At 34.8% G+C, this 116188-nt stretch overlaps 3 protein-coding genes across 21 annotated transcripts in view; 2 read left to right on the plus strand and 1 right to left on the minus strand.

Annotated features, from left to right (window-relative positions):
- The first annotated feature begins 31634 nt into the window (after positions 1-31634).
- LOC120766951 (ras-related C3 botulinum toxin substrate 1) lies at positions 31635-34673 on the plus strand. Of its 4 annotated transcripts, none has more exons than XM_040092732.1 (5): positions 31635-31901; positions 33483-33598; positions 33661-33893; positions 33962-34122; positions 34177-34673. In XM_040092732.1, exons 2-5 carry the CDS (start codon positions 33483-33485, stop codon positions 34252-34254), a joined length of 588 nt encoding a protein of 195 aa, XP_039948666.1. In that variant the 5' UTR covers positions 31635-31901; the 3' UTR covers positions 34255-34673. The 4 variants fall into 4 exon arrangements, with proteins under 4 accessions (XP_039948666.1, XP_039948665.1, XP_039948669.1 ...); XM_040092731.1 differs by having other exon boundaries at positions 31636-31906; XM_040092735.1 differs by lacking the exon at positions 31635-31901 and adding an exon at positions 32853-32873.
- A 1734-nt stretch (positions 34674-36407) lies between these two features.
- LOC120766948 (microtubule-associated protein tau) lies at positions 36408-103347 on the minus strand. 16 transcript variants are annotated; one of them, XM_040092715.1, is made up of 11 exons: positions 72804-73069; positions 68420-68600; positions 64153-64969; positions 63910-63953; positions 58920-59106; positions 57369-57571; positions 56422-56607; positions 52970-52990; positions 52303-52458; positions 47133-47195; positions 36408-37011 (listed from the first exon to the last, which is right to left on the minus strand). In XM_040092715.1, the coding sequence occupies exons 2-11, from the start codon at positions 68435-68437 to the stop codon at positions 36826-36828; spliced, it is 1881 nt and encodes a 626-aa protein (XP_039948649.1). In that variant the 5' UTR covers positions 68438-68600; positions 72804-73069; the 3' UTR covers positions 36408-36825. The 16 variants fall into 16 exon arrangements, with proteins under 16 accessions (XP_039948649.1, XP_039948648.1, XP_039948661.1 ...); XM_040092714.1 differs by having other exon boundaries at positions 52970-53008; XM_040092721.1 differs by lacking the exon at positions 36408-37011 and adding an exon at positions 42439-43191 and having other exon boundaries at positions 47135-47195; positions 52970-53008; positions 72804-73068.
- A 10656-nt stretch (positions 103348-114003) lies between these two features.
- The window catches only part of LOC120766946 (protein unc-80 homolog), a 54566-nt gene continuing 52381 nt past the window's right edge, over positions 114004-116188 (plus strand). The window contains exon 1 of the mRNA XM_040092695.1: positions 114004-114439. Within this exon, the coding sequence (XP_039948629.1) occupies positions 114257-114439 (183 nt within the window). The 5' untranslated portion in view covers positions 114004-114256. The remainder of the gene's footprint in view (positions 114440-116188) is intronic.

Genomic DNA, 116188 nt, shown 5'->3' on the forward strand with positions numbered 1-116188 from the left:
TAACTCTAAGAGCTAAAAAATGCGTCATTGAAAATGTAGAAGCCGCACAGCGCAGATGGCATAAATACAGAAGAATACCGTTGCTGGGGACTTTAAATGTCCCAAACACCGTCAACAGCGCTAAATGAGTGGATATGATCGACGCTCTCAAAAAAAGAACTCAGATTTGTGGTGCGGAGCTACCTTAGCAACAGAAAGCTGCTGTAACAAACTAGAAAGGGATCACGACAGATATCGGTCATGTCAAGAGCCGTGAAAAAAGAAAGATCCAATAACAACATGGCAACGAAGATGGGAAAATGAGAGTCGCGGCAGAAAAAAATCCTCTGAACAGCGTTTTACACCTTAAGGTACTTCCCTGACTTTAATCTTTGGAAGTTGCAAGAGCATGAAATATTCGGTTACACCCGCATTAATCAGTCCTTACTCATTTTTTTCTTTTCACTTCACTGTTATGCCCATCTTATCGCATTTGTTGCATTGTAAAGTTTTTCTATGCGTATACTTTTTCCTTTCATTTTGATCTTTTGCAAGTTTTTTTTTTGCTGAGAGGCAAAACCGGAGTCGCGTTGGCGGCACCACTGTTGACAGCTGCATGCGTTGGCCATTTTTACGGGGGCGCAACCTGCGTTGCGGTCGGGTAGTTCTCACTATGCTCGCTCCTTCATTCAAATTAGCGCATATTTCATGGATGTTAAGAGTTTCGAATTGAAAAAGTGAAAAGTCTTTACTCCTACTTTGACAGCAAGTTCCGTTAAATGTATGCGTGCTCCACTACACAACTACATTTATGCCAAACGATAACTATGGAAAATAAAACAAAATAGTAAAAGAACTATCTCTACTTTTAGTTTGGAACTGACAGTGGCCAAGCACTTTAAAGTTCCCAATTCATGACACAGAAAGTTGTTCGTGTGCTAAGTCAGTACTGACCTTAAAGAACTCGCTTTGACAGTTGCGTAATTTCGAAATTCGCAAGATTAGATAAACATAGAATATTGAATTAAGAAATTATATTGAAGTTGAAGATCATAAGTGACTGCTTACGCACTTACCCTTCAGTTGGAAATGGACCTTCGAAGTTTTCTGACACTCACAAATGACATTCGCTGTCAAACGAGTATCAATACCGTTTATCCAACTGCATTTTCATTTACTAAGTATGCTTTGCATTCCATTTCAGCATTCTCCTGTTTGTAACCACCTCGCCACTAGCTGACATATGATCCCTATTTATGATTTTTTTACGACGTGTCATAAAGGGTACTACTCACTCTGCTCCTTAACCATTTGGCAGCCCATGACTTTTACGCTTATCCCCTTCATTTTTATTGCCCACAACTCTAGCGCCAATACAAACTATATAATTCAATGCTTTTTTATATAAATTTGCATGTGTGAAAGCTCGTAAAGTCTCCTCTAACCCTTTTTAGTGGCCATTTATGCCTTGGTATTGGTTTGCGTAAAAACTTCCGCTTTTAGTTTAATGTTGCTTGGCGGCAAAGTTGTAAAACCACACGCGCCAATAAAAAATCGAAATGAAATCTAATGGCACAATTTAAGGTCTTAGCACATATGTATGTACATACATACATACGCGTCTTCATTTGACTACAAGGAGTAGACACGCATGTCTGGTTATCTAAAATCTTACCAATTAATATAAAGTAGTAAGTAAGGTATAAAATTAGATCGAAATTAAATCAGAATTCCTCGCTTCGACATATAATCTGATAAATACACTGAAATCTATCTGAATCATCTACTGAATACTATATCTCAAGAAAATGTACTGAAATCGGTGTCTCTTACACTGTGATGTGAATATCGCCATAAATATTTGACAAACCCGACCAGAACCCGTATAGCGGTAATCGTAATAGCAGCTGAAAGTTATATAAAAAAAACGTTCAAACGAATAACCCCAGAAAAAAAATTTTGCTCCTAAGAATATTATATTACAAGGAGCGTTCTAAAGTAAACAGGACTTTTTGAATCTAGAAAGTGAAGTTATTGCGCTTTAAGTGTCAGAATGTTTGTGTTATCGGTGCGAAAATGAGCTTTGAACAAAGAGCCAACATTAAATTTTCTTTTAAAATTGATAAAACTTTTACCGAAATATATTAATTAGTGAAACAAGTTTATAGCGATAATTGCCTCTCCCGTAGCAGAGTACACGAGTGGTTTCAACGTTTTCAAAGTGGTCGTGCGGACATAAATGACGATCAACATGTGGGCCAATCAAAATCCGTGATCAACGGGAATTCCATCGAAAAAATGCGTGAATTCATCAAAAATCAGCAGAAACCATCATTGAAATTTATGGCAATGGAATTGAACATCTCCAAAAGACCGATTTATCGAACTTTGACCGAACATTTGGGCTTACGAAAGGTGTGAGCACGGTTTGTTCCGCACAAATTGACTGACGACCAAAAATTGCTCTCATCGATCGACGCTTGTGACCGATTATTTGACCAAAAATCACATTTTAACCATTAACCTAGCGCCCCCTGCTGGCGCCATCTATATGTCGACTTATGCGTTAGAATCTGCCATCTTTATCGATTGTCCAGTGAGAATTTCATGACATTTCATTGATTGAAAGTGAAGTTATTGCGCTTTAAGTTGTATATGCAATATTTTAATGAAATTCCAGGCAACAATGTGGTACGGGGTCAAAAGTTTACGAGTGTAGGAGAAAGTAGATCCACATAGTTCCCGCTTCGCAGGTAAAATTATGTTAAAACGAAAACCACCTCGCACCCGTATGATCCTCCTTTCGACATGTTGACCCTCTGCACTAATCACTTGGTATCTTAATCCAGCACTTTTTGGATCCCCAACTAACAACCAACCAACTTCAAAAAGCCTACATTACAAATAGGAATGGACGACTTCCAGTAGGGAGTCGGCTAAGTATTTACATCCTTAATCGAGTTACGCAATGCCATAAAAAAGTGTTCTGAAACTTAATTGAAGTGATTACTCCCACTTAACAGATGTGTTGTGATGAATTACGAGACCATAACAAGTCTTAAAGATGTCGAAAAATAAGCGACGGTAGTGTTTACTGAGTCCGACGTAGTATTAAGAGGACCGGTTGTTCCGAGTACATTTCCTATAGAAAAATTTTAAAAAATAATTTTAGGAGCCATAGAAAGGTTTTCCTTTTTTGGTTGCCTTAATCCTATGAATTTTAAATCAAATTATAAATCAGAAATTATGTTCGTGATATAACCCAATTCCCTATTGATTTTAATTGTTACCAACCAGATAAATGGAATTCCCTTTTACTTTAGGTAATAAAGCCTACCCGACGGTAGAAAACTGCACTAATAAAGCCACGGACTCAAAACACCCTTCGAAGTCACTAACTTTATCTTGCCGTTCACTGAATATATCGTGATTAGAGGGTTATATCAACTTGCAGGTTAAAAAACATGCGTTGTTTTGTGTTGTTTTTTACAATGGGGGTTCCGAAAAAAAGTGTCTGGTGATGATCAAGATTTTTCTGCTCAAAATTAACTCAAATCCAAAAACTATACTATAGATCAATTTAGGTAATGATCTATGGATTAAAACATTTTGGACAAAATGTCGGCTTCCCCAAAAAAGTAATTTACACTTCGAAGAGGCTGGAAATATGATATATGGAAGACAAAATTTAATTTTTTGAAATTGACATGTGCATATAACCACTTACGAAAGTGGGAAAAATTGATGCTTACCTTCGTCTAACACCCATTGGACTAATATGGTGATGTCCGATAATATGGTTGAATATATAGAAATAAAAAAGATAAGATCAAACTGAATTAGCTACCTACCACTGCAAATAAATAAAGCATTTTCATAAAGAAATATTAAACAAAAATAATGCAAGATTGTAGAGACCAAATTCAAGTAAAACTGCCTGGTTGCCTGCAACGCCAAACAACTGTCAGCGCGCCAAACGAGCATAGCCAACACATATTTCTCTTCTATAATCCACCAGCCACGAAAGCCAACCACCCCACGGCCGCTGCACTCAAGCATATTTTCGCGCTCACACACACCTACATATACTTATGTATATGTATCGAATAGAAGTGAACTTTGCAGAGACTAGTGCTAGTGTCTCTAAAAGATACACGCCACTTATGCCCGCGCTCATTTGAGCGTCTGCAGCAAAGTTGTTTCAAGTGAATTGAATTCAAGGCGATAAAAATAAATCTCTGCACATCAGTTCGCATCGCATCGCATCAAATCGCCGCAACTTGAATATATTATGTGCGCGGCATGCAGACAGACGGCAGCGCGTTGATAGTTCGAAGTGCTCATATACTTGTACAAAGTGCCAGCGTGTGTGAGGCTGCCACACTGTGGCAAATTGCAGAAAAAAATTGAAATCTTTCTTTTGGTCCTTCATTTCACTGAAGTCACTTTTCTATGATTACATTTAAACATATATACATATGTACTTATGTGTGTGTGAGTTTACTTGAGTGCTTGTGCACAAAATTTGCCACACCAAGCGCACCGCACAATGAGTGCCACAATGTGTTGCACAAAGTGACATTCACCATTTGCCACCAATTTGGACGCCAAACGGTGACACCGTACAAACATATTCACATATATGCACACAGAGAAATATGTTTGTTTGTAGTTGGCGAACAAGTGCCGCCACATTGCCTTGATTGTATTGGATTCATATACACCATAATGAGCCATAATTCATACTTTCCTTCATACTAGATTTATTTGAGGAAATGTACTGCAGCAACAATGTCTATGATGGATACATCGAAGTGTAGGGTGGTCGGCGCACTTTTTTCTGAGCCGGATTTGTAAGAAATTTGTTTCGTCGATTTTTGTAGAAAAAGCTGAAGAATCCATTCCATTGGAGTAGCCAGAAGCCATTCACTTGGGAGTAGCCAGAAGCGATTATTTTACACAAGGCCCAAGCAGCTTCCGACTTAGACCAGGTATTCTCTGGGTAACCAAAAACACATTCGTTTGAAGGCGAGCTAAAAGCTCTCCAGTGCTGTGCGCTGGGTTTGGGACCCGTCGCGTGCAAAAAGAACACCCGATGAAAAGATCAAAACTGCCTCCGATGATATCGCTAATTTGGGCCCACGCCCCGACGGAAGAGAGGGATGATGTGACGAAAGATGTCTTCTATGAGCGCTTGGAGCGCACCTATGAGAACTGTCCCACCACGATGTCAAAATCGTGCTTGGCGACTTTGACGTCAAGGTGGGCAAAGAAGATATCTTTGGCACAACGGTTGGGAAATTCAACCTCCATGAGGAAACATCCCCAAATGGGTTAAGATTGATCGACTTCGGCGGGGTCCGAAATATGGTTATCTGTAGATTCCAGCATAGGAAAAAACACCAAGCTGTCTCCGGAACGAGAAACCATCAATCAGTTCGATCATGTTGTGATAGACGAAAGACACGTCTCCATTGTTTAAGACGTGAGTACGGTCCGAGGTCCTAATATCGACTCGGGACACTATCCTGTTGCAGGCAAGGTACGCACCCGCCTCTGTGTAGCAAAAACCGCACGTCAACAAACACAAGGAATGTTCGACGTCGAGAAGCTGCAATCACAACAGACAGCCGAACGATTTTCTACTCGACTTGCACTTCTGCTGTCTGAGAGCACTCATCAGCAACTCGGTATGCGGGAACTGTGGGACGGCATTTCAAGTTCCTTAAGTACAGCTGCAAACGAAACCAATGGTTTTCGGAAAAGGCAAAAGAACGGTTGGTATGATGAGGAGTGCCGTGTGGCAGCGGAGGGAAAACAGACTGACAAAACTTAACAACCGACCACAACAAGTGCGGGATGGGATAGATGCCGAGAATTGAACCCGATTTCCCAGTCGATGACAATGAAGCCGACGTTCCAAGGCCCGAACATGCAGAAGTTTGATTGACTATTCAAATACGGCGGCGAAGAACTGATAAGGAGCATTCATTAGCTTCTTTGTATAATATGGTTAGACGAAAGTATGCGATCCACAAAAGAGAAGACCCCACAATCTGCGCTTACTACCGTGGGATAAGCCTCCTCCACATCACATGCATTTTTTTTAATCTGCAAAATATTACAATTACAAATAAGATATATATCTCTAATTTGGTGTTCCAAATATGTTTGGAATAATCGACCACCCTACCAAAACTAAAAATTTTTCTGTGCACACATCACTATGCGGTATGTATGCATGTGAATGTGTACAATGCCACTATTTTGTATAAAGTAAAGTTTGTATGCAAATTTAACGCGCAAAAATTCGCTTTGCATAAAATTATGAAAATAAATCCAATCAGATGTGTGCATTTTATTCATCTTAGCACACTTTGGCGGTCGGTAATTGAGACTGGCAGATCTATAGCACTTACATAAATATATGTATGTATATATGAGTGCAATGAGCGTTGCATATGTATGTGTGTGTGTACGTAGTAATTTACTTGAACTAAGAACTGCGAGGAAGAACACAGACAGTTAAATGAAACTATGCACCATGCAATAAAACTAAATTAGGCAGAGCGAAAATGGGCGCAGATTTATTGCAGCTTCTTTGTACTTGTACTACAATGTACTTAAATCTACTCAAATTGTTTTAATTAAATCTTATGAGGCACAGTTTAAAAGTATCAAATATTGTATTTATAAAATTGTTCTCGAAATAGTTGCAACATTGTTGTTACTTCACCAACAGCAATCATGATTTTAGTTTAGTTCTGTCTGGGTCACTACTATATACATACAGTAGATCCACATATACAAATGCAGATTATTTCCAAATTGTGTAATATATTATACATGTATATATTTAATGAAATAAAATACTTAAAAATAATGTACCTGTATTTTTTTTTAATTACCATCACAGTAATCATAAACCGTTTTGCTTGTTACTAATATTTAACTTAACTCCACTGTACCCTTCCAATTACCAACGCATTTTTCATAAACTAAACAACATTACTCCCAATATTTAACTGAATTTTTAATTACGCTTTGAATTGCCATCATAAACTGATAAGCATTACCTCAAGTAATCGACAAACAACAATATATAACTGAATTTTGAATTACCCTTTGAATTACAATCGAAATAATCAATAACTAATAAGCATTACCAATAATATTCTACTTAATTTCCCCAATACCTTTTTAAATACGATCACAATATTCATAAGCTAATCAACATTACAACCAATAACCAACTGAATTTCCAATTACTTTTTTAATTATCATCACGATAATCATAAACTGATAAACAGTACCACCAATAAGCAACAGAATTTCCAAATGCTCTTCGAATTACCATCATAATAATCATAGGCTAATAAGCATTGCTACCAATAACCAACAAAAATTTTCAATTACGCTTTTAATTACCGTCATAATAATGATAGACTAGTAAGCATTACTACCAATATTTAACTGAATTTTGAATTACTCTTTGAATTACCATCGAAATAATCATAATATTATCAATATTGCAACCAATAATCAAATAAATTTCAAACTACCCACTTAATTACCATGACAATAATCATAGTCCAATCATCATTACCGCCAATTACCAACAGAATTTTCAATTATGCTTTTAATTACCATCGAAATAATCATATGATAATAAATATTACATCCAATATTCAAATAAATTTCAAACCACTCACTTAATTACCATGACAATAATCATAGCCCAATCATCATTACCGCCAGTTACCAATATTTAACTGAATTTTAATTACGCTTGAATTACCATCAAAATAATCATAAGATAATCATCATTGCAAACAATATTTAACCAAATTTTCAATCATCTTTTTAATTACCCTCATAACAATCATAAACTAATAAGCATTACCTCCAATAACCAAGAGAATTTCGAATTACCCTTTTAATTACATTCGAAATAATCATAAAACATAAAGCATTACCCTCAATAACTAACAGAATTTCCAAATACGCTTTTAATTACCATAACAATAATCATTAACTAATAAGCATTACTTCCAATATCTAACTGAATTCATAATTACCCTTTGCATTACTATCGAAATAATCATAAAATAGTCAACATTACCTCCAAAAACCAACTGAATTTCAAAGTGACCACAACAATTTTTTCATTAACTGTCGGAAAAGACATATAAATAATCTCTCCAACAATTTCTCCACAACAAAGATACAAATTATAGACCCTTAGTAATTATTTATTACGTCTCCTTCCGAATATAAAACACTTGAAAATCCATTATAGAGTAATTCAATTCAAAATTTCATCTCATCAAATTTCAAACAATAATTCTGTCTCTTACTTACTTCCATATTTACGACCCAAACCATTTAGTCCCTTACAAGTGTCTTTTATTTCAATTCTTATTCAGCTTTTACGACCTTTCTTACTCTTCCAAAACTATAATTTCATAAATAAGCGCAGCGCTGCAATGACTTGGCGCGCTGCAACTGCAGCTTTGGCTAACAGTTCCAGTTGTCACACGCGCTCAGTGTTTTATGACCACCTAAAAGCATATTCTTCACTTAAACTGATGAGTTCATTTAGCCACACAGAATAGCTAGAAAGTTTACGAGCGATTTTCCGCATGAAACTGACTGCGATGCAACACTACCAAGGTGTGTGGCTATACATACATACATATGTATATGCTTCAGAGTGCAATTGTATTTCGAAAAGAGTAAAGTATTTGACTAAATGAGTTTAGGTTTATTATCATCAGATAGACAAAAAATTTATTGTAAACCCAATCATTCACAAGTGTCTTTCATGTGCTCGCAAAAAAGAAAATTCACCTTGAGACACCACAGCAAAATTGCTTTCCGTATTCTCCGGACTACACCAACTTTGTCCTACTATTCTCATTCCACCGGCAAATGTATAGATGATTGTTGAATAGATAATTGTCCATAACTGTCTTGAATCATAATCGTATTAGAAAAGTGATATCGAAAAGTTCAAAGGTATCTATTATCAGTGTATCGTCGACGGTAACTATTAATCTTGGAACCTAATTTTTATAATACAAATGTGATTTACATTAAAAAATTTCGAACTTATCTTTTTTTGCCTGTTTTGAAGAATTTTCGACCGAGAGTTGCCACATATCAGCGATCATATATGTACATAAGTTAATTTTTGTTTTAAAATTTTTTGTTGTTGATGAAAGTCATTTATTGGAAAACAAATAAGTAAAGGTAAGAAGAGCTGAGATTTACGAGGCCTTTGCTGTTGAAATGATTCATTTAGTTTGGGAAATATGATTTTTTCTTCTGTTGTGACTAACCAGTGACCTGTTTTTAGGCCGTGCTGCTGATTTAATTTCTCACAATGGCGTTGCCAAAGTTATTTTTATTTTTTAAAGAGACAAATGTTTCTTGATTAATGGTATTGTAATCCAGAGGCATGAATTTCATGTAATTTTTGTAGTGAAAGGATAAGGAAATTAATATTTTTACTATCAATTTTTCATTAGCTTTTTATAAATATTAAAAGAATGCAGTCAAATATCAAAAAATAAAAAATTAAAAAACTTCATTAATTAATAGTTGATGAAGTGGGGCTAAAAAATTAAATTTTGCGATATGAAGAGTTCCAGAGATAGACAAGTCTATAAAGAAGGTATTACAGGTAAATTGAACTAGTAGAAGCTGAGAAATCGTAGGTATCGTTTTGAAAAAGAAATTTTCGAGAAAAACCTGATCTGAAAATCGGATAAAAGATTTTATTAATTTACGAGTGGTATAAAATAGTCCACAGGCTTATAATAAGTAAAGGAAACTTTTAAAATATACATAGATATTTTTCTTGTTTCTATCAAAGGTATCGCGAATCACAAACATGGCAAGTATAACAGTTACGTTGACCAAATGAAATATAAAATTCGGGAGAGGAGTTCTGAGGCTGGTCGACTTCGCCTGGCCCGAAATATGGGTTTCTGTAGTACTAGATTCCAGCATAGGAAAATCCATCAACTTATCTGGCTATCTTCGGATCGAAAAGCCACCAACCGTGTGGATCATATTTTGATAGATGGAAGACACGTCTCCAGTGTTTCAGACGTGCGTACGCTCCGAGGTCCTAGCATGTACTTGCACCCATATCTTGTTGCAGCAAAGATGCAGCTACCAGCCATGGGATGGCATTGCAAGCTTTTTACGTACAACTGCAAACGAAGTCATTGGTTTTTGGAAAAGGCAAAAGAATGGCTGGTACGATGTGGGGTATACGGCGAGTTGAAGAGGGAAGCCAGACGCCTTTGCAGACAAAACTCTAATGGCTGATGCCTAGAGCATACTTAAATTATGGAGGGAGACGATGGAGCGGACGTTTCATTGGCCCGTCTGAAGAACTACACAACGACGTGGGCCGATGGATTGTCCGCCGACCTATTCAAATACGGCATCACTTCTTTGTAGAATATGGTCGGATGAAAGCATGCCAGACGATTGGAATTTAGGTGTGCTCTGCCCAATCCACGAAAAGAGAGACACCACAATCTGCGCCAACTACCCTGAGATAAGCCTCCTCAACGTCGCAAATAAGGTTCTATCGAGCGTACTTTGTGAAAGATTGAAGCCCACCTTTAACAAACTGACTAGACCTCATCAGTGTGGTTTCAGGCCTGAAAAACCCACAACTGACCTTCTATGACCATAACAACCGCGCCGTTACTTCTGCAGGTTGGACAAAAAAGCGAAGCAAATAGGTCATGTCATGTATTCAAACCAACAGTCGTCGCTTTCGCTACTTGGCTCTCAGGTCTCTGTTGGTAGTCATAACTTCGAAGTTGTAAATAATTTCATCTATCTTTTAACCTGCATTAACACCAACAACAACATCAACGCAAAATAACTCTTCCAACAAGTGGACAATTGACAATTACTAGCTTTCGAGAGAAAGATTCTGCGGAAGATTTATGGTCCTTTGCGCATTGACAACGGCGAATACCGCAGTCGATGGAACAAAGAGCTATACAAAATATACGACGCCATTGACATAGTTCAGCGAATTAAAAGACAGTGGCAACGCTGGCTAGATCATGTCCTCCGAATGGCTGAAAACACTCCAGCTCTGAGAGTATTCCACGCGGTAACCGCCGGGGGAAGCAGAGGAAGAGGAAGACCTCCACACTGTTAGAGTGTGGAGAAGGACCTGGCTTAGTTTGGAATCTTCAATTGTCGCCAAATTACGAAAAGAAGAAACGACTGGCGCGCTGTTAACTCGGCTATAACCGCGTAAGCGCTGTCCACACCAAAAAACAAGAAGAAAAGGGATTCTTACTTCTTTAGGATTTCAACAGCTTACTTCACAGTAGAGAGCCTTTGTTAAAAACACCGCTCGTTGTCAACAAATTGCATTTGAACATTGTAATCCGCGTATAAAACATGCAACTCAATAGCATATTTGCAACTATTGTGTGAAATATTTACCAGCTAGAAATATTTAAAAACGATTCCGTTACTCAACCGCCATATTTTTATCAAACGCATGCATACGCACTAATAACAGCTTTCATATTCACTAACTATAGCTTTCATGCATACAACCATCTGACAAATAGATGCAATGGAAGAATGCTTGAGTGAATTCACTCAATATTTTCATCATTTCCACATACGCATTCATCACAGAATGCACTTTTTATTGGCAAACTTTGCACAATCAACTTAAGAAGCAAAGACTTCAGCAGAACCAAAGCAAACGCTCAAGCGGTATTGTGTGGGGAATTTTATAGCAATTCTATAAGCTCGAAGTTCTGCCATACACACGATAATTCGTGCCTTCGCACACAGCTATCTCACAGTTGAATTTAACGATATTCAGCAATTTGCGCAAAACTCGCATAATTTGCCATTTTCCACGAGCAAACTGTTTTATAAACACACACACACACACTTAAACAAAGGACAACACATATGTCTATGTATGCGTACCTGTATGCAAAGGATAACTGTGGTGTGGCACGGCATTATTTTATGTCAGCGTCTCGTTACCGCATTAGTTTAAAAGATATTGTCGCCGGTAAGTCTCCATGAGACAATAATGGGTAATATTTCTTTTTTATAACCGACTATTTCCGGTTTCACTTAAGGTGGCTAAAGGACAACTTCACGATGGAGTGTTAGTCGATGCGCAAAGGAGGGAAATGTTAATAGTGGCACTACTTACGCATGCGGATATTTATAATGAAGTATGTAGTGGCACAACTAGCGTCTACCGTTATATTTTTATGTATATATAACGAACTACATATGTGTCTAAGTTACGCTGCTTCTATTCACCATCGTTTAAGATTTTCTTATGAAATTCGCTGAGACTTGCTGAATAGTTTTTTGTCTCCGCAATAAATTGTGTCGAAATTTGATAAATAACGCAATTCTCAGCGCAAAAGTGACATTTGAACTTAAGGCATATTAATAAGCCCGCCTACTAAATTACCCAAATACGGCAGTATGTGCTACGCCACGACAATCTCGTACAAAAATTTCGCAAAATAACTCGCATAACTCACAAAATTACTCAACCCGCGCAAGTATTTAATTTACACGCTCGAAAAAAAGTATCTACCTGCATTCCAGCGACCAAATAAAGGCAACAAAAAACGTCAAAAAGCGAAAAAATAATTGCTCACCATAATTAATCCACGCCACATTGTAGTCTTTGTTAGATTCAGTCACTCCATTCTAGCCCACCTAATCACCTGAGCGCACAGCTTACGTGCAGCCATGCGCACCAAGCCAGCAGCTAGCCGACAATAAGTCACTCGGTCACTTGGATCAATAGAAAACCCGAAAAAGTATTAGAGAGCGAGCAAAAAAAAGCCGTAATGCCAAATTGCATGAAAAAGTGAAAAGAAACGACTAACAAAAATCGCTATTCATCATTTGAGTAATCAATCAATTTGAGCATATATTATCCGCAAGAATCGTGTTGCACGCGGCGCAGTAGAATAAGCAAAAACAAAAAAAGCAAGAGACGAAACGAAAGGAACGAGCTAAAACTGAAGCAAAAACCAAAAAGCGGGTGCTGGCTACAAAAGAATTCCGACAAAAACGAAAAGGTCCAAAATAATCAAGTGCCGACTACACCATATAATCCTCATTATTAATCAGTCTATTAGACACAATTTGTTCCAGTCGGCAAGCCACTGCCATTCAGCAGCAGTAAAAATTCTGACAACAGATGCCAAAGGCCAAGTGAGCGGACGAGAATCGATGGACGTTTTAGCACTTTAGATGCGAGTTTAATGGTATTGTATACATAGTACACGTTCAGTATAGTCTACAACCCCTTACGTCACTAAGTATAAATGCAATACATTTCGCGAGTGAATTTCAAATTCATGCAGGAAGCACAGGCAAGTAACAGACATGACTTAATCGTTAGAAACGTTTGTTTCAAAACAAGCATTAGTTATATGAGAAAGTACTCCAATCTTCAGAGACTATAACGGATATGATTTTTACAATGTGTCAAATAAGTTTGCGGCGCATTCAAAAAGCTAAAAAAAATTTCGTTGTTTACATGAATATTAGTTCTGCCCAAAGAATAAACTCAAGTACTGGTTCGTTCACTAAGAAAATTCGTGGATTTTTTGGTTTTGAAAAATAATGTATGATATTATATATTCTTAAGCCAAAACAGAGGCCTTTGCTAAACACCTCTTCCAAATTTTTCAACCTAATTCCTTAGGTACTAGTAGTGATGAAACAGAGATACTAAACTTTTTAGAATCTCCATGTCAAATGGACCTCCCCATTAGCAAGATATCAAATAGCGAAGTTGCTATGGAAGTAGGAAGATTAAATAATAGTAAAACACCCGGCTACGACTATATTGATAGCAAAGTTGTTAAAATTCTTCCGGAAAAAGCTATCGAGTTTCTCACATTAATATACAATGCTATTTTAAATATAAATCATTACCCCACACAATGAAAATGTGCTACTGTGGTCATGGTCCCAAAACCAAATAAGCCTGAAAGCTGTCTTACGTCATATCGTCCTATAAGCTTACTGGTAACATTTTCGAAAATATTCGAAAGAATATTTTTGCAAAGAATGTTACCAGTAATTGAGGATCAAAAAATCATACCTAAACATCAGTTTGGGTTCAGAATAAGACACGGTACGCCAGAGCAATGCCATAGGGTGGCAAATGTAATTACAAATGCGCTGGAAGAAAAAAAATACTGTTCTGCAGCCTTCTTAGACGTTCAACAAGCTTTTGACAGGGTATGGCATCCAGGACTTCTCTTCAAAATAAAAAGGCTAATGCCAGCACATTACTATTTAGTGCTTAAATCTTATTTAAGTGACAGACACTTTTGTGTAAGGCACCGGGATGCCTCATCAGAAATCTACAGCATTAATGCTGGTGTACCGCAGGGTAGTGTTTTGTCACATTACGAGAAATAGAGGTAGCAACTTATGCTGATGACACAGCGTTTATTGCTTCTAGTGGTACCCCTATAGAAGCTTTCGTCTCTACTTCAAAACCAACTGAATATGCTGGAAGTTTGGCTCAACAAATGGAAAATAAAGGTTAACTCTGAAAAGTCTACACATGTCACATTTGCATTAAGAAAAGAGAAGTGTCCTGCTGTATTTTTAAATAATAAGCAGATTCCTACTAGGGACAAAGTTAAATATTTAGTGATGCATCAAGATCGACGTCTTACATGGAAAAGTCCTATTCAGGCTAAACAACTGGTTGCTAGGTCGAAAGTCTCAACTTATTAGAAAATAAAATACGGCTCTACAAAGCTATTCTCAAACCCGTATGAACATACGGCATACAGCTTTGGGGTACTGCTCCAATGTGGAGATTTTGCAACGTTATCAATCAAAACCATTACGGTCACTTATTAACGCCCCATGGTTTGTACCAATGAAGCTATCCATAATGACCTAGGTATTCCCTTTATAAAAAATGAGATCCCAAAATATAGTGCTAGATATCTTGCATGTCTCTCAAACCATATAAACCGAATTGCTGTTTGTCTGTTAGATACAACTTATGAAACTATACGGCTAAAACGTTCTCATATCTTAGATTTACCATTTCTCTAAAACTTTCTTACATTTAAGTCTGGTAAAAAACAAAAAAAAAATTAATAAATAAAAAAAAATTAATTTTTGATGGATGTATTTAATAACCTAAGTTAATTATATTTTACTTATGTATATGTAAAAAAATAAAGTAATCCTTTATGTAGATTTGCTCAAGGACAAATCTATCTCTGCCATTACATACAAGTCAAGTAATTACATACAGAACAAGTAATAGTCCGAAGTTGTCAAGTCTGAAGAATATGGTGGGTGTAGTAGCGCATCTCATTAAAGCTGCAACAGCCATCAAACTTTTAGGAGGTCTCCCCTCATCCGGGTGGGATTCGACATATTCTCTATTGATCAATTCTTTCCTTTTCTGTTTTAGTGCTTCACTCAATTTGTCTAGCAATGGGCAATGGACTTCAGCATTAATCGCGGTATTGTCGGACAAAAGCAGAAAATAAATGATTCCTTTGAAAATCCACCAAACAAACGACATAACCTTTCTTTGGTGCTATATGTCTTCGAAGTGGTTCGAGTTGGTTCATAATTTTTCGACCAAGATCCCTTGCAATTCACATTCTTGTAAGCAATCCACTTTTCGTCGCCAGTAATCATGCGTTTTGAAAATGCATCACTTTTTTTACCTTTGATAAGCAAATCACAGTCGTTAACTTGACGGAGTAAATTTTGTTCTGTAAACACATGAGCCATATTCAAGCTTCGAGATTAATCCTAAACGTTTCATGTACATGTGAACAGTCGCGTTAGACAAATTTAATCTATCAGCAATCTCTCGACACACATCAGCTTCAAGATTCTAGGACATGGATGGTGCATGTTCAAGATCGTAATTGCTGAAATGAAATTGTGCAAACCGATTTTGGCACTGGCGTTCGTTCAACACATCTTCTCTGTACACATCACAGAATTTTCGCCATGGTTGAACTGCATTTTCACCCTTTTTATACTAAAACAGTAAAATATGCCGAAAATGCTGTTGAAAATACCCATCTTCGATAGGGCACTAAACAAAAACTATCCCACAGGAGAAAGTCTAAAGCTGTGATATCACAGGATCTTGGTGGTCAAACGACCGGCCCAAAAGGTGAAATTTCGTTCTCACCGAAATATTATCTCAATTAATCCATTGGTTAATGCGTTGTATGGGAAGTGGAGCAGTCTTGTTGAAACAAAATGTCTATGAGATCACGAGCTTCAATTTTAGTCAACAAACAGTCGGTTATTATGGTTGATGGTTACGTTCTCACCACCATCGTTTTTGAAGAAATATAGACCGATGATTCCAACGGCCTACAAACCATACCAAACCGTTTTTTCTGAAAGAAATGGCAACTCTTGAATCTATTTAGGTTACTCTTCGTCCCAAATATATGCTTCTTTACATATCTATTGAGCCAGAAAGGAGTCTCATCGCTGAACAAAATTTAGCTCGAAAACGTCGGATCTTCCTGGAATCTTTCAAGAGGACCCCATAGAGCGAAGCGATGTCGCTTGGGAAGGTCGAGCAGCTTCAGTTCTTGCTCAGGCTGTATTTTATACGTTTTCAATTTAAGATCTCGACGTAAAATGAACTATTTTTATGTCACTCCATACGTCGGAACAAGTTGCTGTGAACTGCGCTGAATCGACTTTCGACGGTCTTTGTGTACACACTCAGCTGTGGCTACTTTCTTCACTGCATGCTGGATGTAGTCTTTTCGGTCGAATATTATCTAATAATGAATGCTGGGTCTCAGATGGGTGATGGTGCTGCGAATAGTATGCTCAGTAGCCCTATTATATTGACCATAAGTTGAGCAAAGTGTGCGAAACACATTCTTTACAGAACGTGAATTATGGTAATTAAGTTGACGGATTAAGCAAAAATAACATGTTAGCTTGACGCGCCTTACGCGAGATCTGTCAAAAAAGGCTATTGAAAAAAGTACCTTTAATAGGATCACCCATTACGATACAAAATATAACTACGTTGAGTCAAAAGAAGGCAGTGACTTAATGACTTTCTTTCTTTTTTTCATTCTAATCACACTAATTATATTCTTGCCTTAGCAAAGAATGACGGAAGTTCGATTAAACTCGAACATTCTCGAACCAATATTTGGAGTCAAGCATTTCCTTTCTTCATGCGAATGGAAAAAAACCCTCGTAAAATAGATAAGAGTTTAGTAAATCTTAAATACAGTTGCTAAACTGCATAAATATTACAAGTAATTTAATGGGTAAAAGGAGGATATCAACAACTGAAGGCGACACTCACGCAAAGTTTCCTTAGCGAAAAATTGGCATGTTTATTGAGGCAGCTTCGCTAACGGTGATTCCAACTTAAACTGCTCCAAACAAATGCCAAGCCACCAACGGGACACACATAAACACACACGCACACACTAGCAAACATGCACATCAACTCACTCCGAAACGCACGGCAAGGAAATCTTCAGAAGTTGGAGCGGCAACAGAAACAGCAAAGATGATGGCAACTTTAATCGATTAAAACAAATTTCCACGCCACTGTGGCGCCACGAAAACTAAGAGAAATCAAGTGGCAAGAATTTTACAAGAAATGCCAGCACACACACACATGCTGTCACGCTGTGGGAAACGGAAAAGGTGAGCACCAAACTTAACACACTTCAAGTTGCAACTTGGGGCAAAGCTGCCGCTGCCAGGTTGCCGCTTGCGTAAGTTTCGCAAGTTGCTTGTAGACAACGTTTAAATGGATGACCCTCGCTTCCGCTGCGAAATCCTTGCGATGCGTTGCGCAGCACAGCGCTCAAGCGCTGTCCGTCCACAGCGATACTTTCCGACCGCGTGCGATTGTGCACTGGAGCATTGCGTTGGTTGGCGCTGCTGCCACGATATTCCAAGTTGTTGGATCGACTAGTCAACCGCTTAGCAGCAACAATACTAACATTAACAACAACAACAACAGCAATAATAATGAAAGAAGCAACAGCAATAACATAACAATTAGAGATGAGTGGCGGCAGTGGCCATCCATTTTCGCTTCGCTGCGGTCAGGACAGTTTCGCACATCCTGAATTTGTTGCTGCGTGCGCACTGCCAACACAGATTATACTTTATGACTGGCAATAAAGGTCGTCAGCAGGTCGGGCCAGCCGGTCAGCGTTTTCGCACACATACACACTACCACCAGCCATAGCCAGTTGCTGAGTGTGTTTGTCGTGAGCGCACTCACAAACTACTTGAACAAGTAGATAACTTACGGTATTCTTGTCGTACACTTAGGTGCTCAAGCGCTCACTGGAGCAGTTAGTCAACCGACCAATACGTTTGGTTCGTTGTCCGCCTATTGTCCGCTTTAACATGGTTGAAAGCAAAGCGTAAAGAATGGGTTATAGGAGTGCGTTAAGAGCGGTGGAAGTGCATAGTTATTCACGGTCTTCAGAGAACACGGACCCAGTAGGAATTTAAAACTTAATCTAGACTATAAATCTTCTAAGAGATGTAGTATAGATATATCTACAGCACCACGTTCAACCCGAATAAGTAATGTCGAGTGAGTTTCAGTATTTATTAAACAAACTTCGGATGAAAGTTAAGTGTTCTATCTACATAAATGGGGTAGTCCTATGCCGCAAAATTTTAAAAGTTGGAGCCCTTATTTTTTCAAGAAGCGAACTAAAATGGAGAAGAGATTACATTCAATGCAATATGCTTCAGGAAATACGGAAAGCTTCTTTTTTATTGTCATAGACACCGCTTACGTGGTTATAGCTGAGTTTGGTGCCAAATGGAGATTCCAAGTGTAGTCCAGATTCTTCTCCACATGGTCTTTCCAACGGAATGGAGGTCTTCCTCTTCCTCTGCTTTCACCAGCGTGTACTGCGTCGAATACTCTCAGAGCTGGATTGGTTTCATCCATTTGGACGACATGACCAGCGTAGCCGTTGTCTATGTCAATGTCGTCGAATATCTCGTACAGCTCATCGTTCCATCGACTGCGATATTCGCCGTTGCCGACGCGCAAAGAACTATAAATCTTTCTCAGAACCTTTCTCTCGAAAACTCGTAACGCCGTTTCATCAGATGTTGTCACCATCCATACATACTCTTATAGAAGACTGTACCTTCTCTATTCAGCTCTCCAATTGGAATTATTTTCTCCTGGAGTAGGCTGACGGAGCCGCACGTTAGGGAGTCGCCTTGTCTGAAACATCGTTTGGTATCGAACGGCTCGGAGAGTTCTTTCTCAACCCCTTCGTAGCTTTTGGTGTTGCTCAACGTCAGCTTATACAGCCGTTTTAGCTTTTCGGGGATACCAAGTTCAGACATAGCGACTTAGAGGCAGTTCTTGTTCATGTTGTCGGAGGAGTCTTTGAAACTGGCAAATAGGTGGTGTGTGCCGATCTTCTTTAAACCGGTTTTTCAAAAATTTGGCGAGTGGTGAATATCTGGTCTATTGTTGATTTTTCAGGCCTAAAGCCACACTGATAGGGTCCAATCAGTTTGTTGATGGCGGGCTATGAACTTCTTCAAAATACGCCCAATTTAACCTTATATGCGATGTTGAGGAGACTTATCCCTCGGTAGTTGCCGCAGATTGTGGGGTCCCCTTTTTGTGGGTTAGGCAGAGCACATTTAAATTCCAATCGTTGGACATGCTTACTTCCAACCATATTATACAAAGAAGCTGCTGCATGCTCCTTATCAGTTCTTCAGCGGCGTATTTGAATATATCGGCCGGCAAACCATTGGCCCCGCCGCTTTTTCAGACGGGTAATTAAGGATGGAGTTATGTGGAGAAGTTGACGCAAGTGAGGAAAGTTCCTAAGCGCCATTCACTTGGGAGTGGCCATAAGCGATTATTTTACATATGGCTCAAGCAACTCACGACTTCTAGCCTTAGATCAAGTATCCTTTGGGTAGACAAGAAAAACCATCCGTTTGAAGGGGAGTTAAAGTGAGAAGTCGAAACATCTTTCTCCAGGGTTGTGCACTAGGATTGTGACCCATAGAACATTTCCCGCATACGTAACTTTTCCGTTTTTTGCTCCCTGTAAAACAACCCAACCTAATTTGGATAAGCCTCTGTCCTGAAATATCTACGTACCGTTCGAGTTTTTTCATAAGAGACTTAGCATTAAAATATATTATTATTATCTTGAATACACACTTATCTCAAGATTTTCATGAGGTTTCTTAAAAGGTCAAAGTATTGAAATAAAATCAAAGAACACTGATCATATCCGTAGTAGACTTTACGCAACACTAACCTTAAAATATACATTCATAACAAATTTTTCCTACCGAGACACAACTCCCACCGGTACACACACACAATCGCACAAAAAATAGTGTTGAAAGGATATGGAATAAGACAAAGTTTTTTTTTTTCGTTACGTTACGGCATTGCCACATGAATTGCTCAATTATTTGTAGTCAATTTGCGAATTAGGTTTCTTCGCCAGTAACTTTTCTAACAGAGAGAAATTCAAAGTTATTGTCAAGTGTCTATATAATTCTTGGAAAGCTTTGTTTCTGCACTTTTTTACGCCAATTCATTTTTATTGTGCTGCTTAAGTAATACACAAGGGTGTACATGCATGAGCAAGTGAAAGGACATTACTCCAAATCTACGCCCAAACGACAAAGAAGGACGGGCCAAAGAGCAAAACTCAATTGAATGTGAATAAGTAGATGAAATAAATATAGGCAATTGATTATTATTGCGCTAATATCTAATTTTTTCTGTTGAATATATGAATATAGTTATAAATATATATGCAAAGGGGCATATTAAGCATTATAATGGCGTACTTAAGTAAATTGCATGAATGCTTAAATAAATCAAGTGTGCAAAGGTCAAAGTCATATTTTTTCTTTATCATGAAATTAGAAATACACATACGTATGTATATATGTACATATATAAATCGCATTTATGTATTATTAAAGCACAGAGAGTATACCCTTTAAGTCAATCCTCTCACATGAGTCATATTTATATGAAATCATACTTCGTTATGGAATGGCATCAAATGCAGTCGAGGTCTCGCTGTTCCTATATTCTATATACTTGTATGAGTTGTAGATACTTATGTAAATTTCGCCAACCTGCATGGTTTGAGATATTCATACGTCTCGTTACATATCCGTTTTAATTTGAAATAGAAGACTTTGCATTTGCATTGATTTGCTATGTAAATTTATTTATTGCATAAGGGTCAATTTAATCCTGAAATTGCATCAGTCGTTTCGCAATGAATGAGTTGATAATGCGAATAGTCGTCATGTAGGGATGTACATAGTATATATATGAGTATTCGAAATTATTTGACTAATTTTGGTCTACATTATGTTCTATTAATTTTGAAGTCGTAAGTTTATAACTTTTCTTAAAGGTTGTATCCACTTGCTAGCTAGAATAAGAACGCATTTATCTTAATTTGTTATTTTAAGAACCATTTAAGTTCATAAATAAATACTAATATTGTGTATTTACAAAATTTAATGTATCTTAAAATTGATAATTCATTGTTGAAAAATTTTGAATTCCCTTAAACCATAGCCAATCACAAGGAGGACCTCCGAAAAAAGTGTTTGGAGTTGAGGAAGAGGAGAGAAAAGTTACCTCAAATGCAATAACCAAGTAGAGTTTTTGGGGAAGACACATGCATAGATAGTGCTACTAGAATTGAGTTCAAATGATTTTTAGTTAGCCCTAACTTACAAAAGGTGCGCTTATAAATCTGACAGCAACTTTTATTATTGTGAAAACATGGATAAAAAGTAATTTCGCATCTTGATTAAATATTGTTTTTTTTTTCAAGGGAAAAAATACATTTGAAGCAAAAAGTCGGCTGGATGATGAGATTCGGGCATTGTTCCAGGAAAATCATTAATCAAAAATTGGTATGTTAAGTTTTGACGTGGTGAAATGAGCAGTGGACGCCCAAAAGAGGTTGTTACCGACGAACACGTCAAAAAAGTCCACAAAATAATTTTGGATGACTGTAAAGTAAAGTTGTTTGAACTAAATGTCTACATCATATCATTCACGAATATTTAGGTATGAGAAAGCTCTGTGCAAAAGTGAATGCCGCACGAGCTCAGTTTTGACCAAAAACAAAGACGAGTTGATGATTCGGAGCAGTATTTGGAGATATACAAGCGTAAAAAATCCAAGTGCAAGGGACGTGCATGGAATGATTTTTATGAACTACCCTTAAAAAGAAGGACCATCAACAGCGATAGTATTATTGGACCGTTTGAAGAATGAAAACGCTAAAAAACGGCCGCATCTGAAGAACAAAAAAGTGCTGTTTCACAAGGCACCATGTCACAAGTCAGTGAAAATGATGGCAGAAGTCCGAATTCCTTCCACACTCACCGTATTTTTCGAATCCGGCTCCAGCTACCTTTTCCTGTTCTCAAATCTCAAAAGAATGCTCGCTGTGAAGAAATTTTCATCGAATGACGAAGTGATCTCCGAAACTGAGGCCTATTTTGAAAGAAAAGACAAATCGTACTACGAAAATGGTATAGAAAATATGGAGGGTCGCTATATTCAGACCCTTGACGGGAACTATGTTGAATAAAAAACCAAATTTTGCCAAAAAAATGTGTTTTACTATGGCGCTTTTCAATTGACCTATTATGTACCAGGATCCAATTCATACTCAAGTTATAGCTTGCGCGAACCGACAAACACGTGGATTTCAACTCGTCTGATTCTTTATACATATGTGACCTGGTCTACGAAAAGGGAGCTAACGTGCGAAAACTAGTTTTCTGGGAAACAGCTGTTAAAAATAAACATCCTTCCATCTTCCATCCGAATCAACTAAAAAATGAAAATTGATTTTTTGACACCTAAGCCTCTTTCCGTAGACCAGGTCACATATATGTACATATGTATATATGTACTATATGACTCTTTATTTATCTCAATAAATTTCAGGTGATACAAACAACAGTTAAGTGAACGAAAATATTATATATATCCATATTTTTAATTCAAGTCTTACATACATCAATAAGAACTCGCTCCTAATATACTTCAGACTTCAATGTACCTCTAATGTGGAATCATTATAAAAAGTTCACTTCTATTATGAAAACGCATCGGCTCACAATACCGCCAAACCCACAACAAAATTGTTCGAATAGGACTATGAACTGCTGCTTCCCCATCTACCGCATCTATAATTGACCCCCTTGTTTTTGTTTCCAAATTTGGAGAAGTCAGTCGCCGGGAGGAAATTTTAGGCTAAAGTGGATCTTATCGCGGCGATGAAGACCTACTTTACAGACCTCCAGAAAACGTATTTTACAGACAGGTTAAAAGAACTAAAGTATCGCTGGGCTCAGTGTATCGAGGTAAGAGGAGACTATGTTGAGTAAGTAAGGCTGTTAATGCTGAAAAGAAATGTTTCTTCCATCGATGTATTAGCCGCCTAATCATGAGTTTATGTCCCTTTAATATTACTCCTATTTAGTACTAAAATTCACGCTCATTAAATTTAAGACTTTTAAGCCTTTCCCGCACTTTCCAAGAATTAAATTTAAGCAACTAAATTTATGTACCGCTATACAGTTAACTGCTCCACATACAACCGATTAAGTATGTTGAAGAAAGCGCAATTTAAAAGGAGGAAAATCCAATTAATAGCTGTAAAAGCAATCTATCTCAATTAAATTGGCAAGCAAACCTACACACACACACACACACTTATATGCCACAAAACCATACACACACTCATACACATATGAAGCACAGAGATTACTGTCAAAAAAGGAATTCAGCACAAAATTTAGTGTGTGAAATGGAGCAAATGCAAACATATGCACTCCTGCATCACATACACACACACCCATTCCACTATATACATGTATACAAAAGGAATTAGAGCAAACCACAGCGGATTTGCGCCAAATGAACTAGTAATTTGTTGCCTCAAGCGTAATAAAGCGCAACTTTCAGCCACCAAGCGCTGAAAAATTTAAATTTTACTTGAATTTTCATGGAATGCATTTAGAGTGTGGACCTGTTGCATGGCTATTCGCGCGAGGACCTTCGCACGCTCCACCAGCCACCGTCCATTTGGCCCGCCATGCAGGATGTCATTGGAATTATTAGCACTTGTGTCCGCATAAATATATATATTTATTGTCCTTACTTCATTGGGCTAATAATTTCAGTGCCACAGCGGCAACTTAATTTAATTTCTCCAATTTTGGCTTTGATTGCTGCGCCAAGGATAATCACATGCAAAACAACACTCACACGCACAGCAATAAATGCGGCAATGCAAATACGAGTATATTAACAAATGAACGTGTACATGCATATGTACGTGTGAATTTATTTTATATGCCTGTGACATCGGCGGCAAGCGAATAATTTGAATATAAATAGTGATGTATCGAATCATTTTGGGACTTCCTCAGTTAGTATATTTCGGGCATACAAATGACAACCGGGTAGTTGAAGTCGGAGAATAATATACGCAGTTTGTCATATAATATAAAGGAAACACTATGAATCACATTTCTATAATTAAAAGAACTTAAAGACACCCTAGTCACTGGAACTTGATATTATAGGTATTTTACATATAGTTAGGAGAATTAATAGTTTGTTAAAGCCCAATTTGGAGATAACCCAGTCACAGCGCTAAAGAGATCGTCTAAGCAATGACACCATCAAAGGAATTTCTGGTTTCATAAAATGAAGCTCGTCGAGATAGTCGGTTTGATTAGATCGAATTCGAAGATTCGTTAGTCACTGAGATCTGGCTAGTTTGTCTGAGAATTTTTTTCATAACGTTGCGAGTATCACTCGTTTGAGACTTATGGATATGTAAATATATGAGTTCTGTAGTATAAACAGGAGGAGCCGAAAAAATATCTTCTTTAATCCAGCAAATATTTCTGTGGTCCACATGACAATAATGAAATACATATATTACGTGAGTAGGTTAGGTTAAATAGGTGATCTATAGAGATCTCACTTGGATATATGTAGTTCTCTGTGAAGCCCAAACACGGGACAGTCAAGAAGGGAGTGTTGAATTGTTTCTATCTCATTTTCTTCCATACAGCTTCTACAGATGGCGTCTGGTAAATTCCCAACCTTAAAGCTTTGACGCCAATATTGATAGCGGTTTTAGGGTGCCTTTCCTCACAAGCTTATCAGCTTTACAATTTCCTTCGATACTCCTGTGGCCTTGCACCAATACCAGTCTTATCACTGGTCACTCCTCTAAAAGAGGTTGCACTCCAGAACAGTAAATGTACTGCTACCTTAATAGCTGCAACCTTCGCTTGAAAACGCTGTAATAGTCAGGAAGTCCGAAGCTGGAGTTGATAGAGAGCTCCTGACAGTAAACCCCTCCACCAACCTTCCCCCCCAAGCTTTAACCCATCCGTAAAGAAGCTCACTGCCGCTCTCCTCCAACGGCTTCTTCGCACCCACAACTTCCTCGCCGGTATATGGACGGAGGAGGAGCCGCCAGAGTTCGGTTTGGCGACTCCAGAATCCATGTGATCCGGTATGAAGTCAAAGTGTTTAAGGATTTCCTAGTGTTCAGCCACGTATTCTCTTAGGAACCCAATATTCGGAAGAATTGCAACATGTTGCTACAGAGTATAATAGTTTTGTTCACTAAAGGTTGTTTACATCATCACCTAAAACTAACCGAGATAGATATAGAGGTGATCGCAGTAACGAGGGACAACTGATGGCTTTTTTAAGTGGATAAATGGTTTAATGAAGATATCTTACAAACTGGCTCCAAACTTACTGGAAGGAAGTTAATTGTTATTTTAGCACTTCTTTATATACGGTGAAAATGGCTAACATCAAGTAATAACCTCGCTTACTTTCCATATAACGGTTATGTTGAAAATTACTAAAAGTGCTATAACACAGCTTGAATATATCGAATTAAAACCCACGTACACTCATACACCGTTGAAATTATTTGAAGGAAATAATTAGCGTATAGAAATCTTCGAGCCCGAACCGAGTCCCAACGGAGGGTGATTCACAAAAACCCGTGCTAATCCAAGCAAAATTCGGCACATCACTATCAAAAATTTCACATAAATGCGCACTTGCCTGTGAAAAGTTCAGCAAATAAATAAATATCCACAAGCGAAGAGAGTTTTTTCGCACACATGCGAGTGTCAATGGTGAAAGGAATTCGTGAATCGAAATTTTAATAAGCCACCATTGGCAGGCAAAACCACAAAATCACTGTCAATAAAGCGGCGAGGAGAAAGGAGGCACCACAATGCCACTCAACACTGGAAATCCCACGCTTCTCAGTGGCGTAAAAAAGCGCAGAGGCGCAAAATTATATTTGCCATATGACTTTTTGCACACTTTTCGGTTCTTTTTTCGCGCACAAAAGATATGCACACATGAATGATGAGCAAACGCATTTAATACGCAGTTTTTGTGCCTTTTGGCTACAATCACGAATCAAAGGTGGGAAGACATACACACAGCCATATGCGAGTATAATCAACAAATGAGCTGAATGATAGGGTGAGGAGACACGAGTGTTGTGGCGGGTTTTTGGTGTGTGCCGAAATTAAAATTCCCATTGTTTGACATTCGAGCAATAAGCAGGATCCTCTGGTGGTGCATATGAGTTCAGCAATTGTCCGCTTTTGTGTGTGTGTGTGTGTGATAGCGCCTGTTGCATGCACCAAACAGCCTCATAACCAAATTATGACAACAATTTTTTGTGGCGAGTTTTTTCGGGTGGTGTTCTACTGTTTTTGCATACGAATGAGTTAATATTACATTTCAATGGTTGGGGGTCATCGCGAGAGCACAATCCGGTAGTTTATTAAATTTTAACATCAAGCTAATATTTATATACGTGAGAGTATGTGTGTGCGTGCAATTAAGGGAAAATATTGCTCGCTTGTGACAATATTGAGCTATTTCTTTGTGGGTCTGGTGGTGAAAAATATAATGTGTGTTTGGATGAACGAATTATGGGTCTATTAAAGCGAAGAAATCTATACCAATGGTGGAACACTATTTTAATGATTTGCTAATGAAGTATGCGCATAAAATATAATTTAGTAAAACTTGTAATGGCGGAGGCATTTTTGTGTACATTAGGGTGGTCATTAAAAATTAATGAAAATTCAATCCAGCATCAGCTCTATTACAGACGGACGCATAAAATAATATTTAGAAGGACTCGAAGGAAGTATTTTAGTATGCATTAGGGTGGCTCTTACAAATAATGAAAGTTGTTACCTACATGAGTTCTCAATAGACATTATAGACGGACGCATAAAATAATATTTAGAAGGACTAGTAATAGAGGAAACTTTTTTGTGTACATTAGGGTGGCCCTTAAAAATTAATAAAAGTTTTTCTAGCATCACCTTTCAATAGACTTTACAGACCGACAGCAGAAATCTAGCAAAGGTGTTTCTATGGAGATATGGAGTCGCAAATAAAGGACATAAAAGTTTTCACCAAATGAATTTTTAATCTAATACGTCTATATAATATCTTATATATTTTATATTTCTGCCATCATTGTTCAGATAGTTAATTAACCTTAAACAGATTTAAACAACAATTCTAAATAGTTGTCAGAGGTCGTTCCCACTTTAGTCTGGTCCATGTAATCAGTACAAGCCCAGATTTATTACCCTGCTAAGGGCTGCCAAGCTGGTAGCATTCTACAAAATTATTAAATAAATGAAGCTTTTTCTTCAGATTAATAATAATAACAACAGGTCGGGGCTATGTCAATTCTCCCAAACTTTTAAAACACCTCTATGGTTCTAATGTCTGAGACCTTTGTTGCTCATTAATGAAAGCGACACCGCTTACGCGATTATAGCCGAGTTTACAACAGCGCGCCAGTCATTTCTTCTTTTCGCTACGTGGCACCAGTTGGATATTCCAAGCGTAGCCAGGTCCTTCTCCACCTGGTCTTTCCAAAAGTGTGGAGGTCTTCCTCTTCCTCTGCTTCCCCCGGCGGGTACAGCGTCGAATACTTTCAGAGCTGAAGTGTTTTCATCCATTTGAGCAACATTACCTAGCCAGCGTAATGTAACAGTCTGTTAATTATTTTTAAGTCTATATTAAGGGGTCATTTATAGTTACAAGGGCTAAAAAAAGCGAATTTTCCAGAACTTTTTCTGAGGAAGTTTTTAACTTTATGGTTCCAAAAACTTGTACACATATTATGGTATTTTTAAACTGTATTTTAAGACTTTGTATTAGAAAAATATTTTTTTGGAATGGATCTACAGCTGATTTCCGGAAACTCCTCTCAAAAAAGACGTTTTGCGGTGACCACTATGTCTCTGAACTGGATGCTCTGAAATTAAAAAACCAAACAGATTTCGTTAAAGTAGTGTTAAATCTAGTTAAGTAAATCGAAGGAATAAGCAAAATAAAAATATTTGACAAAATGCCGTTTCCTCAAAAAAAATCGATTTTTGGCCAAAATTTTGGTCGTAAATTGTTTACAAAAAAATATTTATTTTATTACTAAAAAAGATATTTAAGAAGCTCGTGTTTTTTGTTTGAGATTAATCGGCTTAGCCGTTTTCGAGTAATGTTAGTCACCGACTTTGAAAACACCATCTTGAGAAAAACGCGTTCAAAGTTTGACCTTGTACTTCCAAGCACTCTGAAACGGCTTCTTAAATTTGCGTGAAACTTCGCAAATATTTACTGGAACGATATGAAATTCTTTGTGTGTGTATTTTTAAATACATATATGTGTTCATTGGGAAAATAAACTAAAAAAATCGATTTTTTTAAAATTCTAACTGTACTATATACCCCCCTAAGCAGACAGCAGTTGTGATAACGCTATAATATAATTGATGGCTAATTAAAAATTACTTTTTTTTTTCAAATAGCAAAATTGCAATTAACGTGCACACTTGCAATTATTTTATCACATATGTATATTCCTATATGGTTATAGCCTTATCAATTTCAAATATAAGTAGTTTATTATATAGTTCGTGTTCAAACCAGTTTATTTATTTTGTTGTTGCAATTTCTTGCACTTATCTTTTCCTTCATTTTCTCCTACGTATTTGCAATATCAATTAGCTTGCACTTTCAGATCAGCATTCATAGAAAATTAAGTTCACTTACGTCTAATTTAATAAAAAGCAGTTTACACGTTAAAATTAGCATTTGTATTAACAGCTTTTAATTAAAGACAAGTTTAATCTCCGATAATCGCATACACGAGTGCAAGCACGCATACATACATACATATGTGCATATGCATATGTACGTTCACACATACATTTGCGCAAATCTACAAGTCAGTCATCTAGTGCAGACCGTCAAGGCTGCATGTTGCACCCATTCTTGGCCACGAGTTCTAACTGTTAATTGGAACACAAAACTTTTAAATTAAAATCGTCACCAGCATCTCCCAGCGGTGCCTGTCTATCCAACTCCTTTGTGATTAATCCTATATACACTTGCTCATACATGAGCACATAAGGTTAAACTCACCAGTATGTATTTAAATCTTAAAACGACAAAAAATTATTGTAAAACAAAAAATGTATGACCGAAGGATGTTAATGTTTGCGCTTGAAGCATTTTTAATTAGTTTTTGTGGTCAAATGGCAACACTTGAAAAATAAAGCGAGAAAAAATTATAAACTCGGCTGCTACGAAGCTACGACACCTTAGACAGAAACATTTCTTGTAGCTTAAAAGGGTTTAAAATGATCCTTTTTTATGATTTTGTTCTGTCAGTTTGTATGACATACAAATGCGCAAATTTAATTTAAAAATAGGCTTGATGCTTAACTTTACTAAAAAATCTTCTACACTGTCTAATAAAACAACTATAAATATCGAACGCTTCTCTCCTTACTCAATATTCTAAATAAACCGTTAGTCATGGCACACATACACATTTGTATATAAACATATTTACATATCGACAGTGTGTGCAACTCACTGACACTTGACAGTACGAAGTAACAATTTAATCGCCAGATCACCACTACCCTTACTTTTTCCCCCAGCTTCAACTGCTCGCCCTTTATCGCACACTCATGTATATTACCAAGTGACCCGTTGTAATTTGTCCAAATCACATCAACGCCAATAATAAAATTCTGCACCCCTCGTCGCACAGTCGGCATTTTGCGTAAATGGTGGGGCTACAAAGTTACCAACCGGTGTGTGTCCATCAATCACAATTTAGCTAAAGTGTGGACATATGTTTGGAATCAGCAAATTTTTGGGAAGGAGTTGTTGGTCCATCCATGCATACTTATACATACATATTTGTACATAGCACAGAAAGTTTTATTTCGTTGTAACTTTTGTAGACTTTCAGTTATTGGAGGTTGGGAAAATTACGAAACTTGTGTGTGATTTCAAATTCCAACCAAATACAAGAAGGCACTATGTACATATTTATAGTTGTTTGCTGCAGCAGAGTGATGATGCCCTGTTTAATATGAAATAGCTCGGTAGATATATGAATTATGAAAATACAATAGAGTTTTAAATAAAAAATATTTAATAAAAACTTATTATTTTGGCAATAACATCGTTAAAAGAAATAATGTTGGAAGTTAAGTTGACATTGGCGGCAAATTTTTTTGTATTCGATGTATTCGACAAGAAACTCTTTGGTGGAGTAATGCCCATTGGAAGATTAAATGCCAGCACATAACTAATTTGCAACAATTATTATGAAATCTAAAATTTATTTACGTATATACTTACACATTTTTAGTTTTATGTGATGTGGAATTAAGAGCATTAAGGCACTCACATGCAAAGCTCCGTGAATTTCGCGCTCGACAAGAAGTATTTAATATTGCACAGCTACTGAGATCCGCATTACTCACGATCTTTACTTGAATGTAAATAATAACACAAAAAAGTAAATAATGTGTTCATTATACACACTATTTGTGCTGTATTATTTATAAAAACACAAACAAAGGTTATATTAAAATAACTTTTCAACGTAGGCGCATAGAACGGAATTTAATTTCTTTAAAGACAACTGTCAAAAAGGTGAAGGAAAAGGAAATACACGGCAACACTGAACGTACCCACTTATACACAAAGTGAAATTTGATTAATTTTAATTGCTTATACTGAAATGATTAAGTTACTGAAAATAATTATTTAAAAAATATTCAGTAGCTCAACAATTACTTAAACACTAATTTCACAATATTTCGTTTCGGCTGATTATTTTTAATAATGGGGTTATTAGCCTTGTATTTAATATTACCCACTCAATAAAATATTTAATTAATTATTAATAATTTTTTATACATATTTACATAACATAACATTTTAATAAATACATTTATTTAAAAAATAATAAAAAAATTTCCTTAACGTTTTCGCAAAAATGCCTCAAATAAACACACCACAACTCGCGACTTGGCAGCACTGCTCGGCGAAAAGGGTGTGTGTAAATGTGCGTGTATGAGTGCGCACACGCATTCAGAGGTAAAACAAACCTGCGATAAACGAAGGCCTAAAAGCGAATTAAGAAACAAAAAAAGTAGCAAAGCTAAAGTTGCAGCAGCATTTATTTTACACAGTTTTTTATGTAAAATTAAATAAAAATTAATATATTATCAACGAATTTTATGGTAAACAATCAGTTTAGAGATTGAGTAAAGTAAATCGAAAACGTTTTAGTACAAAATTGTGGGGGAAAAGTGAAAGGAACGACGTAGCACCACCAGTAGCAGTACGCAAAAAAGTGGATTAAGAAAACAACAAAAGATTGTGCAGCGGAGGAGCTGAGTGCGTTGCAAAAGTAAGGTAATAGGAAAAAATACACGACAAAAGAAGTATATTTATATACATATGCAAACGGCTGTGTGTATATGGTAAGAATTGTGACCATTGGCGGACCACTCCTGTCCATTTTACTTATATGCATGTATGCACATACATATAGGTATATAAATTTATATGGTGAAATTGTAAATACTGCAGTTGAACTAGTGAAGGAACAGTATCTTAAATAACAAAAATTAATTTCTGAATCCGCTGACTCAATATGCTGTAACACTTGAATCACATCAGCCTTAAAACGCTGGAGTGGAAACGTTGGTGCCACACTGTCGCACTGCCACAACCTACCCTCTACCCCAGTCGCTTTATTATGTTGGTGTTGTTGCGCAAAACTAGCGCTTTTAGGTGACTTCGATGTTGTGATAGTCGCAATGATTATGGCGCTGATAGTAAACCTAATTGCGTTCATTTCGAAAATAGAAAATTTGGCCGACAGTAATGTGGCTCCCCCCATCGGACTGACGTCGCCGGCAGAAATAGAACATTAATGCTGCCACTACAATCGCCGGCTGACGCTGTCGTTTTGGCGTCCAGGGCGGTGTGCTTAACTTGTAAGGGGACAAGATCTATTTCGGTTGTTGCGCCGCTTATATTTTTTTTGTGTGTTTCGCGAATCATGTCGCCGGCGGACGTTCGCGTTTTGCTTTGTAGCCAGCTATTCACTCAAACAGATGCCCATTATAATTCGTCTTTTATTGCTCTTTTGATTTGTTATTCTTTTTGTGGTGTTGTGTTTGATTTTCTCATTTGTTGTTTGTGGTGTAGGCGTGTTTTTATATTCTTAACGTTAAGCTTTTAAAGCTGTTTTGCGTGCATTGCACATTATTTTGTTGTGTGCTTTCATAGGTTCCTAAAGTCAACGTTTTGTATAGTTTGTTGCTTCAAATTTTGAAAATATAAGGATCGGTAATACATAAAACGCTTCTAAAAGGCGATACTCAATTTTTTTACGTTAGTGACACATCTTGGCATACTTTCCTTATTATTTTTCATTGCAATCTTTTGATGAATATAACATATGTATGTACATATATGTTTTTATAACAGAAGGATAATGCGCGAATTTATTTTACGGAAATTCTTCATTAATTTAATTAAAATTAATTTTGACATATAAAATACCTTAATATATATTTTTATCACAATCGCTTAAAAATAAAATAGAAAGTTAATATCCTTAAACTTGTGACAAAATGTCATATGATTTGTTCTTTATGGATAGGCATACATATGTATGTATGCATACACCCATATATACTTATCTGTTTGGCAACACTATTTCTGACATTCCATGCAAAGAAAAATGAAAGACAGTAAATGTGCTCAAGTGGCAAATTGTATTTAATTAAAAGTACCACACTCCACCAACGCTGCAAGCTACATACATTCCATTGTTCCACATTCGTTGCTGAAGTTTAATTTATTTGATTATACAATTTTACTGGCCACACCGACTTGCATTCTTACTCAAGTTACTGGCACATATTTACATTTGATAAATATATGTATTTTACAATACGTTCTTTATTCTTTTTCGCAGATGTCGACAGGAAGGCCCATTAAATGTGTCGTCGTTGGCGATGGAACCGTTGGTAAGACATGCATGTTAATTTCATACACCACAGACAGTTTTCCCGGCGAATATGTGCCTACAGTGTAAGTTTTAATCAAGTTCACAAAAGTCATATATTATTTAACTTTGTTTACTTTCCAACCAGCTTTGACAACTACTCTGCGCCCATGACTGTGGATACAATACAAGTGTCGCTTGGTTTATGGGATACAGCGGGTCAAGAAGACTACGATCGCCTGCGTCCGCTCTCCTATCCACAAACCGATGTATTTCTCATATGCTTCAGCGTGGCCAGTCCATCCTCATTTGAAAATGTCACATCGAAATGGTATCCTGAAATAAAGCATCACTGCCCGGATGCACCGATTATATTAGTCGGTTAGTAGCACAACATGCAAACTACTTCAAAATAATTTTTTCAATTTAACTGATTGCGCTTTATTTAGGTACCAAAATTGATTTGCGCGATGATCGCGAAACGCTCAGTCAACTAGCCGAACAGGGTTTAGCACCGTTGAAACGTGAGCAGGGTCAAAAGTTGGCGAATAAAATACGCGCCGTCAAATACATGGAGTGTTCGGCACTTACGCAAAGAGGATTGAAACAAGTTTGTAAAATGCATACATGAAGTGGATTTCTGTTATATATTACATATTTGCAGGTCTTTGAAGAAGCTGTGAGAGCTGTGCTCAGGCCAGAACCACAAAAGCGTCGTCAACGAAAGTGTATAGTTATGTAAGATATACAGCTTTTGCTATACTGAAACAAAACATCAAATATTTAACAAACGTAAACCACTCATTTACCTTACGGCAACCAACACACAAACACAATCATGGCGTCAACTCGTGTCTAAGAAATCCAACTCGAATATTTATTAACTAACTGATATAAGTTTAAAGTCGGCGAATATCAAACGTGTAGACAGCGACAATTTGAGAAATGTGTTGTGGTTTTATTTTTTTTTTATTCTTTATGCTTTTTGCTTCTAAATGTAATTTCTTCAATAACTGCGAAATTAGGATTTCTTTGCGCTCCTTCAGAGGACATTATGCATTTATCATAATTTTTTCAGTTGGCAGCTTTTACTGTAGACAAACGTTGTTATCGCCAAATGAAAAATGGCCTTGCACAAGCTTGTCTACACATACTTATATTCAAACCAAGCAGCAGCTTATTAACGTTGTGCAGCTAGCATTTGTTTGGAAAATTTCGCCTGCACCGCAGCAGCAACCAAACAAATTTTATTTTAAGTCTCAAATTTAATCAGCTGATTACTCTTTGTTATGAACTGTAACTGGACAAAAGAAAATAGCTTATCTAGTCAATTGAGTAATGAGTAATGAGAAAAGTGGAAAATATAAAATTAAAAATTAAGTGAAAAGTTGAAGCTAAATAACAGCTAAGTATATAAAGTTGTTGTGTAAAGAATTAAAGAATATTGAACAGATAAGAAGTTGGTTGAGCGCATTGTGGCGCATACCGAATTGAGCTTAGACAAAAGTAACAAAAACAAATTGTCACTATGTGTTGTGACACAGCAAATTATAGCACCCACTTTAGTTAATAACCTAACTTTTATTTTAATAACAAATATTTTTGTTGTTGTAGACACATACATACATATTTACATTTGTAGCACGATGCACAAATGTACACTCTATTAGTAAACTATTAAAAAAAATTTAGTTTTGTTAAGCATTAAAAAAAAGAAAAGAAAATGGTTTCTTTTACTTTAAATATTTTGACAGTATGGTGACAGAAATGCGATGTTGCCACCAAACGTCGCTGCATACATCGTCCTCCCCCTTGCGCTCACACAGCTGCAGCGGTATTTTGTTTAGTAAACTACACTATTCAATTATTCATTTCATATTATTCATATCAATTTATTTTTTACGTTTTTTAATATGTTTGCAAACAACATATATTTATGTATGTATGTATAAACTAATATGTACGTCACAACTAAACATTAACGACTGTTTACTTTAATATTTTTATTTTTATAACAAATATATTTTCATTTGCCATTTTAACTATTTATTATGTATGCATAAACATTATGATTATGATTGCAAAACAGTTACTATGTAGAATGTGAAGATATAATGTAAAAACAGTTCGTTATCCGAATTTTATAAAACCGAAAAAAAGTTAATAAACGCTAATAAACTAAAATATGTAATCTCTCCTTTATCTTATGCATTCAACAAACTCACACTCACACACTCATGCATTACTCCGACTTTTTAATATTTTACATTTTGTAAACAAATTTTTGCAATTATAACCTCAAAGATTTTGAAAAATGTATTTAAATGTTATTTGTAATTTTGTATGAGTAAAAAACAAAGATAAAGAGAAAAATAAAAGAATACATATTTACTTTATATATTATTATTATAATAATAGTAAAAGAAAAAAAAATCAAAAATAAGAAAAGTAACGGCAGTGAAGTAGATTTAATAATGTATGTATAAAAAAAATGGAGGAGAAGAGCTACTGTGAAACGAAGCGAATATATATATGCAAAAGAATAAAGTAAAATGAACAAAAGCGCATCGTGAATTTATTCCAAATGTTAATTAATAAACGATAGTATGTGGTTGCCGTTCCCTGACTGACCGCGACTGTCGGGTCTGCGTAACCGGAACGGACCCAAATTTTTATCTGGCCGCATTTCTCCAAATGGCTTTGACAACAGAAAAACTATACATAGTATGATACTCTTCAATAATATAATACTTCATTACTGTATGAAAAATGTTGCGCTAGCTGAGCTAGTTCTGTATACTCACTTGCGCCAACCATTTTAGGAAAGAAAATATGTTCAGGCTTTTCTTATGCAAATTCACCGAACTAATTCCTTAGTACTAGAAGAAACCCCAATTAACGATAAATAATTTACTTTCTTTATTTCAACATTTTGATTGTAATTTAATGACATATTGATTTTATGCAAATTTGGTGAATATTTAAGTTCGTTTTTTTAACAATATTTTATGGAATTCGTTGCCTTTTCACGCAATTTCGTCTCGCACATATCGTTACTTGTATTGTTGAAGTCTCCTTTGCGGCTGCGCAAATGATTTTCACAAAACACGATGAATATATTTTACAATTTGTGTATATGTATGTATTATATGCATGTACCGGTGTTGTTATTTAATTGTTTTTGCTTGCATTTAAATTCTTAAAGACATGCCTGGCGCATTATGGAACTCGAAACGGTGCTGTTGACTAGCTTCTTTCATATAATTAATATTTTTTGTTTACATATGTATACGATATGTAAGTATATCTCTATCTAGTACAGACGGAAGGGCTTTGGATGTACCACTTGTCCTTGTTTTTTCTTGGGGCCAGCACTTTTGGGACGTTTCTGTTCCGCATTCAGCGATGGCATTGAAACCGAGAGCACCAGACACTCGGCAGGCAGCGACATGGATGAGGTGATGGTGGTGGCGCGTTGTACCTTCTGCACCTTCCAGTGCTATACGATGCAATTAATGTATGAAGAGGAATGTGGAAAAATAGTCAAATTAGATTTGCTGTTTAAATATGCATTGTTAAGGCATTGAGTGTGTTTTAAAGTATTATAGGTAAATTGAAATGCATGCAATGAGAATTTTAATTATTTTGATTGTTTGTTTATTATTATTATTTTTTTATTTTTGGCTTTTATATTTTTTTATTAATAATTTTTTTAATATTTGATTTTTTTTATTGTTTTAAAATTATTAAAAAAAACATTTTAATAAAAATATGAATTTTTTCTTAGGTTTTATTATATTTTTTTGTTGGTTGTTTTGTGTTTTAATGATTAAAAAATATATATGTATATGTATTTTTATATTATAATATATATATATATTATAATATATAGGTATTTATATATACATATATATTTATAATATATGTATATTATAATATACATACATACATATCTTATAATATATATTTTTTATTTTAATTTTGCTCTTTATTTAACTTTCCTTTGTGAATATTTCGCCTTCTTTTATTTTAATTAATTTTCTGCATATTTGTTTTTTCAACTTAATAAATATTAATTTATAAATATTTTTGAATTTATTATTATTTATTTTTTGGTTTTTTATTTACGTATTATTTATATAAATAACAAATATTTATTTTATTAGATTTAATTAAATTGAGTTATGATAATTATTTCCATTAATTTTTGCAGTTTAATTATTTTTTGTATTATATTGTTATATTGCTTATTTTTTTTTAAGGCAACTAATATTTATAACAATTTTTCAACCTATTGTCTTTAGTTCAAAGACGGCAAACATATTAAACATGCGTTTTTTTTAAGTTTGTTAAACGAATTATTCAGACTTTATTTATTTATTTTCTTAGTTTGTTTTATTACAATCAAAATTATTTATTTTTTTAATTCAATGAATTTTTTTATTAACAGTTATTTATTTTTTTATTTAATGTTAATTAAAATTATTAATTTTAATTTTTTTATTAAATTATATTTATTAATTACAATTATTTCTTTCAATTTTTTTATTTTATTAATTTTTTACTTATTCTTTCTTAGTTGAATTAATTTTTGTATTATATTATTTTCATTTAATTTTTTTAAGGTAACTAATATTAATAATAATTATTTAATTTATTTTTTTTCAATCCATGCTTTTTTATTTATTTTTTTTTATTGTAAATTTATTTTTTAATTTTATAAAATTTCAGTTTAATTTAATATTATTATTTTTAATTTAAAAAATTATTATTTTCAATTTATATAAATTATTTATATACAAGTATATAACAGTAAAAAAATATTTCAAAAATATTATACAATAAAAAACTTACTACCTCAGCGTGTTGCAGCAAATTGTTTACCAATACATTTCAAGTTGGCCGAATTTTCATTTGCCTTGGCTTGCAAATACATATAGATTGTTGCAGGTGTGGTTCTTTTTATTTACTAACGGTGTAGTTGCACAAATATGCCATAGCTTAAATACAAATGCCGCTAATAATTTTTGATGTCGATGAAATTTGGTGGATAAAGTTCACTTTGTGGCTAAATTTCGCTACAAAACTAAAGCAAAACTATTTTTTTCTTTTTTTTTTTTTTTTGCAAAAATCGTATTTTTATGCATAAATTTAAATATATTTATAATAAAGAAAAAGTGCATCTTTCGTAATTTTTTTAGACAAATCAATTTTATTTGTTGCAATGTTAGTTTACAATTTCCCACATTAATATGAATGAAGTTTTCGATTTTCTTGATTTTTTTTGTGTTTTATTTTATATTATATAAATGTATCTAAATTGAATTAATTATGAATTGTGTAGTTTTCATAATACAAGTTTCGTTAAAAAAAATTATTAATATTAAAAGATTTGGATTTGTTTCGCACTTTTCGAAAAATAATAAAACTTACTAATGGCAAAGGCGCGAATGTGAAGAATGTTGTGGAAATTATGTTCGTCTTTTGTTTGTAATTTGCTTACAATTTCCTATTGGGACACTTTTAAGATAATTTGAAAATATTTTTTTTATTTTTAATATTCTAAGAAGTTATTTATGTGGATTCCCTAGTTGAGCGCATAAATACGCATAGCGTTTTAACCAAAAAAAAAATTGTTTTGAGAGTTTAGTTCATATACTAGATTCATAAAAGGCTGAAAACATAGTGGAGCAAGGTGCAAGCTGACACAGTTTGCTCAAGAGAACGGATGTATGTATGTACATATGTACACAACACAACTCTCTCGCTTTGCTTTCATTGATATTTTATCATCACTCCACTATGTTCCCAGCTTAAATCAAATCAGCTAAATAATTAGAAATAGAAATTAGGCATTATAGTTACCGAATTTTCAAAACCGTAGGGCAGTGAAATTATAAGAAAGTGTCAATGTATGTGATTGAATTACTTTTGGTGGTTTGAAAGCAATACTGCTTACTGTAATATTATTAACTGTGTCTATGTTGTTGCTATAATTGAAGCCCTGCAAGGAAATTCTAATTGAAATTTGGAAAAAAATAATAATTTTAACGCTTAGCATTAAATAAAAATTTGCAAAAAAAATATTGAAAAAAAACCACTAAAAAATTAATAAAAATTACAAAATTTCAAAAACAAAAACATTTTAATAAAATCATATAATAAAAAAAAATGTATTCTCTTAAATAAGCTGACATGTCTTCCAAAATATTATTTAATTTTACTTTTTATAATTACTGATATTTTAACACACCAGCTTTTCCCTACAGGGCATGTATGCTTGTCTTTATATATAAGTGTAACAGTTATTTAGGTGTATACATTTGTAAATATATATAATAATATTTAGTTTTCTTTAATATAGACTACTACATAACAGTTCATTCACATACATATATATTTGACTTATTTTTATTTTTTGGGTAAATAGTAGCTTTCTGCCTAAGTTGGATATATTTATGTATTTTGTATGAGAGTAAATAGGTAGGCATAAATATTTGCAAGATTTAATTATTATTTCTTTTTTTTTTCAACCAAGAAAATGTTTGTATTTTTGTTTTTGTATATAAAAAAATTATGCTTTATAAAAAAGTAATTTTATTTAGATAATTATAATATATGTTTGTCAGGCTTGAGGGGTTTTCGAAATAACTACCGAACGAACTCTATTTCAAATTTAGCTTTAAGTAAAGTTTAGATCGAGAAGACTGCAGGCAATGCCTAGAGCAGGGCACCAGGGAAATAATGGAGCATTTTTTGTGCACGTGACCCGCATTGGCAAGATTTTGCTGTAAGTATCCGGGGTCCACAGAGTACAATACACAGGAAGAGGTATCGACAGTGAGGCCGCAGAGTTTGTTAAGATTCGCGTCAAGCGCAGGCATTCTAAACGATGACTACTCCTCTTGGACTTGGCAAATGAACTCCATCTAGTAACGCAAAGGATCAAACTGGTCTATGCGTGGCTTATTGGCCTACCAGATTAACCTATACTAACCTAAAGTTTAGCTCTAATTTTCATATTTGCATATGAAAGCAGCATGGTTCTCTCCACGGAAGCAACTGCTCATCCTAACCCCAAAAAATATGACTTCCAAAGTCGCACATATTTGACCGACCAGTTTCAAAACTGCCTCAGTACGCTTTAGAAGTTCTCAAATCTCACAAAAACCGATTGAAAGATAGCTGTTATATAAATTTAGTTTGTATAATTGAGATTTTGGTCTACGGCATCTTCATTAGTTTGGCTCAAAGACAAAATCAAGATCAAATACAAGAATGATCGAGATTTTTTTGGTTTAAGGGGTTTCAAAAAACCAAATTATCGTATTAAATTCTACAACACCTCCAAAATATTGTCCTAAATTTTCAAGTTGATCCGAAAAATAGTTTCGGAGATACAGCCTTCAGAACTTGTGCGCACGAGTGTAGCTAGGCAAAGCGCGTCGTCTTTCTCGAAACTGTGTTTTTGAAGACGGCTAGATTTCTCGAGAACTACTCAACCGATCTTCATAAAATTTTACATAGGTCTTTGAGATAATTCTTAAAGACTTGGACGATTTTCAATTTTTTTTTTCGTCTAAGTTCTAAAAGTACGTTTTAACTAAAACACCTATTTTTCACTTTAGATAATCCTGTACGGAGTTATCCTACCAACTCGTGCGCATCTTTTTTTCTAGAGGTCACCGGAAATGGTGTTGCTAAACTTCGCCATTGCAACACCATTTCTAGGAAAAAATATTTTTTTCCAAAAGTTTCAGAATTTTTTTGTTAATAATGTATGTTTGGCTATAATCGCGTAAGCGGTGTCTACGCCATTAAGAAGAAGAATGTATGTTTGAAACAAGAAAAAATTCTTATAAAATATTTAATTTTTTACCTCAGAAAGAAACTGTTGAAAAACGGCTGTTTTTTAACCGAGGAAACCCATGTAACTCTTACAGCTCCTCCAGTCTAATGAAGCCTAAGTCAAACCAAAGCGGAAGTTGACGTATAAAAGTTTGATATAATTTTAAACAAACATCGTGGTCTCCTCATGGGTCGCCAAATGAGTAATTTATTTAAGGAAATATGCTCAGCTTTATGCTATAACTAGGTACAGTAAAACTCGCTTAAATGCTTAACGCAGAATCCTTGTTTTTTTGAGAAACTTAGTCGAGTGGGCTACTTAAAAGAGACGCTTAAGTCATTCGTTGCGAGTTCAAAGCCCAAATATGATAGTTATTTAAGACGGAATGGTACTTAATAGGGGTATTAAACGGGTTTTACTGTATATATGAATGGTTGCATTATGTAAAACTCAAAGTTTGCCGCTTAACTTAAGGTGTCTAAGCAAATCTTCAACGAAATAATTACTTTTGTGTGTAAAATATATATTTGCTTGAAATAATTGGTAAGTGAAAAAACGTGAAATTTGTGAAAAATGTTTTATTATTTGCAAATTGTTTGCTACATTTCAAATGCACACCGATTTTTTACGAGTAATAACTGTTTCTCCAAATACAATACGGTAATTTTACATATTTTGTGTCTGGTGATAATACAATCTCAACAATTACAGTGTTGCTCAAATGTATGTATACATGTAATTTTGAATTTTTACTGCAATTTTTTTTTAATATTTTTTTTGTAATTTTTCTGTTTTAATAATTATGTATTCAATCGTATGCAATTAATGCTAATAATAATGCTTTAATGAAGTATGTTTTGTTTTTGTTTTTTGTTTTTATGTATTTCTTGTTCTTAATTTTTATTACTTTGTAAATATGTTTGTATTTAATGTTTATTTTGTTTTAAATTGCTGATAATTTTTTGTTTTCTTTTGTTTTTTGCTTTTCTTTCGTGCTTAATTTGTTTAACTCTGCTGATTTAAATTTTCATCGGCACCAGTTGTTGAAGTCGTCATGGATGGTTGTGGACTCTGCGTTTAAGAAGAAATGATTCAAATAAAAAATATCAAATCATAAACTATCACCACAAGTTTCAACATTCAAAATTACACTGAAAAAAATCATATTTCCACAAACAAAAAAAAGAAAAACAACTGACGTGTAAAACCGTTAAAGAGGAATGTCAGTAAGAATTAAGCAAAATATGCGAAAATGAGTAGAAGCAGAGGAGAATGGAATGCAGTCTGATGAATTATTTTACATACGATAATAGTATATGGAAAGTAGAAATGAAAAATATTATTCATTAACATTTAGAGCACCCACTTAGACGATTTATGTGTTGCTATGTACAGTTTCACCTATATAGTATATATATATATGGCATATATAATATATAAACAGATATTTGTATTAATGCATGTGTTTAAAGCAAATGAGGGTCCATGGATCGCAGGTACAAAATGTTCGAATGCAGTTATTTGTGTTATAGACTTAGGCTTCTAATTTCGTATTTTCAAGGAGCAACAAGTAGTACGCAGTTGAGTCTGCTTAGTAGTTATTTGAAGGGTCTCTACAGACATTAGTCATTTTATGCATGAAATTATCATTTAATCAGTTTTTTGTTTAATAACTTTCGAACTTACGTTAGACGTTGGTTGTTGTTGGTTGTGTGAATATATATTTATATTTTAGCAGATATACTTTTATTTTGGTAGTTTCGCATGACAGTTAGGGACTATCAGTTCAATATTTCATATGCATATTCAGTAAAAGGTATATAAATATTCCTATAAATATAAATAGTTAACTTATTTCTCTGTTACGCACAATTATTATAAGTTTGATTTGTTAAATAAAATTATTAGTTATACAATTTCTTATGCTACCTAAGGACGTTATATTTCTAACCATTGGTTGACCAGTGTTACCACTTTTAAGTTAATTTGTGTTATTCAATTGATGACTGTAGTGTCTATGTAGAAGTATGAGAATAATATTAAAAAACATGTTATCAAAATGCTAAAAAAAATATATAAAAAATACTAAACAAATAAATAAATATATAACAAAAATATCAGCTTATATAAAGAAAGAAATCATATAGCTGTAAATTATATTTAAGTATCTAAATCAAATTTCTGAGGCCGAAATCATAATGTTGGAAGAAACCTTCGGTAATATTTTTTATTGGTACATATTATTCAAAGAGGTTCGAGAACGAATTGACGACGAACAACGACCAGGACAGCAATCATCTTCAACTGATGATCAACACGCCAATAAAATACAGGAATTGGTGCTTGAGAATCGACGATTAACAGTCAGAGATATTACTGACATCTTTGGAATATCCAAAGGATCAGTTAAAACCATTTTGAAAGGTCACCTGGACCTAGGAAAAGTGAAAGCGCGATTGGTTCCAAAATATCTCCATTTGTTGAAAGACAACATCTGTGAAACAATGCTTTCTGACTTTCAGGATGTCATGAAACGTATTATTAGTGGCGATGAGTCTTGGATCTATGCTTACGACACGGAAACAGACGATCTATTGAACGAATATCGTGGCAAAAGCCGAAAAAACCATGTCAAAGCAGGTTAAAAATCAAGGTTATGTTGCTTTTCTTCGACTATCGAGGTGTGGTGCACTCCGAACACCTTCCGACCGGCCAAAATGTCAACAAAGAATACTATTTGAGTGTTACGAGTTATTTTCGTAAAAGGGGGCTACGATACTGCACCGTCGCATATTGCATTGATTCTTCGTAAGTTTTTCGCCAAATTTTCAACCAATATCGTGGCGTAATCACCGTATTTGCTTGATTTAGCTTCGTGTGACTTTTGGCTATTCAGCAAACTTAAACGACCGCTTCGAGGAAACCGTTTTGAGTCAATTGAAGACATTAAACGTAAATCGCTGCGCGCATTGAAGGCTATTCCGGAAATTGACTTTGACAACTGTTTCGAGAATTGGAAAACGCGTTGGCACGAGTATATTGTAGCTAAGGGGCGTTAGATTTAGATTAAGGGGCGTTACTTTAAGGGGGCCATCATAAATTTCGAAGAGCAAATAAAGAATTTTAAAATTATGAACAAAGTCGGACTATTTTTTCCTCATAGTAGTAGTAGTTCTTCTTACAATCAGCTGCAAGTTTTTGATCTGATCAAAAATCGAGTTTTCCTGGCCAAAAACTAGGAATGTTTTGGGTAACATTTAACTTTTTTTAGTTTTTTTGTTTTTAGCAAACGTCGCCATTTTGTCAAAAGTTTTTGAACTTTTGGTTTTTGTACGGGCAATATTGTCAAGAAATAAATTTGTTTTAGTTCTTGCACGGAACCACGGATATCATGTATGTACATACATACATCGCGAAACGTTCGTTTGGACATTTTTATCGGCAGGTGGCGTTAAAGCCGATATGGTAGGAGGGATCATATCATTGAACAGATCGGCTGATATTTGTATTTTTTTATTCTATAAGAAATTATTTTGCTATACAAACGCTTTCCATGAATTATTAGTGAATTTTAACAACAAATAATATTTCATTACTAAACACTTAATATGTTGCGCTTTTTATCAGAAATGGTTCATAATTGTGCAAAAGTGGAAATTCAAATTTACATGTCTTAATTTGAAACGAAAATGTTTCTGATCTTTGGCAGTAAAGTTCGAATATATATAATGTTAGAAAACCTAAAATAGTTCAGATATATTTTTTTGTTATTTTAAGCTAATATTCTCTAGTTTTTGAAGGCTTGGCTGATATTAGGAAAGGTTGCCCAAAATAAATTAAGAAACAATGGAAACATGATTTCAATTAATTTAGAAGAGTAAATAAATTTTTTAAACAGAAATGAAGGATAAAATTTAATTATTTATATACTTGTATAGTAGTTAAATATTTATCCCAAAAAAATAATATACACAAATTAACAATTTTTTTTTTAATTTTAATGACTATGTATGTATGTTTAAGTATTTAAAATAATCTAGGTTTTTTGAATTTTTATATAAAAGATAAATAATTAAAAAAATATTTTTTTTCTTATTACTTTTTAAACTTTTAGTGTCTAACGGGATATTTTGTTGCAAATATTTGATCTTAATAAAGTCGCTGGAATCGGGCAATTTATATAAAGTTTTTTAAACAGTTTTCATTGAAATTGAAAAATTTTACTTTTTGAACAATTTTCATTAAAACTAAATAAAATTATTTTTTAAAGAATTTTCATTGAAATTGAAAAATTTCATTTTTTAAACAATTTTCATTGAAATTGAAAAATTTTCTTTTTCAAACAATTTTCATTGAAATTGAAAAATTTTATTTTTTAAACAATTTTCATTGAAATTAAAAAATTTTATTTTTTAAACAGTTTTTATTAAAATTGGAAACAAGCGTAAATTCAATTAGGAAATACTACGTAAGGCACTAAGACTACATTTAAAAAATGTCTATGAGTGGATGAGTATGTTATTATTTGGCAGGATTGTTTCTGTTAGTGTAGAAAAAAATTGGAAATATATTAAAAAAAACATAAAAATAATCTCACGCGTTCTTAAACTACAAATGGTCACACTTAAAGTGGTTTGATTAAAATATAATTTCCAAAATATTTAATATGGAAAATCAAGCAAATGCTTGCATTAGTTAATTTTCTCAAGGATCAATGCGCCCAATTATATAATTTTGTTAAAAATACCTGCAAATTGTACACACTAATTAACTTAAATTTAAGAAATAACGCAGAAGAAACGTGCTGTTGGCTTTTCAGCGTTGGCCTGGCTGCTTTAGCTGCCACTCAGCCCTTATTTTGCTACTTTAACGAGTGTTCGAAACAGTTATATATGTATGTATGTATATTATATGCTTTTGAGTCTCACTTAAAATAGTTATCTGACGTAATTGGCTAGCCTAAGTACTTAGAAATAGAAAATACTGTCACCTACGTGTATACTTAAGTAGATGTGTAGATATATATGTATGTATGAGTGTGTGTGCATGTCTATACATTTGCATGTAGGATTGTATATAGCATATTTAGTGTCAGTAAGTTCTGTTTAAGGTTTGCATTTGAACAAACAAAACAAATATTGTCTAAGTTTAAGTGAATAAATTCTCATTTGGCATAAATAATTTTCTTCTTTTTGTTTTTTTTCTTTTTTGTACAATTTGCTTCAACTTTTGTGTTAACCGTTCCGTTTTTGTGTGTGTGTGTATGCGTGTTTTGAGTTGGAAATGCCCTAAGTTCGCTTGGAGCGAACCTAAGTTGTATTTGTGTGTTTGTGTGCTTTGTGGACCTATCATTTAGTCTATTTTCACTTCATTTCGAATACTTTCTATTTCAACAATATTTTTTTTCTTTTTCTATGCAAATTTTTGTTGCTTTTTTATCTAGTTATTGGTAGCGCTAGTGAGCTAAGCGTTCTTGTGACGTAATTTTAAAGTTTAAAGGTACAAAATCGCATTTTGCTAATTGCGCAAAATTAGGTGCCATTTTTAGTTAATTGCTATTTTAGCCCGATTGCTTTCGTTAAAATTTACGCTTTTGCTTTAACTTTACTTCTTTTTTTTTGCCTTATTTGTTATGAATTTACTATGTAAATATATATGTATGTATGTATTTTTTATAAATGTAAACTTTATGCTTGTTGTTGTAGTTGTTTTGGCAAAGCATTATGCAAGTAAATTCATTTAAAGAGCGATTGAAATATTTCATTACACACACAGTCTGAATTGCAAAGGCCAAATTCTAGGTGGATGGTGGCTATAAGGCGTCCCTGCGGGAACTATAAATAAAAGTAAAGAGAGAAAAAAGAATAGAAGTACGGGATGTTGCTGGTTGTATAGTTAACAAATTGATATTTCATTGAAATTCAATTAAATGGAATTTTAACGGATTGTATAAAAAAGTTGAATTTTTAGTTTTGTTCGGAAATCTCTTTTGTTAAAAGTATTATACATACAAATTAATTATTTAAAAAATTATAAACGCAACAAACTTTATGGTGGAAAATAATTGATTAATATTGTAATATTAGTGACAAAAAATAACGGTATAAAATTAAAACATTTCGTATGCAGTTTATCGAATGGAAGCGATCTCTTACCTCACTTTGATTTACCCAAATGGAGTCTGATTTCAAAATTTCAAAGGAAGGTTGAAGAAAAGATCTTGCAGCCTAAACTTAGGGAACTTTTCGAGTAATTTCTTGTTCTGGTTTATATTTTTTACAGATATAGAAGACTATAATAGAAGCTATGACGAACGTCTCAACTAATCCTAATTTAAATATCGAACCAAAATTGAAAAAAATCGTTCAAAATATTAATTTTATTAAATGCTGTTGATTTCGTTGAATTTTTCAGAACACTTCAAAGATTTCACATATTTCACAGGATATAATGTCCGAAATCAGGCAATGCTCTTATCGAAACACTGAATATATTGTCATGGTATGTTAGCTGCGCGCAACACTCTAAACATTTATGTATATGGTTAGCTCGAAAATGGAGAATGGAGTTAGTGCGGGTATTAATTGTCCAGATAAGGATAAGGCAGCCTCTTAAGTTGCCGGAGGTGAGATCTTTGCTATTGCAAAAGCCGCAAAGCTGGTATCTAATGCACTTAAAGGCAATTCCAGAGTCAACATCTACGTAGACAGCAATCAAGGTAGTAGCCTTGTATGTCATATCGGCCAGAAGTGTCTAGGGAAGCGGGGAAATAGTGGAAAGTGTTGCCAGATGCAAGCAACTTAAATTCTACTGATTGCCAAGAATGGTGTACGGCTAACACCCGAAAACTTGATCAGCATGAGAAACCCATTCATTGTTTATACGACGGTCTGGACAGAAGCATGGTAAAGAAAATCAAAACCCGATGAAACGAGCTACTTGGGTGCAAATGTGAAAATGTCATGCGCGAAACGATAGATCGGAAGTACACAAAATTCCTTTTGGCACTCAATAGAAGAGATTGTAGGAACATGATCGGAATACTAACTGATCACAGTCTGGTGGCGACACCGGAGAAACAAGGCACCGGAGAAACAATAGAGAATCTCTCGTATACTTGACCCGCATTGGATTACGATGTAAGTATCTGGGGTCCCCAGGGTATGACACACTGGAAGATATATGGATTGTAAGGTCACAGAATCTATTAAAATTCTCGTCAAGCACAGGCATCCTAAAGGATGACTACTCCTAATGGACCTAGTAACTGAACTCCATCTCGTATCGCAAGGACCAAGACTGATCTTTGCATGGCTCATTGGCCTACCAGATTAACTAACCTAAAACTAGAAGAAAAAAAAAATTATTTTTTTATTAAATTGAAGGTTTGTTTGCATAATGAGTGCGATTTGATTTCGGTCAAATAAACACAGTTTAGTTCCTTAACTTTTGTCATTTTGAAGATAATTTCATAATTCCACTCTCGTTATATATTCTACATAAGTTCCTTTTGGCCCAAAACTGGATCCCCCGAAGCAGAATCATTCGCCATACACACGAACAAGTAATATTCGCTTGATGCCAGTTCCGGCCTAAAAGGTGGATGCAAAAGTATCCCCAACCAAGTTCTTCAGGCTTCTAGCGAATGATTTGGGATGTATGTGGCCTGGTATTACCCTGCTGGAACACAATCCTCTTCTATTGGCCAAAACTAGCCGTAGGGAGCAGCTGATAGCAAATAATTCCCTGCCGACTCCACCAAAAACAAAACAAAACCTTTCTGACCGTCAATCTTGCCTTGGTTACCATATGTAGCGGCTCAACCCGGTTCGACCATGTGTTTTCGCCTCTATCGAAGTAGAAGTATAAGATGTAAGGCGTGCTCAAACAATACCGGGTCAAGTAATCGCAAAACCGTCCGAGAAGTTTTTTTTATCACGAAACCTTATCGCCCTACCTTTCTAATGTCAAATGGAATACTGTGTGATACATATTGGGAAAATTATGGGTATCTTTTTATTAGACGTATTATTATAAAAATCACCCCCATGAAAAATATTATTTGAATTAAATAATTTTGTAAGGTTGGGTATGGGTACTCGATGTTGGTGGAACCAGTTGTTTCTTGTAGTAGCGTTATAGAAATTTTCGAACGATTTTGGAAAATATCGCTTTAGAAATAGTCCAAGGCTAATATATAAGACTGGAATGCTTACTTCACGAATATCAAACTGTCATGGAATCGTTAGATTAAAATACAGAATTGAACGCGAAAATGTTATACATATATATATGTATATATATATATATATAAGTATATGTATATTAATGAAGTTCACAGGTAATTAGGTTCGGAGAAGATACTTTTGTGTATCATACTTAACTTCTATATTTTCTAAAAAAAAATCATCTCACATTTTTTACTCTTCTTGAACTGTAATATTTTGGATCTTTTAAATTCAGACATGCTCTTCCAACTGAACAAAAATTTTAGTACCGTTTTATCAAAACTCCTGCATACGAAAATACAGTTATTTCTAAAATAAGAACTAAAAAAATTAAACAATATGAAGAAACTTACAACATACAAAATAAATAAATAATAGTGGGAAATAAAGGGTAAAAACTGAGAAACTCGAGTTTAATAAATGAATTTTTGCTCGACTCTGCTAAGTCTATCGTGGGCGGCACTGTTTTCTATTAAATTTGTTGTTAGTGCTATGATAAGCTTATGTAGTTAATCAATTAATTAGAAGACCGTTATTTAAAAAAAAAGATTATGGACAAATTTTGTAAATATTCATTGTTATAACTAATACAGCGTAACTCTTTTCGAATTTCTTGCAATTATTTAAGTATATCCACTAAGTACTAGTATTTTAGTAATGTTTAGGTAATTTCGTTTTAATTAGTAATCAGTAATGTAGTTATGTATGTATTTGTATTGCTTTAAGGTGCCTTTACTCAGTGAATGCTACGCTCTGCTTTTGCCTCAAAACGCTAATAATCGAACTCAACTTGCACCAATTAGCAAACTTTGCATTACTTTTTTCGGAAACAGGTGTGCGATTACTTACATATAGATGTATATATGTATATGTGCGCTAAATTCGCATGCGTATGGTGAATATGAGTGTCGTTAGTGTAATTGTGCGAGCTTATTAATACTTAATAGTTTCTAATTGCTAGGCAAATTAGTACTAAAACAAAGTTGATTGACTATTTTATAATTTTTTTTTGGGTTTGAACTTTTTAAAATTATTTTTGATTAATTATTGATTATTTTCTAATTAATTGGTTTTTTTTTTTTTTGCTTATGTTATGGAATATTTTTCGTTGCATTTAATTGAAAAAAAAAACTTGTAAACTGTTCAATGGAGTCGCCGGTATAACGAAAGCAAGCCACTATTGCGGTACAGGGTGCATGGATGTCGTTTCAACAGATGTGATACTAAATTAAACTCTTACAATTGAAATGAGGAGCGGTTAAGAAAAATATTTTGAATTTGTAATTTCCCTTAAAACCTTTTCTTAAAATTTTCTAAAAGAGAGTTTTCTCTTAACACTTTCTCTTTACAAAAAAAAAAATAATTTTATTTTTGCAATTTCTCTTAACATCTTCTCCTAAATTTTTCTAAAAAAAGAGTTTTTATTTTAAATTTGAAATTTTTCTTAACAATTTCTCTTAAAAAATAAAAATAATTTTATTTTTCCATTTCTCCTAACAACTTCAATTAAAAATCTCATCAAAATTAAAAAAAATATTTTCTCTTAAAAATTTTTTAAAAATATTTTTTACTTTCAATCTATAATTCCTCTTAATACATTCTTTTAAAGTTTTCTAAAAACTAATTTGCAATTTCTCTTTAACACCTTCTCTTAAAAATAAAAAAAAATGTATATTTTTAGTTTCTCTTAACATTAGAATATTTTCTCTTAAAAATTAAAAAAAAATGTATTTAAAATCTGCTTTCAATTTGAAATTCTCTTAACATCTTCTCTTAAATTCTTCTAAAATAAAAGGAGTTGTTAGTTTAAATTTTCAATTTCTCTTAACAACATCTTTTCAAAATTACAAAAAAAAAAAATTGTTTTATTTTTGCAATTTCTCTTCACATCTTCTCTTAAATTTTTCGAAAAAAGAGTTTTTATTTTAAATTTGAAATTTCTCTTAACATTAAAAAAAAATAATTTAGTTTTCCCATTTCTCTTAACACCTTCAATTAAAAATTTATAAAATATATTTTAAATTTATGATTTCTCTCAACATCTTCTCATAAGAATTAAAAAAAAATTTTTTTTTTTAAAATTTATAAAAAAATTGTTTTCAATTTAAAATTTCCCTTAATACCTTCTCTTCAAATCTTCTAAAAAACGAGCTTTTATTTAAAATTTTCGATTTCTCTTAACACCTTCTCTTTTAATTTTTTATTTTAAAAACATTCTCTTAAAATTGTCTAAAACATTTTTTTTACTTTATATTTCCAATTTCTCTTATTACCTTCTTTCAATAATTAAAAAAAATTATTTTAAATTTTCAAGTTCTCTGGTTCTCTCCGGTGTTACCTTCTCTTAAAAATTTATAAAAAACATTTTTTATTTCCAATTTCTAATTTCTCTTTACACCTTCACTTAGAATTGTTTCAAAAAAATTTTTTTATTTTAAATTTGTAGTTTCTCTTAACGCCGCCTCACTTCAATTGCAGAATAAGTACTTTTGATTACTGCCAAAACCCAAATAACCAAAAACAAATTCTAAAATTAATTAATTTCGTAAATTATTTCAAACGCATAAATTTTACTTATTATATAATTAAAAATGAAGTAGGTGAAACTTAATGCCAAAAAATAAACGAGAATTATAACTAAACTCGTATTTGCTACAATTCCAATTCCAAAATAATTTGCAAGTATCAGAAATGTTAATCACATGGTGTTTACCTGTGTCGGTGGTGTCAGTGCAACTGTATGCTCAACATTTTTCAGATAGTCCTTATCATCGAAAATTTTTCGCTCCCCACCACCGGGCTTGTGCTTAATGTTATCCAAAGAGCCCACTTTGCTTTGTGCCTTAAGTTCTATCTTTTGAGTTTGTATCTGAAAAGTACCCGATTTCGTTTTGTATTGAAAATCTATAATTTGCAAAATTTTAACACACAGCAGTGTAATGTGGACACAAATATTTGTTTTTTTTTTTGTTTTTTTGTATGGGTTGAAAAATAGACACTAAAAAATTAAACGAAACATGAAAAAAGTGAGACTTCAAAGTTACGCAGAGAAAACACCTAAAACGGCCAAATGGTGCAAAGAAAAGTGCGAATTTTACGAGTACGAGATACTAAAATTCTAAGCGCAGAAAGATGCAAAATTTGTGATAGAGAAAATTTAATAAAAATTTGTTGTAAAATATTAAAAAAAATCCGCAACACACGCTACTACTCATCTACAGCGCCTGCTTGTGAGCTGTTGCATCGTGTTGTGCCGTTAGCTTTACATTGGTATGCCAAATTTATGAAATAATAATGAGACGCTAAGGACAGTACACACAAAAAATAAAGTTTTCTATTCCATTTTTGACATATTTATGAAATTCACACAAACTACTTACATCCTTGGCGGTTGTGCTTTCCTTCAAGATTTGCGATTTCTTACATTAATTTTATGTTTGTTAAGTTTTACGAGTTCGTAAGTATAATTATTTTGTTTTTTTTTTTTTTAAGTAATCATGATTATTGTCGTTTTTTATTGTGATTTTAGTTTGCCAGTATCAATCAATCAAAGTTTGTTTAGTTTCGGAACATAAAATGCAGAAAAAGAGAAGAAACAAATGAAGTACCATAAATCAAATACTAAGAAAGTGTTAAATAAAACGAATGCCAAAAAACGCTACAGCTCATAATTAAAAATTCAATTCATATTTATGAATATATATACAATGACATAATAACATGTGTAAATAAATATTTTTAATGCCTATTTTATTAGCAGTCTTCGATTCGCCATTTCTCTACTCACTTCCGCTCACTTGCTAAGAAAATTATAGAGAGTTGCGTTGGTGAAACCGCTAACTTCATTGCTACCAAGTTTTCGTTTAGATATTTTGAGTCGTTTTTACTATTGTGAATGGCTCAAATGACAAGTGAATATGCAAGTTTTCTTTTTTCATATATTTTTTTAAATTTAAGACTTGAAAACAATTAAAATATTTTATAGAAAACCAAAATAAAGAGTTATGGCAAGGTTTTTTTTTTAATTCTTCACTAAAAAAGATTCGCACAAGTGCTACCCATTTGTTTGATTCGCTGGAGAGTAACGCTTGGCGAATCGAAGACAGCTATTATTAAATTGGCTCTATAACTATATTCGTGCGGTGTGCCAAGAGACAACAACTCATCAATTTGATGAGAGATCAATTGCCGAATTTCCCATCATGACAAAGCTCTGCCATATGTGTCCTCACTAGACCAGAACAAGGTATCAAAAATTGGCTTGGTTAACTTTTGGTCACAAACTTGGCGGAGTTCTTTTGGGATTATAGCTTCAAAACGGCAATACTTTGAGTAATCCTATTGTATATGTTTTTCTTAAATTAACGATCAATTTTGTTGGAAAAAGCCGCAAGAATATAGTTATTGACCGTATATACATAATTAAAGTATATTTATAATAATTTTCATTTGAAAGTGATTTTTAAATTTTTTTATTATTTTCTTATAATTTACAATCAGATAGATTTTAATCTATATTATCTAAAATACAACTGTTAGTAAATAAAAGAATATATTTTATCTAATTATGTATATACATATATGTACATATAGTATACATATATAATATAACTGACGGCTAAAATCAACACGTCGCACATCATACGCTCTGTGTCTCTGCTTCTGTTACGAAGATGGCCGATGTAATTTTGACAATCAACGACAATCAACTTTCTCTTGACAGTGAAAGATAAACTTTATCGGACTTTCCAATTACTACATATGATGTTCAAGAGACCGAGCTTGGAATCAGATAAATAAAAGAGATCCTAAGCTAACAAACGCTACATTAGGTAGTACATATAATATATTGACTCCAAATTAATGTAATACCACATCTACTATATGCTTCCCTATACATGACCTTTATAAACGATAATATCCAGCATTATTATTTGGGTTCCACTGTATGATCATCATCAAACAACAAATTGCAATTTTCCATTTGTAATTAGTCAATAATTAATATTAATTGACTAAATTTAGAAGTGTGAAATGCTTATTGCATTTTAGTTGAGTTTGATTTCATTAAATGGCAATAGTAAGTTCATTATTTAATCCAGTTCTATCAGATTTGCAATGTAGTTGTCTTAAAGTGGTTGAGTGAAACCGTCAAGTTTTTAAAATTAATTGATTATAAATTAACAAACTTAATTTATTCTGAAACTTTAAAGAACTATAATTTATAATGAGCTTATGTATGGAAAAATGTTTACTATGTATCCCTATAGCAATACCTACGGAGTAATAAAATAGCATATTCCAAACGTCATAAAACAACCTTTACAATATATGCATTTAACACATACTCATTTCAGAGACTCTTGCATTATTTTAACCGACTGCGACCCAAGGACTCCTACATTTAACTATAAGTTCCATCAACAACATACAATATATAAATAATTTAATAAACAAGAAGTGAGAAAAACTTCCAATAATTTTCTTAGACATACTAAAAATGAATAGATAAGTATAGATCTTGAGCTTAGAATTAAGTTAGCCTTTAAAGTAATTTAAAAGTACTCAATACCTTTCGACAGGTGATAATGTGGACGCAGCATTTCAAAATTTGCGATTTCTGTTCCAAAACTATTTGATATCAAAACGTTTTCTATTTTCAGAACCCAACCCGTTCAACTCATAAGGAGGTTCAATAACTATATGAACTAAATCCAAAAATATACTCTTATTGCTGATATTTCTAAGTATTTTTCGAAAAGCATTTTAACAGTCGGGATGAAGAAGTACCAATAAAATGGGATTAGAATCATTGAAAACACACGTACTTAGCTAGCTATCAGATTGAGTTCGGTAAGGCAAATTGTGGAGTTCGCTAGTTGAAGCAGAATTTTTTTCAGAACTTATGTCGTACGAGTATGAGGTTAATGTTCCCACTTGGCTGTTGGTGAGTTTTGCTCCATTAGCAAGTTTTAGCTGAGTAGAAACTATAATAGCTCTCTTCAATGTAAACATTTTTGAAGAAATGTTTTATTAGATATAATGTTCGACATATAATTTTATATTTTTCATAAAATTAGTTATATTTTATAAGTCGAATTAATTTTTAAGTAAAGAAAGAAGAAATGGAGCCATAATAAATTGAAACTCTACTGCCACATGTCGGACTGCTCTGTTTGAAGGCAAGCTCATAAAGTTTTAAAGACTATAACTGGAATCGTTTCGGAATATATAAATGAAATAAACTTTGTAATTTGAAAATATTTATTTCTATTGCTCCTAAAACCACGCTTGCTTTCATTAAAAAATACGATGATTTTTACTGAAACTTTTCATACAAATATGAATGAGTATCCAAATATGGTAAATACCTAAATTATACAAAAGCAATACTAAATCTACTTATGCATACGTATATAATACAGCTTATATATTTACAGTTAATTTTCATTCAAGTTGAATTACATGCCAGCAACGCTATAAAACCAATTAAGCTAAGTACGCAGCCAAAACTGAGTAAGAAGTTATTAAACCAAACACATTCAAATTTCAACGCAGAGCCAATTCGCTTTGGGCATGCAAATTTTTCAAAAATATGCTTAAATACAGAAATTGCTTGACCAACTTCAAAACGAGCATATGTATGTATGTACATAGCAGAGCATTCCATTTTAATACAGATAAATCGTATGTAAGTTAGAAAATGTAACTCGAGCATGCTGCCGAACCATTCAACAAATACAAAATTGTACTTATGTATGTTTGTAATCGCCTGACTGTATCGATATGAAAAGTTTTTCAAATTTTGATTGAGTTGTAGCGAACACCTTACCTTAATATCACCACCGCCCGGAGCGTGCTTAACATTATCCTTCGAACCGACTTTCGGTTTGGCTTTGTCTTTGAAGTCCGTTTTAATTGTTTCGATCTTCTTATCGCCGCCGCCCGGCTTATGATTGGCATTCTCCAAGGAGCCAATTTTCGACTTGGCATTCCACTGTAGCTTTGTCGAAATGATCTGCGTTGCCCATAATATTACAAATTTAAGTATAAAGTGGCATTTTTGTATGGTTTAAAACTGCTAAATACATATATAAGGCTGTGAGGGAGTATAGAAAGTGGAGCTTGAGCTCTACAGCGAATATATGAAAAGAATTATTTCCAAAAAAATTTCTTCAAAGAATTTTTCCTATAAGCTTTTCCAATTCTCTTATATACTATAGTTTGTTTGTATATCTGTAGATAATTTTTTTTCATATCGAGCGCAGCAAACTAATCGACCGTTAAAGTACAACATATGTTCAATGGTGTCTCAAATCATAAAGAGCTAATCGGTAAATCAATCAAGTGTGAAATTACTTCACCACAACATTGTATGTATGTAAGTTTATACGTGTAGTAAATGTATTGAAGATGAATGATAAAAGAAAATAACAGTCTACAATTCTTGAAAGGTGAGAATTCTCAAGCCAATAGTTGAAATCTACGTATATACATAAATATATATACATATGTATGTACATTGTGTAGAACGGTGATTTTTTTAAGTGTATTCAAAACTACAAGAATTTCACACACAAAAGCTGCAATTCGCTAAACTACAATCATAAATAAGTTTTCGTGTTCTTTCAACTTAAATGTCCAAAAGAAGTTTTTTAGAAAATTTAAACAATTTTAAAAATCTTCATTTCACCTATTTGCTGCTAAATCGCTTACTTGTATTCGTTATTTAAAACTGTATGTATATTAATATTATTATATTAGATCTCTGCATCTTACCTTCTTTTCTCCGCCACGTGGCGTATACTTGTCATTTTTCGCCTCAATTCTGGGCGCGGCTTTTATTTCGATCTTCTTGCTCTCGATTTTGACATTCCCACCGCCCGGCTTGTAGCCAGCATTATCCAGCGAACCAATTTTGGAACGCACGGCTTTGAGATTGGGTGAAGGAGCGTGACCGACTTGTATTTTATTCATTGGTACTGTGGAAAAGAAATTTTTTGAATAGTTTTCTTATTAGATAAGTTTTAAAAGATTTGTAAATATATCTCAAAGGTAAGAAAACAGGTTAACTTCGGTTGCAAGCTATAATAAAAAATATTTCAAACAAGAACTTGCTTTTAATCGGCCTGTTTGTATAGCAATTATATGTATAGTGGTGCGATATCGTTCGATTCTGACAAATGAGTAGGGAGAGGCGCGAAAAGAACGTGTGCGAAAGAATTTGTCTCAAATCATGTATTTCTAACCAAATTTCGTGTGCGGAATCGTTGCGAATGTTGGAAAAGGCTTACGGAAATTCAGATTTATCAAAAACAAAGTCTATGAGTGATACAAAGTCTTCAAAGACGGTGCAAAGATCGTTGAAGATATCCCTCGTTCTGGACGACCTCTTCAGCTGATGAAAATATTTAAAAAGTGAAGGACATGGTGCTTGAAAATCGTCACACAAGTGTTAAAGAGATTGAAAAAGAGCTCGACATGATCAAAATGATTTTGGTAGGTATTTTAGGTATAAAACGTGTTCTTTCTCGATTCGTCCCGATAAATTTTTTTCATAAAGAGTACGCTTCTGACCGGATTTAAAGCCAAAAACGCAATGAATACCAGCGATAACCACCGTTTTCACCAGATTTGACTCCGTCTGATTTTTCTTGTTCCCCAAACTGAAATTGCCTCTTCTTGGAACTCGTTTTCAGTCGATCGAAGAGATAAAACAAAATTCGCTGAAGGATCTGAAGGCCATCCCAAAAAGTGCTTATAAAAAGTGTTCCGACTCCACTTCGTGCCAAACCTTATATAAATACTATGGGTATAATAAAACTTTGGTTAAAGAAGATCAAGCACTAATATACTTGTAGTTTGAAGTGGATATTACGAGCCTTTTACTTTTTACTCTTCTCTGGTACAAGAAGGCCGGCTCGATCTCTAGAGGGAACTATAGAGTTTTTTGAGTCTGTGAAGAAGTTTCTTAATACATATAATTTTGAGTCATATCGTTTAGCCATATTCGTTCGATAGAGTCAAAGCTACAAACTCTGAACAAATACTTCAGATCGGATCACTTTAGCATATATGTATCTGTATAAATATATGTATATATATAAATATATATGTATATATTATAAGAGGAATTTTTGGGTTACGGTTCATATAATATTAACCGGTAGTAAACTTTAACCGAAAGCTTCTTAAGCTACCTAATAAAGTTCAGCGAATGCACTCAGTAAGAGATCTATAATTAATGTATGTAGTGCGTGCTCTGAAAACCATTTCTGAAAATTTGCTTTGCACATAAAAATAAATAGTTAATAAAAAGCTTTCGCTCACCTTTTTTAACTGGCTCCGGTTCGGGAGTCTTCAATGACAAGCGATTTCGTGATGTCGAACGTGATTTGGACGATTTGTTCGATGGCGTTGCGCTCGGCGGACGAGAGGCGCCTGTCTTCTCGCCCTTTGAAGTGGTAGACGTCGGTGTCTTAGCCGGAGAACTTGGCGAACCTGGGCCGTTGCGTTCCTAAAAATTAAAACAAAAGAAAAAAGTTGTAAATTACAAATTTTCCAAGCGCTTGGAGTGCAGAAATCTGCGTCTTTTAATATATGTATGTAAATATATTTGTTTGCGTGATATTGCCAGTTCGACGCGCAAGCCCCGTTCTACAACTACAAAATTCGGATCGGCTGTAATCACCAAATGCATTTTCTCGCGCATTTCAAATTCCACTGAAATTCGCTAAAATATATATATTTTTATTAAATGCAGTTTTTATCGTGCGCTAAGTAAGTTTATTGGACTTATTTCGCTACACCGCTTGTGTGCACTTCGACATTTCGACTAAATCGAGCATTATGACTTCAAAGGACGAATGTGATTTTGCAGGAATTCCACATTGTTTTATCGATTCAACTCGACGCAAAGTGTACCACTTTTGGTTTTTCTTATTTTTTTTTTTTGGTGCAAAAGACAGTTAAATAAAATATCATGCAAAACAAAAGAAAAACGTATAAATGTATACACAGCACAACAACAGCAAAAACAGTAGCAAAAATGCGAAAAACATAAATAATATGCCCACACCCTTCGCGCGCCTCACGAGATTGGTAGTTTCGCGCACAGCTATTTGCCCGATTGTGCTCCTCACCGCGCCCATTAACGTTGTGCCGTTACGTTCTCTACTCATCAATAAACATTTGTTCCGAATTATCCTTCATGGCTTGTGTCGACTTGTTTGATTGCTTGTTTTGTTTTATGCGAGTTTTTTTTTCTGTCTTCACTTTTTATTTTTGTTTCTACCAAGCGATTCTTTGCCGTTAGTTTTACTATACTTTTATTTAGTTCAGTGAAAAGTTTCTTGACTCCAAACTCAAGTTGCTCGCACACAACGCAAACATCCTTGTCGTGTCATTGGCAAGGTAAAAACCGTTACAAGCTGCCTGCCACCTCTCTCTCTCTCCCGCTCTCTCTACAAACAGACAAACGGTTATCGCCACGACAGTTGGTATCACCACGAACAGCTGTTGAAATTTACACACCTGTTCTGGCGTTGCCCTTTAACGGTATGTCGATAAGCCTTCAATAATATTGTTAGGGCACAATGGCGCACAATAAAATGCAAAATAAATTTATTAATATTTTATTACTGCACAGCAGTTAAAAATTTGTTTGCAAAAATAACTGTTTAGTTATAGCGCTGAGATCGCTCGTTCGGCACTGAGTTTTAGAATGGAATGGAGGAAATTTTTCAACTACCGTTTCTCAGGCCAAAGCAGCGAGGCAGCTACCTCAATGAAGGCAGGTCAACCAGACATATCTAGATGTGCGTGTGTGTTAAAGCTCCGTTGGTTTTTCGTATGTGTCGCATGTGGGCGGGTGCGCTATTGAAGCGTGGCGCCATTTCAGCGTTGAGCAACATCATTCAAGAATCACCGTTGTTCACCACAACCACCTATAGTACATTTGTACAAACGTATAGATGAGCATAACTGTCGTACGTATGGCTTGGCTTTGGGACGGTTGCGTGTATGTGTGGGCCGATAGTATGATATGCTGCGTGTGTTTTGTAGTTGTGGATCTCAATCGCTTTTCTTTCATTTCGTTGTCTCAATTATATATATGCACATATATGTCACATTTTCATGATTATTCCGCTTACCTTTTAAGGTTGTGTTTAAAAAGGCAAAGAAATTAATTGAAAATGGTTTGCGTTTCCTTAGTGAAGTTACCCAGTAAACAATCTAGAGGAAACATAAACTTTGAAGGCGACTGAACTTCACGATTTTCAACATTTCTTAAAGCTTGCTTTACGTTAGAAAACTGGTTTAAAAAGATAAGGTGGTTCTGGGAATAAGCTCGATATATTGGGTAGTTGAAAAAGTCTTATCTTATTCCATCAGTGCAAAACTTTTCTGGTTTCTCGGCGAAAAACTGTGACAAGTAATTTTCACAGGCGTCTCCTGAAACCAACTTTACTCCATTAAGGGAGTTCTTCATTGACCGAAACAAATGGTAGTACGATGGTGTAATGTCAGGGCTATATGGTGAATGCATCAAAATTTCCCAGTCAAGCCCTCCCAGTTTTTGCCGAGTTATCAAAGATGTGTGTGGTCAGCCTTTGTCCTCGTGAAAACGCAGCCCTTTCTGTTGATCAGTTCTGGCCATTTTTTTTCGATAGCTTGCTTCAGTCTTATCAGTTGTTGACAGTAAAATTTGGAATCAATAGTTCGACTAGACTGGAGCAGCTCATAGTGGATGATTCTTTTCCAATCCCACCAAACACTCAGCATAACCTTTCGAGGCGTCAATCCTGGCTTTGCGAGCATTTGTTGAGCTTCACCACACTGGGATGATCTTTTTCGCACATTATTGTCGTATTTGATCCACTTTTCGTCTCCTGTTACCATTCGCTTCAGAAATGGTCCGATCTAATTTCGTTTCAGCAAAGAATCGCAGATATTAAGTGGGTTCATTAAATTTTTCACAGTCAATTCATGTGGTACCCAAACATCGAGCTTCCTTTTGTAGCCAGCCTTTTTTAATTGTTTCAAAACCGTTTGATGATGAATGTTAAGTTCCTTAGCGATGTAATGGCTGCTTATGTGACGGTCCAGGTTAATCTTTTCCATAGTTTCATCGACTTTTTCAATAATATGTCGACCAGAGCGTGGTGCATCTTTCACATCCAAATTTTCAGAACGGAAGCGAGCGAACCATTGTTATGCTACACCAACTGATACAACATCGTGTCCGTAAACTTCACAAATTTCTTGGCTTCAATATTTTCACTCATTTTTGAACACTGTAACTTCTTTTCAACTTCCCCAAGTTTATTTTTCTTTGTTAAATGAAGCTTAAAATCTCACCTTTCCAACACTATATGGTATGACACAATGTGATTGGTAGCACTGGACTGCAATAATATCTATTAACAAAATACAGGAAGACTTTTGTCGACTACCCAATATTATATCGGTTACTTTATGTGAATAGCTTACCTACAATTATTACTTATTAATTATCAGAGAAAAATCCAAACTCTTCTAAACAACTTACTTTTCTTCAGATCAAAAGTTTTTGTCCATAATTCTAAAAATTCTTTATGTTGATACTCATCTTCAGCAAATCTACGCAACTGGACGAATGCTCCGACTTAACTTATCTCTTACTGAGAAGTATCACTTATATTGTTTTGAAATAACACTGGAAAATTTAAAGTGATTCCAGTTTATTAGTCTGCTAAACTTAAACCCCAATAGTTGGAAGAAAAAGTGAAGAGCTTGGCTTCCCAGAGTTGAAAAATTTAACCGAGAGTACTTTTTATATAAAAATATGCCTCATAACTTCCTTAACCTCTAAAATAAACCTTTAACATAAAACTTTAAAAAGCTTAGAGAGGAAAGTGAACATTCAAAATTTGAGAAGTTCTTATGGCTTTTAATGCAACACTGCAGTATAAATGCACAAAATAGAAAATTCTTAAAGTAAAAGTGTAAGAGATTACTGAAACCATATACGCAAAGCTGAGCTGAGAGATTTATAAGGTCTAGAATATTCTATTGACAATGTCAGGTGAGGTTAGGTTAGGTCGTGGAGTTGAGCCAAAGTGGTTGAATCACTTAGATAGAAATTCGTCCTTTGTGTTACCTAAAAACTCCTAAAAAATAGATCTGCGAATCCTCACCGATCGGCGAACGAATCGTTTTGTGCTTACAATGCACATATTAAAACGGTTAATATCGATCTCAACAACTTCGTTATGTTCGCCGAAGGTGGTTCAACCGAGTTATTGCAATCTCATTCTAGCAAAAGCTGAGCAATAGAGGAGGAAGTGACAAGGTAATTCTACCTCAACTTTCTACTTTCAGTAAAGAGCGTTCGACAGGTCACTGAGCCGCACCGCGTTTACACCTACTACACAGTGTCCAACCAGAACATTTATAATTGTGGCGAGATTGGCTGTGCTAAGAGCCAGCAGTTCGGATTACCTCATACGGCGCACTATTTCGCAAAATTTGTGGTTGTTGACCAGCGTTTGCTGAGCGCACTGAAGGTGCAATGATCTAACGTCAGAACGTAGAACTACGCTATAGTGGTCTAATAATTTGAAACCAGAGTTGATGGAAAGTTCACGACAGAAAACTCTACCACCTACTGTTACCCTTAACTTGGATCTCTCATTCATCCTCCAACGGCTTCGCCCCATCCACAAATCCCTCGCAGGTGTGTTAGCCGCGAAGTAACCAAGAAGAGAGGCTTATGTGGTGCAGTAATCTATGTTGGAAGGAATGAAATCTAAACAGTGGAGAATTTGCTCAGGCCAAGGCATAGTCTGAATGATCCGATTTAGGTCAAATCTGCACCGTTTTTTTCGATAAATTTTCAGCATTTCATAACGCATTTTTCATAGCAAGGGTCCTATTGAAAAAAATTTGAGAATCGATTTCACCAAGCTTCTGCAGCAAAATCATTTCTCACAGACAAAAACGGGTAGTATTCACTTGGTGCCAAGTCTAGACTATAAGGTTTATAGCTAAAAAAACAAAAAAATAGCACCGAATACCCACTACATTAAAGTTCGAAATTATATGAATATTTTTGACTCGAAATTTAACATACAAAAATGCTTACTGGGTTGGACATGAACTACTTATATATAATAATCATTTAATTGCTGTTTTGTCAATTTGTCTGAAATTCGCCAAAAATGTATTTGGTGTTTCGAAACATCCCGGATACATAAATACATACATATGTACGACAAAATAATATATATTAATATAAATAAAATAACGGAAACGCGTTAATGCTCGTAAATGCACTCACCTTCTCTTGAGTAGACTCATCAACACCGCTGTCATTGTCCCCCTCTGCAACGAAATGGATTTATTAGTATTTAATTGAAAGAGTGAGAGAAAAAAATAAATACAAATAACAAGATGCCTCAATACTTGCACAACAACATCTCGAAGAGTAGGTGCCTTCATTTATACGTGCTTAATTTATGATGTACGAGTAATTTATGAAATTAATTCTAACTAAAGCCTTAGCAATATTTCATATTCTTACTGTGTACACCCTCTCTTTGTTGCTTTTCGTTCTCCGCGCCGCTGCTGAGCATTTCCTGTATGCTCGACAATTTTTTCACACCATTCGCATTCACCTCGGCTATGGGTGCAAGTGTCTCGCCCATGCCGTAGGTATCTTTGAGCGTGTCCACTCTATCTTCGGACAGCGCTGGACCCATTGGATCTTCATTCAGATTCGGCGTTTTACGTGGTGTTATCGCCTGACCCATGACCACATCATCGTCATCTTCATTATTGTTTGAACCGGCTGAGGGCGGACGTGGTGGTAGCTGCTGTTGTGTGGGTGATTGCTGATATGGTTGCTGTTGCTGTTGTTGCGGTTGCTGAGGCGGCTGTGACTGCGGTTGTGCATGTTGTTGGTAAGGCAGACGTGGCGGTGGTTGTTGAGCGCCAGGTGGACGTGCAAATGGCGGGCGTGTGGGTGGATTCCCAGGGTAGGGATTTGGTGGACGACCGGCAGGCATTTGTTGTCCTGGTGCTCCGCCGGACCATGGATACGCGCCGGGCGGTCGTGGTTGACCTTGTCCAGGTGGACTCATTGGTCCGCCATTACCGCTAGGCGGACGCATTTGTAGATTTTGTAAAGGTGGTGGTGGTAGACGTTGGCCACCCGGTCCGGGTCCAATCAACAGATTTCCTCTGCTGTCTGTATTACGTAACGGTGGTGGCATTGCTCTGGGCGGCGGTCCACCGGGTGCTCCAGCCATATTCATAGGAGCGCGTGGTGGAGCCATCGGACGTGGCGGCATGCCACCGCCGGGGAACGGTGGCCGTGGTCCACTTATGGGTGGTCGCATCTACATGATTTCAATTTGTGTCCGTTAGGTTTACGAGATAAATGTATATGTATATGTGTGTAAATAAATGCTCGGGAACATATGTTTGTATGTGCGAAGGACAAAAGGAATAATGGAATCTCGGTAAACGACAACTATGTTTCTAAGCTACGAAAGCGCGTAACAGTCCCGTTGTTTAGGCATGTCAAGCTACCTAGTGCCCCCACTCTTCATAGCTGTAGGTAGTTATGTAGGGAATGTTGAGCTTGTTATAAATATGTAAATCTTGCTTGGTTGTCTACTGGCATTTGTCGCACGATTTAACCGAATTTGTTTATATTTTAATGGTATCGTATTTCGTGTTTCTTCCAGCGACATTTTGGTGAAGAGTAGGAGATTTGACCTGAATAATGAATTGCGCTTGTAATCAGAGCTGAACGAATGACTACAAATCGCTTATTGATTCAACAAATGTTGACTTTTATATTCCTACCTAACAACACACACACATACACACAGAAATGTATACCAAAATATTGTTATTTGTTGCATTTTAAATGTATTGCTCAATAAAAAATTAGAATATATTTGCATTACCACCGAGCAAGTCCTGCAAAATGATTTTGTAACAACATTGACTGTTGTATTTCTTAACCCTATGCCACCATAAATCAACGTCGACTGCAACAAGGTCATTATTACATTGAATATCGAAAGCACTATTTTTATTTTCGTACAATTTTACGGCCTCATTTGAATAACAAATTCTTGTGCACAAAATTTGCATGGCGCTGACACAAATCTGTATACAAATCAAGCGACAAAAAAGGGTTAAAAGCTCTGAGGAATATGGCGAAACGGTGAAAAGCTTCAATACAGGCGGTACAGGCTTCAATACAGCGTCACCTTTGTGTATGACGGCACTTACAACCTCAGAATGTTGCATATTGCAAAGAATTATTGCTTTGTGTTGTGTCTTCTTATTGCTAAGAAAAAACAGCAAAGAAGTGTTCTATTTAGGTAGGCCGATTATATATGTAATATACACAAAGGCGTGAAAACTCATTATTAGATGTAATTGTGAATCGATTACAATTATGATTGCTATCTGCTGATCTTATCAGGCAGGCTAAGAGTGCCGTATATTTGAGTGAAAGGCACTAAAATTTAGCGCATATATTTTGTGGTTAGAGTAAACCTTCAACAGACACGTCTGTAAATTGCATAGCTATCGGGTGATGGGGCGATATGAGTACAGAAATTTCGGTGAGGCAAGTTTTGTTATTTTATTTAAGTATGACCTGTAAATAAATTTACAGACAGAAACTAAGGGATGTAGCTACTTAGGTCTTCGTCCTTATGTTATTTTAATTTTCCACATGAAACTACTTGTATAAAGAACGAAAACATCAAAAATTAAAAAAAATCAGAACATGATTTCTCATGACTGTAAAACACCGGGATTCTCTTAAAATTTTAGAGGAACGAGTTGAACATAGCTATGTGTGAGTGTTCCTATCGTGAAACTAAACTTTCTCAAAATCGAGCTTTGCATTACTTTATCAGTTGGGGTCTATCTTAAGCAGAAAAAAATATATTTTAATTCAGCTCTTATTGCAGAAATTTTAATACTCTTATAACATGTTGTTACAGAGTATAATAGCTTTGTTCATCTAACGGTTGTATGTATCACCTAAAACTAAGCAAGATATGTTAGAAAGCCTGATAAATCAAGCACTAAATACGCATGAGATATTAAATTTTACGCCCGAAATGATATGAGAGGGCTTTATACTTTTAGGTAAAATCAAATATCTCAGAATCTGCTTGACCGATTTCAACCTAATTCGGAAAGTGACATTCCTTTCGCATTTTTATATCACAGTGCGAAAATAGGCAAAATTGGACTACAACCACTCCCCCTTCCCTTATAACAAATTTTAAATTCCATCTGACTCTTTCCTTACCAGTGTACAAAGTTAAGAATAAATTGATATAACGAGATAAAACTTTGCACGAATAATGCCTTCAGCATATGCCATCTTATAACCATAAATTGTACAAATCCAACAGTACTTGTTCAAGCCCCTAGGTGCCGAATATTTAAACCCCTGTACCTATAGTTATTTTTTTACCACAAATATCGGTCAGTGTGTGAGATATATAATTTAAATGCAGAGAGAAACCTTTTCTGATAATTGTATGTCTGTATGACTCAAATTGGTTAAATCGTGTCAATACTTCCCTTAGCTTATACGGAATAGAACGATTTTCAATTTTCAGTTGACTTTATTCCGCACATGTCGGCCATCATGTGAGTTTTCTCAATGACATATTTTACTGATAACAGAGTATATTTGAGCTCACAATAGATAAAATTGGTCAAAAGCTTGACATAGTGGCATGATAATAGTTAATAAATAAAATAGGGTATAAGCTACCCCAACTCCCATATACTATTTATAATAATTTTCGTTTTCCGAACAAATCTTATGCAGAATATGTCGGTCAAAGTATGAGTTGTATAGGGTATATATATATTTATGCTTGGATTCCGATCGTCGGTTTCACGTTTTAGCCTTAGGGCATTTTCTTGGCATTCCTCCAAGTTATGAGAATATAAAATGCTGGGTTGAACCCGAACTTAGCCCTTCCTTACTAGTTTTTTTTATATATAAATGTAGAGCCATCCACTTCAGTTAATTACGATTAAAACCAAAAACAAAAACAGTGCTTGAAAATCCTCATGTTGGTAATATCTCTGATATCAAGGTAAACAAAAAAAGTCAAGTTCGGTCAAAAATTAAGGAGATTCTCATGGTGTTCTTTGATTATGGGGGTTTGGGTCAAGATGAAATAGTTTCACAGGGTTAAGTGCTCAATAAAGAATACAACTTGGTCTTTTTGAGGCGTCTACGTGAAGCGATTCGTCGAAAATTACAGGATTTGTGGTTATCAAATTAATGGAATGACTCAACCAAATGCCAAAGGAAAGTTATTGCTCAGCCACCCTTTACACAAGATTTGGATCTCTGTGACTTACATATTTCTATTTTTCAAAACTGGAAAATCTGGAGAACCAAAGTCATTTGCCTAAGGCACTGAAGTCCATTTTTGTCGGGTCTTACTAGTATAAAATGCATATGGAATATTGGATTAAGAAGTTGCATGAACCTATTTTGAAGCTCTTAATAAAGATTTGAATTTACATATCACAAAATGTTGTTTTTTTGACAGACCGCGTCAAAGTATGGATATGAGTAAAAATATGGTATAAAATATTGTTAATATTATATAAAATAATATCAAGCAAATTCACTTATTACTTGTGTGCACCATAAGATTTTTTACCATATTTTCAATGAAAATTTTGAAAATCTAGCATGTCCTTGGTTAAATACACATATGTATGTACATGGATATGTTCCCGTAAGTATTATTGAGTAAAATAAATAATATTTCACAACTTACCGCCTCCGCGTCCCCCATTATTGTTAGAATTCAAATGAATTAGAGTTTTGTCTTATATTTAATTTATATGTATTTTTTTAAATTGTAATTAGTTTTGAAATTCACAATTTACTTTTTCACTTTTTATCTTTTTAATCACTGTTCAAAATTATTTGTTAATGCTGCGTAAGTTTTCGAATTACTATATAATTATTTATTAAAAAAGAATATATATGTATTGTACGGACATAAAAGATAGCGATCTCTGTATATAACCCTGAACTGAATTAGAGATATTTTTGTACCCAAATCGATTTATCAAATTTTGTAATAAGAAATTTAAAAATTAAAAAATATCTCTGCTCTATTATTACCATTGTTTTGCTTTAAAAGTTAATGTTTATAATTGAAACCAAGTCAGTCAATGAAATGATTTCACTTCCGCTTCTCTAAAGCACTCTAAAACTTCAACACTCTAACAAGTTAGGCATTATGAAGAATAAGCATATGAAACCCTCATTGTATTTATAGATTCACATCGCTTCTCTACCCTTGCGCTAAATACACGCATGACTTAAGAGCCCACTAATATCAATTACACATCAACGAAGCGCTGCCATCATTACTGACCATTAATGCTCATTGAGCAGGCGCGCTGTCAAGCCATTCGCTACTTAGCATATTCTAATGCATTGGATAACACTTTCTGCATTGTTTTGCCATTTGCCTTTTGACCTACAAACTTGTATGCAAAACATTTCCTTTTTTATGACTTTTACGACCCACACATGTGGCTGGATGTTCAGCAGTAAGAGAGCAAGTTGCGGGTTACGAGTAGCTTGGCTGCATTTCATGTTGACAATAAAGTTGAAAGTTGGAGCTATTGAAACTTGAAAAAACTTTGCTATTGCTAATTTGCATGCGATTTTCTATTTGAGGCGATTGAACAAGAATGCGCATTCACAGCCGAATGATTCGTGGCTAAAGCTGAGTTAGACGCGCGCCATAAATACCCTTTCAATACCACACACACACACACACACACACACACACACGAGACATACATACATACATATTTATGAACAACTAAAAGGCTTCTATTTGTAAACATATTTATATGATTGTGTGTGTGTGTACGTGCTTTTATAGGGATATCTAATACTACAACCGCAAATGGCTGACGGGTACGAATTGCACGAATAATTTCAGTTTGCGGTAAAGTTTTCGACGCCATTGTTGCGGCAATCGACTTTTGATTGTTATCGGCAGCGCGGTGCAGCGCTGCTGTCGCACAGTGGCATTGTGTAGGTGAATATGGGAATAAAAACTAATGAAATACGCACGCCTCGTATGTAATTCAGAAAAAAATCGCATTCTTAGACTTTCTGTAACTTTAGATTGATATCTGAAATAGTTTCTTGGTTACAGCCTACTAAGGGGGAGCCACTCAGTTCAATCTGCTCAAACAGTTTATCTTTAAACACGTTTTTCACAAATCTTCATTTCTCAAATTTACTTGAGTGATTACTAGGAGACAAATTATCCGATCATTTTCAAATGCTCTGCATGTTCGATATATTGTTTTCCATACAATGGCCCCTTAGTTCAAAAAAGAGTTGTAGCTGGTCACAAACCATAAAAATTTTGGATAAAATTTACTCTTTTTGAGTAGCGTTATTTTTTAAATTTTGAATCTTTTACTTTTTAAGGAACGGTCGCGACGGTAGGTTATTGTATGGTTATAATCTTCTAGTAGAGCGTTCGGAGAATAACGTAATAATTCCAGGATTGGAAGACTTTTAGCTTATTTTTCAAATATTTATAAATACTCTAAAAATTGAAAAAAATAGAATTTATACAGTAGATTTCTTAAATTCTCAAAAATTTAATAATTAAGTTCTGACATAATATGGAAAAAACTTTTCTGAATATTTTTTACTTCACTTTCAAAATATCCAACTGCATCAAAAAATTTCGTCTCCATTCCGGAGAATAGAAAAAATATTAAAGGTTATAGATAGAAGTTTTATTTAAACAATGGACTTAGGCTTCCACTACTCTCAAGGTCTTAAGCTTTGAACCAGCTGTGCTCCACAATAATTAAGTTTTGAAATAATATTAAAAAAAAACACTTATTGCACCAACAATTATTTTTCGGAACTATTTCAAAAACAAGGAACTTGAACTCTAAGAAAATGTTTGAGATTTTGAGAAAGCACATAATCGATGGTTGTGAGTTTAAGAAGCTCTCTACGCCTGAAGTTTTCGATCAACATGTTTTTATTTCTCTGCAAGCGATGGCCAACACATTACGGCATCTCCGACCTGCGTTTTTAAGTCCTTTTCCCTACGTAGAGAGCTTAAAACCTTTGGCACCTTCGACAGCTAAAACCTTTTTTAAGTCCTTCATCCCTGTGGCAAGAAGATACAACTTGTAGAAATTTCTGGTTGTCGGAAAACAAAGAACGTAGACTAAAAAGTATGCTTCCACTCTTTTATTAGAGTCGATAATAAAATTTACTTGTTAGTATGTAGATTAGTAAAACTTTATCTAGATCTACTCAGTTTAAGATCTGTCTATTGTAATAAGGAAGTATTCTATTTGTTTAGTTTAAAAAACTTTTGAAAAAAACCAATATGGAGACGGTATCCAAAGTATACTTTGTTCTGGATACTCTAGCAGGTTAAATTCTTACTTATATGTCCAGCAATCAACGAGTCTTCGAATGACTTTAACCAACTCTTTGCATGCCCAGCTAACCCTGCACATCTGACACCCCTCTTTCTATGGTCCGACGGAACAGCACGTCTGGGCCTACCGTTGGATGATCCCGATGAGAATTTAACTGAGCCCTGTCACCCTAGGGATACTAGTTAGCCTCTACAACAACAACAACAAATCTAAAAAATATTTATTTTTCCGTCGAACTTATAACTTTAAATAGTCTTAGTATAACACCTGCGTCCTCTTGTAAGCGAGTGGCTAAAGAGGATTTGCTTATACAAGACAATTTTCTAGTTCAGCCAGGGCTCTTTCGAACAACAGCATGTATAATTTGTATACTAAATTGGCATAATCGCATACTATTTTATTTATTTTCAAACATAATTTTATTTTTTACTAAAAATTAGTAATCAAAATTTGTCAATAGGAATTTGGCGAATCAAATACGATTCAGATTAATAAACTAATAAGCGATTTGAAATGAGGTTTTCGGGTTTCAAAAACTCTATTTTTTTATTACCCTATTAAATTCTACAACACCTCTAGAATATTGTCCTAAATTTTCAAGTTAATCCGGGCAATAGTTTTGGAGAAACAGTCTTGAGAACTAGGGCGCTCGAGGTTAGCTGGGCTAAGTGCGCGGTCTGTAAGCGCGTTTTTCTCGAAACTGAGTTTTTGAAGTCGGTTGCCAAGATTTCTCGAGAACTATTCAACCGATCTTCATGAAATTTTACACAGGTCTTTGAGATACAATTCTTAAAGACTTGGACGGAGGACTTCGATTACAACTATTTGAAAAAAAAAGTCGCAAAATGTTCATTTTTTTAACTGTCTACCAAAAATCCAATTTTCAGTTTTTTTTCTTCGTCTAAGTTCTAAGTTAAGGTGGTACCTAAAACACGTATTTTTCACTTTAGATGATCTTGTAAGGAGTTATTCTGCAAACGCGGTCGCATATTTTTGCCGACGAGTCATCGGAAATGCCGTTGCAAATGGCCGACTGTAAAATATTTTTTTTTCAAAAGTTTCAGAACTTCTTTGTTAATGGTGTATGTTTGTAACAGAAAAATTCTACGTAAATATTTCATTTTTTATATTAGAAAAAATTGTTGAAAAAGGGCCCGAGAAAACCCATGTAACCCCTTAGATATCAACAAAAAACAAATAGTATATGAAGCAAATATTTTTTTCTCACTCGCTTACAAAATATACTCACGTACTCAAATTAATAAAAAAAAAATCAAAATGCTTGTGAAAATCGCAATTATAAACACTGTGTCTACTTTGGGATTTCCAATGCTGCGGTATTCGGTGGCAATGCGCGCCAATGCATAATATTGGCGAAATAAAATATTATTGAAAAAACAAACTTCGAACTTTACTGTAATTGTTAATGGCAATTAGAAGAGCTATTAATATTTCGCCTTCCACAATCCTTAAAATATCTGCAGCAAACACTGAGTCATAATAAATAATAGTTTAAACAATAATCAGTGAAGCCAACGCTATATTTATGGCCGGCAGGTGTAAAATATTAGCAATGAATAACTTAAAATGCAATTTATCGATTTTTCATGCGTCCACGGCAGGGCAATAACACACGACGCCAGTCAGGATAATGCACTTTAACCCACTGAAGGGTCAGTTTGCGCTTGCAACGAACTATTTTCTACAACAGACCTATTTTTAGCAGCACGCGATTTATCCAAATTTTTTTTTTATTTATTTGTATATTTCTTATTACAGCTGCATCTGCTACACTTGTATATTAGAGGGTCCTTTCGTTCAATTTTAGAATATCGCGAAATATTTTTTTAATTTGTATTCACTTTTCACCAAAAGCTACGCAAAACACACGAAATTTTACCAAAAACAGAGGCTTGCAAATAGTTGCCTTCACTTCTAGAAGCTTAATAATTTTGGCAGACAAACAATCAACCGTTAAACGCGAACGCTCAGACACGACTATTCGTTCGATTTGCCAAAGGAATGGAATTTCTTAGAAATTTGTTTTGATTTTTTCGTTTGCGGTTCTTCGCCACTCGCAGTCTGTTGGAAAAAGAAATAGGCAAACATAAACGACTAAAGACACCTCACTCCACCCTAAACAAAATAGGTCGCATCGCATACCGTTATAAAGGCACGCCGTAGTGGCATAGTAGTGACTGCGCTCGTAAAGTAAAAATGTCCTTGCGCAGTTTGTTGGTTATTAGTGGCGAATTCAAGCAATCGAACACACACCCGACCAACCCACCGCATTGCCATTGTACAATTGTATGGCATATCCACGAATAGTTGAGGATATCTATTGATATACAAAAGTACCGCATTAGTTTCAATGCGTGCACATGCATCCTTAAACGCCCCCACAACGATAAATCATAGTAGTTGGAGGTAGACTAGGTGACTAAATCATAGCAAAACGAACACTTGTGCATCGGGCCGCTTTGAGGAAAGCTGAAAGGTGAACAGGCGTAGCTCTCATAGAGAAATAGTTGTGAAGAGATGGCGGCAGGTGGTACCGGTGTATTTTATTGCTGTGTATACATATAAGAGTTTAGTCGTACTGGCGGTGAGGCGTCATTGGGTTGACTTTTTGTTGGTGAAGTCATTAAATCGAGTCGGCAAAGTTTTCACAGTAAAGTGTGGGATTATTGTGCGGACGTCTGGGTAGAAGAGTCGTAATTTGTGTGTAGTGAAGTAGGAAGAAATAATATTGGAGATAGAGAGATTAAAATTTATTTATTATTTTAATTGAATTCCCCTGAAAAATTTCCTTTGCTTCAGCTCTAAAGAAAGCAAAGTTTAAATATGAAAATGAGTCTGTTTGGGGAAGTCGTTTGATTAAACAGGTTAAGCATATCATAGGCATTATTTTATACATTTTCTCCCGCTATTAAAAATATATAAAACATGTTATTATGGTATGTATGAAAGTCTTTAAAAACACTAAATTAAAGAAAAAACCTGTATTGTCATTTCCTGGCAAATTAATGAACAAATTTTGCTATTCTTATCCAAGCTTCACTGTAGAGCGATATTTTTTCTAAGAGTCTAAAATTTCCGAGTGTACTGTAATCTAGTAACAACAAGAAAGAAAAACTAAATTCGGCTGTAACGAAATATTTTAATATCATACAATTTTCAAAGCTCTAAGTCGGAGTATATTTTTAGAAATTAGCAAAAAAATTTTATTAAAACAAATTTTAAAACTATGAATGAATCATGAACATATTTGGTATCTATCTTAATCCATATGTCATGTAATCAGTTAGTCCGATATATTTATATCAAAATCAATACAAATATCTTATTCTTCTATGCATTCTTCATATTAGTAGTGTTGGAAGTGATATCTTCCTCTTCTTTTTTATTGGCCTAGACACCGCTTATGCGGTTATAGTGGAGTTTACAACAGCGCGTTCTTCCTTTTCGCTGTTTGCGCCAGTTGGTCTTTCCAACGGAGTGGAGGTCTTTCTCTTTCGAATACTTTCAGAGCTGTAGAGTTTTCATCCATTCGGACGACATGACCTAGGCATCGTAGCCGCTAGGAAGTTGCCTTGTCTGAAACCTCGTTTGGTATCGAACGAGTCGGAGAGGCTCTTCCCGATCGTGATGAAGCTTTTGGTATTGCTCCACGTCAGTTTACACATTCATATTAGCTTTTTGTGGATACCGAATTCAGACGTAGCGACATAAAGGCAGCTCTTTTCGTGCTGTCAAAAGCAGCTTTGAAATCAACGAAGAGGTGGTATGTGTCGATCCTTTCTTCAATAATATCTGGTCATAAAACTTAATATCTGGTCAGTTGTTGGTTTTCCAGCCTTAAAGACTCACTGATCATCCAACCGTATTCTACAAAGAAGGTGATACATTCTCCCTCTCAGTTCTTTGCCGCCGTATTTGAATAGCTCGCCCGGCAATCCATCGGCCCCGTCGCATTATTGTTCTTCAGACGGGTAATTGCTATTCGTGTATCGATATTCATAATTTTTGTTACCGAACGACTAATTAATATATTATTGCTTAATTTTGTTGAGATATCTTCTATGGAGATACATGAGATATAAGGTAACGGGAGGTGAGAATAACGTTGAAACTTAGACTGATTTCCTGCATATCCACAAGTGGTTAAGAAAACAGTTAATTAAGTGGTTGGGACTCACTATATTAGGTATGTGGCAGCTAGGAGATCTGCTAAACCGATTATAACCATTGTCGGCACAAGGACAGACAATTATCACAGAGGGACATTTGCTGGATTTCATTAAGAAGACTCACATTTTGTACAATACTTGCGGTAAAAGGGCAGACGAACTTCGAAATTCGACCAGGTTTTACCTATTTTCGACACAAGACATTATTGTCATGAGAATTTTCTCTCCTAATTCCTTTATTTATTGGGTTATCTCACATTAGCAGTTTACAACATAACCATTATATAGGGTTGCGTGTTTAACAGCTGTTTTCCTTTCCATTTTCACAGTGTATCAAAAGGAACTTGAAAGACTTGTTCTTATCAAGTTTAGCTGATTAAGCTTAAATGGTTTGTGAGATAAATAGTTTAAAGATTTAAGATAAATTTCAAACTGACATTGTACATAATGTGAACAATGAAGAGGTAGACAGTAGAGGTCAGTCAAAATTTGTTAACCTTAGTCCGTAGATAGGCATTTATTTCTTATTTCTTTTACAAAAAAAGATGTGTCTGAGTCTATGTCTGAACGCAAAACTTCATCTGGCACTCCAATATTTCAGCTAAAGCCTGTAGGGTTTTACACATCGTTCGTTGAGCTTACGTAAGGTCTAGCTGTTATTCCAAGACTGGGCAAAGAATAACAAGAGAAGGTAGCATGCTCACCTGCTGCTATTCTGGTATTTTTCTTTGCAAGCTCATCAGCTTTTCAGTTTTCATTCGATTCGACCATAATTCGCGACCTAAGTACCAGTCTTATAATAAACTTTTAATAATGTTATTATAAAAGTTATTCACTTTCATTGCTAATAAAAAAACTTAATTATTGATAACAACTTCAATTATAATATACATATGTGTTTTTTTAGTAATTAATATGACAATGAAGCTCTTTTTACCTCAAAATAATTGTCGTGCAAGTATTGGAGTCACTTTTGGAAGATCACATGGCTTACCTGAAATTAAAAAAAAAAGAAATTAATAAAATGCTGGAAATTCAAAATTTCAGTATAATACATATATCAAGATCAAACTAATTTAAAACTAACGGTACTGCAAACCGGAAGCGCTTTAATATTCCTATTAAACTTTTCACACACGTATGCGCATTTACCGCTAGAGTACCGCCGCAGCAAAGCTTTGTAAGAAAGTACTAAAAAAGCTGTCAGCAAAAAGCGAAAGCTCAATATTACAGTTGCGCTGTTAATTAGTTGTCTTTTTGATATCTCTCAGCAAATTGACTCTTCTCAACTAACCGCACACACATACACGCGCAAGCCAGCACGAGCCCCATTGAAAAAGCCGAACATGCGAGTATTAGAAAATGTCAACAATGAGTGGCCAGTGGTCACCCTCAGACCCGCAGCAGGCATATGGCTTTGTGTTGGTTTTGTTTTTATTTTTTCTTCTTTTCCCAACTTTTATATGTCATCAGCAGCCCGTTTGTTGTTGTGGTTTCTTTCTAAACACTATAATTATGCTGCAGGTATACCACTACGTTTTGAAAGCAAAGTACTGTTATACTACAAATTTTAGTTTAAATTAATGTCAATATTTTTACTCTCTTCCGTTTTTTTTATTCAAGTTCTCCCTTATTCTGTTTGGTTGCTTGAAGTCTTCCCCAAAGCACTCCTTGCCCCATTTACATGACTAATCGCTCAAACGGCGCGCAGCGTGTGCGGGGTGTGCCAGTAGGCTTATACTTATATTTGTATATACTTACATGTACACAAGTACATATATAGTACAACGACAACACCAACAACTATTGAGAAATGCAATGTAGTTAAGGGTGTTGTCTAAACGGGGTGGACCCAGCGTATACGATGGTCTTAAGAGACTAAAGCCATTGATTACATATGTAAAAGTATGCAGGGATATGGTATGTATGTATGTATGTTTGTTTTAGCAGACACTATAAACTGTATGCACTGCGATGTCATCACTGCCACCTTGTTTGACGGCTGAATGCGCTGGCGCAGTGCGCAATTAAGCTTATAAGCTCATAATGCCATAGCTGTGGCTCGTATATTATAGGTACTTTAACTAACAGTAAATATGTACACATATGCATACAAAAACTATAAAAAAATACACTTAGCACTCTCACTTACAGATGCATGCATATAGAATTTAGTATAACAGTGCAATATTGAAAAAAGAAAGGAAAAACAACTCGCTAAAGTCATGAGTGTTTGTGTTTTTAGTTTTTACCATAGTGTTGTGTATTTGTATGTATGTACGGTATACCGTCACCATATGACTGCAAGTGCTAACTGTGCAAAAACGCATGCTAAATTCATCGAACTTTTAATTAGCCGGTAATTGAGACGTTCAATTTGCACCTTTCAAATGCCCGCTGAACACTTTGCAGCGCTCACCCGCTGTTTTTTGCACATCAAAAAACTTTTACTGCAGGGCTTATATATAGCGATATATGTATGTATGTACATACATATATGTATAATTAAATAAAGTGTAAAAAGTTAACATGTGAGTAGACTGCAGACAGATGCTTCTCACGATAAATTGAAGCCAGCGCCATACTTGGACCTACCTCAATGAAACAAAAGCTGGTCAGTCTTATTGGTGCATTAACCTACAAGAGTCTGTATGTATTTTTTTTTTTTTTTGTAATACGTTAAAATCAACGTTTTCCTGGGTATTTTCACGAGGTGTGTTCAAAAATAACGGGAATTTTGTAATTACAATTTTCCAAGTGGATTCTCTGGAGGGCACTCAGAGCTCCCATTATCACCATCAACCTCCCTCTTACTTCCACCAGGAGCGTGGCAATCGTATAGAATATAAAATGACCGTTCTGCCATAAAAACAGGTATTCTTGCACCCTTCTGCGACATCTAGCGGCCAGAGTATATGAGCTATGTAAAAACAATTTGCACAGCCTAGAGGATCAGGGCTTTTATTGGCATTATCAACCATCTGCCTAGCACTACTGGGGGCATGGCAACCGCATAAAAAGCATTTTGCCTTTTTTCGTGTCACCATTTGGCGGCCATTAGCGCCTAAACAGGGTACACCGGATGACGGAAACTATATAAATCAGGTGGCCGCACATGAGCACGTTAGTTAGAAGCATCCACCGATATAGGTTGAACTGGTGAATAGTTATCACCAAAAAAAAAAAAATCTTTCTAACTTGCGTTTTCTCATTCCAGCTAAAAGGATTTGGGGGCCTGGGGGATGGAGAATCCAATTAACAAATTTATTTTCATTATGTATGACATGTATGTATGTCAGCCCTTAAAGTACGACAAAATTTTCAGTTGTATAAGTTGCTTACTTTGACTGTTGAAGTCACTAAAGTTAGATGTGTTTTTATACATTGACGATTTTCGTTTGTTAAAACAAATGATTCAAAGAATTTTTTCGAGAACTCCTGGACAAAAACAATACTGCAACGATAGCACAGCCTTCATATTCAACATGGCAAGGCCGAAAGAGCTATAGGCTATCCCACAAATCGAGTTTGAGGAGTGTTTCGACGATTGAAAGAAGCGCTGGCATGAAAGTACTATATAATATCAAAGGAGGAATATTTTGTAGGCGACAACAGACAAATAAATAAACGTTCTTTTTCAAAAAATGAAAATTCCTGTTATTTTTGAACACTTCTCCTAAAGAAAAAATCAATTTATACGTTTTATTTCGATTCTCAAGGCTAATCTCGTAAAACGGAAAAATGTTTTTCTGGAGATGTGTTAAAAATTAAGGGAATTTTTATTTTTTGAAAAAAAAATGTTTGTTCAATTGTCTTCCTAAAAATGAAAAATGTGGGCTCCATTTAAAAGTTCATAAATTTTTTTGGTCGAGCTTACTATTGTTTAAGGTTTCAAGGAAAACGTGAAGAAATTACTTTTTACTTAGGTTTGGTCCAATACTCGAGTGTGGCACAGTGGTGTCTGAAACAACACTTCCAAGAGGAACTCATTTTAGTGTTATTTTAACTTTTTTTGACATTTCAAAAAATACTTTGTGTTTCAGTGTGATATCCCTGAAACTGGTATATTAATTTGCTTGTAAGAAACTTTAACAAGGATAATAAGTCCAACCTACATTTATATAATTTTGGTGGAAGACTTGATGATTTATGATTCTTTTTTATAATTTTAGATAATAATATACCAACAATATTTTTTTAATTATTTCAAATGTGGCATTCGTCTTAACTTTTTCATTTCTAAAATTTTCTTTATTCATATATTTAATTTATGTCTTAACATAAATACTACTGTGGGCAAATAATAGTAAGACTTTTCGCGCGAAAACCCCATTCGTTGAAATTTTTTTTTATAGGTGGGTATGACTGCCAGTGACATCTTTGCCAAATTTCACATCAAAATAATCATTAGTGTTCAGTATATGATTGTCTTTCTGAAGTACATAAAGTTTATTCGGCGATTTTTACGATAAGTGATATTATTCAAGAATATTTCAAAACATTGTTACATGTGTATTTAGGCCAAGGCGGATTACTGTGAGGGGACGACATAGATTTTGAAGAATAAATTAAGAATTTTAAAATTATGAACAAAGTCTTACTATTTTTTGCTCATAGTAGTACATGCCTCTATTGTTATTAGCCACGTCGGTCAGCTCGTTAAAAAATGACAAATACGAGAATATTTATTAAGTCAATTTAGTTTTGTAATTTATCATTTTTGATTAATTGTCGCTTTAACAAAATGTGATTTCATTCAGAAATCCACTACAGTATGCGCGTAATCAAGTAAATATGTACAGACACATGTAAGTTTGAGTATGAGTCAGCTCTATTGAAAATACATATTAGCATATTTTAAAATCTATGTTAAATACAATGCAATATACAACAGCTCGAAATAAATAGCGCTTAGAAGTTGTGAACAAAAATACATATATATTTATATATTAATAGTTTATATTTTTAGTAATTTCAGATTATGATCTAAGCATTTCAACAATTTAAAACATTTAAATGTATTCGGTATAATCAATATGAAGTTATTTGAATACATATTTACGACTGCTGCAAAATAGATTGAAGTTTAGGGTATTAATTTTTAATCATATACATCTATTTACTAACATCTAAATGCTAAAACATATGTATACATTCAAGGTCTGTCGCAAAAGAAAAAGGACTGTTAAAAAAACAACAAAAAATTAATATTTTTCAAAAGTTATATTTTTTATTCAAAGTAGTTTCCTTGTGCTTCGATACAGCGTTTAGCCCGGTCAATTAGCATTTCAAATGAGTGTTTAAGGTCATTTTTCGGAATGCTCTTGAGAATATCGGTCGTCGCCTTTTGGATAGCTGAAATGTCCTGAAACCAGTGTCCTTTCATGGGTAAATGAAGTTTTCCAAATAGGTAAAAATCACAGGGCGCCAGCTCAGGCTTTCATCACCAGTCACAATCGAATATTTGTAGTGTATGTTCTTTCTCGACTCCTTAATCAAATCCTTACAATGTTGGATTCGTAGCAATTTTTGCTCTTCAGTCAATTTTGTGCGGAACAAAGTTGGAGCACACCTTCCGTAGACCCATTTTATCTATCAAAATGCGATGAATGGAGTCTTTGGTGATATTTAACTCCATTTCCATGTAACGCAAAGAAGATTTCGGCTCATTCTTAATAAATTCCTGCACTTTTTCAATATTGTTTTCGTTAATCACTGATTTTGGCCGGCCCAACGTCTGATCGTCACAGAGGTCCTCACAACCTGCTTGGAATCGCTTAAACCACTCATGCACATTACTACGGGAAAGGCACTAATCACCATAAACTTTTTTCATCATTTGAAATGTTTCAGTAAACGTTTTCCCAAGTTTAAAACAAAATTTAATATTTGCTCTTTGTTCAAAATGCATTTTACGACCGATGACCAAAAGTTGCTGTCACTTTTTGATCGATAACATCGATTGTAGTTATCCAATTGTCTTAAAATTTTTACGCAATATCAACAAGAGATCAAACTTTTTATTTCATATACCCACCAATAGGTGGCGCCACCAGAAACAGTTATATTTAAAAAGTTCTGTTTCTTTTGCGACAGACCTTGTATGTACGCTACATATGCCTATGTAAACCAAATGTCTAATCATTATTCAATTAGTAAAAGAGTTAGTCACTTATCGACCCGACAGTAAATCATCAACTTATGGACAATTCATTGCTAACCAAGCATGCTATGATTCTGATCCGCTATGTTATGAGGATTCAATATTATATGGAAAAGCATTTAGAAATATTTAGAAAATATTTCGTTTGGTCATTTCAATGCTTCATGACACTTCGATTGACAGCTCATTAATGATAACCGATTTCGGGATCTGAACGATCGAGATCAAGTGTTTGTACGGAAATCATCTTCATTTGAGAAGATACCTTTACGAAACTCAGTTTTACTAATTTTTTAAGGCAAGAGTGCAATCTCCGAAGAAATTATTCAGATCGGATCACCATAGCGTTTAGCTGTCATACAAACTGACTCATCAAAATTTAGTTCTGGTAAGGAATCTTTGGTATTTGGGAAGTATATTAGGGATTTGGTGCAGCCGAAGTTTCTTGTTTTCATTAAATGAAAACACAAAACGAAACAGTCTTTGGAAATCGATGTCGCTGAAAATCGATGCCGATGAATGTTGACCATAAAGATGTGGTTGCCCACAAAAGCTACTGATTTCATTAAGTCAGCACGGAATGAGATTAAAATTGGCACTCCCTGCATATTATATGCATAGATACACACTTAAATATAGATACATATATCCAAGTTTAAATATTTTTTGTTAGTGTACCTTTAGTTGTTTATATGGTGAGCAAATGTTACTACATTTCCCAGAGTCATAACATATAATTACATGCAGACAAATACAATAATAACATTATACATATGTACATATATCTACGAGAATATTGATATGTAAATATATAGTATTTCAACAGTATCACTAAAAACAACTTGCTTAGACATTTATACTGCTAGTATTAACTCCTGCAGCAATTATATACAGAAACAATTTATGGCCCACTGAGGTCATCCAACCAAAATTATACGGACACCATTTGTAGCACAAATTGGAAGCGAGTAAAAAAACAAAAGCGAAGTTCGTATAGTATACTCATAATATGCGCAGTCCTTTACGGTTTAGGGTTACTTTCGTGCAACGCATTTGGAAATTATCGATTGCTTGGCGATTGACAGCTACACGATGGTGGCTACTGTAGCACCGCACGCAACGGAATGCCATTCGATCTGTATGAACAAAGTCAATACATAACAACATAAGTCTATATGTATGTACAGTACGGCAGCGGCAAAGCTAACAAAGTGGACAAAGTGGACAAAGCGACCGGCCAGCAGTGACCAAAAAGCGCGAGTCATCTAACGCCAACAACCGGGGAACACGAAAATGGTCATGCATAAATTATGAACAGCAGCGCTGTAATTATCATCCACCACCACATCATCATCATCATCATCAACATCGGCATAGCCATCAACATGGGAATGTTGTTGCGCAAATTGTTGATGTTGATAAACATGTTGATAGCCGCAAAAGCTCCTTCTCATGCTCGTAAGCAACTCGTTGAAGTTAGTCAAACAAATACAAATATACTCATTACTTTTTATAAATGTGATTGCATTTATGACTTGGTTCATTTGTTGTTATCTTGATAAACGAAAGTGACTGAATTTTCCTTAAATGTGCTGTGCGTTTGTCTGTTTGTACGCTTCGGTTGGCTTCTCAACGACTTTTGTACTTGTGAAGTTTTCCGTTACATGAAAAGTTTACAAATTGAATAGTGGGATTTTTGCCGCTTTTCCCGTTGCCTTATTTGCAAAGCCGCCACCACCAAGTTCGCTTATGGTGGATGCTTGTGCAAACTTGCTTTGCACATATAATTATGTGTGTTCATATGTAAGTATATAAGTGATGATTTGTGTGCGTTGTATACGCCGTTATAATTGTACTTGCAACACGCATACTCTGGTGCATATTAAACGCATGTTGGCATACATATTTATAAATATTTTCATGCTTTGTAAAATTTATGTGTATGCATATATTTATGTATGTATCAGATTTATAGAAATTAATATACATATAAAATGTCGGCGTATAAGCTGAGTGAAAGTTTGCGAGAAGTTTGTCATTTCCTGCCCTCAGTCTTAACCAAGGAATAATATAGCCGCAGCTACTTAAAGGAAGTTGTATTTTTAAATTTCTAGAAATAGAAAACTAGTTCACGCACCCATGTATCATCTGATAAATTTTGATCAGGACTTACAGAAAAACTTCACTTTCACGTGTTTTCATACAAATATTAATTATCGCATTCAAAATAAGTTTCCTTTGAGCAAACTTGTCTTCGCTTCCAATTCTGAGATGGCCTTTAGTACCTTCAGTAAATTTCAATTTTTTCGTTTTGTGTTCATTTTTGGATTGTTAGATTGCTGAACAGTTTCGATATCATATTTATAAGCCAATGTCTCGTCGCCAATAATGATTTGCTTAATAAATGTGGGGTCAGTTACATTGTGAAACATCTCCATGGTGACCTCTATTCCACGCCATTTTTGCAAACGATTCAGGTCTTTTGATACGAATCCAGCATTGCCACTCGTCATACCCAGAACATTAACCAAATTATGTTGAGTCGGTCGATAAGAGACTAACTTTTCACAGTTTCTTTACCTTTTTCAATGTTATTGTCAGTAAATTGGTAGATGGACGTCTCGCATGAGGTCTGTTTTCGACTAAAATTTTTATACCATGCATATAAGTACATATGTACTTGTGTTAGAAGCATCAGTAAGAAGAAGAGCAGTGAGTACTGTAACGTCAGCGAGAAGAAGAGTAGTGAGCAATCAACGACCGACGCCGTGACACGTATACCACGATATAATCTAATATTTTTCCGTTTCTTTTAAATCAATTTATAATGAAATGAAATGTGTATTAACTTTCATTAACAATCATACACTGAAACAAACATTGTTAATTAATATACTGCTTAATTATCCTGACAAACGCGTTCTCTTTTTATTTAATGTACGGGCAGAGACGATACGTTAAGCGTAAGTATCTCCCTAACACTTGTGTTCATTCGTGGTAAACTAGGCTCTTTAAAAGACAACAAAAGGCAACATTTTTTAGGATTCTGGAGCTGTAATTTCATTGAAAACGCAAAATTTCAAGCAAATTATTTGTAAAACTTTTGTTTTTATGGTAAACATCGCCAGACAAAACTTTCGCGTCGTAAACAAACAGCTTCCAAACACAAGTTCCTTCCACAAAAAATATCAAAAATTCTATTATTAACATGTTTCTCTGCGTCTAGTCGCGGACTCATTCCGGACTTAGCGCATTTTTTACAGGGTTTTGGCATTAAATCATGCATATGTACATGTATGTGTGTGTTATATATGTATATATGTATTGTATATGCAAAATCCTTCCTTTTCTTTGTTTTGCCTTCACGACACAACCTGTAGCTACTCTAGTCGTGTAACCTTTTGTGCCAATTTTAATTTCATTACATTTACATGCCTTACTTTAACATACCGTGTGTATTTGTTGTTGTGTGCCATTTCTTATTGTTTTTGCACAAAGTTTTGCTAAAACATAGCAATCTACACGCAAAAATTTAATTTTTCATACATTTTATTGATCAAACTACGCTAGTTCATGCATAAGTCAGGCAATTAAGAAGTAGCAACAATAAAGAGCGAGAAATTATAATTAATTAATTTATGCGTATAAAAATTAATTAGTCAAAAACTCAGAGGACAAGTTAATTTTAACTCACGAAAAATTAGAGATTTTAATTTTATGAAAATACCCTTTCATATAAGTCTATATATTAAGGTTGGGAATTCACAAATTTAGAAATTGTCGAAATTGGGCAATAACTTTTCAAGTCTTCTGATACCGAATTTATGGATCTCAGTGTCTATGGATGACTTTTTAGTGAAAACAGCGTGCAATCTGTGAGACGTATTATTGAAATTCAGAGAGATGCTTTCCCGATAACAATGGGCCCTTCTATCAAAAACAAGTATAACCGTGTCAACACTTAGTTCGCCTAGGTCCAATATATGAAATGTAAAGATTTCGAACTTTCGGTTGATTTCATACCTTCTATATTGAGAGAGCATCTCGTTTTGTCAACAGTGTATTAACATCTCTAAAATGGTCAATATTGAATACTTCCCATAGCTCTCGCAGCAATTGAATTTCTGAACATCCGGTTGATTTTACACCATTGCATCAGTCAATATGTGAAACATTTATTTTAACCCATCTTTGTAAGAAATAATGCGGCATACGAGAGTAGAAACGTGTTCTATCGAGGGACTAACAGGGCAATTAAAAAGTGATTTTTAGTTAGCCCTTAGTTTGTGAATTATATCATTTTGAGTAGAGCAAATGTTTTTTATTGCAAAAAGTGCTTAAGGTGGAACAATGCGTGTTGATCAAATTTTGCTTTTTGAAGGAAAAAATACTGTTGAAGCAAGAACTTGGCTTGATGATGAGTTTTTGGACACTGCCCCAGGAAAATCTTTCATCAAGAGTGGTATGCTAAATTTAGATCTGATGAAATGAGCACCGAAGACGCTGAACACTGTGGACACCCAAAAGAAGTTGTTACCGACAGAAAACATCAAAAAAGTCCACAAAACAATTCTGAATGACCGTAAAAGGAAGTTGTTCGCAATAGCAGACACTCTAAGGATAACAACTGAACGTGTACATTCACGAATTCAGGAATATATAGGTATGAGGAAGCTCGGTGCAAAGTGGTGCCCACGAGCTCAAAATCAGCGGAGAGTATATGATTCGGAGTAGTGTTTGGAGATGTTCAACCATAGCAAACTCGAGTTTTTGCATCGATATGTGACAGTGGATGAAACATGATATCGTTTCACTCCAAAGTCCAATCGACAGTCATCCGAGTGAACTGCACACGATGAATCCGCTCCAAAGCATGACAAAACGAAAGGGTCGGCTGGCAACATTATGGCATTTGTATTTTGGGACGCACATGGAAAAATTTTTATCGACAACCATAAAAAAGGAAAGATCATCAACAGAGACTATTACATAGTGTTATTTGACCGTTTGAAGAACGAAATCGCCGCATTTGAAGAAGAAGAAAATGATATTTCGTCAAGACAATACACCGTGTCACAAGTTAATGAAAACAAAAATCCATGAATTGGGCTTTGAATTGCTTCCGCACCCACCGTATTCTCCCGCTTTGGTCTCCAGCGACTAGCTCAAAAGAATGCTCACTGGAAAAAAATCTTCGTCGAATAAAAAGTGCCAAAAAAATGTGTTTTACTGTGGCAGGCCGGAGACTTTTCAATTGGCCTGTTGAATAGTAGTTAGAGTCTAGAAGCCAGTTAGTAGTAACACCTCTAATAACAATTATTCATTTTGCATATATACGCATTTATGTACGTAGATAACAAATGCACATATACAGGGTGTCTCAAAATTAACGCAAGATTTAAATTTGCAATAATCAAGATTAATCTTCACAGTTAACGGATTTAAGGGGGTATTCTCATCTAGTCGCATGAATTTTAGGCATTTTATAAACTAGGATAAAAAAATTAAATACAATTTTACTATCCATTTTTTTATATGTTTTTTTTATTGATATTTTAATAATATAAAAAAAATGCAAGAAAAAAAATCAAAATTCGTCGAGATAAAACGGTTGACGTGATTACCACCCTTGTAGAGATCTAAAACACAAAAAACAAGAAGATTCTTCATTATTAAGGATGTCGTTATCGGGTTGACTAAACAAAAAAAAAAAATAACAAAATGGCGTCGACTTGAAAAAAAAATTTTTTTTTGGCCCAATTTTTTCGACCTTTTCGAATTTTTTTAAAAACACTTCAAATCAAAATTTTTGGGAATCCAAAACAGACACGATAGATCATTGTATAAAGAAGATATATATCAAATTTCAAAGGAATCGGTTCAGTAGAACTTGAGATATCATGTCAACCACCTCAAAAAAAGTAGTTTCGAAAAAAACGCGTTTAAAGTTTAGGAGGCAATTCTAGTAAACACGGACGCCACGTCACAAAATCGGCTGTATCTCCGAAAATAAGTCGAATTTTGAAAAATCCTTCCAAGGTCATATTTTTGCAAAGATGCAAAAAAACGATTTTTTTAAAGTCCTAGACCAGAATACCCCCTTAAAACACTATTCCGACCATATTTTGTGTGAAACTTTCGAACTGCGCCGCCAAGTTTTCATTATTTTTGAAATATGATACAATAATGAAGGCACGTTTTTCTATTGTGTAACGGTCCATTTTTACTAAGTCTAAACTGACAGCTGTCGATGTGTGTTTTTTTAGCTTTTTGAACATTTTTCACAGAAATGACGGCAAATCTAAATCTTACGTTAATTATGGAACACCCTGTGTGTAATTCCAATCATGCGTTAATATTGTTGCACCCTTTATAAATGTACATACAAATGAAATATCCGCGTGTGTTTTATATTTTCTCTAGCAATTGTTTTGTGGTTGTGCATCTAAGCGTTTTAATTGAATTTGCACTGGAAATAGCTTGGAATCAACCGGCTTTTACATATGTATAGTTATATATGTATGTATGTGTTTGTATGTATGCATATGGATTGCAATTATTATCGGAAGAAAGGTGCTTTATCTAATTACCGATATGGATACACACCTATCATGTACACATTTCCGACGCGTAGGCGCTGAGCACAATGCGCTTTTACTTGATTACTCGCTGTGCTGGTTGTTGCTGCTGCTTTTTGTTTTCTTTATCTTTTGCGCTCTAATTGAGTGCATTCACACTTCGCACAGTTTGGCCCACATTGCCCGACAGCCAAGACACAAGTGCATGCAAAATTTATATCCACACACACATATAAGTATATATATTGTATATAGTATGTGTGTGTGTGTGTTTGTGTGCCAAGTAAGTCATCAACACGTTCTAGCAATCATTAGCGTGCTAAATCACTTGAAGGGCACTCACAGTGACCGACGCGAAAGTTTTGCTAAAGATAGCCACGCTCCACTTACACTGGCGGCGGTGAAGCGCAAGTGAAAAGTGCCTGCACACACATGTGTGTATGCGTATGTGCCCTGTATGTGTGTATGCGCTTATGGTATTTAGCGCTATCGCGTATTAGATACGTTTCTTTGTGGCATCTTTGACGCTCTGCAGCCACAAATGTACGATTTAAAGCGCTGCCACAAAAGGTGCAGCAACAACGCAAAAGCTGTTGCATGTAAATTAATTGCGCTGAGCAAGCGTCGGAAATGCTTTAATGTCTATAAAAACTAACAATTTCTACATAGTTGAGTTTGTGCAACTAAGTACTCGTAAATATGCAAATAATATAGTTATGCACAGCCACACACACGCACACACATATATATGGGGAAATAGTCAGTCTAATGAAAGTCTGTGAGTTGCACTTGAATGTTGCATGCAAATTAGCTAAGCAACAGGTAATTGATGCCAATCTCATACCGTAAAATGCCTTGCTTAAAGAGTGCTCTATTGTGGAGGCCAAGTTGAAATTGATGATGGAACACACACACACATACGTACATATATACATGTACATATATATGCTAATAATGCTTCGAGTGCGCAACTTTTCAGTTGGCTATGAGATTTTGCATAAATCTTGCGTTCTTTTCAATTGCAAACTTCAACAATTAAATTATATTCAGTTCGAAATCTCCAGCTGCGTCTGTCCACTCAACGTTTCAGCCAATTTTCATGATTTCTTAAGCACACAGCTGTACATCTTCAAGCAATTAGAGACTGGTCGCTCGCCTTATAAGCACAACAGATGACATAAGTCAGCAAGAATTCTTTTTTTATTACTTTTTTCTGCACAGAATTCAATGCTAAGGTTATTTATTGTCTGTGAAAGTACTCAAGATTTCCTAAATGGTACGTAATTGGCCATGAAAAACTCTTATGCCATCTTTGACAATATATGGCGCATAGGTTAATTTCTTATAAATTTCGTGTTTAATGTTTCGTAAATAATGTCTGTCTTGACTGCTGGGTTGGAGACACTCCTTCGAATTAACGCATATGTGAACTCATATGCAGTAAAACATAAGATTCGAAATAGCATCTTTGTATACATATGTTCGATTCTTGACTTGAAAGCGCTAATACGCACTTTTTTTATAATAACCCATTTACCAACTAAGAAATCACTTATACACATAAAAAAGAAACTAATTAAGGTCAACTTGACCAAATATCGATTTTATGATTGCACCAAAGACACAGCATAACCATAAATGTACACGTACATATAGTTATTTGTAGTTAGTAGAAAACATATTTTTCTGGGTGTGTTTGTCGCAAAGGAAGTTCAAATTGAAATGTCAATTGCTTTCCGCATTTGTACTTTTTATATTGAACGTGGTATCCGAAACCAAAGAGAAAAATTATGTGTTTTATGTGCTACAATCAAATCGATAATTTCAAAATTACGAAAAATAAGTATATTATAGTGTGATACATCATAGAGGTTTGAACAGTTATAGACGCTGCTGTGAATTTAGTTTTTACTGAGTTTCTTCTGGTACACTACAAACTTAACTCTTACTTAAACTCCGCGCCGTTCTTTAACTTTCGAACCGAGTTTCCCAAAAAGATTGTAGCACTCAAAAAGCATACGTATGTAAAGGGTGATCCATTTCAAGGCTCGCTACTTTTTATAGAAAAAACACAGAAAATTTAAATTTAATGGGGAACATTTATTATCATTCGGAAGAACATTGTTTGGCAATTATTTTTTAAAGATTATCTATTTCATTTGTTAGTCATGGCTACTTCCATCCATCCGCTGAGACCAATTTTCGATGACACGTTCTTGCATTTCGACTGAAAACTGGCGATTGACTTGCGCGATGTTTTGCTCCAAGGTCGAATGGTTTCAGTTTTTGCACAAGCTGTAGTTTTTACGCTTTTAATTTAAGATCTCGACACAAAATGTACGAAGTCGTTTCATACGTCGGGCCGAGTTGCTGTGAACGGCGCCGAATCGACTCTCCCGATCTTCGTAGACACTCTCAGCTACGGCTGCTATGATTAATGGCTATAAGCGAATAAGTCCCTAAGTTTTTTAGATATCGAAATTCAAAACCGCCAAAATCGGATCATTATAGCTGTCATACAAACTGAACTGATGAAAATCAAATTCTTGTGTGGAAAACTTTGTTATTGGACAAGATATCTTAACGAGATTTTGAGTAGAATGTGGTCCAAGTCAGCGATACGATAGTTTTAGTTCGAATTGGAGGTGGTTTATGCCAAAACAACGTTTGCTATAAATAAAGTTACTATAAAAGATGCATTTGTGAAGAGTTTTTTTCTTGTTTTTCTTACAATTTGCTTTTCCACCTTGAACCATCAATTCCAATTTTGGTTTCATTTGGTTCTTCGTAAGCCTTTGAAAAATACAACCTCAAGAAAATTATTAATCACAAAAAGTTGGCCACTGAACACCAGTTTGTTTAAAAAAACAAACCCCTGGTCTACGGAAAGGGGACTTAGTAGGTGTCAAAAAAAGGAGAGCAATTAATGAGATAACGAGAAACTGACGATTATTTTTAACAGCTTTTCCCAGAAAACTAGTTTTCGCACGTTAGCTCCCTTTTCGTAGACCAGGTCACATATATACTATATACTAAGTGTACCATGTAAAAAATATTTATATAAATTATTGCGTTTTGATCACCTTCTGGCCTTTGAAGCAAAATTTCCTCGGTACATCTGGTAAATTGGAAATAGTTATAATCTACCAAAATTGATAAATCGAATTATCATACTGCACATCAAGTTTATTCACAAACATGGCCCTGAACATAAAAAAACACAACTAAAGCTGCCAACTCTTCAATACATATTCGATAGTATAGTATAGGTGTTTCATATAGCTCTAGTTCAAATCTTGAACAAATCATTAACTCAAAGAAAATTGCTGTGGAGGTAAACACAAATATAAACCTTAATACTATATATAATCAGTGTTAATATATAAAAGCTTATAATCTTCAATGAATAAAATTATACTTCACGATTTAAATTCAATTGTATGTAATTTTCGTCACCTAAAATGCAAAAGAACGTAACAACATTTTCAGAAATTTACACGGAAATGAATGACACATGATATAAAGTGGAACATGAGTGAAAGAAATTTGTTTAAAACTGGGTTATATCTGATAGCAGAAACTTAAAATATTAGACATATGTATGTACTTATGTATATGTATGTAATTTGAAGTAGTGGATTCGTCAATTTCGAATTTTTTGATCATACATACGTTGTTTTGCATTTTAGGTGACAATTTGTAACAATTAATTAATGCTAACAATTCACGCAGCGAAAGCAAAAACAACAAAATATCGCATGAAAGCGATAACACCTTTATGTATAAGTATATATTTTAATGTTATACATATGTACTCGTACAAGGTGCTTTCCAAAGTAAACAGGACTTAAAAAAAAACAGAACAAATGTTTTTTTTTTGGCAAAATCAATTTATTTTATTCAAAAGAGTCTCCTTCTGCTGCAATACAGCTTTTTACACAGTCCAAAAGCATGTCGAACGAGTGTTTTAGCTCGTTGGCCAGTATGGCCGCCAGTATGCCGGTGCAAGCCTTTTGAATGGCCTCTACGTCTGCATAACGCTTTTCTTTCATGGGCAAATGCATTTTTCCGAAAAGGAAGAAGTCGCACGGTGCCATATCAGGTGAATACGGGAGTGGTTAATGGTTAAAATGTGATTCTTGGTCAAATAATCGTCCTTCGAATGTTGGATTCTGAGCAATTATTGGTCGTCAGTCAATTTGTGCGGAACAAACCGTGTACACACCTTTCGTAAGCCCAAATGTTTGGTCAAAATGCAATAAGTCGATGTTTTGGAGATGTCCAATTCCATTTCCATGAATTTCAATGATGATTTCGGCTGATTTTTGATGAATTCACGCACAGTTTCGATGGAATTTCTGGTGATCACGGATTTTGATTGGCCCACATGTTGATCGTCATTTATGTCCTCACGACCACTTTAAAATATTGAAACCATTCGTGCACTCTGCTACAGGATAAGCAATCATCGCCATAAACTTGTTTCATCAATTGAAACGTTTCGGTAGAAGTTTTACCAATTTTAAAACAAAATTTAATGTTGGCTCTTTGTTCGAAGCTCATTTTCGCACCGATAACACAAACATACTGACACTTAAAACGCCATAACTTCACTTCCAATCAACGAAATGTCATGAAGTTCTCACAGGGCAATCGATAAAATAGCAGATCAGCTGTCATATAGATGATCCCACCAGGGGGCGCTAGATTCAAAAAGTCCTGCTTACTTTGGAACGCTCCTTGTATGTTTACTGTTTATTTAAAATCCAAAGCAGTGTTTCAAAAATAGCCCTACAACCGGCTCTTTTACCTACTTATGTATGTATATAGTATGCAAACAAACTTTGTATAAACAATTATATCAGTTGTACAGGTTATACTTACTAATTTGAATAAAAAGGTAATAATATTCAAGTGGAATACGAAAGCAGTTGATAAGCGATCAGCGCCGGCGCTATTGTAATGAACACATACCAGTACATATTAATACAATACGCTTTTTTGCTTTGAATTGGTTACAAATTTGAATTGGAATATAGGATTATACCAAATCATTTTGTTTTTAATTTGAGAATAATTTTTGAATGACTTCTCACAACATATCGATATATGAAATCGATTCAAATACTACAATGACCAAAATATATTAAGAGTTTGCTCAGAATTTTACAATTCTTAATTTATTGTTCAAAATCTATGTTGTATCCCTCAAAGTAATTCCGCGTGCACTCCAATAAACTTGTGCCAAAGTTTTTCCTCAAAACTGTTGTTTAAATAAATTTCCGGAATAGTCTTCAATGCGCGTAGCGTTTCACGTTTAATGTCTTCAACTGACTCAAAACGGAAAAGCCAGAATTCACATGGAGAAAAATCAGGCGAATACGGTGGTTGCGGCACGATATTGGTTGAAAATTTGGCGCACCACTCACGAAGAATCAGTGCAAAAACCAAGAACTGTCGGCCTATAATTCCGGTCTCTTTTTATGAATAGATTCGCGTAAACGACGCATAACACCCTAATATTATTCCTTCCCGACAGTTTGCCGGTCGTAAGGAATTCGGAGTGCACGACATCTGGAGAGAAAACTGTTAACGTAGCATTGCTTTTTGTCTTGCTTTAACTTAATTTTTTCGGCTCACCTTTGCTACTATATTAGGCCGACTGATTGCTTGTTTCCGGATCGTAAGCATAGACCTAAGGCTAATTGCCAATAATAATGAGTTTCATGACAACACGGTAGTCGGAAAGCATTGTTTCACAGACATTTAGTGATTTTCGAAACAATCGTACTCTCACTTTTCTTAGGCAATGATCTTTTAAAATCGTTTTCACTATCCTTCCGATATTCCAATGATGCCAGTAAGATCTCCGACTGTTAATCGTCGATTATATAGCAGCAATTCCTTTATTTTCTTGACGAGTTGATCATCCGTTGATGTTGGTGGCCGTTCTGTACGTGGTTAGTCGTCAACGCGTTCTCGACCCTCTTTGAATAATTTATAACAAACAAAAACACTTTCTCGCGATAAACAATTATGACCGTCAAAATACCCCAAAATTTCTGGCAATTTAACATAGGACTGGCTATTAAATTATCAACTTGCTTTCTTCAAAGAACTCATTGAAAATCGCAATTCTCAAAACACAACACTAAATGACTTCATTCGATCTAAATTCACAACACATACATATGTTACAACCGCGCATAAGAAATCACAAATACAAAATCGCCAACAAATTGTTCTCAAATAGCTTGTTGTCCACGGCGCTCAGCGCAATCATAAAACAAATGACAGATAAATTAGAATTGATTATTTAAAGTGACAAGCGGTGGAAAGCGTGAGACCGGCGGCGTAAGGTTTGTACAGATATAAGCGCCTCAAGCTAAGTCAAATAGAAACACAAGGTGCAAATTTAAATCTACAGAAACTGTGCATATGTGTGTGTAACTAATATATGACTGGGTAACAAATCGGTAACTGACTTGCCGCTGCTGTATATGACTGCCATAAAACACTGAGGGGGAAAATGTGGTAATCATAAACACTTTCATATTGCATATTGCCAATGGAAGAATAAAATTTCAGCATTTGTTGCACGCTATTTGCTGGGAATTAATCAGAACGTGTGGCTATTTATACAGTTGACTTAAAAATTCGTGCTCGTAACCCGAATGTTTGCCTCGAAATTGAGTCCATGAGTCCAACGCATGGACTTCATCTAAATATTTTGATCCAGTTACATATGTACATATGTATGCGTGTACATATGAATTTGTGTGGTACAAGTGGGTGTTTGAGCATTCAGAATGTGCGCTATAGTTAGTGGAACGAATAAATGCCATACACGCATTAATTAATGCAACATAAGAAACAAAAGAGATCATAAATGAGCGCAAACGTAACCCCAAATGGACATACATACGCATACACTGACCACAGTTAATTGTCGGATGAACAGAAAAAATAGTATTGCCGAGCATAAAAATGAAGTCTTTGAAACTGGTACATTTAAGAGAAAATTTTTGTCAATATTTTTAGGAATATAGTCAATACTCGTAACTCCCAGAAAATTATTGCAACATAAAATTTAAGTTTTTATAGAGAATATGATATTAGCTGTCTTCGATTCGCCATTTCTCCGTTTGATTCTGCTCTCTTGTCTCTTGATCAGTTTTACTATTGTGAATGTTTCAAACTGATGAACTTCAAATTTTCAGAGAATAACATTAAAAAACGGGTGATCCAAGTAAAGATATTTTTTTCAATATCCTTTTTTTATAGATTACGCGTGAGTCGTGTCAATCTATCATACATATTATATTTGTTCAGTAATGTTTAGCATTTCATCATGGAAAGTCTTATGTCTGAACAACGTTTACAAACCGTTCAACTTTATTACGAAAATTGACATTATGTAAAGAAGAAGCGCGTGAACAACACCATCACCCATCTAGAAACTCAGCATGCATTATTGGGTAATGTTCTACTAAATAGACCACGTCCAACACGCAGTGAAGACAATATAACAGCCGTAGCTGAGAGTATACACAAAGACCGTGGATAGTCAATTCGCCGCCGTTCGCAGCAATTCGGTCTTATGTATGAAACGACTTGGTACATTTTATGGCGAGATCCTAAGTTGAAAACGTACAAAATACAGCTTGAGTAATAACTGAAGCCGCTCGACCTTCCAAGCGACATAATTTCCTTCTATGGACTCTTGAAAAGTTCTAAAAAGATGCAGCGGTTTGAAACAAAAGGTACGTAAACAAGCAAAACTGCCACATTTGGGACGAAGATCAACCTGAAAGGATTCAACAGCTGCCATTTCCTTCAAAACAAAAAAAAAAACAATGGTTTGTTGCGGTTTGTGGATCGGTGGAATCATCGGTCCATATTTCTTCAAAAATGATGCCGATGAGAACGTAACAGTCAAAGGTGATCGTTCTCGCACCACATTAACCCACTATGTGATGCCCGAAATTGAAAATCGTGATCTCGGTGACATTTGGTTTCAACAAGATGGTGCCACTTCCAAAACATCGCATCAATCAATGGATTTTTGAGAGAACACTTCGGTGAGCTGATAATTTAATGTTTTGGGCCGATCGATTGGCCACCAAGATCGTGTAATGTCACACCATTAGACTTTTTTCTGTAAGGATTTGTAAAGTTTAAAGTCTATGAGAAAAACATTACACGTGCCATTCGCCAGTTAGCAGTCGAAATGCTCGAACGAGTCATTGAAAATTGTACTCAACGGATGGACCGTTTGAGACGTAGTTCTTTTGAATGACGATAAACATTTCTCATTAAATTTAGAGTTTCTGTGTTTTTTCTTTAGAAATGTAGGGCACCTCGAAATGGATCACCATTTAAATTTACATTTAAAATATTATGAAAAAAAATCGATATTTTGAAATTTACAGCTGGATACAAGTAATTAAATCGGTCAGAGATGCTGAGGCTAACTCTTAACTGACTAATGTAATACAAGGATTTTTACTAGCAAATTTTTTCACTCATTCTTAAAAGAGGCAAGACTCAAAATGAATATATTATGGAAACAGGCATTAAAACAATTAAAACTCTTTTATTAAAATTATCAGGATTGCTTTATCGAAATCAGAAGAGTCTTCTTGCGAAGTGTACGGTATCTATCAGTCTAAAAAAAATTAAATTACCTCCAACGATTTAATAATATGTACCAAATTAAAGGAGATATGTTTTTGAAACCCAAATAATTAGAACATGAACAGAGTTGCCAGCTATCGTTAAAAAAATTGTTTTACATCGAAACACATATTTTATATTAATATTAGCAACAAATTTGACAAAATATTTTTTGTTTACCTAAAATTTAGTTCGTTCCACTGTAGTCGTGCACTTGGCATGACATTTGCTCAACATGCATCCGCATAAATGTGCAATTACACCATAAAACATGTCATAAAATACATTGCTGAAATTATAAAAAACTGTACATTTTACACATATCCATCAACAGATCGACTTATAGGCGAATAAACATATTTAAATGCATGAGCGCAAGCTCATATGTAATTAAAGAACACACACGCATTTTGCATATGTATGCAAAGGAGCTTTAAATGCAAAAAACACTAAATGATAACTACAGGCATATAAGTATGCATATAAATACATATTTTTGTATATTTGCATTCACATATGTATTTTGTCGCGATTTGCAGATGCTAGATACGGCAATTGTCACACTTTGAGGTCTTTCAACTCACACTTGTATGCGCGCCGATTTGTAATTGTTCTAACATTGTATGTAATCACTTCATCGCTTTCACATACGCACCTACAAACATACATATGTATGTACATATGTTGAGAGAGTTGGAAAAATCTGAAAAAATAATGCTGAATATTGCACCGCTCCCCCTGCGAATGCACTTTTAAGCCGAAGTGGCAGAAGCATGTAGCAAATATGAAGACATTGGAGCTGTGAAAAAGAGTCACAAAACTCTAAGACAAAATGTCAACATGCAAACATATGTACATATTCACATGTAGACATGCAGCGAGCGACTTCGGCAGTTAACATGATGCCATTGCTTTTCGCAGGTTCTCTTATAGTCTTATTATATAAATATGTCTATATGCGAGTATGTATATATGTATGTATGTTTTAGTGTGGGTGGTGCATGCCACAGGCACCTTCTTACACTCATACGAACAAATGTGGCACTTATGAAAATTATGTTTCCAGTTAAGTATGTCTCTTCATATTCGTATGTATGTCTGTATTCCTCTATTCTGTTAAACCGCTACTCCCTCTCTCCTTACAGTCATCACAATGCAATTCTCATGTTACAACAATTGACAACAAAGCCATGTTCGCCAGTTAAGCACTTGTCGCTGTCGTTTCCATTTTAGAAGGACACTTGCGCGGTCTCAAAGTCTGACTTATCGGCCACCAGCAGCAAGCGGCTGCGGTGTGACTTTTCTTGGCCGCGCTAGACATTCAGTCTAACCGACTGTCATTTTCAAAGGCACACATGTACAAATAAGCTCTCATAAAAATATACATATAATTTTATATGCACATATAGACACTTAGAGAGACACATATAGTCTCATGTCCGCACTCACATCACCGTTCTTCAATAACCAAGTGTCATACGTGGTTAATACCTAATTTTCTGGTTGCGTGTATGCGTTTCATTCATAAAAATTCATTATTATTTTTTTTTTACTTGATAAATGCGTGCGTGTGTGTCAAGCAGTATACTGTCTGGTATTTATGGCATTCGCTCCATTGCATTTGGCACTGAAAAAAGGGAGTTGGCCCAAGCGCTGTCTACAAACGGACACATACATGCCATTTCAATTATTAATTCTTGGGATTCATGTACCGTTCAAATGCATAATGGTACATGACGAGGCATTCCACATTGTATGTATATATAATATAACCTCATGCATATAGAAGTACATATGTGTTAGTATGGTTCCTATTTGTATTCATTAGGAGGTTGGTAGGTGAGGTATCATTATGTAGTTATAAAACACAATCATTTATAAAATAAATTATATTTCAAGACTTTCCTCAAAATATTTCGAAATAAATTTAAAATTACGGCAGTTTGTACCGTAAAACACTCTAAATTTTAGGATATCAAAGCTTTTAGCTTTACTTGTTACATAGTAATAGGACTGATTTTGTTCCGCCGCGACTGTACTTCGGAGCGTGCGAGCACCGACTGGATTTAGTAGTGGGCGTTCCTAGCTAACGAATGAACGGTTGGTCAGTTATCTCCGGGCACCTGGAGAGTCAGAACAAACATTTTCAAGCGACGTGTTTCTATGAGTGGTGCAAGCCGAAAATGCAGCGTTAGTTAGAGCAGAGGTACGCGATTAAATTCTCTGTGAAACTCGGTAAATCTGTGACAGGGACGTTTGATATGATCAAGCAGCCTTACCCAGATGTTGCTTTAGCAAGAAGTGGTGTGTTTCGATGGCATCAGGCCTTTTTGAAGGGCCGAGAAGAGGTCGCTGATGAAAACCATGCTGGAAGACCTACGACTTCGACAAACACCGACGTTTTCGGAGAAGTAGATTTTTACTCAACCCAGCTTTTATTCGATCACGGATGCTTCAAAAAGTACCTCCACAAAATGGGTAAGGTCGGAGAGCCGTCACGCCTATACAACGACGCGACAGAAGACGTGTGCGCAGGCAACGAGAACGCACCGCCGTAGAAGACCTAGTCAGCCCAATAAAAGCGGGCAATTTAATCAGCGCCATGGTGGAGAGTGAAGCTAAATGAGGGATTATCCAGAAACTCGCAGCAATATTGCTACGCAGCAAAAAGCGGGACGCAGGCGCGCAGATTTAAATCTCTCAATGAGAAAAATGGAACGCCACCCTAAAGTAATGCAAATGCGGTCTCAGGGTGGCCGACGATTCCTTAGAGGGGGGTTTTTAGTATCCTGCAAGTGGCACATACCATTGCTGTGGAAAGGGAAGGCATTTTCCTCTCCCTCACCCGCAAAAAAAACAACTTAGATCTAACAAGTAAGGAAGAGCTAAGTTCGAGTGTAACCGAAAAATTTCATACTCTTGCAACTTGCAATAATTAAATACATGAAGGTATCTTCAGGTACATAAGGTTTATTAAATTATATGGGGTATAGAGCGGGTTTTCACACGATTTTATTCAATCTAAGAACAAGGATGCACCGTTATAATGAAAAACGCTCTCTTAATTTTATTAAGATAACTCACATATTGGCCGATATATATAGTAAAAGTCACCCGGAAGTTCGAAAATCTTTATATAAGGTATATGGGGGCTAAAGAAGGTACTGATCCGATGGAACCAGTTTTGACACACAGTAATACTATTACTAAGAAAGATTTTTCTCTACATTTCAATTATATAGTATATCTTGCACAATGATCGATATTTTTGGTAAAAATTCAGCTATAAGCACTGGGTTCACATATTCAGTACCTAGGGGCTTGAATAGTTTCGGTTCGATTTGGTCAATTTTAAGACATAAGATGACACACCTCAAAGGCACTATTCATGCAAAGTTTTATCCTGATATAATATTCGTTTATTGATTTCTATACTGGAAAGTGAAAGTTTCAATTGAGATCTTAACACATTTTATGAGAATAAGTCGTGGCTATAGTCCGATTTCATCTATTTTCACATTGTAACATAAAAATTTCAAAAAATTAGATTAAAATCGGTCAAACCGATCTCGACATATACGATTTCACCTAAAAGTGGGCGGTGCCACTTCCATCGAGATATCTCAATTTTTACTCAAGTTACAGCTTGCACAGACGGACGAACGAACAGACAGGCAGTCATACGGATTTCAATTCGTCTCGTTATCCTGATCATTTATATATATTCATATAACCCCAAATCTATTTCGATTAGTTTTACGTGATGCATAACCTCATTCTATTTGCAAAAACCTGTTCTTAAAAATTAAGACCTATGAACATTTCATTATATTCCGTTCGTTACGAAATCATTTTGAATATTTAATACATATACAAATTAGCAAAAGAGACACTAGTTGCATGTTGGTTTGTCCATTTATATACTTTAAAATAAATTAATAATGTTATTTAAGCGACATTCGTGCTTTCTTTTCCTACAAGATTTTTTCATATTTTTTATTATTTTCATATAATGAAAGTAATAAAGCAAATTGAAGAAATGACAATTTAATTGTTAAAAAAAAGACACTTGGAAGATAATAGCAGTATAAATAATTTTATTATAATTGTTCCGTCATAGCAACATGCATATGTTTATTGCTATATAAGGGTGAATCTGAAATACCATAAAGTTTAACCAATTTTTGTAACAGATTTTCTAAACCTTCACTTTTTCGTCGATTTTAACTCAATTATTTACGCTTAAAAAATTGTCAAAATCAAAGATAATATCCGAATATTCCAATATATATAAATACATTGGGACAAAAAATAACCCGAAATTGTAAATGACTGGAAAAATCGTTAGCAATGTATTACATATGGTGTGGATTACTTCGAAGGCAACAAAATAAAAATTCGTGAATAATTAAATACTTTGCGTTTTATTTACAATTTCCGGGTATTTTTTGGCAAAATTTATATATATTTGTACTAAACCTTGTTTTTAAATTAAGAAAAAATTGATTTTATTCACTAATTGATATATTTTTAATTTTATTGAAATTTTTTATTTTTTCCGTATTTTAATTTTTGCTTCGTCTTCTTTTTAAATTTTTGCTACCGTTTAGAATAATCTGATTACTTTTATTTTTAAACGATAATGTAACACCTTTACTACTAGATAATTTTCACATATGATTTGCAGTATTTTTAGTACTATCCTAATGTACATACACGCATCTAGAAAGATATACTTAGTACCGCTATCAATTATTGCAAGCAATATGATAATTCTAACAGCTTTCAATATCAACATCAATATGACAGCCATACACCTGTACCTGATAAGAGCCGAACATATTTGCGTGAGTAGAAAATTGCACATTTAGTCAAATAAAAGAAAGTTTAGTCACACAAAAAATAATTTTATCTACCTAGCATTTGTAGAACCACAAAATAGCAATCAATTGGTTGATAAAAAATGTGTGTTTGTGTTATTTGCGTTTGTTACTTACGGAAGATTAAACAAAAATCGATTTTAAGCGAGCTTATTCAATAACCACTGTTTGCCTCTGGTACACAAATACTTATTTATATATACATATGTATATGCACGTATGTGTGTGTTGCTATTTTTGCAATTCCTTTTAGCACTAATTCCGTTTGGACTTTCATTCTGCTGTGTGCAAGTATTCATTTGTTTGCTTACCTTTCTGCTCGGGTTGCGCCTGCTTAACATCCAAAGCCGACACTGGCGGTGTTGGTGGTGCTGCTGCTGCGGCGACGGCTGTTACATTGACAGCGGCCGACTGCTGTTGCTCCTTCTGTTGTTGGTAGATTTGCTCCTGTTGATGCTGTTGCTCCTTCAACAACAGCGGCGAGTGTGAGTCATTCACTGTTGTTGCGGCAATCGGCTGTGCCGGTATGCCTGTGGTTGACTCTGTTCTTGTTGTGGTTGCGCCTGCTGCTGCGATCTCTGTCGCTGCCGTGCCGTTACTAACAGTAGCTGCAGCTTCCAGTGGCACGGAGCTTTTCTCCAAAATATCCGCCATATTGACTTGCTGCTTGGCACTCAGCGTTTATTATGCGAGTGTGTGTGTGGTTTAGAGCGCTCGTTTGCTGGTATGTATGCGTGTGTGTTCTACTTCCGTGCCGTGCGCTCTTAAGGATGCGGTGGGGTGGATTGCGATGCGCAGCGACGATAAGGGACACCCCTTGCAGAAGACGAGTTCTATAATGCGAAGGAATGCGTTGCACTCAGGACTACGAAGCTTCGTCTGTGTATGTATGTATGTATGTGGGGGGTGTGTGTTTTAATGATTTTTTTTTTACAGTAACAGTACGCAGTGTTATTGTTGTATTTCGCTTTGCGCTCACCCTCTGCTGCTGCCTGCGTCGCACTGGCTCTCACTTCGTGCCTGCGTGGATTGTGTGTGTATCTTTTGTTTGTTGAAAATTTTTTTCTATTCACAATTTCTTCTTTAAATTTGAAAGCACTTTTCAACGCGATTTAATTTCGCTTTGCTACTAAATGCACTTTTCTTATGTAACTCTTTCTTTGCTAAAACAAGAGGTTTGTATGTATGTATGTACAATTTCGAACCTGTAAAGAAAGCATTATTAATCACCCGTGTTTATTACGCGCTTCATGCACCACCTTCACACCGGAAATTAAATTAACGGTGAGGGTCACTCGCGGTTTGCGTGCGTTCTGGTATACCAACTACCGTTGCCTTTCTGGAATAGTCTCTTTTCAATTCACAATTTGCTACAAATTGGCTATTTTTCCTCGCTGAAACTTTTGTGTATACACCACAACATATGTATGTATGTACATATGTGTGTATGCATCTATTTTCCTAAATTTTATTCACACTTTGCTCTGCGCCGCACTGCGCAGTGCACTTTCAATAGTAACTAGTTAGAAACGAAATTCAAATTTCACAATTCACTCACAAAGCATTTATTTGCATATGAAAAAGAAAAAATTTATTTAATATGCACAAAAACGCTCAACAAAAAAAAAACTAACCATCAGCAAACTGTAATGAAATGAAAAGAGCAAAAAACACACTGTCACACACCTTAGCGTTGTGTCGCACCGTAAATAGTTGTTAAACCGAGGATGAATCTATTTGGTCTGTTATCTCGTCTCGAACTGATTGCGCGCTGCAAAGAAGAATTTATAATTAACGTTCGAATGCGTACAGCTCGCGTCGCAAGCCCAAAAGCCGCGGAGAACCAATGCAGAAGGCATTGCATTTGTGTGAGAGCGCGCACAAAGACGCTTTTGTGGTGAGCTTTTAGTACACGAAAGCCGGTAATGCTGTTAACCAGCGCTGTTAGCAGAGCGATTGGCATAAAAGCTGCAACAGCGGCATCTGACGGAAAATGCATGGATGTTTCAAAAATTACTATGTAGAGCCAGGGAACATAAAACAATGAGAAGATGCAAATCGAAATATTTTACGTTTTCTGCTTTGAAGACGATTGTTGAATGGATTATTGAGCATCAGCAAATGGATGCTGATTTTTCGAGCAAAATCATCCTAAGCGAGGAAGCGAATATTTACCTTGAAGGGTTTGTTAATCGGCAAAATTGACGCTTTTGGGGTCCTAAGAACCCTAATGTGATTGTTGAAAAAGAGATGCATCCAGGACGTGTCACTGTTTGGTGCGGATTTTGAACTGAAGACATAGTTGGACCATACTTTTTTGAAAATTAGCAATGACTGTTACTGGATATCGCGACATGATAATAACCCAGTTCTTTTTGCCGAAATTGAATGTTATTGATGTGGCCAATATGTGGCTTCAACGAGACAATGCCACATGTCATACGTCCCGGGAAACACTTCCATTACAGCATGAGACATTTCCAGGTAGTGTATTCTATCGTTTTGAAAGCGGTTTTAACAATGCTTCAATAGAAAATCGAAACGAAATATTATGATTTAGCGTCATTTGAACAACATCGTTCACGAACGCATTCGCAGAAATGCCCTTAAAAAGCAGGAACTTGTAAATAATCAAAAGGATATATCGATAAATATCAAGAGGTATTCGATATGATCTTCACATAAAAGCCTACCGTCGGTGTACTGGTCATCTTCGGACAACGCACTTGAAGCAAATTAGGCCCCATTGATGCAATCGTCTTCTTCAGCGATATGCGGTCTCGAAAGCTTCACTTTTATGGATGAAAAAATTGTCACTGTTAAAGAAGCTTTTAATAAAAAAAAAACTTCCAAAGACACAAAATACATTATTCCAAGGGCTCAACGTAGTCACTATCCACCTGCTGTAATGGTTTGGTGGGGTGTCTTCTGTAAAGTTATTCCACCTCTTCACTTCAATGAAAGAGGATTTAGAAATGGGGTGTACCACGATTACTATTTATCATTTGATCTTTCTGAAGAATTCTAGCTGAAGTCTGTATCGCAATTCCGCTTGAATCAAGAAATGACTATTAGCCTAAACTAGGCTAGGCTGGTTTCTTAAACATCATGCCACTAATTGAATTTCTTTCATATATGTATGTATTAATCCCACTCTGAGTTAGTCTTACCATTAAGTGCAGGATTAAGTCATTTAGAACTAAAGTTTTTCTTGCCAAATGGAAAATAAAACCCCCTCCTTCTAATCCAACACTGAGATACATGACAAAAACAAATCATCAAAGTCATCAACAACAAGCTTGACAAGCCGACTGACAGAGGTAATGCTCGCAAATTCTATGAAAAGATGCGGCGACTAACATAAGGTTTCAAGACCGGAGCAAACTTTTATAGAACCCCCAAAGGGTATCTAGTGACTGATGCCCAGAGCATATTGAAATTATGAAGAAACAACTTTTTCAGCCTGCTACATGGCAGAGAAAGCATAACACCAGAGTATGGTGAACCCGATTCCTCAATCGATAACGAAAGAGCAGATGTTCCATTGCCCGACCAAGAAGAAGTTTGAATAGCAGTTACATGTCTATAGAACAACAAAGCGCCGGAGACCGATGATAAGCATAGGAATAGTAAGGACCTTTCCGAGCAGTTCCATACCAAACGAGGTTTCAGACACGGCAACTCCCTATCGTGCGACTTCTTCTGCACATCTGAATAGAGAAGATCTTCTACAAGAGCTGGCGTGCCATCGATATCATTGGCCGTAACAGCGGCATTGTTAGTTCTACTTTCTACAGGTTGGACAAAGAATTAAAGAAAATGGGTCTGATCGAGAACGATGGCAAGACGAAATATCCCCTGTCAACAAGCAAACATGCGTCGCATACGCGTTTTGGCTCCTACGTCAACGTGGACGGTTATAACTTTGAAGTCGTAGATAATTTCGTCTATCTTGGAACCAGCATTAACACCAACAACAATGTCAGCCTCGAAATCCAACGCAGAATAACGCTTGTTCACAAGTGCTCCTTCGGACTAAGTAGGCAATTGGCAAGTAAAATCCCCTCTCTCGTCGAACAAATACCAAATTCTAAAAGACTCTCATCATACCTGTGGAGAAAAGTTTCTTTCTTTTGCGCATTGGCCGCGGCGAATACCGCATTCGATGGAACGATGACATTTTAAACCGAACAAATTATTTTTAACTTAGTATTATTCCTAATGAACGTCTATGTCACATTAAATATTGTTACAAAACAAAATTTTTTGCATATTTATTTATATAAAAAAACAAATATTTTGTTTTTTTACAATTTTAGGATACTTTTTTGTCTTTTATGCACGCTATAATAATTACATAGAGATTTAAAATGCCTTCGAGTAATCATTTCAGCAAATTCGATAAATGCTGTTTCGAGAAAAAAAGCGTTCAAAGATTTGAGCTGAGCGGTTACACTTAAGAAGTACCTAAAAACGTACATATTTGAAATATCTATTTAAATTTTATCATTATATTTTTGAAGGAAAAAAGTATCACAATATGCAAAAACAAAAAAAAATTTCTTCAAAATTTCTTACTATGAGTTCCGCTTAATTCCAATTTTTTCCAACAATAACGCTCAGACAGTTGCCTTAATCATGTTACTAAGAAGAAACGCTAAACACAGCGTTTTATCTATTATAAGCCGCGAAATTCACATAATCTATTGTTTGTAAGTTCTAAAACTAAAAGAGTCAGATATAGGGTTATATACATATACCAAAGTGATCAGGGCGACGAGTAGAGTCGAAATCCGGATGTCTGTCTGTCCGTCCGTCCGTCCGTGCAAACTGTAACTTGAGTAAAAATTGAGATATCATGATGAAACTTGGTACACGTATTCCTTGGCTCCATAAGAAGGTTAAGTTCGAAGATGGGCAAAATCGGCCAACTGCCACGCCCACAAAATGGCGGAAACCGAAAACCTATAAAGTGTCATAACTAAGCCATAAATAAAGATATTAAAGTAAAATTTGGCACAAAGGATCGCATTAGGGAGGGGCATATTTGGACGTAATTTTTTTGGAAAAGTGGGCGTGGCCCCGCCCCACACTAAGTTTTTTGTACATATCTCGGAAACTACTATAGCTATGTCAATCAAACTCTATGGAGTCGTTTCCTTCAGGCATTTCCATATACAGTTCAAAAATGGAAGAAATCGGATAATAACCACGCCCACCTCCCATACAAAGGTTATGTTCAAAATCACTAAAAGTGCGTTAACCGACTAACAAAAAACGTCAGAAACACTAAATTTTACGGTGGAAGTCGCAGAAGGAAGCTGCACCCAGGCGTTTTTTAAAAATTGAAAATGGGCGTGGCGCCGCCCACTTATGGACCAAGAACCATATCTCAGGAGCTACTAGACCGATTTCAATGAAATTCGGTGTATAATATTTTCTTAACACCCTGATGACATGTCCGAAATATGGGTGAAATCTGTTCACAACCACGCTTTCTTCCAATATAACGCAATTTATATACATTAGGAACCACTGATGATAGCGGAATAAAACTTTACAAAAATACGGTATTTGAAAAATATATAAATGACGTATAATGAAATCTCGATTATCACTTTATCATGCGAGATTATAAAAGTGTTCGGTGACACCCAGACAGCCCTTCCTTACTTGTTTATTTATTATTTTAAATTTTGTGTTTTGTACTTTATAGAGCTAAAGCAGAGACGGACTGGAACCCAATATGCTTATTGTTACCTTCCTAATTACTACTTAATATCATATTTATTATGTGTTTATAATGATTTTATTATTTTATTATTAGCATAGAAGAAGAAGAGAAAGGCTTTTATTATAAAATATTATTATATAAACATTAGTATAGTTTGTCTCTTCAGAAACATATATTTTTGAATAGTTTTTAACAACAAAAATCAAAGAAATAGTATTCTATATAATTTTATTACTTTTTATTTATAATAACTCTTGGGGAAAAAACTACACTTCAATAAATAAAATTAAATTATCAAAAACATGGCACCCTTAAATGTCTTCAATTCATGTTTTAATGTTACAATTTTAATATAATGTCTTAGAGACTGCAATACACCTTAGGTCGCGGCGTCCAATCCTCAATTATTTATATATCTATGTTCTTTTTAAGCGAAAACATTAAAATTGAAAAATTCATGAGATTTGCATTTAGTATGAACTGTGATTGAAGTGATGACAATTACATATGTACATTTATAGCCACAAAATTTTTTTTGAAAACATTAGAATTCCCTAATAATGCATAAAGTCTTATAGCCAAAATTTACAAACAAATCGCTTTAACTTATAATCGAATTGCACAGAAAAATGCTATACATTTTTGCAATTTTCAATTAGAATTCATTGTCATTAATTTTCTTCCCCAAAATTTATCGCATAGATTATGAATTTCCTAAATACATGCGTACAACACATACATACATATAACATTATAGTATTATGTTTACAAAAACGAAAAAATCGCACAATTGGAAGAAAGCCAAATTCAAGTTCAAAATAAAAGTTTGCGAAAAAAAAGAATTTGTTAAATATTTCATAATACTATTTATATGATTGTTATTATCTGCACTTTGGTGTATAGGTATTTTGCTTTTAAAACACACACAGGTCTAGCTATTTTCATATTATGTATATAAGTGCGATACATCATCTTAGCTATCAATTGGTATCAGAAAATAAAACAAAAATAAGCAAATATTACAAAAAAAAATATATATATTTTTGAAATTTAAGCATTTGTATATGGTTTTGTCATAATTGAGACCATACATCAGTTTAATGATTGGTTATTAAGGGGTGAGCCTGCTTTAGACGTTTTGAGAATTTTTTTGGGAAGGAAAGAAATAATTGATTAATGCAAAATTTCTAGCGTTTATAGTTATATATTTAAACATTATTCGCAAATTTTTTGGATACGAAATCTTTGATATTCTGCCTTTGGAAAGCAATTGCCCGGTGCATTTGTCGGACGGCGGGCAGGATGTAGGTTGCAATTTCTATCGGAAACAAAAAATTCAAAGAGATTCATGTTTTCTAATCATTTATCTTCTAGTCAAGCTAAAACAAATCCAAAAAAATTTTTACAAAATTTTTAAAAATTTGAAAAAATTTGGTTTTGAGCAAAAACATTTCATTTTATGTTGTTTAATAATATGTTCAAACTTGACTTTAATTAGTTTTTTTTAGTTTAAATAGAAGATAATTTAAAGCCAAAGATATTAAACCATTTCCATATGACGTTTAGTTTTTTTCTAGCCTGCCCGCCAATTAAGGAAAATCGTTAACATGAAAAACTGAGAAATCGCGCGTCAAAGTTTTCGCTTTCGACCCAAGCGCTAATATATTTGCTAGAAGCTCCCTTCTTTCCCTTCTAGCTTTGAAAATATTTCGAATTCCCATCTATAACTATGGGGACGTATTGTTAGATTATTCTTAAAGAGATTTAAGCAAAAAAAATTTAATTTTTTGCCCCCTGCGACTATATATTTTATTTATCATTTTAAAAAGTAGTAACTGCACTCTCCTTATTCTTGTTTAATTGTTAATTTATTTAAAAAATTATATTTATAAATATATTTTTCAAGAACAATCATTTAAGTTAATTACAAATGTCTGCCAAGTAAAAAATTAGAAACAATAACTGTTTTTCCGATTTTCTGCTTTATTTTGTGAATATTTCATCCTTTTCCTTTTATTTAAATGGGTCCGGCAGTGAACGAGGTCAAGACGAAATAGCTCCTATCATCAAACAAACAGTCGTCGCACTCGCGACTTATTTACGATCACTGCTGACTGTCGTAACTTTGAAGTCGTAGATAATTTCGTCTATCTTGGAACCAGCGTAAACACCACCATCAATGTCGTACCCGAAGTCGGCGGGATGGCGGGTGCTGGGATGGTGGGAGTGGGGCAAGTCTGGGCAAGCAAAAAGCCAGGCTCATGGGGTCATCATGGTCTGCGTGCAGTGCCCTTGGTGGGGCGGACCATTGGTCAGCGGTGAGTCCAGGAGAGAAAGTTTTCGAGAATGTCATTCGATGGAGCGATGAGCTGTGAGATAGTTCAGGGCCATGGAGTCAAGATGGACGAGAGCATTCCAGCTGAAAGTATTCGACGCTGTGCCGCCGGGGAAACAGAGGAAGAGGAAGACCTTCCTTCATTTGGAAGACCAGGTGGAAAGGACTGAGAAGAAGATATATTTTGGAATACTCAAGATGGCTTAACTAAATTTTTTTGCGAAGATATTTAATGCATATTTACGGCACGGAAATTTCACATTACACGAAGAGAGATAAAATTACGCTCTTCTACAATTCTATGTTTGATGGCTGACTGATAGCGAACTCAAAATTATAATATTATAAATAAATTTTAATCCATCTTTTATTTAATGTAACCACACTGCATCTTAATTTGACAAAACCTCATATTGTCTTGACCAAACTTTACCATTCTTCAAGTTATTACAACTGATATTTATGTTATTTTATAATTTCAAAAATTGTCTCTCGTTCGGACGAAATCGAGAGGTAAATACCACCATAAGTCAAAAGTCTTAACAAAGTGGAAAAAATCAATTAGCATCGATTTTTCATATTTCGATACTTTACCTTTATAAATAACATACTAAAATTTCAAATCGATATCTGAAATAGTTTTTGAGTTACACCCGTTTAAAGGACAATTCAAACAGTTTTTCCTCAAAAGCGTTTTTCTCAAAACAGCGCTTTTCGAAATTATCCGAGTAGATATTCTAATAACATGTATAAATCGTCACCTAAAGTGCAAAATAACTTAACACACTTAAACTAAAAACAATATATCCGAAATCACTCACATTGAAACAAAATTTGAGTTTTGGTTATAAAAAGGTGACGAAATATACCCTGAAAATTTCAAAACAATCGATATAGTAGTTTTATCTGCTTTCCATAGCATAATCCTAACCTTTTTATGGAGCTTAGAGAGAAATATAAAAGTAATAAAGTTTTTTTACATTCAAAAATATCGTCGTTTTTTAAGCTGCCACACTAGGTGTGCCCTTTAAAGCCCACTGAACAACCGGCCGAATAAAAGTTAGTATACCAATTTTCTGAAGCTAAATATAAATAGCTGTCATCTTCTTTGCTTAGCTTAATCCCCTTTTTATGGAGTTGTATAGGGGCTTAGGCAGAGTTATAAAACAATTTAATTACTTCTTGAAAAATATTTTTTTTACAATTATATTAAAAACATGTTTAAACAGTAATCACATTGTGTTGCTAATTTTGTTTTTAGAACTTAAGTGGCGCGACAGATATAAAATATCATACATATGGAGGCGATAGAGTATCCTTCAAAGGTTCTGATTTTATGCATTGGAGTTGTAAGGCTTTTATGGTAGTATTTCACAGTGCCGTTCTATTTTCCCCTTATTGAAAGGCACTATGCTATCTTTTTTTTACATTTGCTGAGAACGTTTACCATACCATATTAATGTATGTATATAACTTTGCACCTACAGTAAGTAAAGTTTTCAACGAAGAAAGATCTTATTGTTCTTCTTTTTTGATCTGAAATTTTTACGTGAGAATATTTGATTGAAAATTAGAGTTTTTTTTTAGTTTAAATCGAATCAAGAGTATCTTCTTAATATTTTAAATAAAAAATACAGTATTTTTCGGCCATAAGAAGATAAGTTTATAGCAAATTTCGAGAAAGAAAAATTTCTTGTACAAAATAAAGACAAAAATTAAAAAACTTATATTTTCAAAAGTTTTACATAAATTTAGGTTGTAAAAAATGTCTATACAAAAGATAGTAAGGTTATTTGTGGATATTTCATTATTGTTATACGATTTTTTTTCTATACGACTCAGGTTTTTACTGGAAACGAAATAAACCTATAAACCGTTTTTTAACCCTAGAAATTAACAAGGACTGATTCCTGTTCCCTCGTCCGACCGTCTTTAAATAACTCTTTTCTTTGTATTATATTCAGTGTGACGTATGAAAATTATGCGATTTCGAATTTTTTAAAGAAAGTAACTACATTGAATGTCCTGACCTTCTATGGACGCAATAGCATATTTTAGCCATATTAAAACATTTTTTACGAAAATATTGAAAATAACGAGGTTTGTGCTGTCTGCGGAAGTGCCGAAAAAGTGCCCCTCACTGCTGGCATGATTCCGATCGATTGAGTAGCCAGAAAACAAAAAATTCAAAATGTTTATTAAACTTAAATATATTTTCTATACAATGAGCTACGATCTTTGAAAAATATCAAAAATTAAAAAACTGGCGTAATTTTGAAAAAAAAAGCTTTTTTTACGAAAAAAAAAGTTTTTTTTACGAAAAAAAAAAGTTTTTTTTACGAAAAAATGGTGGTTTTTTTATTACCAAATTGACAATTTTCAACCAATCTAAAAGATCGTAGTCCGTTGTATAGCAAATGTATTCAACTATATCTAGTTTTAATTTGAAGTCGATCGGTCAATTTATCGTTGAGTTATGATGTCAGCAATTTTGAAAAATGTAGTTTCGAGAAAACCGCTTCTAAAGTTTCACTTATACATATGTATATGTTTGCACCTCTGAGCGGTCGCTGTTTAGAACGCTGTCATTCAAAAACTATTCAAGATACGACCTTGCCGATTTCACAGGATATTTTTGAATATATAAACTATCGTAAAAGCAAAAAAAAATTTTTTTGAAAGTGTCACACTGGTATAGCCCCTTAATGCCTGTTATTTAATCTTTCGCTTCCGATGGGTTTCATCCTACTATGATTTTATGTTTAGTTTTCAAAAATTATCTTCGTAGGTCTAACATAAGAAAGGCTCTACAAAGCAGCAAGTTTTAAATTTGTACCAGATTCAACAAGAATATGCACTTTTCACTAAAATTTCCGTTTATCGAACGGACCGCTAAATGCTGTGAATCATATTTTTTTCAACTTGCTGATCATTTTACATGAAATATCTTTGAAGCAACCAAAAAGTGTTGATTAAGTGTTGGTTATTTTTATAAATTTACTACTTACTGTCTTGTTCTATAATAAATCATTAGAAAATTTAAAATAGTTTTGAAATTATTTCGAAAAATAAAGGAGTCATTTTAAAATGTTGCAAAATTTTAAGTTTTTAATTTGCATTGCTACCATAAAGAAAAATTAATTTAATTTAATCCTTCATAGGGCAAACCTTATACTTCAATAAGTAATAAATAAATAACATAAAAAAGAGCCAGCAAACTGCTTATCATTCAATACAAAAACTTTCAGCCGCGCTTACCACGTTTTTCACATGCGCATCCTGTATTTTCCTCACAAATGTCCTAAATTCGCGTAAACGCACTCGTCACTTGTCGTACTCTTCCTGATGGAAATAACAGTTAGTCGCATCCGAACCACCAAACTGTCAACATTCAAATCACGGTAAATACAACGGCAACTGTTTTTGTGCTGTGCAAAAACCAAAAAAAAGTGCAAGTGAAAAATTAGCCCAGCAATTGAAGCATTTAGCGCTGCAATCAACTAGCATTTCGCTAGAAAATTTACACAATTCAAAGAGGCAATTAAGTTAACGCATTTAACGAAGTGCAAATTACAGAAGGCGAGCAAATGAAATAGCAAAAATTCAAGTGAACAAATTGTGGTGAAGCCAAACCCATTTTTCCACGCTGGCGTCTGCCAGCAAGTGCTGGCGTTTTATGTGCTTTGTGGGTGCGCCACGGCACAAGTTCAATTAAATCGACGACAAGCGATAACGGTTTTGTGCGCTACGCGGCTAGATAACGGTGATAAAGTGCGATTTATTTGGAATTTAGTGAAAATTACTTGTGATTATGTAATAAGTGAAAATTTTCACCGAAAAATATATGAGAAAAAATTTTCATCTCACCACAGCGACATCTAGGCAGGGATACTGAATTTTGTCTGTATACGCGGAGCAACCGCCGACGAGATGCGGAGTCTGCGTCCAACTTAAAAGTGGAGCAAACGCAGTGCAACAACAAAACGAACAGCTGATTAACATTAGCACACAGCTGGTCGACGAGTGGTTTTATCAATGAAAGGCAGGCATACATACCCAAATACATAAATGTATACAGTTAGCTTGCATTGGGGGTTGCAATTATAGCTGTCTAGCTGTAAACATAAACAAACACGAAACGTTTATTGCAAGGGGGGCAAGGAGGCAAGAGTGCCGCCAGACGCTTGCAATTATGAGCGTTTTATTATGAATATTTCTGAGTTGAGTCGACGCACGCGAACACCTGTTGCCAACCGGTGATTTACGAGCGCCATTCAAACGAAACCCCTCAACCCCAAAGCACAAAAAGCACTAGACTAACCTTTAGGGCATTTTCATTCTTGTGTATATGTGTAGGCATGTGTATATGTGTATGTAGAAGCAACAGTTGCTACAGACTTTGGCTCCTATTTCTAAACTGCTGTGGCGGTGGTGGCAGTAAGGAGACTGGATTTTGCTTCATTTGTCTGCAATTATTTTTAGTCAAGTGCTTTCAATGCATTTCTTGATCATTCACAGCTGCTTGTAATATGCCGCTGAGCGCCCTTAACGCTAGACAACCATAAAAGTCATTGTTGCCGCGAAACAGAGCGTAAAGTGATGCCCGCATAATGGTCACCAAAACGACAACAAACAACAATTTACATATGAATAACAATGAGGAGAATGATATCGATCAGGATGATGGCATGCAGGATCTGGGTTTGCCAGTATCACTGCAGATCTTCCTCTGGCGTCAGATTGCTCCTTTCATAAGGCCAAAACTGGGCAAATTGCATGAGGCTAGTTGCATGGTGAGTTTAGCTACAACAAATATCTTTCATTACTAAATTACAAAAACAAAAACAACAAAAAAATTTTAAAATTAAATACGTGTTAAGTGTAAAAGAGGTATATCATATAAACGGTATATAAATGTGACAAAATGAGTTACAACGCGAAAACAAAATTTCTCTAAATGTTTAACTAATGGCGCTAACGGTTTAAGCGGCAAAGCTAGTAAAAGCAAATGTATATAGAAAAAAATAAAAAATATATAAAGAAAACCAAAAACAAATATAACAAATAAAAAAATAAAACAAAATAATATAAAATAAAATGAATTAAAATAAAGACAGCCAGCGCGTCACCGGGAAAACTGTCTTCGACAGCAAAGAGTCTCGAACAGCTCGTATACTCCATCAACTTCAACAAATGAGAATTTTGAGGAAGAGGAGGTCTCTATTTTTTTGTTTGTGACAAAATTGCGACCTAAGATTTTGCCCGCCTAATTGGACACTCTAATTGCGCGGTGGTGCAATAAAAGTAGATGAAAGTGCGGTATTTCGATTATTTCAAATTTTAAAAAATGTTTTTTGTAAGTTTAAATATGTAATAAATGATGTAAAATTTCATTACATTAGCTTGTTTTTTCATCCTAAAAAAATTCATGAAAACTGCCTTTAAGCCTCCAAAAGCAGGCTCCCTGCTTAAGATGTAAACCCGTCAACCTGACTGGGAATTTACAATTATATATACCCCCAAATGTTGCTGGCTTCAATAAGGTACATCAAATGCAAATTACATATCATATGGACTAAAGTCAGACGGATGTTCGTTAATCCTGATATCAGTAATATAGAGGCTAGGTAAAGTTTTCGCCCGCACGCTGTATATTTTACCCAACACATTTTTGATACACAGAGTTACTGTTGCCAGGAAATGACTTTCTATGAATTTCAATTGTATAATTCACAATATTATCAGATATTTTCGGCTACAAAAGTCAGATATAGATACTGGGGTCTATATATTTAAAATTCCAGAAGCTTGAACAGTTGTGTTTGATTTGAACACTTTGCCGATAAGGTATGTGATTGCACCAAAAGTGGGCTGAGCTAATGCCGATCGTCTACTCCCTGTTAATTGGCTCCAATAAATTCAATGTTCTGACGCATTTAGTAGTTGACTTCAGATACGCTTGAATAAAGCGACAAGGGCGTCGTGACGCATGAAAAATTATTAGGGGATTTTCGTGAATTCTTTTAAAAGAGTACTAGATTGAATGTTTCGACGTTCTGGTGGACGTAATAACGTATATCTTTATATTATACTAAATTTTTTATTTCCAAAAATATTGAAAAATATGAGCGGCAAAGGTCTGCGGAAATGCCGAAAAAAGTGCCCCAACTGCTGCGCTGATTCCGGTCGAATGAGAAGCTGAAACGAAAAATTCAAAATGTTTATTAAACTCAATATATTTTCTATACAATGTGAACTACGATCTTGGAAAAATATCAAAAACTAAGAAAATGGCGTAATTTTGAAAATTCAAATTGAAAATTTTCAGTCAATCAAAAAGATCGTAGTCCATTAACCAAATATATTCAACTATACCCAGTTTTAATTTGAAGTCGATAGTCAATTTCAATGAGTTATGGATAACATCATTTGATGAGATGAAGAGACAACTATCGAAAAGCAAAAAAAAAAATGTTTGAAAGTGTCACACTGATATAGCCCCTTAATCTTTGAAAATATAAAACCAAAAACGTTTTTATTTC

Source organism: Bactrocera tryoni, chromosome 1 (assembly GCF_016617805.1).
Source record: "Bactrocera tryoni isolate S06 chromosome 1, CSIRO_BtryS06_freeze2, whole genome shotgun sequence".
Lineage (NCBI taxonomy): Eukaryota > Metazoa > Arthropoda > Insecta > Diptera > Tephritidae > Bactrocera > Bactrocera tryoni.

Bases quoted from the DNA above. Each gene is read 5' to 3' on its own strand.
- LOC120766948 (XM_040092714.1), bottom strand. The intron at 59,107-63,909 runs GTGAGTGCATTT...TTTAATTTTTAG, and splicing joins ATGAGTCTACTCAAGAGAAG to GAACGCAACGGCCCAGGTTC. The intron at 53,009-56,421 runs GTAAGGTGTTCG...AATTAATGTAAG, and splicing joins CGGGCGGTGGTGATATTAAG to AAATCGCAAATCTTGAAGGA.
- LOC120766951 (XM_040092732.1), top strand. From the start codon at position 33,483: ATGTCGACAGGAAGGCCCATTAAATGTGTCGTCGTTGGCGATGGAACC. The intron at 33,599-33,660 runs GTAAGTTTTAAT...CTTTCCAACCAG, and splicing joins GGCGAATATGTGCCTACAGT to CTTTGACAACTACTCTGCGC. The intron at 34,123-34,176 runs GTTTGTAAAATG...ACATATTTGCAG, and splicing joins CGCAAAGAGGATTGAAACAA to GTCTTTGAAGAAGCTGTGAG.